The sequence below is a fragment of the Melanostigma gelatinosum genome (genome assembly GCF_949748355.1).
Source record: "Melanostigma gelatinosum genome assembly, chromosome: 19".
In the NCBI taxonomy this organism is placed as follows: Eukaryota; Metazoa; Chordata; class Actinopteri; order Perciformes; family Zoarcidae; genus Melanostigma; species Melanostigma gelatinosum.
Genome location: NC_136652.1, coordinates 18007420 through 18149029, shown reverse-complemented (window position 1 = coordinate 18149029; position 141610 = coordinate 18007420). Strand labels below are relative to the sequence as shown.

Here is a 141610-nt window from a genome sequence, read left to right as displayed (position 1 = left end):
ATCCGCTGCAACATATTGGCCTCCCTTCACTTAAATCAAGTTTTATAATACTTTTACGATAAAAACCCAGCTGGACTTCAAACACAAAGAGCAAATATGGGCGGGTGGAGGGGGGGGAGGGCCTCCTGATCAATATAACAGGTGGCCCGTCCGCCAGCTTAACGGGATCAGATAAATATGACCGACACATATATGTACTGCGGCTGCTGTCATATTCTCAAAACGGGCAGTCGAGATACATTTCACCTGCTGTGCTTCTGTTACTTTTTTCCATAACCTGCGTCAACGTTTGTTAAAACGTGTCAAAACTGTCACGGCTTTAAATTAATCCATGTGTTATCTGTATGAATATTATGAAAGACACTTTTCGATTTCTTTGCCATTACGACTCCAGAGATGGATCACCAGAAATAGGACTTGTATTGATCTTCCTGTTGCACGAGATCACTTTGCAGAATAATAGATGGTGTTGATTAAGTTTTGAATTGTCAGGCCCAGTTTTGCCAAATTTGAGTCTGCAAAAAATGACTCCATCGCTAAGCTGACGTTGACTTCTAAACCTACTACCTGCTTGTTCTACCAGATTTTAGAAGCTCTCTGGCTAATTTTGGGACCTACATTGCTGAATATGTATCCCTTCTGACTGGCAATGTTCCCACTAGGTTGTTCCTTATCATAATTGAGGACAGAATGTGTCACATTTCAGGTTGTATGGATACAATTGACTTGGCCTGACAGTAAAACAGCATATCACCATAACAGCGTATAGACTCATGAACAGCAGGTGATAAAACGGGAGGCTGACGTCACATCGGCGGCATTCTTGCTTTATATTTCATCGAGCAGCATTTTCCACATTCCATCTACAACAATAGATATTCTCGCGTCCGTCCTCCGACCAATCGACCTGTTTACAATTCGCGGTTCATTCACGAGAAGCGGCCAGAATGGTGAGAACAGGAACCGCATGCTTTCTCTCCTCAAATCCACAAACGATCGGAAAAGGCATCCGTCAAGCAGACGGAACAATCTGAAGTGGACCTGCGAAACCCACAAGTTTTCTCTCTGAAGAGAAGCGAGGGGGAAGCAGAGGAGACGTGAGACGAGATGCTTTTTCCTCGACCTCCGTGACACCCACGCACACACACAACACAAGCCCTGTGCACACACGTGCACACATCAAAGCTTCTGGATGAAGACTTGAGTATGAACTTCAGCGTGGTCAGTCAGGTCCTGCTGTGTTGCTGGAAAGCAAAGGGCTTTGATGCCACATCTTAAGATATGCAGGGTCCCAGCTCGTGCTTTAGTGAATGGGTCCAAATAGCCTCGGTATGAGAGCAGTTGGTTTGTTGTAGGCTCCAGTTGCTGCCCGGCATTGCATAAGCGTGTAATAATACAATGCTTTTTCAGAGAGGCATGTTATTAATAAAACCGCAGAAAGCATTGACTGACAGCAGCTAAGCTCTCCCCCGTAGACACGACATGTGCTCAAAGTTGTCTTGCTTTTGACTTTCCACACTTATCTTCACCCTCAATCGTTTATATGTTTATTTACGACAAAATGCATCGTCCCCTAAAAACGAAAGGGGCTGTTAAGGTAAATCAACATGTCAGATGTGCGTCTCGTGCAAGCAGAGACCAACTGATACCGACATGTATGGTTTGTTTCAGCTGTGTGGAGAAGAACATACGGCTCACACATCATCCACTCTACTTCGTAGTGAAGAGAGTATTGTGTTATCAGCTGTGCCCACCTGTTAAACCTGCTATAAACTGCAATTATCACCCTTTTTTATGGCAGTTTAGTGGGTAGCTGGACTGGAGACATATGGCTATAAAAGGAGATAAGATAGGTAATATTCACCATTAGAAAACATTATTGGCAGGACAGGCGATGCAATAATGAGGGCAAACCAGCAATCACAACTCAACGCTCCCATCCAGGACATAAAACAAACACGTTAAGCGAAGATTAATAATGTTGCTGCTTAGCACACGGACACACTGTGCCAATGACTTCAGTTACGGTCTCAAAAACCTGCATTTTACCAACAACCCAAAGATCAGTCTGCGCTCAGACTGAGATTTCAAAGAATCACCAACATCGTAATGTCAACAAGTAGCAGAGTTAGCAGACGCGGGCGTGTGGACACAGAGAGCGGCGCAGCATGGCAGACGGACGCGCAATGCCATTGTGTCTCGGACCCATTGGAGAGACAACAGGTGTGTCAATATGACAAGCATTCAACCGACACACTATGTCAGCCTCGTATAAACACTGAATAAATAGAGACGCTTTCCATTTTCACTCTCGGCAGCGCGCAGCTACCATAAGAAAACAGATGGAACGCAAACATGCACGTGGAGGTCGAAGGAAAATCACAGACAGAAAAGTATGACAGATATTTTCTCTTTAGAAATAATCAGTTTTACATCCAGTTTCTAGACAGATAGACAGATAGACAGATAGACAGATAGATAGATAGATAGATAGATAGATAGATAGATAGATAGATAGATAGATAGATAGATAGATAGATAGATAGATAGATAGATAGATAGATAGATAGATAGATAGATAGATAGATAGATAGATAGATAGATAGATAGATAGATAGATAGATAGATAGATAGATAGATAGATAGATGGATAGATAGATAGATAGATAGATAGATAGATAGATAGATAGATAGATAGATAGATAGATAGATAGATAGATAGATAGATAGATAGATAGATGGATAGATGGATAGAATCAGAGTAATACACCATGTTTTGGTACTTTATAATGACTTCAGTGACCTTATTATCATGTTTTTTGCAGGAGCCTATGTATCCTCTTCATGTGGCATAATTGTGGACAAATTGTGTTGCTGCATGATATTTCCAGTTTCTACAGCATGGGAAATAACACGTCCTTTTGCATGTTATTACTGTAGTTCTTTTCCACAAACGCACAACGGATGCCAAACAGAACTGAGATGAACAGGTTGGAAGGAAATTGCCTTGTTCCTTGCAGTGAACAGATGAAAGAAAACGGGCTGCCAGTCTCCCACCAGATGGTAAATGAGAGAGACAGGGGCGATCGAATAACAAATACAACCAATCAGACTATCAAGAAACAGCCCATGCTTAGAGGAAAGAAACATTAAGGGGAAAAGCAATTGAATATTCAATTCAAACCTCTAGCCACAACATATATGTCATTTCATTTGTTTGCATTGAATTTCTTCAAATGATTTGATTTCTACTTTAGTTTCTTTATAGGGACTATATGAAATAATATTTGTGTTATGATAGTGTCCTTAAAAACATCCGCCATTATTTAAGAGTGAGTAGTTATTTTTCGAAATTGTGCTGTTTATCGCGGGCAACACTGTCAATTTCAGGCCATCAAATTAAATCTTTTATCTCAATCCTGGGAACCTCGCTGCGCGTGGGCCCCGTGTCATTCCTATTAGCTGTTAAAGGCCAAGGCGAAGAATAAACCAATTGTAGGGATCCAGGTGATTGTGTGCACGTGAGAGAGAGCGAGAGTGAGAGAGAGAGAGAGAGAGAGAGAGAGAGAGAGAGAGAGAGAGAGAGAGAGAGAGAGAGAGAGAGAGAGAGAGAGAGAGAGGGAGAGAATTTGCATACAGCTGAGTAGTTATGTCTCCCGTTCCGCACATTACACCCGCATGAGGGCGAGAGAGAGAGAGAGAGAGAGAGAGAGAGAGAGAGAGAGAGAGAGAGAGAGAGAGAGAGAGAGAGAGAGAGAGAGAGAGAGAGAGAGAGAGAGAGAGAGAGAGAGAGAGAGAGAGACACGCGCCACAACAATAGGAGGCACGCTGCCTCTAAACCGTAAAACGCATGGGTGGGCATGAAGAGGCACACGCCACCAACGAGATGAAACACACGAGATAACATGTCAGAAGAGAATGTGAGTCTGGACTCAATGTGGGCCTGTGTATCTGTGCGTAAAAGGAAACGTATTTCTATCAGTGTTATGAATGATTCGATATGAAAGTAAAAAATATACATGTATATTCTGTGGGTTCATTTATATTTATTGAGATGTGTGCGCTGCACAGTGTATAGCTAAAAAAAAACATTTAAAAAAGTTAATTTATCCGTCAACAGAAATTTAAACAAACGCTGGGGAGATTTTTGTATTTAATCGCATTTCTAGTTTCATTGTTTGTGATCCAGCCCGAGGGAGAGGCACGTATGACCCCACAGAGAGTGAAGGGTCTGAAAGGAAATAGTGCGCACAACGGCTCCACGCTGCAGTGAGGGCTAATTAGGCGTGCAATTGAGTGGAACCAAGGGCAAGAGGGTGCACGGAGTACGACAGTAATTGAATTCCTGCTTTCCATTCTCCAAGTTTTGGCTTTCCTTCGTTGTTCTCATTCACTGTCCATGATCTGTGAATGTGCGTCGGGGTGCATTGTGCACTAAAAATAAGTCAACAGATGTTGGGGCTTGTTAATAATCGCCCAGTATCCATGGTGGTCAGTCAGCACAGTGCCAGTGGGTATTAAATCTGGATAATTGTTGTTGGGTTGGAAGGGAAGGGGGTTGAATACGTAGAGTGGGCGGTGTCAGTGGGGTGATTGACAGTTTATGTAATGAGCAGCGCAGTGCAAGTCTATATATCTGGGAGGAGACGCACCACGGTTCATTCACGAGTAATAAGACGAGTGGTGAACATCCGTTGCGCACTGACGCACCAAGTTCAGCACCAAAACAAGCTCTGAGCCGCGCACACACAGCGGAGGGACCATTGTGGAGTACAGCACCATGCAAGGAGGGGACGCCTGCTGACTCAAAGACGCGCAGCTACACTGGATATTTGTCTTCCCTCACCTTTTGGATAACTTGGAAAAGCTTTCACTGGACGCTTTTGACGCACACCAACAGGGCGCTACGGGAGAGCTCCCTGGGAGTGAAGAAGGATTTATACGTATTTTATTTTAGAGATTCTTTTTTTGTCCATTTGTTTACCTTGGTGTAAATACTTAGGAAGGTTTTGCTGCTTTATTGGCTGGTGACGCGGCTGCCCAGGAGAAGCGAGAAGGATGGCAGCCTGGTTCACCTTTACCATCGCAGTCAGCACCACGTTGATATCACAGGTATGAGGGAGGATAACGCATCTCCCCGGTGGTCCTGAGACCTCCGCGTAAACAGATGGAGAGCCACTTGTGTCATGTTTTTTTTATTTTTAAAGAATATATTTAACAGAAACGACCTTTTCCTAAATCATATTTCCTTCTCTTTTAGGTATTTGGATCCGGTGTTTTTGAGCTGGATCTCCACGAATTTAGAAACCACAGAGGTTTACTGGCAAACGGAAACGCATGCAAACCCAACTGCAGGACTTATTTTCGAATTTGCTTGAAGAACTATCAGGCTGTGGTCTCGCCAGGTGACTGCATCTTTGGAAGTACAATGACAGCAGTGCTGGGGACAAACTCTTTCAGCGCCAAGGACAGTGGCACTTTACCGAGACCGATTCAGATACCGTTCACCTTTGGATGGCCGGTAAGAGCGCGGAGCAGCACGTCCACTTTATTTGTTTTATTACACAGATCAATGTGTTGATGTTGTTTAAGGGAATTGCTAAGCATTTTGGCAGCGCACCAGTTATTGGTGAGCTCATCTAATCCATATCGTTAGGTATTACTGTGGAGACAAACATATTGGACAGCTACAGCGCCGTTCATTGCAAAACCCAGAAGGCCATGCAGTGATCATTGGAACTCATATTCAGTGAAATTGAACGAGCTCCTTTCAGCATCAGCGGTCGACTGAATACAAAAGAAAAAGAAAATGTGTAAATTTGGAGCTTTGTAAAAAATATATATACATCTATGAATAGATATTAACTAACTGCATGTGTTTTTTTCTTAGGGGTCATTTTCATTAATAATTGAAGCCTGGCATTCACCTTATGGAAATCTACCTGTAGGTAAGTGCAACGTTTTTTTTACCACAGGAGGGAGCTCTGTCAGTACATTTAACACACAAGCCTCTCCAATGAGTTTACCATTTTTGCATAAATTGTACAAAAAAAAAACAAATAAGTAGAATGTTGGCTATATTTTCCTCTCCATCTCCTGGCAATTGTTCATCATTTCACACATTTTCACGCCAATTCACTCCTTTGTTATGAACTTCAGAACACCTTTTTCATTCTTATACCCAATACAATTGAACTTCCTCTGGTTTATTTTGGTCGTGGGAAAGAGCTGTGGGCTTTGGTGAGAATACACAGTGCCTGCCAAAAACCCCTGACTGTATCTTCCTGTATTTTACACCTTACTCTGTTCCGCCCTTTGGAAGAGGGGACTGGGCCTGGGAATGTTTTTGCTGATGGAAAGAAAGAGGAAATTTCAACCTGAGTTTATCTTTCATCTAAGCTGTATGGGACTTGATAAGGGAAGCAGCTTTGTAGTGGGCAGATTACTAAAGCGAAAGCGGACGACTTTTGAACCCACAAGCTATTTATGATGCATTTCTTGACATAAAACTACAACAACCCCATGACCAGGTTGCAATCTTAGATATCCTGCATTAATTCTGACTTCCTCCTCTTTTCAGATACCAACAACCCAGACTTTTTGATAAGCTTCATGGCCATCCAAAGACAGCTGGGTGTAGGAACTGCTTGGTCTCAGGATACGCAGACCGGAAAGCAGACAGAGCTGAGGTATTCGTACCGGTTCATCTGCAACGAAAGCTACTACGGCGAAAGTTGTTCCAAAAAATGCACGCCCAGGGACGACCGATTCGGCCACTACACCTGCAACCGGGATGGGCAGCTATCCTGTCTGCCTGGCTGGAAAGGGAAATACTGCGAAGAACGTAAGCAATATTCTATTCGGCCTCTTCATTTTCTGTGTAAACACTGGTCTTGCTCTCTTCCTTGTCAGTTGACACTGGAGTTTCGTTGTTCAGTGTTGCTCTGAGCCTGTGTCGATGTATTCTTTTAACACGAGAGGGTCGTCCAGAAGCTTTGCAAATGATTTAACGGTAGAGGAGTCTGTTTCGGCCCATTGTGGTTTGATAAGAAGTCTTTGCAGGATTGGGGTAGAAAGTCCTTACCTTAAAGAGGTGTTACTTCTGCGAGGTCTCCTCATTATGTATGACCTTTGCCCTTCATCGTCATGGCTGAAGTCCTAAAGAAAAAAAAAGATTTGTGAGCATGCACAAGTTAAAGATATCGTTAATGATATCTGGCAAGTCTGTTGGGCAATGTTGGTGTAGAATGCATATTTCAGCCTCATATAATTTGCAATCATATAATTCTGATGTGTAGCCGATTGTGGGTTTGTGGACACTCATTGGTTATGAGTTGTTGGACAGACGGCTTAGCTTGACAACAGGCACATTATACTTGCGCTAACCCACTTGGACAAATCCTAGACCAACACTCCCAAGTGTTGGACAACCCTGAATGGGCCCATGAGGAGGCCCGATGCCATTTGGCTGCACAATACCACGGGCCCTTTTCACCAAAACAAATGAATCAAGGAGGAGATCGGAAGGAGGCACCGAGAGAGTAATAGTTACCATGTGCTGGATATGTGGCCACATGGGTGACAGCGGATCTGTCATCGGTGTCACTTGGTGGTGAATGAGAAATTGGCATGTGCTATTTTGACTGTGGCGCCAAATTCTAACCAGATGGGCTCACGTGTTGCAATTACAGACACATCCATCGTCGGTGACTTCAGAAAATATACATGGGAAAGATAGATGAGCCATCTTTCAGACACGATAGTTTCTCCTCTCTCTCTCTCACACACTCTCGTATCAATTCAAAGAAGTCGTTTGGGCCTAAACATTTTAGGGAAGCTGAAAAAACTTAGTATTAAAGCACAATAAAGCTCACTATGTATATATATGGCAAAAGCATCACCTCTTAGTTTGTCAACATGAAATTAGCTTCCACAGGTGTGCATTTACCTGGCGTTTTGTGACAATGCGTGTATAAAGGAAGTCACATGCACATCCAGAACTGAGGGGTTCCTGTTTTGTTTAAAACACTATACATGTCTTTTGTACCTTCACACTGTACCAAGCGTGCCCGGTAACATAATCCGCAGACAAGGGGGGGTGAGGGCGGGGGAGGGGGGGGTACCGATAGGAGCTGCTCGAGCGACTGCACGCGCCAAGGTTAATCGCGGCATTATTATCCGCCACGCGCCATCGATGTTTAGTCCCTTCCATTGTTGGGCGCGCGGTAGTAGCAGCTGCAGATATGGTTCTGGCGGACCGCAAACAACAATAGCGACAGCTGTCTGCTATTGAGAGCGAGCATCTGTTCTGGACTAAACCGGCCGCTTACCGTCAGTCGCCTGATATGTTGCCCTGCGAATCAGTGTCATGCAAGACAAACAAACCCGCAACCGATTCCCCCCCCCCCCCTGTGGCAGCTGAGTGAGGCGGACAGGTTCAGATCAAATGAAGGCTTCTGAGAAAAAGTTGAGACAGATTGAGGCCTCATGTACTTCAACATAAGTCCACAGTTGGCTATTTCAAGGAAATGAGGGCTCTGTAGCCTTGGCTGTTGTGGAGCATGAGGGGGGTCCTACAGTGGTATTTCACTTTTAGCACCTATTGATTTAACTTCAGCAGTGTTTCCTTATGAGTAGGCCAATATGCTGTTTGACATGTTTGCTTCCTACTAGTTATTCTTTCACAGTTTGAAAGTTGTGAAACTTTATGCATTGTGTCTCTGCAGGCACAGTTGTGCTAAAATAATCAGGTGGGAGCAGTTGCAAAAAAAACCCAGTAGATTTAACTGTATGTTTTTTTTTGTTTTTTTGTTTCAGCTATCTGTCTGGACGGCTGCAGCGAGAGGAACGGAAACTGCTCCAAACCTGGCGAGTGTGTGTAAGTAATAATAAATGTGAAGTGTTGAAATAGGTGTTGGCCGTTGTGAAGGAAGGAACACGTTTGGGAACAAGTGCGAGTCTGGATGCACCAGGTGGAGAGCTTTGGTTGTGTTTCTCTAAAAACAAATCCACTTTCAAGTCCATTGTCATTTTAACAGCAGCAACATGCGTCCGACAAGATATGTTCGTATACAACTCATCAGAGCGGGATGTCTCATCACGTGAACATTCACATACGCTTTCCTGGCATGCATAGCATAAATTAAGAGCTCACTGAATCAACAAGTATTCTCCCTCGCTCGTCTCCCTGCGTCACTCACTGGCTTCTCTACTTCCCATGTTCCTTTCTTGTCACTACCCTCTCACTCACTCACCAGCAAGGATAAATCACACACACACATGCTGTGAGAAATTCACCCTGAATCCCATTTTGCCCTCTTTTTAGAGATAAATCCATCATTCCCATCGCTAAAACTGACCCAAATTTAGGCTAAACCCTTAAGATACCCAACCCCGTAAAGCTGCTCACTTGGCAAAAAAAACCCTTAAAAGTACATCGTAAGTCCCAGGATCTCATGGTTTGACTAGGTTTCTGTGCTCAGTGCTGGGAAACAAGAACAAAAATGCGTTGACTGTTGGCTTATTGCCAGAAATCTTGAAAGCAATATTTCACCTTTGTGCTATTATCTTAGCATTACTTAGCCTTAATAAACTGCACAAACCTTCAGGAGTGTTTGCCCTACTGCATTCACAATGCTTATGTCATCATTCACCAGGGTTACACAAAAAACATTGCTGCTTACATGCAATAACTGATGTGTAATGGTGTAATGAGGTTGGGGAAAACATAATTACCAGTGCCGATGCATGATTTCAATTGACACTTATCATATGCATTTTCATTTTTCTTTTTTTGTGATGGATTTATATGAGCATTTAATGACTGTATCCAACTGTGGTGCAGCTATTAATGTCTGGTTGCATGATTGATGGCTGATTTGTTAATGTAATCGCCAGCTAATCCATGACGGGGCTATAAAGCAAAGAGGTGTGCGCTCGTTTAATCCAAGTCGACTGTTTGTGTGTTTAAAATGAATAACAAAATGAGCAGTTTTAACCACGAGATTCAGTTATGTTATTCATGGCAATTGTAAGATCTACAATATGAATAAGTGACAAATCAACGAACATAATTCATTCGTTGTTTTGCAGATGCAGAGACGGCTGGCAGGGCACGTTCTGTGACGAGTGTAAGAAGTACCCGGCCTGCAAACACGGCACCTGCCAGCTGCCATGGCAGTGTAACTGTCAGGAGGGCTGGGGAGGCCTATTATGTGACCAAGGTACACCGGACAACTTGGACCACTGCTGCTGTTCCTTTTTAAAAGATCTTCTCGTATTACTTGTGCACTGTTTTCATTTGAATTAACTTCAAAGCATTAGTAAATTAGGTTTCCTCTGAAGAGTTCCTTTGGCTTTGCACACATCCGGGGGTAGAGAGGCTTTTCTTTTTTTTTGTTCCTCCTGCGAGCTCCCTGTAAACAAACACTCTCCTCTCCCCCAGACCTGAACTTCTGCACCCATCACCATCCCTGTGTGAATAGCGCCACCTGTATGAACACGGGACAAGGCAGCTACACGTGCACGTGCCTGCCAGGTTTCACGGGGGTCAACTGTGAGCTGGAGATGCAGGAGTGTGACAGCAACCCCTGCAGGAATGGAGGGATGTGCACAGTAAGTTGGACACATTATATTCTAATATTGTAAGGCTAATTCTATAGTTTTTAAACTGTCTGCCTAACTTCTCCTTTCTTTTCCAAATTTCCCCAGAATTTGGAAGGTGGCTACATGTGCACATGTCCCCAAGGTTTCGAGGGCTCCCACTGCGAGCACAGCCTGCTGACGTGCGCCGACTCGCCGTGTTTCCACAGTGGCAAATGCTGGGAGAAGGACAATGGCCGCAGCTACATGTGCGAGTGTCCCCGCGGCTACACGGGACTCAACTGCGAGAAGAGAGTGGACAAGTGCACGTCGCTTCCCTGTGCTAATGGTACACCCCCCCCCCCCCCCCTTGTCTGAACTTCCCCTCGCGCTTTCTCCCCCCTTCAAATTCCTGCATCTGGAAGCAGTGTGGAACAACAGGAATCGGTGGGAACTTGGTGTCTATTGTCCTCCATATAAACACACGGCAGCTCAGAGCAGCAGCTTGTAAATGTCGCCACAGCTCGCCGCGGTTGTTGATGAAAGGGGACAAATATCCAGCGCGGCTCGATTTCTGTCTTCTTGCAAACGCTCTGGGAGAACACAGTGTGCTGTGGCCACACTGTGGATTTGATGGGAGATGTGTCAACTGAAGGGGCCTCGTGGGAGGGTTTATGGAGATCATGTTCTTTCTGATGTCGTAATGCCTTTTTAATGTTCCGTCTCATTTAGAGAATCAGTACTTGTTGATACTAATTGTTCTCCTCTTCTGTAGGCGGGCTGTGTCTGATCCACGGTGGCCTGCGTATGTGTAGCTGCCGTGCAGGGTTTACCGGCCAGCGCTGTGAAATCAACATCAACGAGTGTGCCGGTAGCCCCTGCCTCAACGGAGGCACCTGCGTAGACCGGATCAACGACTACACCTGCGCCTGTCCCGCAGGCTACGGGGGACGCAACTGCGACAGGGTCCTGGATGAGTGCTCCCTTCGGCCCTGCCGCAACGGGGGGCTTTGCGCCGGCGGCGGCGGCGGGGCGGGCAAGCCTCCAGCTACCTGCATCTGCCCATCAGGCTTCACCGGGCCGCGCTGCGAGTTCTTCGCCGCCGTCACCTCTCCCGTGACCAACGGGGAGGTCCAAGACAGCTTCCAGTGGGCGGCAGTTTCTCTGGCTGTGGGCCTGGTGGCGCTGCTGGTGCTGTTGTGTATGGTGGGCCTGGCTTTGAGGCACATCCACAGGCAGGCCCAAAGAGAGCGGGGGGACACGGAGACTATGAACAACTTGTCCAATGTTCAGAAAGACAACCTGATCCCGGAGTCCCAGCTGAAAAACACCAACCAGAAAATGAGCCTGGGGGTGGACTGTGACTCGGAGAAGTCGAACTTTATCCATAAAAACTATCACTTGGACTCTTACCACTCGAAATCAAAGGAGTTCAAGGATGAAAAGTCACAAGAGGATAAAAGTCTTATTTATGAGAAATGTTTCGACGACAAAATGCCCTTGAGTAGAATGTACAGGTAAGAAGAACCACATTCACGCTGCTTGCACTAAACCACAATGTGGATATTCTTATTTCTGCTGCCTCGCTGTATGCGTGCACAGCTCTGTCATGTGATTCTAGTTTGTGTTAACACAGAGTGTGATTTGTGTTTGCAGGGAAAAGCCAGAGTGCAGGATATCAACGATATGTTCCTCAAGAGACTCCATGTACCAGTCTGTATTTGTTATAGCAGAGGAGCGGAGGGAGTGCGTCATAGCAACAGAGGTAAGCCCCAAAAAAAAAATGAACAAATCACATCTTCATCTGCATTTCCGCAGATCCTCCACTTGAAATGCATCATGTCGTCCCACGGGCACCGTCCATCACCAGCGCACCAACATTTATGACAAGGGTTACTGTAGGAACACTGAACTCTGGGTAGTTGGACCTAAAGTCGGGGGAAAGCCCGATCGACTGCATTATTGGTTTCTGTAAATTACTCTGGCTGTTCTTTATCTTGGCCATGTGATGACACGATGTCCGAACTTATACTGATTCCTCGCACATGTTTGGCTCCGCTTGGTCTCAGAGGTGCTATGTGTTACTGCTGTGGCATTGAGTGCAATTTTGATGTTCATTTCCAAGGAAAATATAATGTTGATACCGAAGCACATGACATATAAGACGTCAAAAAGTGCTGAAAGAGAGTTTTGGCATTATTGTGTTGTTTTATTAGTTTGTCTTTTGACTCTAATGTTCTCATTTATTCTTTTTATTACAGGTATAAACTGTGAGGGGTCCGAAGGCGAGGGAGCGAGGAAAAAGACACAATCGAGGCAGAATGAAATATTCTGGATTGTTTACAAAATTTGGAGATGAGACTGGAGATTGTTTTAGATGTCCACTGCTGCTCTGGAACACTTGAGAACTGGAGAGGGCAGAAACCTCTGCTCTACATTAAAAAAAAAAAAAGATTAAAAAAAAAAAAAAGAACAGAACTGAGAAACTTTATGTTGACCGAGTGTTTGTATGCAAAACATGTACAGTGAAGGACCTCTCTCAGTTGTGACAATGGTTGGAGGGACTGGTGAATAATCCCGGCCATCCTGGACTGTAGAAGGAGGCGCAGGTGGATTGCTGCCCCCTCGTGTGTGTCCCCGGGCCTCGTGTGATAATCATGATGACTTTGACAGCCAACCAATCAGTAAAAAAACAAAAAGGTGCCTACGATTTGACCCCTTCAAATCCCCGCCCCCGCACTCACTCCTGCCAGCTTCGCCTGCTATGCAAGACTCAGGGTCGAGACGAGTGAACTCGCCCACTGTCACAATCCAACCTCACCAAACACTGAGAGTTACGAATGTCTGAAACTCATCTTCAACTGTCAATCAAGTGAAAATGACAGGTTGGACTTTTCCATGCAACGGTGAAGATAGTATGCAGCCCAAATTCACTAGAAGCCTTAAAAGAGGGGGTTTGAATGCTAAATTTGCGCCCTTGTCTGTTCTTGGATCGTTTGCACTACAAGACAAAAACAAATTGGGGAAAATACTTTTTAATCAACATGGAATTGAAGAGAAAACCACAGGAGAGCAATAGTCAGTGCCAGCAAGATCCAAGAGAACGGAAATGTTTGCATATAAAGTGTTTTTTATGCAACCCAAGTGAGAAAAACAAAGAGACTCAAAACAAGGAGCAAAGACTGTCACACCACTGCCTGCCTATAATACAATTCAAAAATACAGAACCAATAATGTAATTTTTTTAAATGATTATTTCCAGAGTTTAATTTAAATATGACACACTGCTCTTTATATGTTTTATAATATTATTTTGTATATAATGCATATTTATAAGGACCAAACTTCTGAAGAATAAAACTTCCTTGAAAACTGTTTTTAATTTGATGTCAGTAAATGGAAAAGGAAACTATTTTTGAGGTGTTTTTAAATCATGAAATTGAGTACAAATGATGATCAAATGTGTCTTGTATTTATTTATTTATTTACGCATTTCACCTATGATTGTTGAAGCTTCATCCTGTACTCTCAATTCATACCCATAATGCTCAGCTAGACTTTTTAAATGAATTTTATGAATATGAAATCCAGCTGCTCTCCTACACTCACACATCATATTTCATTTTTTGGACAGTAGGTAGAAACATAAAGCCCCCTCCCCGACTGTAGCATCACTACAGTAGGCCTACTTCCAAGTAATTCCTGGAAACGCCTCTGGCTCCCACCCCACTCCGTCACCCACCCCCCCGTCTCTCTCCGGCCCGAAATTGGCTTGAAATTCAAATCCGTTTCCAGGGATACCACCCCCTCAAGCTGGAAATGGCGAAACAAAGCCAGGCGCAGGGCAAAGGGGAATGCCCCCCCCCCCCCTCCACCCCCCCACCCCACCCAACACCCCTCATAATGCTCGCGCACACGCGTCCGTGCACACACATAGCCAGCCAAACAGATGCCGTGGGGGAGCTCGGAGTGAGTTTGTAGTGCCATAAAAACAGCAGCATATGCCAGGCCTCTCGCCCGTGTGCATGACACAGAGTGCACAGACCTCCTCCCATAAAAAAAACACACCGAGTACTTACGGGCTCCCCAACTGCCGGCCTCCCCTTCAGGGTTAAGAGCAATATTTCAATGCCCGGCTCTGTACCACCCACTCCTGCAGACAAAGCTGGGGAGAGGGCCTGGCACCAGAGGGGAGGGGAAGCCAAACGGGGAGCCAAGTGGATCTGTTCTGAATCCACATAAATAGAAATATTGTTTTTTAGAAAAGTTGATTAATCAGAGCCATCTTCTCAGTTGTATTGCCCTTCTTGTCTTTTAAAAAAAATGCGGTGCCATACATGTACCACCACTCGTTGATGTTGAGAGGTCGCGCAAGCATCAGTCCTACAATTTGTTCCAATGTGTCTGAAAATCTATTTTTGGAAATGTGTCATCCACATTATCAAATGCAAACCTCCTGCCGCCAATTAACAGAAATCCTGCGACAGCCAACACCCCGTAATCATCGGCAATCAACACTCGGCAGAGAATCTGGATGGCTCTTCCCTCACACACATCCTGTTAGCCTGGTGACCTATAGGCATCCTCATCTAAGGGCTCGGAGAAGGGTGCTTCCGGCCTGGCTCCAGAGATACGTTATCACAACGATTAATCACCCAGTTAAAGCCAGTCTTGATTTGGTCTGTTACCTGACCCAGCCTGATAGTATACTTGGAGTCTATTCCCACCATCAACACACCTCTAACCAGACACACACCCTCTTTCGCACTTGATCGCGGTGGCAAACACATGCTAGAGCTTTGCTCTTTGGCCTCTGGGTCCCCACAGCCATGGCCAGGCGTTTTCATTGTGTTATAATCACAGCATCCTGTTTGTGACCCAGTGACATCAGTTCCTGTTTCCTCCCTGATTAAAAAAATGCAGAACATGCCGGCGCGGGCCAACTGCTTTTCTCACGCATCGCTCTCTTCAATCTGCACCCGGGTTTTGAGGAAACAACCTCAAAACAAGTGAGAGCGCAGACAAACACGCTAATCAGCAACTATTTATTCTGAAGAAGGAAGAGGGGGGGGGGGGGATCTGTGACATGGATGTCATGAATGGAGAATCAGGAAGCAGATTTGAAATTCAAATCTTCCTATCTCTTCATTGGGAATAGAAGTGCCTCTGCGTGACACTTTTCAAAAATGTTGACGCTGAGTCACAATCAAGAGTGCAAAACTGCTTAGCTCTGGCTTTGTTTCATGGCTGCAACTCTTTGTCACTTCATTTAAAGTCTCATTTGGCTCCTGACATGCATGCACATGCATACATATACATCCTGACGCTGTAACCCAGCGCTCTGTAACCTTGCCCCCTGTATTGCTCCTGGAGTCGTCTCATTAATTAACACTAGGTGTCAGCAAGAAACCCACACACAGGAAACGGGTTGTCAGCATGCCAAAATAAAACACCAGGTGCACACGAGTTTGAATTTAAAGCAACATAATCAAACAGCAGCACGTAACCTAAACACTTTGGAGCATGAAACACGCTTATTATGATATGCTGTGAATCCAACGATGAATCAATAATTCAGAACAAACCTCCTGGAAGTGTTTGAGCCACAATCTGTGTTGAGGGTGTTTTCTTGCAAGTAAAAAGTCACATGCTGCAGAACTTTAGCTGCCACTGAGCTGTCCCAGTTACCCAGCAACCTCCCCCTGACTTGCAAAAGAATGTGTACATCACACTCGTAAAAACAACGACGTTGCTGCAGGAGTGGTATATGGATTGCTGCCCCCCACCACCCCTGTTCAACCAGAGCAGTATCTTGTTTGTCTGCATTTACTTCATATCTTGTGAGCTGGAGAAAAAAACAGAAGAAAAGGGTGTTTTTCTCCACACACGTTACTACATGACTTCATATTTGAGTCAGCCCAGGGCTTGAATGGTGATCTATTTTAAACGCATTAGATTGACAGCAAAGACAAATAGCCCCGGTGAATATTTGATAAATCGACTGGTCATCGAAGCAGCGCACCAGATTAGATTACAAGCAATGCTGTCGGTATGGCTCAGTGAAGCCTTCGGTGGCCTGTGCTTGGAGCCGCCCAGAGATACTGTGGCAGCAGGCTCCAGGAGTGGATGTACATGAAAGGCCACGGCATAATGATGGAAGCTTGTGCATGACACAGGGTCGCCCAAAGGCCTGGATTGGGTGGTGGTTTAGATTTATGAAGAGCTGATAAGGTTGTCTGGCCTCTTATCAAGGCAGATAATGCCAGCTATTTATAGATAATCTATCTATTGAGCACAGATGAGCCTGTACTATTACGGTATTTCAGATCCAGCAAGAGGGATGGGCATTTTTGTACATTTGATCAGGTCTTCCATCATCGCTCTCTCATGTTGTGTCTCTGCAGTGGACAGTTTTGATTCACTATTTCCTCTGCTTACTTTTGCTACTTTTTGGTTTATTCGAAGTGTACATGTGTTGTCCACATAGTCTAAACCTGGGGTGGTTGTCAAACTCAGAAATCACCCATGCCTACTACTTTATGAGCCTGGATTTGGCTGCCAAAGTAGGGTGCTTGTTGGGAAAAGTGTATAAAAACGGCACTACCCACTGTGTCAACAAAAAGCAAAACTGTGATTATAGACAATGCAACAAATTTGACAAGAACAAAAACCTCTGACCACCTTCATTCAAGAAGTTATCTCCCTGGTTCCAGAGGGCTGAGAAGAAGGTGGTGTTGCTGAAGGATCCTCAGCAACCTTTGTCTTGCCTTTGGATCTGTGAGCTATGTGACTAGATTACAGCCTGCACTTTCCCTGAATCATTTAAACATCCATGTATGGGGGCTTATTTATTTACCCCAATCTCAATGTTGACTTCCATCTGTAGGCCTACAGTCTTCAGGCCATGTTGTTTCCACTGGCAGAATTAGACTAATGCATTGTATTTGTCTTGTGTCTAACTTCAAATATGATTTCATATTATCTTCCTTTATTTTCTTGGTGTTTTACCGTATCTTGTCAAATAACATACATCGCCTTATATAGGCCTTTCTCTCCCAGATCAAGTCTGATGCAATGCCTTGGTATGTTGCTTGGTTGCTGCATTGGCCCTGAAGCCTGAAATGGTATGGGACGTTGCATCAGCCAAACCGTTCTGAACAATATGCAAATATATCCAGAGAATGACAAAACATGCGACCAATCATAGAATGAGTCAGTTGGAGTGACAGTTTAACGGCCAATCAATTTCAAAGATGTAGTGTACAGGAAAGTTACATTTGAGCCAATAGTGCAACCGAGTTGGCTTGAAGTCCCGCCTTATTCAGCGCACCGACATTTGATTGGATTGACGGAGCCTTCCTTAAATATCATTGGCCGAAAGAACTGACATGGATTCGCCCAACTGACCTGGACGGTATAAATACATAAGCGCCACTGCGCCATGTTATCGAGGGGAAACGAATCAAATCGTCGGCGCGTCTTGGACATGAGAAGATCAAGCGCAAGACTCCGCCATCACCGCTAAATCAAACATCCATCTTTTATATTAGTTAGCTTAAAAGTCGTAGTGGCCGGAGAAGCTGCTGGCCGAGACGGTTTTTTTAATCGTTTTCCATTGGTTTGAAGGCCGAAACGGCTGCCATGAATTTTTAAGGCATAATGCGGCACCTCTAATGCAAAGGCAATGCATAATGCAAGGAAAAATCAACTGGGAAATTCAATTGTCGCAACTGCTAAGCAGTTGGGCTCAAATACCGTCCGCGGTATACCTGCGAGCCAACCGGTACCGCTGCTCCTGGACCGGAGGAAGCTAACGCTACCTAGCTAGTCACCTTAGCTAACAAACATCAATTGAAAGAGCGATTAATCGATTCATCTGAACGTCAACACTAAAATAAATTTAAAAAAATGAAGTCTCAATACATCATCGCCGGGAAAGCCAGCCTGTGGATCTTCGGGTACGGGTCTCTGGTGTGGAAGCCTGACTTCAAGTACAGGAGGAGCCAGGTCGGCTACATTCAAGGCTACAAGAGACGTTTCTGGCACGGAGACAACGTCCACCGCGGCAACGACGAGTTGGTAAGATGCTAAATGTTGTTTTATTGCTTAACATACTTTGACACATGGTGCTCGTTGGCTTACTTTGGCACAGCCAGCTACTGTTTAAGCGTCTTGGCTCAGATTGCATCAAGCGTTGTCCGTGACGCGTTTCTCTTCCTCTCTCTCTCTGCAGCCTGGAAGAGTGGTGACGCTGATTGAAGACGATGACGTAAGTGGAAAAGCTCTACTTCCTATTTGTTTGCTAGTGATGCTGTAGAAACTGCAGGGGAGTTTCCAGACTTTAACTACACAATGACTCATAATATTTTACCTCTTCTCACAGGCGAGCACTTGGGGCGTGGCGTTCGAGGTGAGGGGAAGTGAAGTCGAAGAGTCCCTGAAGTACCTCAACGGGCGCGAGACTGTCTGCGGAGGCTACGTCACCAAGATGGTGGAGTTCTTCCCCAAGGGGGAGAAACAGCCTCCGGTTCAGGCGCTGGTGTACATCGCCACCACGGAGAACGCCCTGTACCTAGGGCCGGCCAGCCCGGAGATAATCGGCGTCCAGATCGCTGTGTGCAGGGGGCAGACGGGCCACAACATGGAGTATCTGCTCCGGCTGGCCGAGTTCATGAGGAGCAGCTGCCCGCACGTGGAAGACCATCACCTGTTCTCCATCGAGACCGCAGCGTTGACCGTGGTGTCCTACCTGTTGGCAGCCCAGTAGCTCGTACCCTTTGTCTCACTACCTTTTTATATAGTGGATATATATGCACACACACAGGCTTTTCACATATAATGCCAGTCCACCTGTGTTTAATGTTGTGAAATCTGAACTTCACACGACCATCCAGTGTACTTCAATGCTACTATGATACTAAAAGGGAACCATGATGTTAGGTGTTTGGTTATTTTCCTGATGCATGACCTCATGGTCACATTGTAATGTTACTCATGGTGCATGATTGTACATCACTTGCAAACTGTATGATGACTGGGTATGTCCTTTTCTGTAACCATCTGTGCAGTTCTCTTTTTTTATTTTTTTTTTATAAAAGGCACATTAACATTTTTATTTGCACAGTTCAAATTCTGTCCAGACGGTACTGAATCAAAAAACACAGGACATGATGTCTGTCCACCTGTGCAATTCCCCAAAAGGCTGCTGTGATGTTTTGTTTTTTAAAGCACACCTCTGTTTTAAACGGTTGTTGGTGGCAACTATTTCATCCAGCTGCAAACTCCAATAAAAAGTTAAAAGAACTCTTTGTTTTTGTTGTTTGTACCTCTGAGTCAGCGGTTTTCTTCAGAACGTAACCAACCAACCTTGTGTTGATTTTTACAAAACCAAATGACGTGCAAAGTATCTGATCACTGCAGTAAAGCTGAGTTTAAATTGCCTCCTTTCTCTTCATGGATGGCGTGATACGTCTACATCCATCTATGGAGATGCAACAAAGGCTGAATTACCGGTAAACTTAAACCAGTGGTCTCTTCTTTCGATAAATCTGAGAGGCACAAGATGACTACAGGGCCTTTGAATTAAACTTAGAGAAGGATAAATCGTTGAAGCTGTTCACATTAAATAACCTGTGATGGAGACATTGATTTAAAAGGATCACGAGCTTAAAAGGTTTGTAGCCACAGGGACAAATTATTGCACATATTACATATATGGATCTGTCAATTGCATACGCACATGCCACGTTTGACAACCATACAAGGCCTGAGGCGTGTTCCAAGAAGCAGGTTTACCGAGATCCAGCCAGCTAGAGGACTCTGCTGAGCCCTTGTTCCAGGTTTGACTGCGTGGCAGAATGTACTCGGCATTATCCAGATAACTCTGTAAACCTGCTTTTTGGAACAGTATACAGTATACAGTATACAGTACAGACATACATTGGACACTCCCAAAACGCTGGCCGGAGGAGCTTGTACCCTGGACGTGGTTCAAGTCGAGAGTCAATCCGGTCCCAGAGGCTTATATAACCGCTGGCCGGGAACGAGCCCAGAACTGGAAGTCATGTGTTTACGGTCTGCTCAGTGGTCATGTTAGAGTGCACCGGGAAGAACACGATGCTGAGGCGCTCATCGAGATTCAATCTCACCCAACCATGTGAAAATATATACTGGCATCAATTCAGGTGCACTTCAGAGTATTGACTTCTCAGACCTTTACAACCCACCAAATAAAAAATGCATCACCTTGTTGTCACGATGTATTTGTTCAAGGGTTGGGGTACCCAAATTATAAATAAATAAAAATATGCCTTTGACAGTTCCACCTCCATCCCCGATGAAATGGAGCTGAATGGAATTTGGTTTGGGCTGCTAAAAGCACTAAAACTATATTAGGAAAACTCAACATGTCTTTCCAAAAACAACGTCCCAATTATTTAGGTTCATAGGGACTATTTCTTCAGTAAAAAGTAGTATGAGTACAAACCCCGTGCTGAACCACAATGCTGATTCACGTGAGCAATGTATCATGATCACAAAAAACTAAATGATTAAAAACAAGCAGAAAGGCTGATGAAGCACTCTTTTATTTTCAGTTGGCTCCTCCTGTTAGTAAAATGGCAGACGCATTTCTTCATATGTACACATGACCTATAAAAATAGACAGGCAAATGAGGGAAAAGCCAAAGGAAATGTCGCTCTCATCAATATGTACAGCAATATAGAACATCGAATTTTAATCACACTATTAACACAAAACAAACAAGCCTATAACAGATGTCGTGCTCAACTCAGGACACTGATGCAAACGTTTGTTGTGAAAACATCAATGACATCAAAGAAACTTTGAGCAGACTCCTCATCACAAAACGCAATCTCTGAAAAGTAAAAATGGCTTCAGAACAATTTACAGTTTTACAGATGAATACCCCCATTCGCAACGATCATGAATTGCCCATTTTTTGCTTTAATACAACTCAAATAACTTAAACAAAGACAACCAAATAATCTGAGTGAATTGATAAATTTACTGTTAGCAGCATTGTCGGATCAACCAGTACTCCTCGTTTTGGAATATAATTTTCACATCATCCATTCGTTCATTTTCCCATTGGACAAAAAAAAAATATATATATATATCATCGATTTTAATTTCCAAAAGACAAAAGATTTTCAAAATGTTAAGACCTGCCATGTTGGTGTGGGTACTCGCACGCATCATCTATTACAAAAATAGGCGCTTTAGTAGAAAAGCTGTCGACGTATTGTTTGGTAAAGTGTGGGGTGGTAAGGTAAACGGTTCACAGCTCTGTGAAATGAAGAACCATCCACCGGTTTGCACTGAGCGTATCTACACAACACTTAAATAACCCAATGTACATGTGTGAGAACCAACACAAACAAACAAAAAAACAAAAAGAAGACGGAAGACGTGGCTCAGTGCATTTGACAGTGACTCCTTTGCCTCCCTAAACTGGCAAAACATTTCAAAGCCCTTGAAGCTACGCGTGTCGGTTCACTTTTATGTTGTCACAGCTCGGTAGCCAATCGAAGAGTTTCCTTGTCACGGTGAGAAAAGTACAGTCTGTCTTCTCAGAGAAGCACTTGGAAATACTCTTGCTGCAATGCAAACAAAAACACTCAAGGCAGATTTCGTCCGCTGACCCGGACACGTTAAAATAAAAGTGAACCAAGAAATGTGGAGGCTGGTGGGGACTGTACCTTCAAATGATTGTGTGTGTGTGCGTGCGTGTGTGTAGGTGTGAAGCGGGTCATTTTAGTTGCTGAGCCAGCAGACACAGCATGGTCCTCCAGGTAGTGAGCCTCTATTACTATCTACTGTATTTCATATTAGTGTAGGCATAGGGCGTCTGTGGGGATCACAGTGAGAGTAGGTCAGTTATCTGTGTGTGTTCTATGCCGAGTGTGTGTGTGAGGGCACATTCGTGTGTGTACAGTGTGCATCATCGAGCCCCAGGACCACCGGGGCCCTTGCCCTTCCTGACTGCGCCGTGGCTGCTGTGGTGGTGGTGGTGGTGGTGGTGGCTGGGGGCGAGCTGTTTGTGGGGGCTCGGCGTAGAGGCGCCTCCTTTGGCCTGGGGGGAGGAGCTCCTGCTGGGGTTGAAGGCGGGGCTAGTACCGGACCGGCCCAGGGAAGGCTGCAGGGGGCTGGACGCAGCGAGGCCTGCTGGAAGGTGGGACGGACATAGGTACGGTTACTACCGTGGTGCTCCTGGAGACACCTACTTCAGCGGGACCTTCCGCAAAGCGTGTAATGCAACATTCACGAACCTTTAGAAACACTGTAACCGTAAGCAGCGTAAGCTGCCGCAGAAGCAGCCGCCGCACCGGCCATCGCTCCTGCCATGGCCGCCGCACTGCCCGTCGTTGCCTTGCGCCCACGTCCTTTCCCTCCCGACTTCGACCCGCCTCCGGATCCTTTTGGCCGCCCCCGACTCCGCCCAGACCTGCCTCTGCCGGGACTGATTGTTTCCGAGGCTGAAACGCCTGAGGAAGGGAAGGCAAGCACATGAAAGTAAAAGCTATCAGAAATTGTTTTTTTCCATCCTTGTACCAAAGTAGTACAAGTTCTTTGAATATGTACTGTAGAGAGTGGATAGATAAATAAAGTAAGTTTGGCCAGCGTGGCATATATACGCAGTCCTTGAAAGACCCTGACATGACAGTTTTCCTGTAATGCAGAAGAAGTACTACTAATCGTTACTCATCATAGCCTAAGTACAGGGTAAGGCAAAAACCAGAATATCGCTCTCATTTTCCAAACTGTTTGCAGAACTCGAGCCAGTGTTTGCTTCACTGGTAATGTGCCTAATCCCTCCAGAACCTTCTCCCCCTCTTTCTGACTCCCTACTCTCCCCACTGGTCTGCATTTTTTGTTGCATGTTTCCATGCAAACACTGTATAAACAACCCTTTTTCTGGACGCAAGAGAACATGATGTCATGACCTACATGCGAGTCACGCAGATTTGATTTCCAACACTGTTCTGCCTCACAGATAACACACCGGTTATGCTTCATTTGGCACATTTGGAGCTTTTAGAACGACAGATTGCATGCAGCGAGATTATCTGAAATTAGGAAACCATCAAACATGAACATTTTGACCGTGTATGATGTCGCTATAGGAGGCAAAATAGTGCTGTGCACTCATTACATTTACAATATCCTTTGAGGATAGATGAAGCAGCATTTTATTCTTTTACTGTTGGAGCTACTTAATACACTTTCTTTATAAAAATGATCAAATGTTTTGTCTATACAATTTAAATCTGCAAATGAAACAGCAATCCTAGATGCCAGTTAAATGTAGTGCAGTAAAAAGTACTTAAAATGTAGCGGAGTAGAAGTATACAGTTGCATAAAATAGAAATACTGAAGTTCAAGTATCTCAGAATTGTACTAAATGACTTGTACTTGAGTAACGGTACTTAATTACTTCCACCACTGTGCACAATTTTCATGACAGAAATGACTATTACCCAAGAGTTAGCGCTTTTTAGTAGCATAATAAGAAGAGTTCATTTAATATTTTACAGACTGCAATCACTGAAGCTTAAAGTAAAACAGATTTTCGGGGGGAAATAGAGACAATATCCCGTTTTCAATCATTCGCTGCTGGACTAAGGCACGAGCAGTACAGTGCATTGTTTCACTCACTCACGCTTCAAAGTCAAAGCTCGGCTGAAACCTATTTTCCCGCTCACCATTCATGTTGTCAGAGACGGATCCAGACACAGAGGAGGGGGAGTTGGTGGCGCGAGACTGCGGCGCAGAGGACACCGGATCGTCCACGATGACCAGCATGTCGCTGCTGCTCTCGTCCGCGTCGGCGTCCGGAGGTAACGAGCCGGGCTGGAGCTCGCTGCTCAGGGAGATCTGGTCGTGCACAGGAGCGCGCACACACACACACACACACACACACACACAAACAAAAGGCAGGGGGGTCAGCACCACAGGGAACGAGTGAACCGGGCCGGTACAGCAAAGGGAAACAATGGAGGAACGGTGTAAGGAACGAGGAGAAGGAAGGGAGCATCGGAGGACGGGAGGCACGGGAAGAAGGGAAGGACGGATGTAGATAGGATGTAGATAGGATGTAGAAAGTAAGAGTGGAGGAAATGATCAGATTAAGGAGGGGAAGCAGAAGTGACAGAGAGAATCAATAACTAAAAAAGGATGTGGATTCACGCCAAAGCATCCTGACGGAGCCATTACCCCTCTCTGTAACATTCATTCAGTCATATACAGAACTTGCATCCTCTTCCACTTCCTTCATTTCAATAAAAGGACACTCAGACCCTTCTACTTCCCCCCCCCCCCCCTGGGTTCCCTCACCTCACTAAAGGGACTGGGCATGGCCGAGTCCATCTCAACGCTGATGAAGGAGTCGTCTCCGTCTGCAGAGAGGTTGGAGTTGTCTCCCGAGGGCGCATGAGAGATGACCAGGTTCACCTCCCTCTTCTTCTTGGTCTCCGTCTCCTCGTTCTTCTTCTGCTGCTTAGAAACAGATGTTGACACAACCATTAAAACGTCTCTCAAAGGAATGAGTTGGATTTCCATGAAATTTGCTCTTAATTGTGAACCCAAAGAGAACAAATCTGATTGTTTCTGGTGACTGACTTTTCACTTGCTTTAACGTAAGGACACTTATATGTAATAAATATTCAAATTTAATATCCAGAATGCAATTAAGTTTGCTGAGCTTAGTCATGCTCACAAGAGGGTGATGATTTTAATAACCCCGCAGGTGTTTCTTCTCGGGACCGTTTGGAGTCAGTACTGGTGTTAAGCAGCCTCTGCGTTTCCTCCTCCGCTACCTCATTCCTTCCCTTCTCGCCTCATTTATTTTCTATTTCACGTCCCACATTTGTTCTCTCCTTTCTTCGTATTCTACACCTCCTGTCTGACGCTCGAGGTTCCTGCTGGTCGTGTTGTGCTGTACCTTCTCGGCGTACTTGTCCCTCTTCCTCTTGCGCTCCTTCACCTTGCTGCACTCTTCCACCTGCCTCTTCTCGTCCTGCCTCTGGCGCACTACAGGAGAAGACACAATGGCTTTTTTATTCGTTTTTTTTTGTTGAGGATCAGCTTTTGAGCAAAGAAAACTGAATTAAACGAAGACAAAGATGCCTAAAATACTCACGTCTCTTCTCCAGCTCATCGTCGTCCAGTAGCAGGCTGACCACCTCTTTGGGTTTGAGTGAGTCTGGTTTGAAGTTGCCTCCAGAGATCACCACCCTTTGGATCTTATGACATAAAAACAAATAATGTCTTAATTTACCGGTACTTGTGTTGTTTACTCTATTGCTTTGCTGGAATTTGTCATATTTTGTGCGCTGGCTGATTGAGTGCTTGCGTTTCAGACCTCGCTTTTCTCCTTGGCCCGCTGCAGGATCCTCTCCTCGATGGACCCCTGACAGATGAGGCGATAGACGGTGACCTGCTTGGTCTGACCCAGCCTGTGAGCTCTGTCCATGGCCTGCTGGTCCACCGTGGGGTTCCAGTCGCTGTCGTAGAAGATGACCTGGAGGAAAGCATCTCAACTTTACCTTTCTTTTTCTTTCTCTGCAGCATTTTTATCGTTTACCGACGACAGGCCGGACACGATGCGGACACTCTGTAATTCCTGGGAGCTATTACGAGGAATGTGTTATCCCAAGTGAACGCCGCTTTAACGAGACAGATGTCCCGCGTTAACAGTCACTTCAAAGTCATTGTCATGAAAGCTAATCCCACTTGAACAGGGCTTTAGGGACACAAAGGGAGAGTATGCTGAGAGATGCTGATAAACACAGAGAGAGAGAGAGATCATCATGTCGATATGAATAATCACCCCCCTGCAATGCACGCACACTCTATTGTCATTACATATTATTGATGCTGAAACACTTGTCGTCACAAACTATCTTTATGACTCTGTGAGTAAAAGAAAAGAACTTGGCAGGGAATGTTCACTGCATTATTCAGGAGATATCTGCAGAGTTTAAGCTTCGCTATTGTATCGAAGTGTTTTTCCTTCAGTGTGTCGGTGACTCACAGTGTCAGCAGCGGTCAGGTTAATGCCGAGCCCTCCAGCCCTCGTACTCAGCAGGAAGACAAAGATGTCCGTCCTGCAGAGGGGGAAGACGGGGGGGGGGGGGGGGGGGGGGGGGGTTGCACACAAAATGGAAAGATATCATTTACAAGTACAAATATCCATATACAGTATCACTTTGAGCCTGTCGGCAAAACTGAAATGAAACGTGTATTTGATGCCAACGGTAGAGTGGTCGACAAACCACAAACCCCCCCCCCCCCCCCACACACACACACCCAACAAGAACTGAACTCTAATGTAAACCATGTGGACTCATGTGGAGGAAATACACGCACAAACATATTTGGACGTACGCGTGTAAGATTAAACCATTCGCTGATTGCTGCAATATACGAAATAGCGGATTGACAGTTAGTTCGTGGCAAAAAGCCGGTGTTTGGTTTCACACACACACACACACCCACACCCACACACACACACACACACAGTAGATCATATCTTTACCCACCGGCTCTGGAAGTCAGCCACCATGTCTCTGCGTTCAGAAATCTTGGACGATCCATCGAGCCGCATGTAGGTGTGCTTACGATAAACCATGTACTCCTGGAGAGACGGGAGAACATAAATAAGAAAACCGATGACACAATGATTTGATGTTTATCCCCCCCATTCATTCTTTTGTTTGCCAGAACTCGGTATAGTACCGTCCCAGTTCAGTGGAGTGTCTCCAAAGATTGAAATATCAGAAAATGTTTGCTGTAGATAAGTTGTCATATGCAATCAGTTACTTTTAAAACTGCTTTAATAAAAATAACTGGATCCAGGGCTGCATGGAGTTCATGAATAAGGTTTGTGGAACTCATGGATCACCTCCAGTTTTGATTTTGAACCCAACAAACCTAAAACCTTTCGGCATCCAAACTTGAAGAAACTGGAATCTGAAAATGTTTTGTTCTGAAGTTAATAAGTTCTCAAACATGCACATCTACTTGAGAGGAGCAGATAAGCCCTGCAGGTCTACCTGCTGAGAAATACTAATCTTCAATGTAAGAAGTTCAGTCTGACAGAAACTTTGATTCCAAAATATCAAAATCTCACATTTCTGATGCACATTTAACGGAGTTGAAACCTCAATCCCTCAATCCCAGCCCAGAGAGACACTGAGAAATGCAGAATTTGATACTCAATCCCCCCAAATGTCTGCTAAGCTGTGTCTCTGTCTGTGTGTGTGTGTGTGGGTGGGTGGGTGTTAGGTCTGAAGGGAGGGGTTCTTTAAGTGCAACAGCAGTGATGAGGTGACATGTTGATCTCTCTTTAAGCACTGCCCTGAACCCCCGACCTCCTCACTCAAACATGTCAGTGCCCCGAAAACCCATGAACCAGCCACAAATACTGGCGCACATCACGACTCACCCCTCGCAATCATTCGCAACGATATCCATGATTTGACGGTATGTTTTCTGTGACCCCCCCAACCCCTGTCATGGCTCCCGGGGCCTCGGTCCCGGCAGGGCTTGCCCTCCTGGCTCTGTTCCCAGCTCTGTTCCCAGCAGCCCCATCTGCTCCGAGTGAACACTACATTAGGGACCATTAGCCCGGCGCTCGCCGAAATGCTGCTAACCTTGTTGAATTGGGTTTTGATGGCTTGCCAGCAGGATGTTGCAGATATTGTTGCTCTTACAGAATGTCCTTACTCAGCCTTCCTAATCTTAAAAAAAGGTTACAGAAGTAGATCTGAGGCCTCTCAGACTTGAGTCTGTTACAATCTCTGCAACCTTCCGCCGACATGATTTAAAGCTTGTCGGGTCCTGGTGTGGACTTTCTCAGAGAGTGCTGCTGCACTGAAACCTTTACCTCAACAGCTGGCAATTTTCTCTGGTATTTTGTTTGGGTTGGTGTTAATCATAAGTGACACGGCTTCATTTCTGCAGTTTTTCACAGGTTTTTGCAACGCGTTTCATTGGAACGTTCAACCTTTAACTGGTCAGAATGTTAATCTTGTTCAACCACCTGTCAGCAGCCTATTATAGAACATATTTAGTAAAACAAAATCTTTACGGGCTGTGGTGTCTGACAACAAGAACAAACTTGAAATGATGTATGGGAGGAGAGAGGCATGGGAGACCAGTTTACAAAGCATGGCGACGTTTCCTCTTTCCCGTCTGATATTATGCCTCTGCTCAAATGTACTTCAAACCTTCAGAGTTGGCACTTGGATGTGCAAAAAAACCGAAAAAAGCGAGGCGTGGCAGCCAGTTTGTTCTCAACTTCCTGAACAATAACGAGCCCCCAAAGTCAAGAAACAGTGTGTATTTATTGCGGTTCTCAAGTTGGGAACATAGTGTCACAGTGAACAGTCTGTTCCCAACTCGACTCCCAAACGCTAGAAATACTTCATAAAGAGAAAAGAACATGGCACTGTGGCACTGTGGGTCCATTTTTTCCAGCACAAACAGTGTAGATTGCCAACGTTGGGTGTGTTGCATTTCACATCAGTGTGTCATAACTGCTTTCAGTGCCATAACATAAACAATACCAACGTATTCTACCAGCCATGGACTCAAAGTCTGTTTACAGGTCTTGGGGAGTAGGAACAAGTACGGTAGTATGAAGCCTTTTGTAACTCCAAAGGGAGCTGCATGAAGTCTGATAAGTAGCAACACTATCCATCCATCAGAGCCTCCAAGTTAACGTTCAACCAAAAATAAAACTCCACCACCCATGATCCCTATGAGGTGGCTCTTAATGCACACTACTTCTTTGCATTTAGTCGGTTGTATCATAAAACAGTCACAGGCTCATCCATGCTTTGAATTGCGTAATGGGTCCCTGTATCCCACTCCGTAAACAAAACTCTGCTGCTGATTCTCTGGGTCATTGTGGGCATTCTCGCCCGCACTGCAATCTAAGCCGCAGACACACAACTCAAGCGGGGAGGGCAGCGACTTGGCGGCCCTGCTCCACTATCGGCTGCTGCCAGAGAAATTCGACAATGTTATTTTTTCGTCAGGCCACCCGGACCTCAGCGATCCATCATCCGACTACGCGGTGTCACCAGAAGAGACCGGGCAGGCGACCGGCGACGAAAACAATGGCGCTAATGTCGGAGATTAGCATCTGCCTCTCCTTCACACTCAAAATCAAAGAAAATCAACTCCATCTGCAGAATCTTTATCCCCGACCGAAGAGAAAGACAATATGATGAAGGGAAAACTGAAGCCAGAGTGGGAGAATCCATGATTTCATTCGTGAATCTCTTTAACCCAGCAGTAGAGGAGACGCTGTCACAGCCACACATGTATGAGGTCACTTCTACTGTAACATTGCCTCATTAAACCTGGAGAACATACCTTGGTGGGGCAGTCAGTGAGAAGAACATGAACCCCATCAGTACAGCCAAAATCCTCTATCAGATATACCGTAGGTCATTTAATAAGCTCGTTTTTTGTATCCTGTATGAATTAAATACTCTATAAACATAACACAGAATTTAAGACGCCTGCGTTATCGAAGCAGTCTTGAACACTCTTCCCATTAAACACGAGGCAATCCCACCGCTTCCCAGACACACAGGAAGACAGTCCTTAACCACCTGGGCAGGGTCCATCTGCCATCAAAAGATTTGGCTGTGGAAACAGCACCGCACCGTGTGAATGGGGACGGAGTTCCCAGTGACATCATGCCGGAGGCTTTTGGCTCCACCGTGATGTTTGAACCAACTACTGAGGCAACAATAGTCTATTGCTGTCGACACATGGTCACCGGCAGAATTGCTTTGAGTCATTACTTTTTCCTTCGGAGTGCGGTGACTCAGATTTTACCTTAAACCCGATTGCCCCCGACTTCGAAACGGATTACAGCTACCCGAGGATGTTAAACAGAGACAGTGCCTCTGTGTTTGATGCAGTGGTTGTCTTTCTTCATAAAGTACCTCAACAATACGATGACGTATCGGTGTTGACTTTGTGCCCATCCAAGCAGCTTAGATTACTTCTCCTCTGTAGATAAAAGTAATAAAAGTCCCTAAAAAACACCCTGGAGTTTTTTATTTCTGGCTTTATGTCAATCTTTCCTCGTTTGTTCCCCTCTTTTCTCCCTCTCTAAAAACGACCTTTGTCTTCTGCAGAATGACTCTCTCTTCTAACCCCAAGGCCATGCCACTCCCATCGGCCCCTCTAGCCTCCACCTCGCCCCTTTCCTCATTCCTTCCAGTCATCCCTCCCATCTGGCTGCCTCCCCCTGCAGATGAGACCCCGCTAATTAGCCCTGACCTGTTAATTATCCGTCTAATGAGTCCGCTAACGAGGGACAGGCAGGCTGATTAGAGGTACTGGAGCCCAATGCCTCGCTAGTGGCAGCCGACCAGTTCAACAACTGGCTCGGAGCAACACGGGTATATATGCAAATGACAAATTAAAGGTGTGTCTTCAGAGAGCAAGATTTTTCCCTTTTTAGGAATTGATTAGTGGTAGTTGTGTGTGTGTGTGTGTGTGTGTGTGTGTGTTCCTACCTCCAGTAGGTCTATCATGCGGGTCATTTGGGAGTAGATGAGGACTCTGTGTCCGTGGGTCTTTAGCCGACTCAACAGGATATCCAAGGTGTGGAGCTTTCCACTTTCCGTGATCAGGCTCTCCTTATCTAGAAGAGGAAGAGACAAAAATACGTGAAAACCCAAACTACCGCGAGTAACTGACGAGACGCATTTGACACAGTGAGATTGTTAAAAATGCCTTTCTCTTGTGTCGAAGTGTCATGTCAATCTTTTCCTTTATTACCCAATGTATTGTTTTTAGTTGGCATCTTTCATAATATGTCTGCTTACTGGCAGAATACAGATAAGCAGCCCTATCAATTCAGAGGTTATTAACTCTTCCCTAATCAATACAAGTCTTCAATAAGACTCTATCCTCCAGGATAAAGACCCTTTCACCAGAGCGGATCAGCCTGGGGATCAATACTCCTAAATCTGTCTCTAATCTGGTGATGCGCCCTTATTGACTGGACTGCTGATGAGGGCATAGAGAGAGTGATGGAGAGAGAGAGAGAGAGAGAGAGAGAGAGAGAGAGAGAAAGAACAAGAAGGAAAGAGAAATTGTGAGAAAAAGTGATTTACACTCCATCTCACACAATGGCACAAAAGACGAACAAATAGTCCTTTGCAGTTGGCCTCTGTCACGCCACTGCCAACACCACATCAGGTGCTCTTCGGCCCTCAAAAGACCATGGAGAGCAATCCGATCCAGGGTCCGCTGTTCAAGTGGTTCCTTCCACGTCCAGCTGATGAGGAATTAACGTCATCTGGCACAATGGCAGAATGAGAAAAGGGCCGGGGCCGCCATCGACCCGGGCGACAGGCACACTATGGTGTTTGACCACGGGGTCGTGACCCGGAGTGAGGGGGACCTCGGGCCGGGTCCAGGGTCGGGTGACGGGGTCGGGCCTGGGGTTACAAGAGAGTCCCTGTGGGAGAGTCAGGCTCGGCCGTCTCGCACACCAGTCGGACACTTGTTCCCAAGCCTGGGCTTCTAAATACTTCCCAGTCCTGTTTCCTTGCTTTGTCAACGTAATGTAACCAACCGCGTTAAAATGCCGTTCCATGAATCCAAAACACACGGTCAGAACTGAGGCTGCGATAATACATGAATATGACAACTTCCTACAACAATACGTGTAAAACCCGGATAAGAAAAACAATAACATGCGCTGAAGTATGCTCCATGATCCAACAACACTCACAAACTGGATCTCTATTTAAACCAGTAGCATTCTATGCTGATGTGTACTCAGACTGAACCCTGACCTGTGACCCTTTAGTATTGCCCCCCCCCCCCCACACCAAAAAAAAAAGAAAAAGGTCAGGCCCTGTCGAGGTGTTAAAGAGGAACTAATAGAAGAGATGAACAGGGGAACACTCTGGGGAAGTGTTGGAGAGCTCACCTACAGGTCACTGTGGAGTGCTGTCAGTGTTGACAGGACGAGTTCGGAATCAACATGTTTGGTTTTCCTCCACACAACTGGTGTATTACGGACAAAGTGCTTTTCACTACTGTTGTCAGTCCTCAGAGTAAATAAAAATAGCTGAGATGAAATGAACGAAGAGGACGAGAGGTGGAGGAAAAGAAGGGAAAATGGACGTGGGGGACAATAAAAGATACTTAAAAACACACTGCTAGCAAGAGACAATGAGCTAAATCTGAAGCAGATCCAACATAACTGTAGATTTATGCAGTTGTTTCAGATTGCTGTGGCTCATTTCGGTATGTACCAAGAGACCAGCGCACCGCACTCACTGAGGTACACAAACGCTGTATCCCGCCATCAAAGACCTATAATTGGCCATGGCGTCGAGAAAGTGGGGCAGCCGAAAAAGTAGAAGGACGCGAGCGTGAGACGTGCGGAGGATTAGACATGTGTGCGGTGAAGGGAAAAGGTCCAGACGGAGAGTGACGGAGGTCTGCGGTGGCTCCGGCTGCAGCGGGCCGGTATTAGCACGGTGGCGGCGATGTCGTGGTTAACTTCAGACTCGGGGGGGGGGGGGCCCTCACCACAGGTGCCACTCGAACCAAGGGCCACTGCTCAGTCAAGGGCACCAGGCAGCGCTGTGGGCCACGATACCAAACCGCCCAGATGCAAACCACCACTTGGCAAAGACGCAGCATGCTCGTATACGGCAATATTGCTCAAGAGATGCCACCAATCCGTTTCTAGCAGATTATGCATTTAAGCCTCCAGACTCCTGTGGCATGTTTGAAGAAGGGTTGAAGCTCCTATCTCAGGATTTCTGTGGCCAAACAGGGCTGAACTGTATTTAATCTCATTCTTGAAGGGTAAAAACTGTAAATCTGAAAATCCCATATTAAGGAGTTAGATACTATTATTTCTGTATGAAGAGACATGTCAGCCGGGGTAATCCTTTTGTTTATGCCTGGATTATGAAGGCGACCATTAATAGGAGAGCTGCTCTTTAAGAAAGTCACCGTGTGACATTGGACTACGCTGATGACTGCTCCTACATTTTGATCTTTCTGTTCCCGCTGAGGGAACCATCTGATCACGAACATATTTGAAACGCAGTTGCTTTTAGCCAACAGAGAACTGAGTGGAACAAAGTAAGATGCTACGTTATCAAAGGGGAGCAGGGAAACAATGTCCAACAGAAATAGAGAGGCCGTCTCTGCCCCTGCAACAACTCTCCAAACTCCCTAAATCCCAGCGATGTGGCTTTACAGAGAGAGAGAGAGAGAGAGCTGGCCGAGGTCAAAACATTTAGAGCTGCATATAGAAAATCCCTATTTCGAAATATCGCTGCCATACCCTATGAAGCCGAGCCAAGAAAATGAATAATTGGGATTTTCGGGAGGGCTTTGGAGGTCTGTCTCGTTCCAGCGTAACATTCATGGCTCACATTACAAGCTACATGTGGCTGCAGTGAAATGCATGGCCGTTTGATGTAATAAACCATTTGCGTGAATTATGGAGTGCTTAGAAGGATTAAAACGTCTGTACATCTCGTTCGGCGCTTAAAATGAATTGGCCTTCAAGAGTCGTTGAATATCAGTCAAAATCAGTCAACGCAGTCTCATGATATGAAGCGAACGGCCTCAGATCACTTCACATGTAAACCAAACGGCTTTTTTTTGGGATCCTTTTCTGAATACGTGAGAGGTCAAATAAAATGTGGATTCAAACGCACTGAAATGGATAACACTAGCATCAGATATCAAGGTGCCCCCTTCCCCCACGTCTCCATAATGTCTTATTGATTGTGATTACATCCAGAATTACAACCAGAAAAGACAAAAACAACAACTTTCTAATTGTGGACTGACGAGGACCAGGACTGCGTCGAGACCACACCCCAAAACACAAGCAAATCCCATGTGGTGTCACACCACTCTGCTGTTGCTATGGATACACATATCAAGCTTCACCACCTGCCCTGCCCCCCCCCCCTTCACCCGCCTAAATCCAATCCAGTCTAACTGCGGTATTCACCCGGCCAGCCCTCCCCATCTCCGCCTCCTCTCCGTACCTCCTGCTGGCAGATTAAGCTACACTCCCGTCCCTCCTCTCACCCCCCTTTTCCACCACATCCACCGCACCCTCAAGCTCCCTCTCGATCCGTCCTTCCCTCCTCCTCCGCCACTACACCCCCCCCCCCCATACACCCTCTCTCCCTCCCCCTGCTGTCTGTCCCCCGACAGTGTAATCCAATCCCTGTAGGGCCAGAGCCAGGGGCCTGACATGGTCCTGACCCAATTAGAGGCCTGCTGCCAGCTAATTAACCCCGGCCCAGCCCCGGTGCCTGGCGCCTGATACTCCCAAACCAACTACGCCGCTAATTTCATTAATGCGCCGCTACAATCTTCTGTCCTGTCCTGTCCCCTCTGCTGCTGCCTAAAGCCGAGCCGCCCCAAAAAACGGGAGGAAGGGAAGCGGACCAGATGCCATCGAAAAGGAGGAGACGAACAGCAGCAGCAAAAAAAAAAAGAAAGAAGAAAAGTCAAGAGCTGATGAAAGAAGATAGATGGATGGTTATGTGAGAAAGAGAGACAGATGGGGGGGCCACGGAGCAGGTCGAATCAGAGATCGACTCGAGCGTCAGCCCCTCACTGTATAATGATACATTACACTGTGCAATCAATAAGTCAATGGGCAACACTTGTTCAGCACCGCTGATGATGGAAATATTAGCCTGACACTACTTTGCTGCTTCTGCGTGTATTGACAAAAACCAGACTCAAACTTAATTTTCCTCGCAGCTCCAGCATCAGTATAGCTAAGAGCCAGATGCCAGCGGGGAGGTTTTGGATGCAAAGTGGGCTGACAGGGAGCAGGAGATTTTGAGCTTCTTGTTTAGGGCTCTGTGACACTTCACAGATGCCAAACAAAATAAAAGATATGTCTGCATCTAGGAGCACGGTATCGGCAGAGGAGCCAAATGACAAACATCTGTGTGTGTGTGTGTGTATATGGAACATGTTTGTCGACGCATCACGGTCTCCCCTCAAACACGCAAGGGGAGCACTTCTCTCGGTTCCTCTAGGAGTCGTTAAGCAGGGGAAGAGACAGACAGTCGCGGGGCAATCTCACCACACCACAGCAGCCCACTGTGAACTCTGTCATTAAGATAGATTACTGCAAGTTACCCGTGGCCAGCGCTGACTCGACACACACCACAGATGAAAGCTGGATGGCCAAGAGATGGGGAGAGTAGTTGGCTTCCATGTTCAAAGGTATCATCATCACATAGGTATAATGTGGCTAATGTCTCCCCCTTCAGTCTACTTTGGGACTCGAGTTTCTAAAGAAGCAGTGAACACGCTTTTCCATCTTGTGGGACACATTAATAGCCATAAGTTGGACGAGGAAAGCAAAACAAATCTCTATCCCTTTACACACTTGGCTGAATGTTTTCTTTCTTTTCTCTCTCTGCTGCCAAAAAGAAAAGCCGGATTCCACAGACGGTAACCGGTGCCAGTTTCGATGCACATTGAGAGGGGCAGAGTCAGACGGTGGTGCGGTGAGGCTGGCCGTCTGTGTTGTTCTGTGCCTGTCTGTCGGAGGGCCGGGGGAAGCTTCCTGCCATTTTGCTGGAGAGCAGAGTTTCTTTGAAGGGACAGGAAGGCAGAACTGCATTTCCCACAGCCTGATGTGGGCCTCTCTCTCTCTCTCTCTCTCTCTCTCATAGTCTGATTGATACACAGACGTGCATTCAAACACAGTCGGTAAAAACAAGTTGCAGAACAAGACGCAGAGAAATAAAGTCCTTTACCGTCTCCTTCACACACATCCCCTCCTCTTCCTCCTCCGCAGCAGCAGCGGTGGTGGAGGCGGTCGTTTTCCAGCTCACAGACTGACAAAGGTAGAAAGAGGGCCAACAGTCGGCGCTATAGTGTGAAGGCTGTCATTTCGTGGAACTGTCCCTTCTAATTACTGAAAGCGACACGGGGGCCACACGGACAGCGAGGAAGGGTATTTCCGTGTCACTCTGGAATGTTCTGCAAATAATCCTACAGCACGCAAAAAACGATTTCCTTTCAAGCTAATCTTTAACCAGACTCATAACACTTCTCGGCAGGAAATTTGTCCATATGTGAGGTTTTCCGGAGAGCGAAAGAGAGACGACCGCAGAACAAACAAGTCTGGAATGTCTCTGTGGTTATAGTCAAAACCCTCTCCTCCTGTCCTGGTGGCTAGTTCACGTACTACCCAGCATGCATCTTGCTTTCTCTGCGATCAGGTGCACATAATCGTCGATATCATGAGCATAGAGAAGACAGTTCATTTTAGAATGAAAAATATGTTTCCTGAAGGGGAATTCTGCTGTCACATCAGAAACAAATACATTTGAGGTTCAAGACATTCCAGCCTGGGTTGTTTTTTCCTCCTCTGTGGCTTCTTAATAAGTCCTCTGATTAGATTCCTCCGTCGATATCAGTGGGCAGCCGTACTCACGCCATGGCGCTCAAAACAAACAGTCATTCAGCTCTGCCATTTGTTCTAAAAAAGGTGTGGGGCTGGGAGTGCAGGCGGGGGGGAGGGTGGGAAACTTCAGCCGGGCTACTGTACATATCTGGGCCTTGATGTGGCAACAATGTGTTCGGCGGAGGACGGGTGCCGGCGCGTTGGGTCACTTCCTTCCTACCGAGGCTGAGAAACAAGTGGGAGACCAGACGGAGCGAGAGGCCGCGGCCAGATACTGATTTCAGATCAGCGCCCGGTCCTGTCTGCTAGCGGGAGAGACGGGAGGTGAGGCTTGTCCTCGGGCAGGCGTGTGAATAAAGGCCGCCGAGCGTGGGAGAGTGTGTGGGGGAGAGGTGAGAGACACCTCAGGCCCCCGTATGAGTGCTGCACAATTCCCTGAATGGAGCTGATGGTGTACACACACACACACACACACAGACGGACCATCTATTCGTGTTACCTAACTCAGCACTTGAACAATGACCAGTAGCTAAACTTCCTCGCTTTGTCTGCCGCCGTATAACTTCACAAGAGCTTTCAAGACGGTTCTCACACAGACACGCCAATACTTGTTTGGTTTCTCACTTTTACACACAAACACTCTCACAAGCACAGGAGAAGAAGAAAAAAAGCATTACGTTGCATTACTATTGCAATCTGTGAGAGAGTGGGACGTTTAGGGATGTTACCGTTGCGTCGTAAAGTACCCAAACCGACAACATGAGTGTATTGCAGGCTTATCAAGCATAAAAAAGGACACACGCATCCATTTTCTGTCTGTTGCCACACATAACAAGAAAAAAAAAGAGCAGTCATCACAATCCATGACAGAGACCGTTTATCAGACGCAGAGCGGCTCAGTGAGAAGGGAAGTGTTGTCTGTAAAACTCCAATGGCCTCTCTCACCCTGGACATCCATCAGTCATCTGAGCCCTGGCAGCGAATCAGCTCCCACTCTGCTGCAGCTGACCCTCGACTCGACAAGCCGAGCTCCTCCGATAAAGGCTCGTGAGCACACGTACACACACACACACACACACACACACACACACACACACACACACACACACACACACACACGGCCCCGTATTCACACCTTAATGGAAATCGCCGGTGTGCGTAAATGCGAGTGGACTCCGACAGAAAGAAGCCTTTTATCTCAGCAGTTCCACCGGGCGGCGAGGGATCGGCTGTCTGCTGGACTGACAGGCAGAGACAGATGAGGGAGATGTCCCCGGCTCGGCCCCGCTGACCCCGGGCTGGCCTCTGTCGATTCTCCCACGGGCCCTTAGTTCACCCTTCAGTCAAAAACTGTCTTTCCAGCATTTGATAAAACTGTCTATTGGTTACTACTAGAGAACTTATGAGCTTAGAAAACACATTTTTTTTCTTCACAGAGCATTATTTGTATTTATGACACAGTTTCCATGAAGTTTTAGCAAGTCCCACAGCAGTGCAGGCTGCTGCTACAGACAAACAGGCACAAATTGCTTTATTTACTTCGGCCTTAAGGTAGTCATATGCTGATGTCACTAGCAGACGCTCATTTATGCGTTACCCTTTAGCTACATAGCATCAAAGTTAGCCATTGCGAGCTACACAGCAGAGCTGCACACCTGTCCGACAAAAACACGCCGGCAGGAACTCAAAGTAAAGCAACAACATAACAGAACACACAAACACACAAAGTCCTTACCGGGTATCTGGATGGAGGACCATCCATGCCGCGGGTAGAGGGCCATCACACCCCCGGGGCACTGTGGGTGGAAAGCATTGGCCCTCGCCAGCCAGTCGGAGGCAAGTTCCGGGGAGCCGTAGAGGAAACACTGTTTGAACACCGCGCCCCCTCCGCTGCGCGTCAGCCGCCACTCGTACTCGGCACTGCGGTCGTCGCAATAACACTCCATGGGAACTGCTGTCACCTAGGAAACAAAAGGAGAGATGAGGATTGTCTGCGTATGAAACAAAAGAAAATATTGTGCGGTGGGGAGAATGAAGATTTTTAGGATAATGTGTTTCAAGCGTGCATGTTAATACTCTGGCTGAGCAATATATTTGTGTTCGTCAAAACGTTTGCTTCTGTTTGCACGTGTACCACCTAGATTTATACTTGAGTAGGGATAGAGGGAAAGTCACTGCATTAAGGCTGACTTCACTGAATCAGCAGGTTCTGTTTGTGTGCGTGTGTGTGTGTGTGTGTGTGTAGGAGGGGGGCAAGAGGAAGCTTGACTACTGAGCAAGAACCCCCTTTTTTTAGACTGTTTGTTTTAAATGCAGCTGGAAGCCACAGCGGTCGCCTCCACACACACACACACACACACACACACACAAAGATAAGAGGTGCTCATTGTTGAAAGCCTACAAAATGCAATGTGCACAGCGCGTCCCTCTTCCCTTTCCACGACCACCCAAACGCTTGTCTGTCTTGCACGGGTCAGCACACACACACACACACACACACACGCACACACTCACTCACCCTGGGCGTGGCGGCTAGCAGGAACTTGGGTGGCAGTGTGAGCTGGCAGGGCCGCAGCGTAGAGGTGGAAGAGTTTCGACTGTAGATGGTCACGTCTGTGTGTCCCATCATGCCGGGTCTTAAGGCTGTGAACACCAGGTCCTGAAACAAACACACACACACAAACAGAATATTACTATCCTGTTGCATTACGCCCAAAACTTTACAAATACAGTGATTACACACGAGTGGAGAATTGTTTTTTAATTGATAGTAATTTACACGACAATCGATTTCACACCTCCTGCTGAACTTATTCCCGCTTCGATTTATGACAAAGTGGGCAATTAAAGAAAACAGTGTCTTCAAATCATAGGAGTCATAAAAAATAGGCAGCAAAAGTAAGAGGTGCTGCAAAACAGAGGTAAACTAACTGAATGCTACAGAGATGACTGATGTATTTATCATTAACTGCTCTGATGGTATTTCGGTTTATTTGGCTACATGCCTGAAAGGTTATATAAAGTGTCAACTAAGTGCTTAAAATGTTATGTTAAATCTATGATTATGCACCTTATATGATTTTAGTCGAGTATGTCACAGGATTAAGGGGCACGACTGATCATGTAATCTTTCCTGCACACACATACATTGTACATGCTTTTCAAGCAAAGACATAATGATGGATAATTCATGTGTATAACGCAGTGGTGGGCGCTGTAAGAGTTATGCATATGTTACTGTGTCTGTGCTGTGTTACGCAACAAAAACGGTGGATCCACAGTGCCATCTAATGGCAGGGTGTGTACAATGACATCCTCTACCTATAGCCAGGCACTGTAAAAAAAAAAAGGTTTTGAAAGAAGCCTTTCACATTGGGCTGGACTGAAGGAGAGACTGAGTCAGAGAGACAGAGAGGCCGTTAAAGTTATACGAGAACAACATGTTATGGAGGCATTCAGAGCTGCCCAGTTCTCTCTGATCCTCAATAGGAGCAGCGGGGAAGCTGAACGCAATGCTCACCACACTAGTCTAGTACACAGCCAGAGAGAGGTGAGCCAAGCAGAGCGAAGAGGCGGCGGGTGCCAGCTACACACGGCTTCAAAAGAAATGTGAGGAGCTGAAAGAGGCAAAACTGTGGGAGTGGGTCAATTCTAGAAGCTTTAAGCAGGAGTCAGGGGGTCCGCATGGTCATACAGTATCAGCTCTCCAGGTGTTTTTTCTGTTTTCTCTTTAGAGTTTCTGGCCTTTCATTCCTGAAGCCGCTCCAGGAGGGAACCTAAGACGGCTGCCTGACTCCGTGGGGTGAAGCCAAGAGAGGAAGAGGAGGATGGAATTACCCCGACAGCATTTTCCACCCAACAAGTTAACTTCCAAATTGGTGGAGGATGGTAATGCGATGCGTATCTGCCGACAGGTAACTGTCCACCGGGCGAAAGATTTAATGGGATGTGTTTTTAATGCTTTTGTTTTTTTTAGCTTAGAAGAATGACTCAAACGCAGTGAATCTGCAAGGCTGCAGCTGCTCACAGTCTTTAGAGGCGGCCTGTGTATTTAAACTGGCACCTTTGCTTTGTGCCGTCTCCTCAACAATTCTGTTTCCATATTGCCAAATAATACAAAATACGGGCCGTCTCGACTGTAACCCTGTGGTTCTGAGCTGCAGAATCCAACACACATGAAAGCATTTGAGTGAAGTCGAGAAGAAGTGTGGTGTGCTGCATTTATCCTGAGTTACGGAAACATTACAGACTGCAATGTACCACTCATTCCAAATCATGCGGTGCCATTGAACCAATTCATATCTCAAACTTCTGCTGCAAAAAGCATAAAAAAACTGAATGGATTCCATCTTTTAATCTTGAAAAATGTGACTTTCCTCTGTGACAGTAGCAGTAAAGATGGAGGCCGCTCTGCTGCACACGCCCTGGAGGCATACAGAGGGAGGACAGTGTCACTGGGTCACGGGGCTACAGAGGGATTGGGTTCCACGCTGGATCCCAGAGGACGGACAAGAAGCCCGGGGCAGAGAGCAAGCTGTGTGGTCAAACACTGGCCGATGCTCTGGGGGACATTTCAGCATCGTCAGCAGCACATGTCTCACTGCTTCCTCCTGTCTGTCATACACCCACATGTACCGCAGACGGCTATTTAAAAGCTTCTTGTATGGAGATTTTAGACCGACTGTGTGTGTCTTGTAGGTTTTTCTCACCTGTACAACGGGGCTGGTGTGCGTGTTTGGGAAATTGGTGGGTCTGTTCAGCCACAGAATTAGGTCCTTGCGAGACAGGGGCTGTAACCTCCGCCTCTCCCCCCTCTCCCCCCGCGAGTCTCTAGCTTCCTCCTGACGCTCTCCTTCAAGGCTGAAGAGGCGCTGATGGTGGAGCCGATATGCAGCTTTGAGCGAGAGAAAAAGGGCTAACCATCTGTGGAAGAAAATAGCAGGAGGGGAGAAATGAAATTACTAAAATACTTTCTGTAGAATAACTTGCTGTCACCACAACTACTGTATGAAGTTGGACATTATCAGTCATCTAACAGACATGAAGATGGATACTTAAAGCTTACCTTACTAAGGTTCCTTGCAGCATGAGATTGGACATCTCAGCCGGTGACACGTCGATGAAGCGCAGGAAGGAGAAACAGCTTCCTTTGTCATCACCTGGAAGGGTAAGAGCAGAACATAGAATGAAGAATATGAGTAAATAACTACATATATGGAGATAACAAAGAGGGAGAATAGGAAGGAAGGATGTAAACATCGGAGGAGGAGGAGGAGGAGGAGAGGGGAGTCACTGGGGTGAATCTGAGGTTTGAAACTCCCGGTTCTATTTGCGTGTCTACATTTAAAGCTTAATACGTGCTCACCTTTTCTGTGAAAGAGAGACTGCTGGATGTGATTCGGGGAGAAGGGAGACAACAGCACTTGAAGTAATCTGAGGAGGATGTAGAGACAGATCGAGTTACACCACTGAATGTGAAAAGAGCCCAAAAGAGACTTTGGGATGATTATCGGATTCCAGTCTGACCCACAGCGCGAGTGTTAATATCTCCAGTTAGGATCAGCAAATGTGCAAAGACAGCAAAGACTTGTGAACTAGCTTACTTGTTTCTGGCCTGGTTGTGTGCGTGGATGAGGCCGTGACGGAACAGGAACTTCGACATGGTGTAGGGCTTAAGGGACATGTGGAAAGGAGAGCGCGTCTCCTGGCGCTCAAACAGGTCAGGGTGGTTACACACCTACACACACACACACACACACACACACACACACAGTTAGTGTATCTAGAAGGAAAAACAGGCATCAGCACGACTCATGCTTGTGCTTGTTCTAAGACTGCCAATTCGTTGTTTAATTGTACATCTCGTATTTTATTCCCACTCATAAAATGTAGTGCTGTTATTACTTTTGGAACATCCTTTGAAAATCCGAGGTTTGATAATATAATACTTCAAATGATCTTTAAATCATTCGGGCTAATAACAGTAATCAATCATTGAGACTGCTGCGTCTGACTGAATAACCGTAACTCTTTATAGCCGTAATCGCCCAGCTGTACTCGATTCTATGTTTTGCCCTGGAAGCCAGAAAGGACCGGCCACAGCTCGTACCTTCCTGAACTGCATGACCAGGTTCATGAGGGAGGAGGTGGTGGTGTGGGACTGCTGGGCCGAGCCCATGGAGGACTGCAGCAGATCCTCGATGGAGATCTTGTTCCTCAGAGCCTGGTAGAGTAGCCTCTGCCGGGATGTCAGCTGGCAGTAGGTCAGGATCTCGATCTGTGCAGGGAGAGCAGAATACGAGTGTGTAAAAAGTCTTAACCCGACACACACAAACCATCATCACTGCCATCTTGTTTCTTGAGGAATAGAGAACAAAGGGATATGTGTTTTATGACAGCAGTGAATGAAAATATTCTCAGCTGGACCTGGTTGGTAAAAAGATTGATTTACAAAGTTAGAGTCGTTCAGCTTTACTGCGATATTTTCTCTCCATTAGAACACAAATCGCTGTATTTTCAGATGTATTTATTTATGGATGCAGACCTCCGGCCCAGCTTGACCCGCATTCTTAAAACACACATCGACATCTCTGGTATTATCTGCTCTCATGCTTTGATGAGAGCAGTGAAACTGAATGTCAACAAACCCTAAAAACCCCAACCATGAACCACGAGTGAACTCCACGAGTTACTATTGGCCAGCAGAGAAAGCAACCGGTGGAGGAGGAGGAGGAGGAGGAGGAGGAGGAGGAGGAGGAGGAGGAGGAGGAGGAGGAGGAGGAGGAGGAGGAGGAGGAGGAGGAGGAGAAGAAGAAGAAGAAGAAGAAGAAGAAGAAGAAGAAGAAGAAGAAGAAGAAGAAGAAGAAGAAGAAGAAGAAGAAGAAGAAGAAGAAGAAGAAGAAGAAGAAGAAGAAGAAGAAGAAGAAGAAGAAGAAGAAGAAGAAGAAGAAGAAGAAGAAGAAGAAGAAGAAGAAGAAGACGTGGGCTGGCAGGACCGCATTTGGGTGTGAAGGAAAGTGAAAACGACAGATGTGGGGGAGCGGTGAACTCTTGCCATTCTTCTGACTCTGTGTATCGAGACTCCCACAGCGTATGAGTGAGAATGTGCGTGCCTCATGTGACAGAAGGAGACCCCGAGTCCAACGTCTGTCAAGAGGATCTGCCAGCACAAGCATCGCTCACATGCTTATTACAACACGTTCTGTGTCAATGAGGCGCACGGGGAGACGGATGGAGAGCTACATGATATTTGCAGAATATATTGTTACGGAATTTTGTCCCATCATACGCTAGAAAACCTGAATCCCTTTCAGAGGACACCATGAAAGCTGTTTTTGTCATTTGAAAACTGCTAAATCTCCAATTAAATGAAGAAAAGGGATCTTGTTTCTGCAAACGGAGAAGAGAGGTCGCTCCCCTACCTTGTCTGAGAGCTCGTTTTCAACATCCTTCTTGATTCTGCGCAGCATGAAAGGCTTGAGGATCATGTGCAGCCTGGAAAGTTGGTCTGAAACACAAAACATCAAACAATCGTGTGAAACTGCAGCGCACATTACACACAGCGCTGAGCAGAGATTACAGAGTTCAATGTTGGCACTCAAACAACAGAATATCCGTACAAATGAGCTGGAAAATAGGGAGGAAAAAAACCAGACTTGAACAAGCAGCTGTGAGGAACACTGTACTCACTCTCGTCGATGGCAGACTTGTTTTCAGCGTGGCTCTCGATATCCTTGGAGAACCACTCGTTGAACTCTTCATGGGAATCAAACAATGTAGGCATGATGAAGTGCAGCAGGGCCCACAGCTGAGAGACAGTAATAACACACATTCGTCAACAGTTCTGGCTCTGCTCACACCGAATCACATGAACACACACACACACACACACACACACACACCTCAGCCATGGTGTTCTGGATGGGCGTCCCGGTGAGCAGCAGTCTGTTTCGACACTGGAACTGCAGAAGGATTTTCCACCGAACGCTGAAAAAGCACCGGGGGAAACAGAACTGTTTAGCCAGTCGCACTCGCTGCTGCTCTGCATGTTCTGGCCAATTTATCACACAATAAAACTCTTTAAAAGGACCATGTTAGCACTGGGAAACTCGAAACGCACCGTGATATTACATATGTTACTATGGTTTTTGGGGGGTAGTTATTAAAACAGTACTGAACTACAGTTAGTAAGTGTAGGAAAGTCGTCTGAACGGTTTATCTGTTAAAACTATTGACTGAATCTGGGGTGAAAGTGCAACTATCAATCTATAAAACTCTGGAAAACAGAAAAGGGAAAACATAAAGTGGGCTGAAACGTGTGAATACACCAGTACGGTCTTTTAAACTACCAACATGATGTTAATGTACAATAAACAAAGTATTGGGTATGAGCAAATTTCAACCTGTGATGTGTTTGGGAATTAGGTATTACACGATAAACGTGTTATTGCTTTACCTGGTGCTGCTTTTCAGTGCCTGGGCCTCATCCAGAACCATGTACTGCCACTTGACCCTCTGAAAGTACTTGACGTCCTGGACCACCAGCTGGTAGCTCGTGATCACCACATGGAACGGTGCATTCTGAGTGTAAAGGGTTTTCTGTTGAAACATAGACATGCATAGGGGAGCGACGGAGTTAGAAAGAGGAAGAAATAAAAACTGCATTTATTGAGCAAATACAATGAAGCATTGCATCTTCACACCTCTGTGTTCATCCTCATCATCACTTCCTTACCTGGCTCCAAAATTTCCGAATCACCTTGCGATCGTGTGGATTCCCCCAGTATGGCAACACCTGACGGAAAAACAAGTTAAACCAAGAGGAACCGGTGAATCAGACACAACCTACATTCAAACTAAGCTCCTCCAAAGCGCTAACATGTACACGTAGCAATGTGGTGGAAACAGAACCATGGCGATTATTCCCTGGGGAAACATTCAGGCCTCACGTATGAATCACAGCGTCGGCCGCCGAGTTGTTGATGCAGAATGCGATGTGAAAAGATTTACACATCATTACATCATTCAACACACGCCGGCATTCCATTGTTTGCAGTCGGTCTTGCTTTGTGTTCAGGAAGCTTATCGCCAAATTGTGTAATGGGGTCTTTTCACACCTCATTAGCAAAACAGACTGGAATTGATTTATTTTCAAACTCGTGGGTGAAAATGGGCAACGTTGAGTGTTGAGCACAGTAAAGAGCAGTTCATATTATGGTGTGTGTGTGTGCGTGTGTGTGTGTGTGTGGGCATTCAAGAATCGCAGACACATTGATGTCTTTGATAAAAAGTTTGTTTTCAACATTCAAGACTGCACACAGCCAGTCAGGGGCCGGTTAAGACGTGCAAAAAGATTTTACAAGTGCGGTCACTCAACAATGAAAATGGTAAAAGCTTTGGAGTCATTTGTTACCAGCTGCAGTGTTACCAACGTCCTAGTACAACACTGCCCCCTAATGGATGCTTATAGACATGCTTGCAGCTTAGAGCCCTTTATCCTCATTATTTCTCAGATGGGGAACGCAGCACCGGGTTCATTTGTAGAGTGTAAACGACGAAAGAGAGCAGTGACAATGAGGGTGCCAGGATTCCTGCCGACGTGTTTTTGCAGGTGTTTCCGCCGGCTCGCTCGCTCGGCAGCGTCGAGGATTCTCACCTTGAATTTGGGCACAAAGCGGGTGAACTCCTGGTGCCAGTTGTTGAGCGTGGATGCAGGGGAGATGATCAGGAATGGACCCCAGATGTTGTCTCTCTGTGCAGGAACAAGACAAGAGAATACGTCGTCAGCTGCCACTGCAGGTGGTCTTTGTGTGTGCGTGTGTGCGTGTGTGTGTGTGTGTGAGCACCCAATAACAGGAAGCCCCGGAGGAACACGGCATGAATCTTCCTGTCAGCGATAGATCAACACTGAGAGGAACACATTTCCCCTAAATTCCGCTTTTTCTCTTTTCGGGTGTTCTGAGACCAAACGATCGAAAGAGCTGGCCAATCAGCTGTTCACAACAATGAAACAAGTCAATGAAATTCAGCGCCAGAAACAAGCGACTCTTGAAAAGGATGCAGGTGCACAAAGAAGCTGGATGTGTGATGTTTTTTTTCGTAAGTCAGCGACAACAGCACGGACAATTGAATGTTCCACACAGCTGTTTCGAAAGCGTGTGATGAATGAAAGCCTTTGGCCCGGTGCGCTCTCTCACCTCTGCTAAGTGTGCCAACAGGGCAATACTCTGCACCGTCTTCCCCAGTCCCATCTCATCTGCCAGGATTCCATTGATTCCCTGCAGAGAGAGAGGAACGCAAAGGAGACAATAAATCATTCAGCGTGTATAAATAAGTGTATAATAATCGGGAATAATTTGAATACCCTAAAAAAAACCCGGCAATGACAAAAAAACAACTCAAAACTGTTCTAATAGATTCAGAAATACTAAAAAGAGCATTCATGCATAACATGAAACATTAAAATCACAAAAACCACCCCAGACAGGCCTCTGAATGTCACCGATAGTCGTGTGTGTGTGTGTACCTGTTCATAGAGGTTGGCCAGCCAGTTCATGCCCTTGAGTTGGTAACCCTTGAGTTTGCCGTTGAAGATGGTGGGCTGAGGAATTTCTTCACCTGCATGGATGGACGGGTTGGCGAGGCTGTAGCTCTCTCCGAACCCAGAGGCCGAGGACGAGCCTGCTGCACGTACAGACGCGCTGCGACTGTCCTTCGCCTCCTCATCGAACATCCGCGTCTACAGGGAGAGGTTCGGAGATTAGCGCACAGTATAGTGTGTGTGTGTGTGTGTGTGTGTGTGTGTGGATGAGTGAACCTCTGAGGGTGTGCATGCGTCAACGTACTCTCTCTTGATGAATCTGGAAGGCTTCTTTAGCGTTCCTCAAGGCCTGGGACTTGTAATAATCGCGATCTGAAATCGCATTGCAATCAGCTTTTGCATGAAACAAAATCTCACATTAGTCACGTCACATCAGTCCAAAACAATTATTAAAGGATACATTACCATGTACTTCCTGATTAAGAACACAAGTATGTGTTGAGTTGTCTTTAGTAAACAGTGGATTGTAAATTGGCAGTGATAAGTGATCTGTTGGTTGACAAACGATGACCTGCCTCCTATTTCTTTTGTAGTTAACTGCACAAATATCCTCATTACTAAACAGCACATTCAAACTGTGGAAAGGGAAAAGCATGACACATAATCTACAGAGAAAAAATAAGCTACAGATGCAATAAATATAATGATAACTGGTTCATTTTCCATTTAATTTGACATATTTCAGGGTGATTGGTCAACAGATTTCCTTACGCTTAAAAATGGAGTTGCTAACTTCGTCTGCTCCACTAACAGAATGAATGTGACGAAGCTGTTCATACCATAGTCCTCCTGTCCCATGTTGACCATCACACCTCCCCCAATGTCAATCTGTCTGTGCGCCGCAGTGTCTTCCAGCTTTCTCAGAATTTCCTCCTGAGACATGTCCCCTTCTGGACCCCCCATGCTGGCTTTATCGCCCATGAAATGAGCATACAGCTCTGTCTGGGTGATGAGGAAATTCAGTTTACGCTGCTGACGCTTGGCCTGCGAGAGACAGAGGGACAGCTTTTATATCACCTGTCAACATGTTCAGTGTAATGTATTTGAAATCTTTACAATTTGAAACCGTTTCACGATTTCAAAACCGATACGGATGCAAAGTGTTTCAATTTCCACTCCACCTACTTCTTTCATCTCTTCGTCCAGTTTGCGTTGCTCCAGAGCCTCCTTCTCTGCCCTCTTCCTGTGCTCCTTCTCCACTTTGTCATATTTCTTCCAGTAAAGCATCATCTCCTTGGTGAGGCGGCGAGCGCGGGGTAACGTCTCCTTGCAGTTCTTCTGGGCCTGGATAGCTGCACGGCGGACCTCTCTCATGCACTGATGAGCCAACTGGGACAAACAAAGCAGAGGTTAGATGTTGAAATGTATCTACAATTCACCTTTAAAAGTTGATTTTAGCAACACGGTAGTGCGTTCGCCTAACTTACCTTCTTAGCATTGGTCAATACTAAGTTCTTAGCAGAGGTCTTCTGCTTGAAAGTCTGCAAAATAGGTATAACAGGATAATTAGGACTTTCAAACAATGGTACTGAATATTCGTGAGCATTGATTTACGATCATCTTCTTATCACGGTTGTGCATACGGACCTTGGGAATCTCCTTTTTACCGATGGTGAGCCAGACCTTGCGTCGCCGTGCATTCAGCTGCTCAATGGTGAGGTGCTTCTTCTTCACTATGGGCAGCGGGGCATCATGGGAAAACTTTGCGAAGATCTTGGTGATGTAAGGACACCCATCATCCAGAAACTCTCCCTCTCCCCGTTTCTTCTTCTTCTTCACTTTTTTCAGTTTGGCTAACAAAAAATTGAATGTGACTGATCAATATGAAAGCTTGTCAAATAACTAACAATTATGTTTCTTTTTCCTTTGAGGAATTAACACAAACAAGACAACAACATATCCCAGAGACTTTGTTTTTTTTGCCTTTACCCTTGAATTTCTTCTCATCTTTGATTTTCTTCTTCTTCGGGCCCAGTAGGTGGCGCTGTTGCTCATAGAAGGGGTCATGGGTAGAGAGGAGTCCAGTGCTGTAGTACTGATATTGGTGAAGCTGTTGCACAAATATACACAGACAGATATTACAAAAAACCACATGTGAGAGGTATTCTCCACATCACCAGGCAGAGTGTGTGTGCGTGTGTGTGTGTGTGTGTGTGTGTGTGTGTGTGTGTGTGTGTGTGTGTGTGTGTGTGTGTGTGTGTGTGTGTGTGTGTGTGTGTGTGTGTGTGTGTGTGTGTGTGTGTGTGTGTGTGTGTGTGCGTCTGTACCTCCCGGTCAGAGTGGAACTTGCTCTGATGCTGCTGGGTGTAGCGGTGTAGCCTCAGCATGTCATGCACCTCTTCCCGGGACAAGCTGAAGTCAGAGTCATCCGAGTCCGTCTCTGAGTCTGTGGTGTCGTCACTCAACAGAATACTCTGCAGGAGACGGAGCAGGGAGATGGTTAAAGAGAGCTGAGGGTGTGCAGAGGATATAGATATAAAGTGCGTGAGAAAAGGAGGTGAGCGTAGCGGTGAAAAGTTCTGAACAAGGGGGTAAAAAGAGGCACTGATCTTTATCTATTAATCTATTAGTTATTTGTGTCATCTACGAATGCTTAAATCTGTAGTACGATGGAGAATATGTCTGTCAAAAATACCTTAAGCCACTTCCTGTTCTTCTTCAGCTTGGAGAAATTGTAGAGGTTTGTTTTATCTGCCTTTTGGTCTGTGGAGTTTACAGTGGAACCAAAAAATAAATAAAAAATCACGACATATATGTGCATGTCTCCTGTGTTAAATGACACCAGTGAGGCTGTGCATGTGTAGTAACACTTGAATAAGTATAAATATTATACTGTATGTGTCTTACCTTTACCCTGCAGCAGAACCCCGTTGAGGGGCTTTCCCTCTGACAACCTGTCCCCCTGCTCACATGACTCACTCTTCACTGTCACAGCTGTATGCTGACTGAGTGAGGGGTCCAGGGACAGCCCCGTCCCCAGCGCACCATCGCTGTCATCGCTGTCATCGCTGTCATCACTAGAACATGAGAAGCATGTAGCTGTAAGCCCACTCTATGCATCCTATATATACAGATATTAAATCTTCTCTTTGGATGTGTAAATACTGTATCCACGACAGGGTCCACAACTGATCTTTAATCTGCAGCACCCACTGAAACTCAAAAGTGTATGGCCCACCCCAACTCCCCTCAGCCGTTACCTGGTTATGTCGCCGTTGAAGATGGTGGCTGTCTGGCGCAGGAAACTGTCCAACCTCAGGGATCTTTCCAAGCGCTGCAGGTAGAGAGGTTTGGCCAGGCCAGAGCTCCCTGATGCCCCAGCCTCCGGTCGGCCACCCTGACCTGACGCCATGCACCACAGACACCTCTGCCAGGCAGGGCAGCAACTTTTACTGAAGAGAGAAAAGTAGAGGAGATAGAAAGAAATAAAGAAAGAAATGGATAGGCAGATGGCTCGATGTCAGAATGAGCAGCACAGTACACTGTAAACTATGGGATGAGTAATGCTCTACTGTTGTATTTTATTCAGCGGTCCATTTAGTCCAAATATCAGAATGCTCCCCTCCGATGGCTGGGCATGCAGTGTGGTACCGGCAGACAGTTCATTGGGCAGAATACAGTACAAACAGTGGACCTACCTTCTCAGTAAAGGATGCCATTGTTCTTGATTCCAAGATTAATGATCAGACGGTGGTGAAAATCCCCTACGAAGGAAGAAGCCCATAGTCACATGACAATATCAAAGTGTTTTTGTGGGGAGCTAGTGCTCTTTCATATGTTGTCACCTGTGCAATAGTGACAGTGAGAATACTCATGATTTACAGGAACTTTTCCACAGTAAAATATCTTGTTTACAAATAGAGACGCACAGAAAGAAACTAAAGCTCATGCAGCATTACTATGTATTTAAATTGTACATGATTTGCTATCATGTTTATAATGGAATGTTAAATACTTTTTTAAAATGCACTGGCTGTATCATCTTCAGAGTTGTTTAGCTCTTGTTTGTATAACAAACAATGTCATTATACTGCATAACGTCACTATTTTCATATCAGTCACTTTAGTTGATAAAAAAGGTCAGCCTAGAAACCTTTACAAAGTACAAATTTCACAAATTCCACTCTAAATGTGACTTAGTGACCAAGTATTACTGCATTGCCCAAGTTATCGTTTCATTGTACAAGTGATAGTTTTTGTCATCTGTAATAACTATTCATTACATATTCACTTTACTTTCTGAGACAAGTTAACTCACTGTTTTGTGTGAGGATGACGAGCACTCAAGTCAAATACAGCCAAGAGCAAGAGCTCTTTATTTATTTCATTATTTTTATGAAGTGAACTGAGAGCATGGGATATTATAAATAATCTGTATCATTTTTTGCTAACGCGCCGGTACTATGATTAGCCAGCTAGCTTATTGGGGCTAGCGTTAGCCAGTTAGCTCGCTAGCTAACCTTGGACGGTGTTGTAGCTCGCGAGCTAACGACCGTTAGCTGCCTTGCTGTGTAGCACGAGCAGCATTGCCTCCTATCATTGATAGTAAAGGGTCAAGGTGCTTGACACACTGACAGCTTTAAGTAAACCACGCCAAAAAATATGTATTCGCGTTGGTATTTAATTTCATACACATCTAGCCTTTGTTACGAATGCCCCTTTGCTATCGCGTCCCTAGTGTGGCTTTTCATCATAAACGTTAGCTTTATCTAACGCTCGTTTTAGACACAGACGTCCTCACACCATTAATATGAAGTATTCAAATCGGCCCTGTCTCTTTAAGGCCACCACCTCCCCGCCTAAACAATGTATTTAGATGATATTGGTGTAATGGCAATTCATAAACAGGCTAGTCGCGATGCAGCGACAGCAAGGCCCAGCGCCCGCGCCTCTCGTACCCTTGTTGCGGATACGAGCGGGGGACTCGGTTGCCTGGTGAACGAATGATCCCCATGTTTTAATTCTTTCTCCCTCCCGGCCATCTTCCCCCATTGCTCCTTCGCCATAACATCCACCAAGGAGTCTCTCACCTCAGCCCCGTGTCCCCTTTTCCGTCTCTCTTCTCGCTGCTGCCGACTCTCGGTTCTCTGACTCCAAAATGGCGGTTTGAGGCGCCGAGCGAGTCTGTGAGCTTTGAGTCGGCAGCAACAGCAGAGAGGCGGCCACTTTCTGTTACTGAGAGAGCAGAGACACGACGCCATGGCGAGGGTACAGCAAGGAGCAGGCGTTATAATCAATCACAGAGACAGGGACGCTCGCTCGTCGACGTCTCAGAGGACACGACTGAGACAAGAAATCCCAGCGGTATCTATGGTTTATTAGCTAACGCATACATCCACCGTGTATGCAATTTAGGGCCGTATATGCGCAATGAATATAAACGCATCGATTAAATTCCGATGTCGATTGGTAGCGTCTGCTCACCGCGAAGATTACCGAGCTGCGTCTGACGTCATCAGACGGGAACTCCGTTTTAGGTATGGTGAGGCAGCTGGGATACCCAGAGCAAAATGTGACAATTTGTAAAGTTATTCTGATGTCAAGAGTTGACAGTGAACTCCAGTATTATTTTTTTTACATATAAATGTATAAACATGTATTGCCATTTATAATGTCAATTATGTGATACACACAAAATGGCCATGGGGTTGGTAGGGATCCAAACAATGCCTTTAGTCCCAGTAGCCTAAACTCAAGTCCCTTACGCCAAACCATAAGTTAGTCTGCGTAAGTATGGTGTTGTTCATACCCTGCTTCAGCTGGCTAACGAGCACTTATTTTGTACTCCTACTGGCAGCTGCAGAAGCCCTGCTGAAACTGTGATGAAGGGTATTGATTTCTCAGTCCAAATAGTTAAAATAGCTTGTTAAATATTTATTACATGTAAACAAGAATAACAAGTTCATCAGTGCTGGCAAGCTTTAATGATCCACAACTGAATTGAAAAACAGGGAACAGGTGAAGTAAAAGTTTGATGATCTGCCCCACATTAAGTGTAAGATTAAACACAGAGCTGAAGAGTTGAGTGGTTGAACTGAGGAAGCACAGATAGTGTCTAAGTGCAGGTTATGTTTCAAATAGACAAAACAAGTGCAAAACCTAATGTCGTTAATAGATGAATAGTGCAGTTATATTGCAGATTCTAGCTTTTTAATTGTTTTCTGTCATAATCAGAGGTTCAGCACATTGTATGCACTGTACAGCCCAAGCAATATTTTACATCAACGCATTATGTTGTATCATATCCCACAATGTCCACCTTTCACTCAACACTCCCATACAAAGTGCAAAGGTCTTCCATACTGCATACTGCCAACAGAACAAGTGTATTCTGGTAGAGAACAGAAGCTGACACAGTAGGCACTACTGACAGGCAATCGGGTGAATGTCTGTTTCCACTGAACGTCCTACAGATGGTGACGTTTCCTTGACATATCAGATGGTGCGCTGTTGTGTCTTTTGAGAGGAGGCCCTCGTTCATAGCCAGCTGGATTTCTCCTCCTCAAATTTCTGCGGATCGATGAAAGGCTCGTCGATGGACTTGATCATCAGTTCGCCGCAGTACACGCACTCGGACGCAATGATGTCATCCATGTCGGATTTGATCTGCTCGCGACTCGTGCCTGCGTTGCCCTTTCCCAGGCTGGACGCGTCTCCTTCGTCCTTGGGCGCCGGGCGGTGTCGAGACTTGGAGGTTTGCGTGGTCGCGGCCAGCTTTTTCTGCAGCTCCTCCAGACGACTCTGCTTGTAGGCCGTCAGGTGAGGGGTTACTTCCTAGAAGGTAGAATAACAAAAAGGACACATAGGAATTGTTTACTCCACAAATGTTGGATGGGCATTTTAAAAAGATAGTGACTGAGCAAAGAGTACATCGTATGTGCGCAGCGGCACATATTGACAAAAAGCAGTATGAAAGTGAGTTACCTGGAACAGGCAGTCATAGTGGAACATGTGTCCGCATAGGAACAGATAGAAGGGCCTGTTGAGCAACGGGAAGTCACACGCAGCACACTTTTGTTGGGAATCGACAACGCCATATTTGTTCCTCATTTCCTGGATGTCTTCTCTGATGCGTTTAGCGCTCTCCGTGGCCTCTTCCATTTCCTGTTTCAGCTCCTCGATGTGCTGGTTGTACTCCTCCAGGGAGCTGCAGATGGCCTCCTGAGAAACCAGTGAAGTACATTCATTTGAAGAAATCGACTATATTTGTATGTTTACCATACATTGAATACATGGTATCAATAAGGGACTGTAGGTGGTTTGATGATGTGTATTTCTTATTAATACTAAAAACAAGAAAAGGAAATATTTTATTCCGGACCTTGAAATGGTCAATGGTGACAAAGTCTGGGAAGAAGGGCAGGATGTCTTCAATCTTAAGCAGGTTGCAGCTGGACAGACAGTTCATGGCTTTCTTCACATCTTTCTCCTCCTGCACCACATGCCGGGCGATCTTCAGCCAAAGCTTTTTCCTCAGCTCCTCGTCATCTTCAGGCAGGTCTGCACATGACTTGGCCAAGTCCACATCTACCTATGGACGGGAAATGCATTGTAAAGTTCGTGGCATTCGTCAAATTCTGTCAAAGATTTGAGATTTATTTTGATTAGCATTTATTTACATGGAACACTTACTTGTAAAGCAAGATCCACTGCCTCCTCATACAGTTCCATAATCCTATAAACCAGCACACAGGCCCGGAGGTAGCCGTTTTCGGCACACAGCCTGAGGGCGTACTTCAAGTCATAGTGGATCTCTGAGGCGTGTGTGCCTGCCTGCTCCAGATACCACAGCAGGGAGTCCGGCTTGTACTTGGCATAGAGAGACAGCAGGTAGTTGTGGATGGCCTCCTCCGTCACGGTCAGCTCGTACACGCAGAACTCCATGTAGCGGATGGTTTCACTGATCTGCTGGGTGCTGCCCATCTGGCTGTAGTTCATCAGAGCTGGAATGAGCTTCTTTGGGTCCAGCCGCTTGCCCATCTGGATCCACGCGTCCACCACTTTTTTGGGAATATGCTGCATGAGGACGGGGGAGAACTTGTAAAAAAGCTTCTGATCACAGTGCTTGGAGAGCACATCCAGAGCGGCGCTGTAGTCGTCGTGTTGGCAGTAGTGGGATATCACTCTCTCATAGTCCTGCATGACGACTGAGAAGTACACCATGTCGTCCACGTTGCCGTGGCTGGCCAGCAGGTCGTAGATTGTGCTGCGGTTGTTGAACAGGCACTCCTTATGCTTGGAGCTGCTGAGGAGTTGGCGAAACTCCTCGCGGGTCTCCTGGAAGACGAGGCTGTTGCCGTCGCTCTCCAGCTGGCCGAGCCGGTTCAGGTAGAGCTCGGCCAGCCAGGTGACCAGCAGGGTGATCTGCGTCCTCTCACTCGGTTTCAAATTATTCAGCTTCTTCAGCAGGAACTCCTTCAGGGCTTCCTCTTGTTTGGCTTCGATGAACTTGAGCGCTATCTCCTCAAAGTAGTTCTGTGTCAGGGCGTAGCACTTGGCACTCTCGATGTATCGCTTGTTCTGGAAGCAGTGCTCGGCCTCCTTGGCGAGCACCATGTCCATGCACTCGGGGCGGTCTCGGCAGTACTCCTTGGCCAGGTCAAATTTAGTCATGCTCATGTACATCTGCCAGACGTCCCGGGCCTCGCGCTGGATGTGGTACCGGAAAACTGCCCGCTCAGTGTAGATCCACACCAACCCGCCAACCGGGTCCTTGATCATCTTCTTGAGGGCCCCAAATTTATCTGGGAACACATCCTCGTATACCACCTGTCCATTCAGAGTGCAGATGGCTTTAACTCGGTCATGGAGCAGCAGCAGGAAGTGGAACTGCGTCAGCACAATGGAGATGGGCTTGTTGAGACTAAGGTCGATGTCAGGGGTGTACTCCCATACCTGTTTCATTAGGAGGGAGAACAAATGGAGAAGAAGTATGTGAAACATACAGATAAACAACGGTGAAATTAGAAGTTAAACTAATGCATTAGTTTAAGTTCTATTGGAAGAAAAACACTCTCTCACACACACACACACAATGATATTTACCTGCACATCACTCAGCAGGGAATCAGGCCTGACGTAGTCCAGCTGACCATAGAGGACGCCATTACCCATCATCCAGGCGAACGCCTTCGGGGAGGTCCGGAGCTTCGGGGTGTAGAAGGTGATCTCGCTGTAGCCCATGTTGGCCGGGAACTCCTGGAAGCTGGGCAGCAGGTCGTGGTTCTGGCTGAAGACGGAGCTGAAGCCCTGCTGCTCTGAGCCCTCGGCCACCTTACCCACAAACTGGAACAGGCGTTTGCGGGTGGTGGCGATGATTAAGTACTTGTTCTCCGGGCCCCGCTCCACCTCCAGGCAGCAGACTGGTGCAGGTTTCCCGTCCTCCTCCAGGGAGTGGACCTGTCTCAGGAAGACAATGTGATATTGTATATTGAAACTGGATAACACATGCTAAACACACATAACAGATGACCACACGTGCTCGGACCTGTTTGAAGTATTGATCCGGATTGGTGTTGAACAGGCTGCCCTCGGTTGCGGAGATCTCCGCCTCAAAGATGATGCCTTGACTGGTGCCGACAAGTACGGGTCCCGTGTTGGTCTCACTGCCCAGCATCTTGTTCCAGCCCACGCTCTCGATGAGGTGGCCTCTCCAGCGGGACAGACTGCGCACCTTCTGCGTGTTCCTGTTCAGGTACAGACACTCACTGGTGCTCAGGCAGATCAGCAGATGGGAGCCTGCAGTAGGGAAAATATGGAAGAGGATACCGCTGCTGCTGTTAATAAATCATAACTACGATGCTGCCGCAGTAATCATTATAATAGCATTCAATTTGAGTCTTTAAGATGTTGCTGCAGTCAATATATATGAATATGCATGTTTTGTTTTTCTCACCGGTTGGGTCCAGGAACAGTCTGTACACTTTACTTTCATCTTTCCTTCCTATTTCAATCTGATTAGGCTGATCTGGTTTGGCCAAGTCAATCCTGCACAGAACAGAACATGAATCATCAGTATCTTTTATCAGTTGTGTTGACATCTCTTTTGGGAGGCTCCAATCAACAACAGCTAACAGCAGAGGAGTACAAACACCAGTGAGCATCAACAGTGTTTTATGATAATGTTATTTGCCTCAGCAGGGTGTCCTTCCCCAGACTCATGCACAGCTGATTGTTGCAGACTGCAAGATGGTTTATCCTCTCGGGCGGAGTGAAATCGATCCTCTGCTTGTTGAATGTTGGCTTCTCTTCCTCAAGTCTCACATTCACAAAGCCTAGATGGGGAACAAGTGCAGCGTGAAGTCATTTAAAGCACTGAGTGTGCTGCTTTAACGTTCATTAAAAGGTGGGAATAACGTTATAGCATCCTTGCAGGTAGCTTATCAGACGGGAGCATATCCACAGAGAGGAGGGCGACCTACCTGAATGTGTTATCCCGATGTTGGCAGTTGACAAGCGGCTGTGCTGCTGCGTACTTTGCCTGGTGTTTTGCGAGTCCTCGTACTCTTCGAGAATTGACGCCATGGTTCAAATGTACCTTATTTCACTACCTTTAAATTAATGATCTACATAGATATGCAATGACTGGCGAAGAGACAACCCTAGTGCGAGATAGCTAAACAGCTTTAGCTAGCTAACTCAACCTCCACCCGTTATAAAGCTTCCTGTCTCCGCGTGCATCTAAATTCAGGAGCTAGACGTGGGGTATAATATCTTACGTTGCCGTAAACACGGGAATATCCGACACTTTCAATCATTCGTGCTACTCTAACAACTAAAGTAGCTTCCGACTACACAGCACAGGGTGGACACGGATAATCAGGTGACACACGGAGTCATGTGATCACGTTTGGTGTAGTGCTTCTCTTTGACGCTGGTGGGCGCTGTTCGCCCACATTTAGAGTGAAGTGGTTTGTGATGAGATGTTGAGAATTAAGTGGCATAGGAAACTTATTTTAAATACTCCTATTCACCTCAATGCCAATGCTTTTTCGGTGTCAGTATTATTTTAGTGCACTATAATATAATTCAATTTTTGCATTGATTGTGAATCATCTTTTTATGTATTCTGTGCAATATAAATACACAGACAAATATTCTGTCTGTAAGTACAACATTTATATTAGTTATTAGATGTTTTACTTATTTAATATTCTTTACTGTTTTATTACTTATTTACTTATTGATAATACTTGTTTTGATCTTGTTTTTTACTGTGGCTCTTGTTTGCTGCATCCACTATGCTGCTGTAATCCTGTAAATCTCTTCACCGCGGGACTAATAAAGGATTATCTTATTGTATCTCTCTCTCTATATATATATATCTCTTTATCAATCTATCTTTTTCTCGGTGGGAGTGTCTATGCAAATCACAACCTGTCTGCGCACTAACTTCCCCTCCAGCTCTCCTTCCCGCACATGTCGCCCGTCAGTCAGAACAGGATAGGCAGCGTAGGTGGTAAGTGACAGACCGTCTTGTCTTCTCATCAGATCAGATCAGTGAGGGAGAGCGTCCGCGTTCACAGGTTTCATTTTTCCGGCTCGACATGCCACCTAACATGGATTACTTCTACAACGAGTCCCGAGTGCCCTCCGCTTGCGGGCTGACCCGGGAGGATGAGCTGGAGCCCGGTGTCATCAGCTGCATGCTGGTCGGAGACGGAGCCGTCGGGAAGACCAGCATGATTGTCAGCTACACGTCCAACGGATACCCGACAGAGTACCAGCAGACCGGCTTTGATGTCTTCTCCGGTGAGTGATCATACAGCAGTACCTCGACTTTTTTTATTTGTTGTTATTTTTGGGATAATATAATAGTAAGGAGTCACTAGTTCTATTAAGAGTAAGAATGGCTTTCATTTGCATGAGTGTGTTGGCTTTGGTTCAGTGTTGACTGACCCTCCTTTGAAGGTTTTTTACGTTTGATTGTGAGCATGCATGTTTTGTTTGATGTGTGTGATTTTGTTGTTTGAAATGTCTGAAACACATTGAACTGACTCGATGCTGACTGATTCATGTTGTTGCTTTTCAACAGGTCAGGTCCAAGTCGAAGGATCTCCGGTCAAAGTTCAGCTTCTGGACACTGCTGGACAGGTAAGACTGTTTGTTTTCAACGAGACATTATGTTACTTTTTCCTTGTAGTCCCAGCTTGTCATCTGTTTGCTGTTGTTGAGTTCATTGTTTCAAAGTGAAGTGACACAATATATAGTCCAATAACATGAACTCCTCATTGTTAATGTAGGCTAATATTCAGATTTGTTTTGTTTATGTCATGAGAGCTGAGCTATGAAGGAACTTCATCGCTTCATCCACCATGTGACTCAGTCACATGATTTCACCCTGAATGTTATTAACTTCAACACGAGTGAATCAGTCTTTCACTCATTCCTCCATCATGTCTGCACGTAGTCTGATTGACACTAACCTGTGCTTCCTGTCTTCATTTCAGGAGGAGTTTGATGATTTCAGAGCCCTGTCCTATGCCCACACGGACGTCTTCCTCCTGTGCTTCAGCATGGTCAACCCCACCTCGTTTCACAATATCACCAAGAAGTGGGTCCCAGCGATCCGGGCTTCTAACCCGTCCTCGCCCATCGTCCTCGTTGGGACTCAGTCGGACCTCTTGTTGGACGTGAACGTCCTCATCAACCTGGACCGATCTAACGTCAAGCCCATCCTGAGCTCCCGGGCCCGGAGCATGGCTGAGAAGATCAGGGCCGCAGACTACGTGGAGTGTTCGTCGCTCACGCAAAAGAACCTGAAGGAGGCGTTTGATGCGGCCATCTTTGCCGCCATTAAGAACAAAACCCGCAAGTCCAAGAAGAGGAGGTTTTCAGACAGACGCACCAAAGCTTTCTCCAGGTGCAGCTGGAAGAAGTTCTTCTGCTTCATCTGAACTCATGAACAAGACTGCTAAACCCTGTGGGTTGTGGACAACAGAACTTTTAATTTATTTCACTAATTTTACTTTTGCGTGCTGTCACAGCTCTGATTTGTGGCAGTTTAGCATCCTTCCCTGTTAAGTGTTTTGACTTATATTACTCTGGGATGCCAAATGGTGCAAGGGGAAACGATACACGAGCACGGGTAGCATTGGGAAGTAACATCTGCGGGGACAGCAGAGAGGATTCTGGGTGTGGTTTCACACTCCAGCAGACAGACACAGGACACCAGTGTTGTTTACATCATATTCAAACATAGATTGTTCCAGATAAATAGGAGGGGCGGGGGGGAGGGGCATATGTTTCATGTTAAAATCAAAGTGTGCGTATGTTTTCATGTGTACGCATCACTAGTGGGGCAGTGAATTGAGACTCGAAAGGAACAACATACAGCCACAGAGAGAAAGCACAGGTCACCATGTAGATGTGGTGGATTTGCATGCTGTGCTTCGCTGCCTGCTGCAGCCTCACATGAGAGAGAGAGGGAGAGAGGGAGAGAGAGAGAGAGAGAGAGAGAGTCCAGGGCTGGGGTTTGAGCTGATGGCCGTCAGCCTATTGATATGCAAGTTTGGATTGCAGTGCGAGGTGCCACTTTCATACCTGTGTGTGAAAGCTCCCCCAGCCTGGTTTGGGCTTTTTGCCTTCAAGTTAATCACCTGACAATCTTCTCACCCCTGGTATATATGTCTGATCAGGATTTTATCAACTTATTTAACATGAATGTGGAAAAGGAACACGGCAGGATGATTTGTTGGAACAAATGTCTTAATTCTCGGATTGGCACAGGAACTTGTTTTAAAAATCCTCTGAGGTGAGGTGAGGGGGGGGGGGGGTCCATGGGAGTGGTAACCTTTGTTTGTTGTTGTTTTTTGTCCCTGTCTCCCACCAATCTGCATCTGTAAAATCAAGCACTGCGGGATCCTGCTGATCCTCTCACCACCACAGTCAGCTGGGCCTTTCTTTATTCGCCCCTCTTTGTTTACAGACTCAACACATTCCTTATCTCCTCATCAGCCCAGACACTACACAGCCTCTACTTTAATACTCTTACCCTCATGTAATACTTCTGTCTCAGATGTATGTAAGAAAGTGAGATGTTGCCCTCCAGTGTAACGATATCTGGTGCATGTACCAGTTTGTATACAAGTGTCCAGAACCAGGGATAGGCTTTACTATACTTCTTGTGGAAGTCCGCTTAACGTATATGCTATTCTGTTTGTTAAAACAGGTCATTTGTCATGTCTGTATTTGAAATATTAGATAAGACATGGGTTTTTAAATGCATCGATGTACTCCACGTATACTTTGTTACATTTTTTATCACTGTCTTTAATCTGGATTTACCATCTCCTGCTCTAACCCGCGTGTCTTTTCTCACGCGTGGGAGTGAGGTGATACAAATAAAAGAAGTGCAAATTATGGCTTCTGTGTTACGTGTGGTTTTTTCTTTTTTAGAACAGCTTGCCTGCGATGTTATGACCGTGCAATTCACAACCGATTTACTCATCAAGTCTGATGGAGGCGGCTGTTGTACTTTCAGGGAAGAGTCTTCAAAAAGGGTCACCAAAAGCACTTAAAAGCCTGGAGCGCTGCTCTCTGCAGGGAGTCCGAATAATCCACATCAGCACTCTGGGGTACTTTTCCTGAACCGTCTCTCGGTGCAAGGATATGATAAGTAACCTCTTGCCTCCGGCTGTGCCTCGGCTCGACCGATTCTAATGCAATCCGCATGACTGCTGACGGGGTTTGGCAGTGCCATGCTGTGACTGACGGCTGTGTCGGGTTGCGAAAGGGCCAGAGCTATGGGGGAGTGTGATTGAGTCAAAGTCACTGATTGAGAAGAAATAGTGTCAGTGTGCTGCTTTATCACAACAATGTAGAGGGCACATTTTTATAGAACATCATTGACAACATCATTGATGTTTGGCAATGTGAAGTGAACATGACCGAGAGAGAGACGTAAAAAGACGAAACGCTTCAGGATCCGACGGGTCTGCAGTGCATTTGTTCAGAGCAGGGTGGATGAGTCACAGATGAGCGGCACGAAAAAGAAAACCACACTTTATTATCCCAATACATCAGCAATCTGTTTGCCATTCGTCAGCGAGCCGTCCATCTCGCAGCCGTGTGTCAGGTTCTGTTCGAACGGCAGTTATCGACGGGTTAAAGCGGGACAGCCTTCGTCTCAGCCCAGTGACCTCCTCTGGAGAGGCCACGGAGCGTTTCGTCATCCAAAGGAATTGGACCAATGATGACCTCTGACCCTCAGGGACCAGTTAGTGCCAGCCAAAGCTGGATCCACTGGTATTCTACAGAAGGCTTTAAAGCTGCTGTAATCAATACGTTTATGTTCATCAAATGACTATGTACAATGTGAAAGCAGTCACCGGTATCAGTACAGACTTCAGCACAACACCAGTTTATTACAACCAGTGCCAAATATCATTAATAGTAATATTGTATTCACCAAGTCAATAAACAAACCCCGGGATGGACAAACTGATTTGAGGGAGAAGATAGGTCAACGAGGTTCAACCTAAACAGACTCTACTTACCGTAGTTGCATGCACACTGGTCCTTGCATAGAAGGGATTATTACCAACATTTTAGGAGTGCTCATTTTCCTTTTGACCTCCAGATAAAGTGGTGTACATAAATCTTGCTAAAAGACGTCTGATCGTCTGATTGCATGTGTTTCTTACCAACGTCAGACTTTGCAATGTTTCTACGTTCCAAAATCGGTGAAATTGACACGGTGAGTGCAACGTTGCCATGACTGAACGAAATAATGTAACAAAGCACCAAAAATAAGACCAAATTGGGAAGAATAGACATCTTTATGTTCTCAGTTGTTGTTTTGAGGGGTCTGTGTGTCTGCTGCTCAGCTTAGTGCGAGTGCAGGTGAAGGCCGGCGGCACGATGGTTATTACGTAACATCCTGAGAGGCAGCAGCCCTGGGTCAAAGCCGGCCATGAGACTCCTTTGGGAAACACACTCAGATGTCATTTTCTTATTTATAACTCTTTTCCACTCAAACTCTTTCCCTGTCTTTCAAATGAAATGCAAAACGCAGATGCTTTGCAAGGTTCCTCACTCTAATTCAGAAAAGTATCTCAAATGCATGTTGTCATACACTCGCACATGATGCAAACACAGACGCTTACACATACAAGGTGTGCAACAATAGTGCACTCATTGAGCAATCGCGAGGGCCATGTTATACAGGTTTTAGGTTCCCAGGAGTTCTGAACTGTTCCTCCTCCTCTCGTTCTCGTCTCAGGGTTAGTCATCCTTTTCTCATCTCCACACAGGGCTGGTCCTTCTCCCAGGAACCCCTGCTTTTTTTTTTGCGAGGAGTAGTCAACCAGCTCTTCCTCTGGCCCGGGGCCAGTTTCACTCTCGCTGGGTTTCACTGTAGTCGAAGATTGGCAAGGAGGCCTGGGAATCAGCAGGTGCACCGACAGGTCTGTCTGGCCCAGGACAAAGCCCATTGGCTCACTGCGCCAGCAACTCGGCCATCCAAATTGGCAGTTTGAACCGCCACACTTTGGGGAAGACTTGGAACAGCTCGCAGCGTCTCTTTCACACAAACAAAAACACTCTCTGTGGTGATATTCGTTTCTGTTATTGTTGTTTTCCCCCTTTATTGGCTGAGTCCGTGTGTGTGTGTGATCGGGTGGCGAAGATAAGGTTAAAAAATAAGATTGAAGGCAGAAATGACAAAACATAAAGAAAGATATATATATACAATGAATTACATGTTATTTACTTTTTCCCTATTTCTTATGTAATTCACTTACATGGTTCATCTGCACAGCAAGAGCCAACTGTCAGTCACAACAACAATAATAAACCTCCCATTATTTCTGTCCAAACATAAACTGCCAGTTTCGGTGTCGAGCAAAGCCAGTGAGAATCGTCCCCGTCCTTGACTGTGACTGTGCCTGGAGGCAGCAGCAATTATTTCTGTCCTATGCAGTCAACAGCGAATCCGCTGCGTTGTCAGTCGTGCAGTTGAGTAACACAGGTCGATGAGGCAAACAGCCTCCAACACTTGCAGACGAGGTCAACAGTGGATACTCACAAGCCTTTCTGCTCATTTTGCCGGAGCCTTTAATGTCTTTGAAACACACCTGGGTCATTCAATCAGACGCAGGTCTTTCTGCTGTATGTTGTCAGTGTCTCTGCAGTCATCAAGGGAGATGATGAGTGGTCATCAGCGACCGCACATGATCAAAGTGGGTGCACAGCTGAAGCACGTGCAGCTTTGAGATGAAACAAGCGAAGGGTTCATTTCACAGTCTGGGAACGATGAGCTGATTAGCACTTCAGACAGCCTCATGACGTCACAGACGCCCCAAAGACATCCAGGACATGTTTGTGTTTTGTGGTGTAGAAGGAGAGGAGCGTGATATTTGCTGCTTTCATGTGCTTTCACCAAAATCCCATATTGTGACACATTCAAAATGGATTGGCTGTGGATGCACATGAATGAGATAATACACATATAAACAACACATGTGACAGACGCCCCAATATAAGCAAAAGAAAAGAACAGACAGATGCAATACACAGACAGAAGACTATGCAGCACCAACCTGTAGTGTTTTTACAAGTACGAATATTAGCATAGGCGTAAATAAGGTAATAATACAGTCATGAGGCTGATAACTGGACTAAATGCATGTGCAAAGCTAATGTTGGCAGAAATAAATGTGTGCACAGTGTTACAAAATGACAAATTATCAATATAACTATAAGACTGTTGACTCGTGCAGTTGCGGCAAAACCCTCCAGAATGTAGCAAATGAAAGGCCTAAATTCTGTTCTCATTCTAATCGACACATATACACATAAAAGAGCATTTTAAAAACACTTAATTGGATTATATGGTAACTTGCTCGTTACTCGTGCATACAGCATGACTCAATGCTGTTGTTTATTGTGAAGTCATCAAGTCCTGTCTGTTGTAAGTGCAAACCTTCTGATGAAAAACAGACGTGATCTGACGAAAAGTGTCACAATCTTAACAAGCCACTCATCCTCATTCTCCTGCAGATCTCCAGTAAACGAGCGCGTTATCTTTCCAGAACAGAGAGATCTAAACACCTTCCTTCTGATTTGAATTAAAAGAGTCGACTATCTGTTGTGAGGAGTGACACAACTAGGCGTGTGAGATACACATTGGTTGTAGATTAAAGACCCTTGGAGGCTTTGTTAATGTTTTGACGAACCAGAACATATATTAACACAGAATAAGATTTAAATAAAAAATAAAAAGTAATAGAAAATCACATTTTGGCACAATTGTTTCTGTAGGGTTATCCAGTAAATGGTATGTATTGAAATATATTTAGGTTACCACTCAGGATGTTCTGGGTCAGTGTTTGCTTCTCTATTTTCTTAAAGAGGTATATATTTGAATGTCAAAGGTCGGGTGAATTATGAAGTAAAGATGGCGCCTCAAGCAGTGTTTGCTTTTGTGCACTTTCTGGAGCAGCATCCTAATCCGGGACCAAGCCGGGGAAGAGATGGACCGATAAACAAGCGATAACTATGAAAAGTGACAGTTACCAGCGCTCTGAAGCGAATACTGAGAGCCATTTGCATGTTGGACGTGTGCGATTTGATTGGCGGTGAGTCTGTGTATTGGGTGTGTCCATGTCTGGGAATCAAGGGGTTGAGGTGTTCTCACAGTGGCGTCGAGGGGGGTAGGGGGAGGAGGGAGGCAGGGGCTGTAGTGACAACCACACAACGCACATGGTGGCAGTGAAGCAAGTGAAGACATGATGTAAGTCGATACAACCCTTATTGTATCACTTACAACCTCCCACATGCAGGTACAAATACACACACGTACTCCGTTCAGTGATACATGATGATGTGAATACTGTAGTACAGTAGGTAAAAGGTGCATACTAATACTTTCCCCAGAACTCGGTACAAGCAGGCATTGGTCACATGATTGAGTGTGGGTTCATAACAATTGTTTTATTGTGTGTTTCAGTCATCTCTCTGAGAAAGCAATAAGGTGTGTCTGGACGTGTTCAGCAGAGAGTGACTGGTGGCTGTTCGGTTACTCAGAGTACAGCGAATCGGATTACTCAGCTCGTCTGTGTCCCCATCATGAAGGAGTGAGTCGATGTGTGGGGGCACCTCTAATCAGGAAGAGAAAAAGAACAGAGGTTCACGATGATGAATCAGCGTGTTTGAATATCACCTGACCAATCAATGACCAATGAACTAATATAATGATGAAATCAGATGGGATGTAGTCAGGCAGCAGCTGCTCCATTTACAACGAAGATGTGTTTTTACATCTAAACCTTTATCAATGTTATAATTGGCTGGAATGTTTCGTGAAATGGATGTCTACCTTGAAACACGAAAGAATATGAAAAACAATTTTTCAAGGAAAACATTGTGAAATATTCCTTCTACGCTCGCAGAGTTACTTCACTTGTTGTAAGAAAATAAAACTTCAAAGACTTACTTCCAGGCTACAATTATTTTAGATGTGTTTTGTGTGAAAAATAATTGTAATGCAATGAATAAAACAATATCTGTCCAATGTAGTAAAAGTACTATTTCCCTCTGAAATGTGGAGGAGTAGGACTATAAACTAGCATAAAATGGTAATGTAGACTATGTAGCTATGTAGAGGATGCGAGCTGTGTTAATATTACTATTACTACTATTACTACAAGACTAAGATAGGATGAGGTGGGTATGAGAGGGTAGGATTGGGTGGGATTTTCATGTATTTGTACTAAAGGGCTGTTTCTCCCCAAAAGATGCTCAGAGATTAGCAGAGAAATCCTTATGCAAAGACAGTCACAGCTCTACAGAGCATGGTGTCGGTGTTGCGACATTAGGGGAACAGTGTTAATTTATTCCATGTCAACACCTGTGACGTAAGGCGGGCCTGTTGAGCACACTGTGTACCCCCCAGCAAAACAAGAAGAAACTTAAGCTTCTGCAGGAACGCAGACAGCAGCAACAGCTCCTGCACTGGACCCCCACCCGTTGACCAATATGCTCATTAAGCGGTGAGAAGTCCACCGATTTGTTTCCATTTCCTTTAGATATGTGACTCTTTTGGGAGTGTGTCCCGCATGCAGGGTCAATCACTGTCGAGTGTGATCGTATTCAAATTGTTTTCTTTTTCTAAATTGTTCTCCAGTCTTGAAAGATATTGGGGTACACTGAAGATGTGCTTGGTGAGTATTTGAGGTATGCATTTTAATATCAATGGTACAGTAAATTATAAAGTAAAGATGGCGCCACAAGCAGTAAGAGTGAGTTTGCTTTTGAGCCGTTTATCGAGCTGCATCTTAATCTGTAGCCAAACCCGAAAAAGAGGCGGACGGATCAGTAATCTTAACATAACAGAAACTCAGCTTCCTAAGACTCAAGATAAAGAGATGATCCACATGCAGGGCCGCTCATAAGGGGGTAAAAGGGGGAGAGCTTGGGGGGGGGGGGGGCCCATGGAAGCAATGGCAATGATTGCCACATTTATATTTTGAAACAAAATAAACATTGTATTAAGAAATAAAGCCTGTTTCATAATGACACCTGAAAATGGTACTAATCTGTCTTTTTTGCAAACAAAAAACGTACCTGACTGGCCCCAGATTTACTGATCAAAGCTAGTAGCTAATGTTGAAGTGAATTTTCTTGCTATGCTGCCTAAATAAGTCTCTTTCAGTTGTGTGTACAGTATATGTTTAGTGGGGTAGAGAGAGTTCACACATGCGTTATGAGTGAAGCACATTTGGGATGGTCCATTCCCTGGATGCTTCAGATCCTGCCAGCACGTATACATGGAAACAGATAACCCACAAACTTAAATCAACATTACAATCTCTCAGTATTGCCCGCGTCACACGGAACCACCAAGAATCCCAGTGATGACACAAAACAATGTGCAAGCCTTGGTCCAGACTGTTTAGCATGGGAGTCGGGGAACATCTACAAGGTCCATTCTATGTTACATTTGGCGCCAGAGGCTTCCAACATTCAGCATGCCAAGTGTAAAGGCCTCTGAAAATACCAAACCTGTGACAATGCACAATTCATACATTTCTTCATGTTTAATAAATCTTTCTACCACACCATGTACCTCCAAAAGTTTTCCCATGAGCTGCAAATGAGGTCTAAAAAACGCTGAGTATTACCTCAACCCCTGTGTTGATTTAGACCGATTTGCCCTTTAAATCGACACGATAAGAACAAATTTCTTCTACTTATGGTGGATCAATTTCATGTTGCATTGACCAACGAAGGAGCACATTTTACATGTTGAAAACGCATTCAGATTTTTAAAAGAACTCAGGTTACAGTACGATTATCCTATCTTGCATCTTCATCGTGATTGCACTCTAATCCTCCCTCACCTGTCCCGGCCATTGTCTTTACAGGTGATGTCATTTCGCGTGTGGAGCGCGTGTCTTCGGCATGTGGAAACCTCATGGGTATTTCTGAACAAGTGACATAGCCTCTACAAAATTCACATCTCTGCAACAGCTGATTACAAAGCGGGCACACTGCACTTATCCTTGACACACATATCTGTGAAGGCCTATCTATTATGAGACGTGACCGAAACATCCCTGTCATTACGTTAGTAATGTTGTGTTGGGATGATTCACAAATAAGACATAAAAGGTTCTGGAAAAAGCATGACAGCACCAGCAAAATCATACATGGTGTTTGTGTTGTGGTCTGCTTCTCCGCCATGAACCGTCTTTAATAAAGTGGCATTTGTTTATTAACGGCCCTTTCATTAATTCATTGCCTTTAAAGTTTTATGCAAACCACATTATCTCTGACTCAATCACTGGTCACAGACACTGCGGCACCACTGAAAGTCAAGAAACCGGAGGAGCTGTCGTCACACAGCAATGGTATACGACTGATTTGGGAGTGGGAATAGAGCAATATTATTTGGAGACACACACAGACAATAGAGGGGAAATCAAATCACTTATTTCCAGAATGATATAAGCACAAATACGACCAGAGGATTTGAATAAGGCAGTTTAGGCCTTCCCTCATATACACACACACAAAACCACACACTCATACACTTATTACAATGGCTCAAGGGGTTTTTCTCTGGAGACAAACAGAGAAAACGGATGTGTGTTTACTTTGCAGGCAGCTCCCTGCTGTCAGCTCCCCTGACAGACCTGTAGAGCAGGCTTCTCGTTCTCTTATCCGCTGCCAGCTGGTCCGACGAGAAGTTAGTCTCACTTACCTCACATCTACCTGGTGACGCTGCGAGGGCGTGGCTCGGCCATTTGCATTTAAACAGACTAATTCAAAAACTTAAAAGAAGAAAGCTTGGCTGTCAACTTGCCAAATGTTCAACGGGATCACGAGTTGTATCAACAGTGTCGTTAAACTGAGTTGCAGGCTGGTTGAGGGGATGTAAAGCGTGGGCAAATATGTTTTGGCAGCCTCAACGCTGAGGTTCAACATTGTCACCAGTAAGAGGACAGAAGGAAGCAGCACCGGACTTTCCTGTCCAGTGAGGGAACTGGTCATCGAGCAAACACGAGCAAATGAAGAAAGAAAACTATAAATCACTCTGGTTGCACACGTCCAACGGGTTGATGGATTACATGAAGTCTTTAAACATATAGTGATATAGAACAATACATACAAGCAAGTCTTTGCACTCCAGTCCTAAACTTTGATTTTGGGTCCTCAACAAGTAATACACCGCTCTTCCCCAAATGCAATGGGATTTGCGTCTCCGTCTGTAGTTTGACCAGCACACGAATCAAATTAATTCCAAATGCCGCTCATGGTTTTCTCTGAATATCAGTTATTGAGTCGTTTATTCAAAGTACCCATTGAAGACAAACACAAACATTGCTGGAGATACACCCAGTTTTATGTTTTAGGAAACAAGACGGCAGTTGTATCAAAGAGTTGTAGCATCTACAATGCACCTTTAATGTGGATCACGTTACCAACAAGGTTTCAGAGAGTTTCAGTGTTCCTTTGTGCCAAGAAGACCGGTTCTGAAATGCCACCCAGCAGACCAGGCTTATCCCTCGACCTGCAGCTCAGTCTTATCTGCACTTCCGATGTCATCAATGTGAACACAGTCTAGTTTAGTGTGGAGAAGGCCGGGAACTGTTGAGTTTTCTATAAATTTGCACACCTGTAAATGCCAATGTGAGTTGTCAAAAATCTATGAAAAATGTTTATGATTTTTATTTTGTGTCTTATTTGAGTGTTTTATTCTGCTGTGGTTCGCTTTCTCTTTCGGAGGCTGCATTAGCCTGTCCACGAATTCATTTGGGCAGAGAGGTGATCAAGCACATTTTGAGCTTTAGAGAAAAGGACAATAAGGTTCGGTAGTGTCCCTGAGGAAAGCTCGAATGACAAAAAGTCAACTGATATGGAGCCTAACGTTACCTGCCCAAAATGCAAAAAACAACAAAATGCTTGATTAACGATAGAATTAAAATCCTACATGGAGAAGATGGTTTACTGTGTTTGTGTGTTCAGAAGAGGGAGAATGAAGTGACATGTTAAACTCCCTCCGACGATACCAGTGAGGCAGGGAGGGATTTTGTGAGATTCAAATCCAAACTGACATCAAGTTACACCTGCCTGTATGGACCGGTAGGCTGAGCAGATAAACGGACACATTTCAAACCATGCCATGGCGTCTTCCTTCCTTCTGCATCTGTCAGCCAAGAACTCAAAACACGAGAATAACAATACAACACAGAATCATGGCATCATCTGGAACGATTTACCTTGATAAAACTTCTACTTCCTGTTTATACCTGCACACACCAAAGTCTATAAGTATATTTATTTTATTCTGTCTGTATTACAGTTTATCCATTTTAACACTTCTGTACACCGGTCTACCCCTCTATTTAATATTTTATTTTATTCTATTTCATATATTAAACTGTGTTCCTATAGTTTAACGTCTGCACTTTCTTCTCATTTTTACTTCTGTGTTTTTCTTTTACACATTTCGTGGTAGCATGGTTGGGGGGAGCCTGGGAACAAGAATCTCATTGCCAGCAAATGCTTCACTGTAATTGTTGTGCATGACAAATAAAGACCTGAAACTTCAAAGTTGTGTGTACCGTGAATACAAAGCTACCGCCGTTAGCTTAGTGTAGCTAAGCGTAGAACTACAAAAAAATAAAAATAAAAACAACAGGACAGGCAGCATCTATTGCTGTGTATTTTTAAAGTTCAACACATTCACAGAAACACTGCAGGCACAAAAGCAAATGTGCAGTTACAAACAAAGGTAATTAAAAGTCCACACCTCTGTCTGAAGAAAGCCTCATTGTGTTTTTGGCCTGCCAATCCTCTGCACTACATATGATTTACTCTCAGGGGGGGGTTGCTTGTTTATGAGGCCTATTCAGAGGCCCCGAGGTGTCACTCCTGGTCACTCCCAGGTTTCTCCTCCGCCTGGTCCCTGGCTGTTTCGCACCTCCAGAAGGGACTATTATCCTGTCAGTGGGCCACTCTTCACAGCAGTGTAACGCTTCGCCCCGTGAAAATCACACGCTTCTGCTTGTTTTGTTGGCCTGTGGAGCGTGGAGTTCACGCACGGCTCTGACCGGGAACTGCAGATGGTCATGGAGAATTAGAAGGGGGAAAAAACAAGGCCTGGAGGGGTAAACAGGCGGAGTGGTGGTGAAAACAAGGACTCTGAACTTTAAACTGTGGGCAATGGAGACCCATTAAATGTTCAAACATATTGTTACAGATTAGTTACAACCAGGAGAAAAACTTTTTACTCCAAGCTGTGATCACATCACATGCTTATACTGTCCTCACGTATACATTCATATAGCAATTAATTAAATTAGTGTCACTTTACAGTAAGCACTGGACACAATGCTCCTTCATCAAAAGAAAGTGCTTCTTCGATTGGTTGTTATGCAAATTAGAAAATAAACTTCTTCACAGAGCACTGATCTGAGACAAGATGTGTTTTGTTGCATAATACTTCTTTAGGGTGACAATAATTGTTCCAATCACAATTTAACAAGGTTAAAATAGAAATAGTGGTGTCAGGTCAGCACTTATCAGCCGTATCAAACCGTTAGGGTCATTCCTCTGTGTAAGTGTATGGTTACTCATTCTGAACGTGATCCTACCGACGTCATTATCGTTGTTTGTTCAGTGAGGTACCCTTGAGTAACATTTCTGAAAAAGACGTCTGGTAAAGTCTCAAGTAAGGTGACACCTGAGGTAAATGTGTGCAACTGCCTCTAAGAGCCAAAAGTGTGTGTCGTTATGAGGGAGCAAAAATATATTTGAGGAAGGTGTGGATGTTTACTTATAAAAATGTATTTTGTGTGTGTATATATAATGCATCTCGGACTACACATTTAATTCGTATTTTCAAAAGTTTTCTGTGTACATACAGGGGTTTCTTCTGATTCATGAATCTAATTTCCAATATATGAGCTTGAGTAAGTGTGGTGCTGCCCCCTACTGGGGAAGGAAAGTAAAGCGCCTCACAAACATTAAACCAAAGCTTACGGCATCTACCAGTGATAGTAAATAATTTAGGAACAACATTGATTGTTTTATGTTATAACAAATTTATTTTTTATCAAAAATACATTGTGGGAATGCTTGCAAAATACAGACATTGGCATAAATAGTAAATTAAAACCTAAATGTATAAATAAGTCGATGCCAGGTCTGGCTCTTTAGGTTTAAGTAGTCTAACACCAGTGCTATTCAAGTAACTACACAACAAAGTACAACATAAAGTTATTATAAAATGAATAACAGCTAAACTTGATTTTGTATTCAACAGATTACATTCACATTGATACAAGTTAGAAAAGGAGGACAATTGTGAAAAGTTCACTGTATACTCAAATCAAGAAAAACGACCAGCTTTCTGCTTCTATCTACTAAAATTAAATGAATTGAACAAAGAAATATTAAAAGCATACCGCATGGCCAGAAAAACATTGCGTATGTATGAGTTGTGTGTCATCAGCACTTTGAAAGAATCTCCTGACAGCTTTTGTAAACTTTCACCAAGCAGTTCAGCCTTGGCTTTGAACTCTGAACAATTAGAGAAAAAAAGAGGTTAATTAGAAACAGGTTACTGCAAATGACACCGTGTGTATTAAAAGCCTTCATACAGGAGGTAAACAAGAAACACCAAAAGCAAGTTGCATTATGGGATACGCGTACACCTTGCAGTCAAACCTCACCTGAAACAAAGGCACAACACTCAACACTGCATCAGGTTCTGATGGGTCCTTCAACAGCACACAAAGGTAGTAGATGATTTGATGCTGAAATAAAAGCATTACACATCAACGCACTCTTCTTACAAAAGCATAAGCTGACACAACTTTAGTATATAATATAAAATAATGACGTGACAGAGGCATAAGTGTCCTTATTCACCATATAAATAGCTTCATTGATGACGATATCCTTGATCTTGCTCATCTCGATGAACGAGGTGGTCTCACGGCCTGAGGCGAAGCTGGAGGACAGCTGTATGCCCAAGGAGTGGATGACAATCAGGGACTCGTGGTCTACCTTCACAAAGTGGATGTAAAGCATCATGCCAACCAGGGTGACGAATATGGCACTGGACAGAACAGCTGTGTTCTGCAAGAGAGACAGAGAAAGAAGACATTCAACATGTATATATTGTTCAGTGTAACAAGTTTATATACTCAAAAACAACGAAAATTACCTTGTACGTTAACATAAGGACTCATGTGTCTTACCTCTGTGAAGAAGAACACGGCGTATGCCAAAAGCCAAACAGAGCAGGTGAACACCAACACCTTACCGATGGACACTTTGGGGACGCTGACAGTGAACTCCCTGCACAGGCTGGAGTGACTCTGACAGTCCAGAGAAATGACTTTGCCATTAATATCAGTGAAGGTTTCGTCCTCCATCGTGAGAGCAGAGGAAAAAGTAAAGCTCTCGAACACAGTTAGCTTAGCCAGCTAACACTCAGAACAAGGTTAGCATTGAGCTAGCTTTTGGCTATCTGCGAACAGGCAAGGTCAGTCGCATATGAGGAGATAACGTGGGAAATGATGCATGCACATACGATGCTAACTAAACCTCTCCAGTTACATATAAGATAAGAATAAAACGTGACGGCAAAATAATGAATATTCCCAGGACAAGTAGCTAGGTTAGCTGCACTCGCTATTTTACAACAGGTTGTTTGGGTGGGATGTTGCAAAGCATTATGGGTAAAGTTAGCATCTTGTCAATATATCCACTTTATTTGTTTAATTAGCCGGGTAGCTAACGCCAAACTATATCTAGAAACCGTTTCAGGAGTATAAGTTAGTATATCTATCAGATATATACGTAATAGTTTATAAAATCCCTCGCCTTTCTTTGAAAAACTCCAACTCCTTAATTTCCCAGAATGCATTGTGTTTAAAAAAATTACCTGTGAACTCTGGATAAAAACAAGCCGATCAGCTGGTGCAAAAGCAACAACATCGTCAGGGTGTCCGACCGACACAGAATAGCGCAGCAAGCTAACTTTCTCAACAACGTTAGCTATATGTGGCAGTCGGCGTTGTTTGACAGTATACGTGTCCGCGTTTAGACTGTGTTGAGGCAGCGTTTTAGTCAGTCGACGTCCGTCGGACTCTTCCAACTGCTGCTAGGTCAGTCGATTGAAACGAATGCTTTTTTGTTTCTTTAAAAGTGTCTAGTGTGTCTCTTTGTGTGGCTCGAGTGATAAGATAAAACTAGTTATTGCGTTTCAGAACGTATTTTTGTTGTCGTATTGGGCTACTTTTAAATAGGAACTTTGCTTTCTGACAGTATTCCATGAATTTTGCTCTTTTTCTTTCGTGGAGAATTTGAACAACAAGGTTAACGTTTCATCACATCTGGTCGTGGAGATTTGCTTGACCGCACCATAAATTCGTCTTCTGCCGCAATTGCCGTTACAATCTAAGTCGACCTGACCTGACCTGAGATGAGTGGTCAAGGTCCGGCTGCAGATAAAGGGATGAACGCGGTCCTGGGCTGTCAGGAGAACTACGCCTGTGGGGGTTCAGATGAGGCTGCGTTTGAATGCGATGAATGCGGCAGCTTGCAGTGCGCCCGCTGCGAACTGGAGCTCCATCGCCAGGAGCGGATGAGGAATCACGACCGGGTTCGGATTGCACCGGGCCATGTTCCTTTCTGCGACTCGTGCAAAGGTGACAGCAGCTGCTCCGTCAACGGCGGGCGGCTCAGAGCAGTGGTGCGCTGCCAGGGCTGTAAGATCAACCTGTGTTTGGACTGCCAGAAACGCACCCACAGTGGAGTCAACAAGAGGAAGCACCCTCTGACACCGTACCCCCCTGCCAAAGCGCCCCAGGACAACAGCGAGACTGCTGGGGAGTCACAGATGGAGATCCTGAAAGCAGAGCTGGAGAAGGTGTGCAGCTTCCTTCTGGTGGACGAGAGGGAGGAGATGCAGGTAAATGCATGTTGCAATACATTTGATATAACAGCAGCTTGTTGTTGAGATGTGGTGATGATGGGGCTGATCTCGTGTGGATTCTCAGGTGAAGGATGAGGAGGACTTTGTGAGCAGACTGGGCTGCAGGTCAGATGAGCTCCTCAAAGTGGTCTCCATCTTTGGAAACACCGGGGAGGGCAAGTCCCACACCCTGAACCATACTTTTTTCCTTGGACGAGAAGTGTTCAAGACCTCCCCCACCCAAGAGTCCTGCACCGTGGGTGTGTGGGCAGCTATGGACCCTATGCACCGGGTAGTAGTCATCGACACAGAAGGACTGCTTGGGGCTGGTATGGGGCAAACAATGGAATAGCTTAATATCATGAAATAAACAGAGGTAGGGGGGACACACATTTTACCGTACTGTGGTTTCACCCACCAGGAGCAAATCAAGGTCAGCGAACACGCCTGCTCCTCAAAGTCCTGGCTATCTGTGATGTGGTCATCTACCGAACCCATGCCGACCGCCTCCACGATGACCTCTTCAAATTCCTCGGTGATGCATCAGACGCCTACTTAAAACATTTCACCAGGGAGCTGAAAGCGACGACCACCCGCTGTGGTCTGGACGTCCCGTTGTCCACTCTGGGCCCTGCTGTGATCATCTTCCATGAGACGGTGCACACCAAGCTTCTAGGCTCAGGTACGTCAGTCACTACCTTTTTATTTTTTGGACTACAAAAATGAACAAGACTGACATACGAATCCCATGTTCTCTCTCTCCTCCACTCTCTGTCCGTCTCTGCCTCTGGTTTGTTCTCCATCTCCAGACAAACCATCCGAATCGGCAGAGCGTCTTCTCCAGGAGCGCTTCAGGAAGCTGGGTCTGTTTCCAGAAGCATTCAGCTCCATCCAGTACCGTGGAACCCGGACCTACAACCCCCCCACAGACTTCAGCGGTCTGCTGCGCAGCCTGGAGCAACAGCTGGACAACAACACCACCCGCTCGCCACGCTCTGCAAGCGTCATCTGCAAGGCTCTGCAGGTATTATTCTCACGCCTATGGACATTTTGGAATGTGGCACAGAAAGAACGCGTTTGTGTTCATACACTACGAATGTGTTGATGTCAATATTGACAGTGAACGTTATTGACTCTTCCTGTCCCTTCATCCCCCCCCACCCCGGCTCCTTCCTTCAGGCCCTGAGCGAGCGCTTCAGCGGGGAGATTTCAGATGAGCACATGGCCAGTAACTCATTCTTTCCCGATGAGTACTTTACCTGCTCCAGCCTCTGCCTCAGCTGTGGGTACGTGTCCCTCTGCACGCTGCGACCTTTGCAGTTCATTAACAGCAATGTAGAAATTGGAATTTAGTGATACTACAAAGAAGATATGACAGAAAAGGTGTCGCACAACTAAACATTCTCAGATGTCACAGCTATCTTCTGCAGGGTAATGTAGGAGCTTCTCACAGTGCTCTACTGGGCAGTGCCCTTTTATTTCTCCGTGGGTCACACACAGGCTGGCTTAGTTTCACCCAATTATTTTTAGTGACATTAAGCTTTTGATAGAAGGACAAAAAGTGAATGTCAGCCAAGTCAATTAATGACTCGAAAAGTGTACTCAGTAGCCCGGTGTCTCTGCAACGACCACCGCTCTGTGGTGGGACTGAATCAACACAACTCATTATTGTCTAACTCCCCTTCGAGACACCAATGGCCTGAAAGGTGTCGTAAAACACGCAGCGATGTATGCAGGCAAGCTGCTTGAGATGAAACTCACCAAGCTGTCTGCCCGCTTAGCAGTGGCGTCGAGAGACAGCAGTGTGTGTGTGTGTGTGTGTGTACTGGTAGTTCCGTTAGCTGTTAGCCAAACGCTGTAAGAGTGAGGAGTCAGCAGGCAGTATAGAACAGGCAAAAAAAAAGGTGTTTTGAGAAAGTCTGAGTCACCGCAACCATGAGAGGTTCTTGAGCATGCAGCCATAACTGGTCAGATACAATTTAAGGCAGTTTGCTGCAGCAGAATGTAAGATTAGCCGTGGACAGACACAGGGGTACTCACTCACTCACTCACTCACGACCCATCGCATGATCCTCCTGATGGAGATAATAATAAGATAACTATTAAATTAATAAGTAATGTAAGAGTATTTGGAATTATAATAAAAATCAACTTTATCCATTATTCTTTCAGCTCAGGCTGTAAGAGGAGCATGAATCACCTAAAAGAAGGACTCTACCACGAAGCCAAACATCGCTGCCGCTACTCTGCACAGTACGACAACCGCATCTACACTTGCAAGGCAAGTACAGGCCCAGAATGCCACACGTGTATGTGTTGAAGTGTACCTGCTCAAGGAGGTTCTGAGTGTCTGTGCTGAACTTCTCAGGCCTGCTATGAGGGAGGGAAGGAGGTAATAGTGGTTCCCAAAACGACAGCCTCGTCTGACTCACCGTGGTTTGGCTTGGCCATCTACGCCTGGTCTGGGTGAGTCCAGCTACCGCAGAGCCGTTTGGAAGATGATTGGAAATGGCTCTCTATTAGGGCTGGGCGATATGGCCTAAAAAAAAAATCTCCGATTTTTTTACAAAAAATCCGATTCACGATTTAAATCGATTTTTTTCCCCCACAAATTTTTGCAGATGACAGAAGCTGTTGAAAATTTTTTTTATTTTATTTTGTGATGATTTTCCCTCGTAGGTTGATAAAAATAAAGTGCAAACAAAACCTGAACATTGTAGAAAGGTGCCTGTAGTATACAAAAAGTATTTGGTCACTCTTTTGTTTCCCTGAATCATTTAAATATAAAATTAAATTAAACATAACATTAAATGGCATTACATAGTAGCCTTCCATTGTAAACAACTGTGCAAATGTAACTTTTTACAGTAAGCTTTTCTAACTGAATACACTGATACAAACACAGCATGAAATAAAATGTATGTGACCCTTTAACATTCACATTTTCAAAAGTGCAACATCTGATCTAACATCAACATAACATATTTTGCACAGTAAATAAGTGCATGTAAACAAAATCAAGTGCATTCACAACATAACCAACAGTATTAAACAGTAGTGCATGTTTTTTCGAAATATTTTTTGCCAGGAAGACAGCGTCGCTTGTGCTCCCGCGGTCCTGCTCCCTCCTCAGGGTGTAACGCTTCTCCCACTCGGCGGCATGCCTCTGTTTGAGGCTGTTTGTTCTGTGTCAGATGACACGAACCCGAACCATTTCCAGACCACCGAAGACACATTCTTCCCTCTCTTAAGAACGAGAGCTTCACTGCTGGCCGCCATTGTTTTCGTTTGTAAACAATGCGCGCGCACTCAACTACGGGAACCCAACGGGGGGGGGAGGGTGGGGGCGATTTTCTCGATTTTCAATAAAACACATCGCCTTAAAGCACACATTCGAATTAATCGATTAAATCGATTTATCGCCCAGCCCTACTCTCTATGCAAGCACAGTGTGATGAACCCTTTAATTAACCTGGAACTATTCCCCCGTTTACACTTATAACAGACACACCAAGAGGCATTATAGTCTCTCCCCTTGGTACTGGTTCTGACCTATTTATTTTGTCTTTGTTCAGGTATGTAATCGAGTGCCCCAACTGTGCAGTGATCTACAGAAGCAGGCAGTACTGGTATGGAAACCAGGACCCAGTGGAAACAGTGGTCAGAACAGAGATCCAGCACATCTGGCCTGGGGTAAGTCCACAGTGGAACAGCCTCGATGAGTCTGCCTAATCTAATTATACAAAACGTTCAGGCCATGTTTTTAAAGGTTTTAACTCAAATGAATGTTGTCACATCCATTGCGAGCTGCATTTGCAGTATATTCTTGCCCGTTGGTTGAATGTGGATGCCCAGCAAACGAAAGCAAAATGTGGTTTTGGATAGCACAACAGAAAGTCTGTCCACTACTGTTTTCATTTGTATCTTTACTTTGTTCTTCTCCTCTCCTCTTCTTCTTTTCAGTCAGACGGTTTTTTGAAAGACAACAACAATGCCGCCCAGAGGTTGCTGGATGGAGTCAAATACATTTCTCAGTCAGTGTCTGAACTCAGCGTCAAGCCTGCCAAAGCAGTCACCTCGTGGCTTACCGACCAGATCGCTCCGACCTACTGGAAGCCCAACTCTCTCATCCTGGTGCGTAACTAAAACTGCACTTCAGCTAGAGGACAATACAAACACTGTGAGGGAAATGACCAATTTACAAAAAGAGTCCACGCTGTCCACAGCTCAGTCTTTTTCACCGAGGTTTAGCCTTTTTCCTCCACGTATTTGGCATTTGTAACCGTTAACTGGTAGATTGTGTAGAATCAGCTGGCTTCGACTATTTGGAATTACATCGGCAGTGTGACAACTGGTAGTAAACTCGCACGTCATCCTGTGTGTGTGTTGCAGAAATGCCATAAATGTGGGGAAGAGTTCCAGCCCAATGACACCAAGCACCACTGTCGTGCCTGTGGAGAGGGCTTCTGTGAGTCCTGCTCCTCAAAAACCCGGCCGGTCCCAGAGAGGGGCTGGGGGCTCGCACCTGTCCGAGTCTGCGACGCGTGTTACCACAACAGGGGAATCCCAACAGGTAAATCCCTCTTTAATGTCTGATGTGATGTCAGTTATATTGAATGTGATTATCAGCGCGTGAGTTCCTGGTTTTGATGTGTCCATGCTTCCCTGCTGCAGAGTTGCTAGACGCTGCCTTGGAGGAGGAGGGAGGCACCCTGATAGCCAGGAAGGTTGGGGAGGTGGTTCAGAACACTTTAGGGGCTGTAGTCGGTGCCATCGACATACCTCTCGGTGAGCATGACATCCGTCCACATTATAAAGATCCTTTTTGTAACTGAAACCATCGCTCTAACTACTGCTTCCTCTCCTCTGCGTCCAGGCCTGGTGAAGGAAGCCGCTCGTCCGGCCTACTGGGTCCCAGATCAGGACATCCACGCCTGCAGCGAGTGCCAGAGGGAGTTCTCCCCGCGGCTCTCCATCCACCACTGCCGCGCCTGTGGCCAGGGAGTGTGCGACGACTGCTCCCAGGAGCGGCGCGCCGTGCCCTCCCGCGGATGGGACCACACGGTGAGGGTCTGCAACGGCTGCAACCAGAAACCCGGGGAGCTTTAGCAGGACGAAGGCGCCGGCCTCTGTGAAAAGTGGAATTGCCAACATTTCTGACATGTGGCGAAAAAAAATGCTTCTGTTCCCCTTTGGTCTCTTTAGTGGCATTGCTTGGCTGCCACTAGACTGTGCGCGGCAGGTTGGACTCTTGTTTGTTGTTTTTCCGACGTTATTTCACTTTAATATGCCTCTATTTTACACTGTGAAGAATAGCAGTCGGAGTGAGACTTGAATATCAAGAAGGGGGGTGAGATAAAAGAACTTGCAGCTTATGAAAGGGAGTAGTACTGTACCCGCTTGCTTACAATTTGAGTTCAGGTAAATTTCCATTCGACCTCTTTTTCATCCTTTTTTAAAATGTGTATTGATGCACATGAACCCCTTTGACAATCCCTCCCCAGTGTGACACACTAGTACTGTTAGACCCTTTTGTAGTCTGGGGCTACATGCGTGAACCGTTTAATAATAGGACTGATTCCAGGTAAGCATTTTATTCTAAGAATGTTTCTGCAGGAGCCCTGGGTGTAGCATTCATCGATGGAAAACATGATCTATCCCGATTGTTTCTTGTCCTTGTTCGAATGGATCCACAGTACGGTAGTTTTCCTTCTGCTTCAGCCCTGGAAGCTTTAACTTTTAGAACAATCTGAAGCCTTTGATGTACTGTAGCACCGAGATACATTCCAATTTATATCATTACTTAGTATCAGCTTCTTACATAATCCCTCAATACTTTGTGGTTGTTTGTGCATTTGAATGGGCAGATAATAGAGCAGCCTTAATAACGCTGTCCACATTGTTTAGATTTTACGTACACAAAAGTGAATAGGGAATTTTTTAAATGGCCTCAATTTGTTTTTAAATTGTTAACTACTAAAAATAAATGTCTACAAATCTGACTGCATTGGGATGAAATGCAACAGGAACGGCTTTTAAGGAGTGGCTGGCTCACAGTATCATCATGGTACAGAAAAGACTTGAAACCATCTTTGAGGCTGGCCCCTCAAACCGAGAAACAAAAACTAGGAGTAATCTGTTACTCTTCCAACTCAGGCTGAGTAGCTAGTTAGATCGTAGCACCACGTTTGAGACTGCTGCACATTTATCTGACAAACGCACACGATGACGCAGTCACGCTTTTGACTGAACACCTGGGCATTGTGAGCGCTGACTGTCGGGATGGGTAACCTGGGTTGTTTTTTATGGCAACAAATAAGCTGAAACACTTTTACCTGAATCGGTGAACTGTCATTGTTCCTATTTCAAGAGATGTTACGAATGTCACAAGGAACAAATCAACACCTTAATGATCATGTATACGGTATGTATTAAACTGCAGAAACTCAGTGTGTGTGTCATTTAGGAGCAAATACAATGCAACAGACCAGTGTTTACTGCCTTTTTTAAATAGAATGGTCATTGAACAGCAATTAGAAAATGTGTTGATTTACAGTATTATCACTGATCAGAAACATCCTAAATCACGTCATAAGTAAGAGCACTTTTTTGTAAAGATTACAGAGATCTTAACTAGTAATTGTGTGCACTTGTGTATGTGGCACTTCTATTTCCTTTTGGCACAAACAAGTGGGTCAAAAAACAACATTCCCCTGAGACTTCAATGTTACTCTTCTGAGGTCATACTGGCCAAACCCTTTCACTTATAAAATCCCTCCATGAAATATAACTCCATCCATAAATTTGGCAACAAAAACAACCCCCCCATGGAGTTTTAAGAAAATGATAAGCGAGATAAAGAATAGTCAGTCTTTTCTTAAAAGCCGGCCCGGCTGCTCTCCTCCTTCCTGGTAGTCGGTGTTGTATGGGAAGTAGTAAAGGTCGTGTTTGACGGCCATGAGGAGGCCAGGGAGCCCCCTGCAGCCGCCCAACTTGGAGGAGAAGACCACGCTGGGGATCAGGTCGTTTGCGGCTGGGTGGGGGGATGGGATAGTCCTCAGTAATTGGCCATCTTGTAGGCTCCATAGCCTTGTGTAGCAATCCTGACCGACTGGGGAAAGCAGAGAGAAAGGAGGAAATGCAAAATGAGTTGGAGAGACATTAGACATCTTTGGCAAGCTTCGGTTCTCCCAAACACCTCGTCTGGTCGTAGTGTATTTTAAATGCGACTGGCTCAATCTTGAAGCTCGTGTCGACTTACGTCACGAGCAGAGTAGCTCTGAACCTGGTATCCCTTTGATTAAGTCGGTTAAACCGTGAACGTTGTGAAAGCTAAATGGTTTTACAGTATGTTGATGAAGCCCGATGTGTCTCCTACCTGCCAACAAAAGCCCCTCAGGCTCATTGACTTGGATGGGAAGGTAGGCGTGCTCATTGTGGTGCCCTTTGTACTCCTGTACTGGCTTCGTCACTCGCACATCCCACAGCTTAATCTGCACATGAATGAAGAAGACAGACAAAGTTATGGCAATAACAAAACCCCTGTGGGTTAATTTATTTCTTAATTATCTTCTTTTTCATGAGCCCCATTTCTGGCGTTTGACCCACTCTTTAAAACGAATGTAAATAAAGCTGACCTGGCCCAGCATGTCAGCAGCTAGCAGGTAGTTCTCATCCTGGAGGACGCGTACGGAGGTGATGGCCGACTCTTGGTGGAAGCGACTTGCCTTCCAGCTTTGATCCCTGCGGCCGCGCTGACGCAGGTCGAGGCTGAAGATCTCTCCTGATCGGCAACCATTAAACAGCACAGGGACCTGGGGGGAAACGAGCAGGCATTTGACTTTCCTGGCCTTTCTTCTCTTTCTTACATTGTGCTCCGTCACACTTGAAGAGAAATCCATACTACATGCTAACAGTCAACTCAATCACTGTGTAATGCAACAGATGACTCACCCGGTGGGCAAACTGCTGAGCCAAGACGTCGCTGCCGGTGCTGTACGTCTGCGTTCGGCCCGTCTCTGCATCTTTCACGATCACCCTACGAGACAGGCCTGCCAACACATGTGAAAACACATCATATCTTAGATATAGAAATTGGTGAAGAGCAAATATATTACTTTAATTATCGTAAAAAAGAATCTACTAGGTTACTCTGTATTCCAAAGCAAGCAAGCTGTAGCTTTTTTTCCTGCCCAAACAAATTGAGTATGATATAAGAGACTTTAGCCGCGCCAACAAACTCACGGCTCTACAGAAGCCAATTATTATGGTCATTTGATTATGAATATCGTATTTCATCATGCGTTGCGAGGCAAATGACGATGGATGCACGGACCGGTGCTGAAGGTCTTGTCAAACTGGGGGTTGAGGCACCAAGCACAAGACCAGGCTGAGGATATCTTAAAGCTACACAGCATCCCGGGCTGGTCTGAGGAGAGAGGAGCAATGTTATAATGGGGTCGTAAACAAACAATGCCAACATGAAGTATGTCTTCTTTTTCAGTCTGCTGGCATATGAGTACATTGCAAATTCAGGTTCATTCAGAGTTAATGAACTAAAAAGGTTTGTAGTTAATTATTATTTTAATTAAATAAAAAGCCTTACGTTAAAATCAGACAAAGTAATGAAATATAGTCGGCTCCTGTGAATGTCTTAAATAGTGTGAGAAACCTGAGAAGACTATTCAGCACAACCTGGGTTGGAGTTGCTGAAGAGGGAAGCAGGAAGTAAACTGACGCAGCCGGGGGTGTCTGCTGCTCCGACCAGACACAGCCTGACAGTCAGCTCCGTCAAGGGATATACAGGCAGCACTCGACTCTGACGCTTATACAGTCTATATAGTCTTTGCTTTTAAAGGCATGCATGCTGACGAAGCTCACTACTACAGCTGAAGGATACAGGACGTGGGAGTCTGGGTAGTTGACCGAGGCCCAGCAGATGGAATTCACCTGAAACACATTCAGCAGAAAACCTTTAGCTTATGTAAATATAATAAAAGAGTCACCGCTCCGGCTCCTGTGGAACACTCCCACCTTGCGGTTTGTGAAGTAGAGGTTGTCGCACATTTCCACAGACAAAGATCCCCGGCTGCTGCTGCTGAAGTTCATGATGCCGTACTTGCAGCCTCCGTGTGAGACGTCATTGACTGTGAACACTCGCTCACATGCAGAGTCCCCCTGAGAAAGATGAATTTGAATTCAGAAGACAATGCGTTTGTACGGTGCCCCTACATACGACTGCAATATTGTATTAGCCCTTGCGTGTTCTGGGTGTCCATGTTCTCACCACTATGAGTCTGAAGTTGTCAGTGTTGGGGTTGCTGTTGTCCGTGCTCTGGATCTCCAGTTTGTGGCGTTTCATTCCACTGACCTTCACCTCATGGACCAGCCTGGAGACACACAGTAACCACGTAAACACCAACTGCAACCATCCGCAGACCACAATCATTAACACGCCTCCTCTCCGCTCTCCGGGAATTGTATCAACATAATTGAAGGTGTCAGACAACACAATATTTTGACTGTGACTATTTTTAAATTCACTATTTTCACGTCAGAATTGATTTGCATTGTAGTTAGTGGCCCAGCAGTGCTCCAAAGAAAACTCTACACATGCACAACTGATTATCATTAAAGTCACTGTGTTTTCCTGGGGTTGTTTTCTGGAATGTATTACAGCTGTGTGTATTCAGCTCTATGTCCATGAGTGCACACAGCAGTGTGACACAGTACCTGCAATAGGAGTTCTCAGGTAACATGCCGAGGTGTCTTTTCTGCAGCAGCAGCAAAGTGTTCAGTCCTGTTCTTGGTGCTTTCTATGAAGAAGATCATACGTGTCCCACCATTAAACCCAAGCATGTGGTGAGCAAAATGATCCCCCCCCCCCTCCCCCCCTCACAACAAACCCACTTTTCTGGGCTTTTCATCCTCTGCAAGCATCTTGTTTCTCAGTTTCTCTCTTTCTTTCTCCTGCAGCTGCTCTCTGGTCAGTGGGTTACAGTTGTTGTGTCCGGGCAGCAGGCGGAAGTAACGGTTTTTCTCTGGGTCAAAGTAGAAACCAGGCAGCTCTGGCAACAGAACGAGTGGAGAAAAGTTAAGGACTTTTTGACTCTATTAAGTGTTATCTACAGTACATTACAAACATTGAGTGTGCTGTATTACATCGATAAACTGTTGTTTTAAGATACATTTTTGTTAAAGGGAAATCCAAAAAAGTATGTGCTTGGAAAATGTTTTATTATTTGTGTATATGTTGTGGCATAACAATATACTGTAAAAGGATTTTGTGTTGCTGTTATGAAATAACTTACTGTCACTGACCAACAAGTACACAGTGCTTGTTACGTGTATTGGCTGTTGACTCAGCACCAGAGAACTAATGCTTGTTTAGTTATGGAGAGGGTTGGTACTGACCTGGCGCAGCACTGCTGGTCTGAGAGGAGGAGGAGGAGGACGATGATGAGGAAGATGAGGAGGATGAGGACTGGTTTTCCAATCTCCTCTGAGGTGGTCTTAATGGTGGCCGTGCATTATGTCCAGAGCTGTGAACAGAACACCACTCTTACTGACGTTGCAAACACTGCCTGTGCTGCCCAGTATTGACTAAAGAGGCTCACATCACATTATTGTTTTAAACTTCAATGTTTCCGACGTACCGCTGTTCGTCCTGTGTTGACCATTGTCGGTTGCCTCTGTACCATCCACCTCGTCGCCTGTGCGGTCGCTGCCCTTCTCGCCAGTTCCACTTCTTCATCCCTTTGTGCTTGAATCACCAAGTGAGGATCCTGATGCCACGTTTTTCGTGTTAACTTCTACTTGTAGTCGTGTGTAGCAGCATGTTTACTTGTTAGCCAAGTTAGCAAGTTGTAGTCATTAGCATTTTGTGAGCTAACGTTAACTACACATCTTCCTCGACACTTTTATAAGTAATGCTGGACATTAAACATGAGTAAACGTAAAGACGGTTTTAATATATTAATAAACACGCTTTCTGTTGAGTATAAACAAGCTTTATTTTCTTATTAAACTGATTTTACAGTTGGTTTTAGCACCCCTTGAGCTAACTGCTGAGTTCCTGCCATGTTGTCCCGCCTCCAAATGTCAGTCATTGGCTGCTCACTAACAATAGTGGCTGACGTGGCAGGCATTCATTGGTTGCTTTCTTTGTAAACGTTTCAGTCACACATAAGTATAATCATTTAGGGATTTGTTTTATTTTATATGATGATAAATACTCTAAAGTACGAACACAACACGTGTCCTCTACAAACTCTCCTTTTACTGACACCTAATTCTAATGAATCACAAAAATAAATACTTATTGTCCACACAGCCGTCAACACTCCCGAAATCAAACCAAAACTACAGAGAGCATCATGAGAGAGCTCATGGTTTATGATATTCTTATTTCACATTGTGACGTCTCCACTCGAATAAAGGCAAATGCATTTTATTCTATGACATTATTACTAGTCTACTCTCTGTGAGCTGGGACACTGATGTTGACAGATTACTCAGAGGCCACGCCCACTGCCTTACTGCTGGTGTTGTATTGGTCGCGAGCACAGTGCCCAGTACCGCATTGGCTGTTGTGTGTGTGTTTTTTCATTAGGGTCCCAAACTACACCGAGATTTGGAATATTACGTTACAGTCGTGCAGGAAAATGGCGACTGTCATTCATAATCCTCTAAAATCGTAAGTACATATCTATTTTTAAAATAAAACCATTCCTTTGTTTGATTGGATGTCGCGATCGGTCTATACAGGGTTAACCGCGCGTTTAAACGGGGAAACCACAAAATTAACACTTTCGCCGTGTACTTACAGGCAGTCTCCGTGTGTTATCCGCAGGTACCCGATGCCTACTTGCTCTGTTGTGTAATACTGATATAAAGGCATGCACTCGTGCACGATCTGCAGAGGAAAAACATCTTCAACCCGCGTGTAAATGTCCGCACTCTACATAGAAAGTTGCCATTGTCCACATTATGCTTTACAAACACGGTTGACAGAAGTTTGCAACCACGGCTTTCTTTGTCAGTGCTAGACGGTTGAATTTACATCGATAATTTCATGCAATTAATGTCACAAAGCGTACATTGAGAGGCTCGACTCTCGCTCACAGCGCGGCTCCCCGGATCTCGCTGCGAATGCTACGTGCATGCAAACAATGGATTGCGGATTATATGTTATTTTACGGTATTTATATCCTCTCGCGCGTGTAGAAGAAAGCTGCGATGTAATGCAGATTTAGGGGGCGTGCAATTTTCTTGAAGTTTAGATTTTTTAAACTGTCAACACCACACACACACTTAACGGTGTCAGTGTCTGATCTGGGTAATCGGCGCATGAACATTTGTAGAGACATGAGATAATGTTACGTTTGAGATCATATGCAGAAATGGACAAATGTGGGAAAAACCCCAACTATTACACAACTACTACATACAATTTTACCATATTCCACACTAATTTACGAATGGAATATTTGTTGATTTTGAAACGAATGAACAATTTACTAGACCTCCCTCATGTCTGCCCCTGGATTAAGTGCACCTATAACTTCCAGCTATATTTCAGTCAATATTACTGAATGCATCTCTGTCTTCCTCATGGGTGACAGCAGATGTTTACCACTACTCATGAGGAATGTGCAGAGAGCGAGACAATTACCACATTATCTGTTGTGCAGGAGGCAATATCAATCTTTCTGATGGCGTGGATAAGTGTGGCATATCTTTGCTTTCATTCAATTACATTTTTGGAATAAGGAGCTCACCTAGGAAGTGTAAAGATACCTTTTCAACTGTTAAATATGGTCAGTCTGTACACCCAAGCTTTTTTTATTTCTTTCACAGAACCATTAATGCGGTGAATAACATATTCTGTAGTCATAGTCTGAGGAAAGTAAAGAAGCATGAACTGTTTCTAAAGTAGAGAGAGAACTCGCGATGCTCTTGTTTTGTCGACATCTTTGTTGACAACCAAGAGAGATTCCACTCTACACCCAGCAAAACGTCTCTAAGCTGCTGTATTCTACTAAAACAGATTAGGCTGTGGAGAATGTAGGTATATGGGTATATGGGTGTTTTCTGTGTGTGTTTACGTGTGTGTGCGTGCGCGCGTGTCTGCAGTTGTGCATGCAGAGCAGCAGATTAGGAGCGTCCCAGTATTCTCGTGGGTCCATCTGTTGAGAGATTGAGAGGTACATGTAAAGACAGACAGACTGATGGAGGAAGGGAACCCCATCTGACCTTCATATATGACAGGATTCTCGCAGACAGCCTCCCCTCCACCCCATCCAATATCTGCAAAAAATGGACAACAATATGTTTATGTGTAGGTTAGAGGCAGGATTTGACCTCCCAAAAACAGTCATAGACTCATAAGCCCATACCATATACACGGGAAAACTGTTGCGTAAGAGCTAATATTAAGTAGCATGTGAGTTACTACCACGGGGGAATAATGTTTTCAGGGAGGAGAGTTGTGTGAGTCCACTGTCTGTTTGTCGTCTGTCCTCAGGATGTGGCTGGTAAATCATATGCAGTCAATGAGGACGTGATAATAATCTTGCCCGCTCTGAAAAATGAATTTCACCCACCAGCTGCTTGCAGGAAATACGTCTGGCTCCCTCGACTCTTGTCTGTCATGTTTAGCCGTGCATTTTTGCTTGATTTATTTAAACTATCTCTTTTATTTTATATTGTACAAAGAACTCTTTGTGGTTGAAACCTGGGTGGCTGTGTGGGATGGGATTTAATGAAGAGCTGACACGAGAAGTATTCAAATGAGCGACGTAATTCATATGCAGAGGTGTGTTTATATGCACGTCATGTGTCCTTTTATCTTCCTTTTTATCATTATGTTTGGATCTGTAATGAACAAGAGCGCTCAGGTGGAAGGTGGGTTGGCTGTGTTTGCATCAGGATTGAAAGGACGTGGACTGAGATTTAGGGAAATGTAAACACTATGTTGTCGGTGTGGAAATGTGTGTGTGTGTGTGTGTGGGGGGGGGGGGGGGCGTGTGTGGAGTTGTGTTGCTGGCCACCCCTCCCCCAATTTGCGTGAGAGGGAGCGTGGGTGAGTGATGGAGGGATTTGTTTAAGGGGGGGGGGGGGTTTGGTTTGTCTGTCTGCATTTACTGCATACATTTATACTACACCCTCATCACACGGGTGAACTCTGGCCTTTGTGTGCCGTGGAATGGGAATGTCCGGGAATGGTTTCCAGGCACGGGGAATTAAATGTCCGGGAACATGTTTTACAGAAAGCTCCATGCGGTGATCAATCCTGATTTTCTTCTCGTGTCCTTCTGCACATGGAACTGGCACATGGTCCTCTTTTTATGTTTGTTTTTTTTGTACGCATGTGTAAGATGTCTCAGGGGATGGTGCAGAGATGAGACATGTATGTATGTTATCCTCCACATAGAAAATAGCATCTGAAATGAATCTGAATCGGGGTTTCCCCTTTGCAACACCCTCCCCTGCACTCGTCACCTTTCCCTTTTCATCCCCTTTTGTGTGTCTGTTTGCGCACGGACAAACGTGTGTGTGTGTGTGTGAGTGCGCCCGTGCGTACACACATCCGCATGTTTGAGAGAAAATGAGTGTGACAGGGTTTGAAAGGGAACACGTGTGCCCCGGGACATATCAGGGGCCCACCTCTTCCCTCCCACTCTCCCTCCTTGGCTCATCCTCTTCGCCCCCCCCTCCCCTTCCTCTCTGCTTCACCCTGCTGCTTGGGCTACAAAGTGCCTTAACGACGCCTATCAGTGCCCACATGCTGTTGCCCTGCCCTGCATTTCCTTTGGGGCCTCCTACAAGTGGACTTCCTGTATGTACCCTCACTGTCTTTGGTCTAATTTGTGGTGAACCCCCACCATTCCCTGACACTACGACTCGTGCAGATCTGCAAGCTTTGTTAGAAAGACGTGCCTGGTTGTTGGAGAGGCTTTTATTGTGAAAGAGTTAGAACCTGTTATAATACAGTTCCCCATTACTGTACCTCTGACTCATTGTGCTGAATGAGGTCATGCTAACAACATTTAAACAATTCATGCTGAGAAATGCTGTGCCTGGAAGGTCACACGGACTATGATCAGCTCATACTAACATGTTCTTACTTGTATAGCATCTACAACCAGAGTTTGTGAAGCATTTAATGACGACATTAACAGTTAAACAGATGACGTGAATCATAAAAGATGCAGTAACCTTCAGGTGATCAGGATGTCTGAACATATTGAATCACACAGAAGAACGACTGTTATATATGTTCATACAACATGAACAACATTTAGTTCATGATATGCAAAGTTCCATATCACAGTTTAAACCGTAGGTATAAATCATAGCACCTCTGGCAAATGTCATATTAAATGCTAATCGTTACAGAAGCAGAGCAATGTTTCAACACTACTTCAGCTCTACTGCACGCACACACACCTGCAAGAATGCCAACACACACACACGCACGCACGCACGCACGCGAGTGTCACACATTCAAATCTCATCCTCATCATAACAATACAACATCAATAGAATACGTATTTCTACAGCCAGATGCTGATTTTAGATGCTGCTTCAAAGTAGAGAGCTTAAATGAAATGATAGGCAAAATGGGATTATACACCTCCTGCCTCGAGGCGAAATGTGTTTCTGTTTTGATGTTTTAACCGGATAAAGAAAAGCAACAATTGTTTTCATCATCAAATAACCGGCATCTGAGTATTTTCTCAAGTGATTTGAAGAGTTATTTGATTTATAAAATGTAAATAAATAGGGAAACTGTGTATGATCAATGTGACATATTAAAATATCGTTTTCTAATGACATCATACATGACAGACAAAACATTAAAAACTCTCCGCAGTTGAGAAGCTTTGATTTGTTGCAGTTTAATTTGTGAATTGACAAATCGACCAATAGACGTGTCGCATTTTCCGAACTTGTCGAAACAGGAAGGAGACGCTGTGGATGAGGAGGAAACGAGCGTTGAATGTGGAGCGATGTATGACGGTGGTTTATTATGCCACTGATGAGTTTCAGGGATTATTCCACGAAGCGAGGAGGAAGAGAATGGTGCTGCGAGCAATACATAACTGACAGATATATGTGGCAGATAAGAGTCAGATTAAAGGAGAGGAATGACAGCAGTCATCCAAACAGGAAGTCTGATCATAATAGAGCTACGGATTACGTTTGAACACCTATGTGGTCACTAAGCTTCACCTCGATGAGCTTTTACGTATACACTTTGAAAAGACTGACCGTCAAGCACACAGCTCCTCTGTGCTAGTGTGGGAGCAATTGAGACAATCACAGTGGTACACAGGAACACACACCCGCAACCCGCAGACAGATTGTGTCGGAGGCAAAGAAGAGACACACGCATGTTTCTTTAATCCCACTTAACTAAACACACAAACACACCTCTCAGACAAAAGCACAGCAGGCAAACATGGAGGCACGAACGCTCGCTGATGTAAGAGTTCCTGAAGCCGCCCGGGGACGTTACACAGACGCTTTGTTTCTGGAAATGTACAGACGATACGGGATGACACCGGGAGGAAGAGAGGGAAGAAAAGTGGGGAAGACAGATGCCTGTAGGTGCACACACACACACACACACACACACACACACACACACACACACACACACACACACACACACACACACACACACACACACACACACACACACACACACACACACAGAGTTCAGGCAACAAATAGTGAAAGCAGAGATAACGCTCCACCTCTGGGAATGCGAGTTATGTGACAGGAAGTCTCTTCTGGAGATTGTGCATTTGACTGGATCGCTGCAACTGCTGCTTTCGTCGTACTGCAAAAACACGCGTTGCCAAAAAAACACCAGCCGCCTTCCTCGTTTCTGTCGGCCTCCTCACAACGACCATAGCCAGCAAACTGTTGTAGACCAGAATGTGCACATAAATGTGCACTCAGAGCGTCTATAGACTTTTTGCATGTTTGCGTGTGCTGCTGTGAAAACAACAATCTGTGGTTGTTATGGGGAGGGACGTGCCGGACGATTACTACTCGCAGCCAGTAGCATGTGACTTACTGGAATCTCCTCTGGTTGCCTAAATGATATACCATGACCAAGGCCACCGTACTGTCCGATTAACAATGCCATCTTTTTGGCCTAATATGAGTTACATGAGTTATAATTGTTGCTACGATACAATAAAAGATGATTTCACTTCTGGTCATGTTAAAAAAACAACTGTCCGCCCTCAGTTTGTTTTGCTCCGTACATCATTGTTTTGTTGCCTTCTTCAAATCTTCATTTTTTCTTTTCAACCACAAATGGAGCAACTTCTCCATACCTGCCTCCCCCGAACTCTCCCCCCTTTCTCCTTCATCAGTACGTGCGATGCCTCGCTCACTCTCTGCCGCTACTCACTCCAACCTGTCACCCGTCTCCTCCCTCATCCTCCCTCCGCTCCCTCCACCTCCAAACACTGCACATCTTTGTGAGGTCCAGTGCGACCAGAGTGCTGGTCTTTGTCCAGCTTTGAATTCTTAACATATCTGTGCTCGGGCCAGTCAGAGAGACAGAGAGACAGATACACATGTATGCACGTTAACAGAGAGACAAGAGACAAGATCCTGCTGCTTTGGGTGCTCCGTCTCTCCAGCAGCATTTTTTTTTTATTCACTATTTTCTCAAGATCAGACCTGTGCTTTATCTTCCCCTCTGGATGTCAGCGATGTAATTAAATGAAGAATAACCGACTCAAGGTGTAGATTTTATTTTTGGGCAAAAGAGAGTTGATCTTGTTCTTTCTTGTTTGTCTCTAATGATGTTGCAGAAATCCCCTCCCTCTAGAGTGAGACTGTGGAGGTTATTAATGGCTCACATCCTGATTTATAGCCTCTCTTTTGTGTCAGTGTGTGTGTGTGTGTGTGTGTGTAGCCCATCTGTTGTGTGGACTTTGATCCGGCACTCTCACTTGTCGATCAATTAGACGGGATGAAACATTTCTTCTTATTCTTATTCGCCGTTTCATGCCCGCGTTGGCCTTCACGGCCCTCATTGTGTGTAACGATGTTCCTTTCAGCTTCATGTTCAAGTTTACACAACAAGCTGCAAAATGTCGAGAGAAGGCATGGGCGTGTTCTATTGAGCTGAAGTTAACCAGGACTGAACAGGCCCGCTCATTCTTTATTTGCAGGCCGTACTAAATCATCAGCCGCACCAGCACATGTTATTGCCATTAACCATCCAAAAGGTGTTAACATTTGACTTATAGGACTTCAAGAGCAGGCATGACTGCGCGGAAAGCAGAAATCAAAGCAGCATGCTGCGAATAGCTTAGATGAATGGCAGCAATAGGACCGTAATGTTTCTGTGGGTAACTTGAGTCAGATGTTAAATGAAGGGTTCTTCACGTCTGTCTATCTGACTGTTTAAGCTGCCACGTTCTCTGTCCGTCCGTCCTCAGGCTTGGTGACCAGTTCTACAGGGAGGCCATCGAACACTGCCGCAGCTACAATGCCCGCCTCTGTGCCGAGCGCAGCGTGCGCATGCCCTTCCTGGACTCGCAGACTGGTGTGGCGCAGAACAACTGCTACATCTGGATGGAAAAGTGCCACCGCCAGCCAGGTGGGAATAGTTTGACATTTTGGGAAATACGCTCATCACTTTCTCGCCCGAGAGTTGGATGAAAAGATAGATGCCGCCATCATCTGTACGCTAAATACAAAGCTACAGCCGGTAGCCGGTTAGCTTAGCTTAGCATGAAGACTGAAAACAGGGGGAGATTTAGGGGTTTCTTGTGATTGCGAGGCAACCAATGTGTGAAGTTCCTGTGAAATCGAATGCGCTTTAAAGGAGCTGGTTGCCAAATCTTGTCATCTTTGGACAGGGCCAGGCCTGCTGTTTCTCCCTGTTTCCAGCCCTTATGCTAAGCTAGGCTAACTAGCTACTGACTGTATGCATAAAAAGGATTTAATGTAAAGATCTCCTCCCTCAATTGAAAAAAGCAGGTCAACCCATCTTTTGTATATTACATGAGTTACCGCTTGCTGATTTATCAGGAGACATCTCGTCAGAATGCACATCTGGGTCGCCTGCCAGCCAAAGGGAACAATCTGCTCTTCACCGAGAGCTGCACACAAATAGCCTGCTCTCCATCTTGTATGCAAAGCCCTTCAGGCCACACCCTATACTTTGTGGCAGACCTAACTCGCATTATATGAATTTATTCTGAGTTTATCCCTACCCCCTCCTTCTCTTTATTTTTCCTCTGCTCATGCTGACAGATAAAATAGCGTATTCCCCTCCGTCTCTGTCTTCATCGCCACATGATGAGACACAAAGTTACCAACTCATTCGATTCAAGCTCAAGAAGGCCGCTTTTCTAAAATGGTGACAAGGCAAATATTTAAATTGTTTGTTATCGTCCTCAACATTAGGTTATGGTTCTACACTGATATGATCAAGAAGCCCACATTCCGGGTTTTATGCGAGTTTCTGGAATCTGAGACGCATTTTTTGGAATATGCGGACCATTAGCCCGAGCACTGGAAATGAGACATATTAAGTGTCAGGGAAAAAAGACCAGTCCACTGTGTGTGTGTGTGTGTGTGTGTGTGTGCGTGTGTGTGTGTGTGTGTTTGTCGTGGTCTCAATGCAAGTTTTGTTAAAATGGTGAGCCTGCCAATGGTTGTTAAAATTCTTCCTGTGTGCTTATGCATGCGTGTACGCCTATATTTATGAATGTGTGTGTGTGTGTCCAGGCCAAGCAGCAGGACAGATGTACACCTATCCTGCTCGTTGCTGGAGAAAGAAGCGGCGACTCCACCCTCCCCTGGATCCTCAGCTCCGCCTGTGTGAGCTTCGACTGGGTAAGACAAACAAAGCACACATACACACACACGGCCGCGCAGCACATTGACATGCATGCACAGTGAACGCCAAAGCCGCAGCAGTATCGACCCAGCGTTATACAATGAAAGCCACTCAAACCGGTGCGCCCGCTCCTTTTGGTTGTTCATCGCATCTGAATGCACATGTGCATTGTGTGTGTGCCCTCTGTGCTCTGGGGCGGCTGCACAGAGCTTTAGGCGTGCTCAGTGGCGTTAATGTTCGCTATCTGACCATCTGGCTCTGGTTAGCCCTTCTCTCTCGCCAGGTCTCCAGGTTCATTCTCTCCCCTGAATCAATACCTCCTCTCACTGTTCTCTGGCAGTAGACACACACACACACACACACATGAGCGCACAAACACCCCCACATATGACTCTCGCTCTCTGTTGCAGCACAGAAGCACCCTAACTGGGCCTCTATAATCATTTGTCCATGAGGCATTAGAATGTAAGTGAGTCTTATGAGGTTTTTTGTGTGTGTCTGTGTGTGTATCCATGCATGCATATGTGTGTGTTCTGGGGGATTTTAGCAAAGGAATGCCTCAGGAACCCGATAAGTGAGAGACATAAAGGCGAGTCTTTGTATCTGCTTTGCCACACCATTGTTTCCACCTTGCTGTCTTCCAGACGCAATATAATACTCCAGAGTGTTCCACCAAGAACGACTCAGCTTTAAGCACAAGAGGCATCTTCAGGAAAAAAAACTAGAGGGAAGAAACTCCCCAGAAGCAACCAACCAACTAAAGCAGGTGAAGGGAAAGAAAACTAGCATTACACTGCAGTTAACCAGAGCAGGAAAGCCATTGTAGGGTGAAAGAGTAGACGTCTCCAGTTTAGTTTTACAGGATCCATTTCTTCAGTTTGGCCCAGATATCTATCACAACACGACAGCGGAATGTGAGTGCTCCCCTTTCAGACTTTTGGAAAGGCTTTATGTTTATTTAATGCTTCCTGAGCAGAGAGGTTTGGCTTTTTTGTGACGATACACAGAGATTCTGTCACGTGGGTACTTTGAAATTGTTTGAAACCGGGAATCTAACTCCTTGTTTTGTACATTAGATCCTCTGCTTCTTGTTCATGCCGTTGCTAAGTGGACATGCCTCAGCGGCCATTTTGCTTCCCTCAGCATAAACTCCATTTAATCTGATGAGGGTTACAAAAAAAAAGCAAGCAAATGCATCAGGGCAAGATATTTGCACCAATTGTGTGCACAAATGTACAAAAAACAACGAGCGTGCAATTTACCTTCACCTCTTTCTCGTGCTTTTCTTACTTCATGTTTCCTTTGATGTCAGGGGTACGATGGCGTGGGCCACTTTACATTACACTCACTCCAGTGATGTAGTGTTGTATCTACTTAAAGCTATATCCTGATTTTTAGTCTGTAGTATGGGTCAACCTCTAAAAACTACAGATCCTACATTTCCCATAATGCAGCTCTAAAGCATCTTTCATGAGACCCCCACGCAGGGCTGTAGTACTCGAGTCCGGTCTCAAACAAATACCCCTCCGCCTCTTTCTTAACATACTTGTAGAAATCTGCAATGGTCCTCAAACCTAAATTCTATGAATGAATTAGTTTCATGTTAGAAGATCAATATTGTTTATAGATGATATCTGTCCGTCCGAACCCCCTAATCACTATAATAGCACGAGGAAGACACTATTATCTATTATGTTCTTGCACAGGACTCAATTAGTTCTGGGCTCGGTCTTGACCTGGTCTCGACTGCCTTTAGACTTGGTCTGAACTTGGACTTGACTGGACCTGGTCTTGTACTTGACTTGGTCTCGACTACAGCCCCGCCTCCGTGTCTCCTAAATGTCCACTTCTTTCGAATCCCACACCTCCAGTGTGAAACGTCAGCTTTCTGTAAGAGATTTAAGTCTTAAGCCCAAACCCAGCTAATGACATCATCGGGCTTTATTTTCTCAAACCTTGGAAAGCTTCTCCAGAGGAGCTATAATCTCTTCTGCCCCATAGAAGAGACTCTACAACCGAGTAGTACGAGTAAACTGACCTCCATGGGTAAAATCGGTGGAGTGCCCCTTTAAGGTCAGCAGTGGATGCAGATCAATATGATATGTGAGCACGTGGGGATGTTTGTTCGTATGGGCTCGGGGGTGTGGGGCGTTTCTTTGCTTTTCGCTGGCAGAGCAGAACATTCAGCTCCACATTCTCCCCGCCACGTTTGTCCTGGAGCGTCGAGGGAGGGGTGAGGAGGTTACAAGGGGGAAGGAGGGCGAAGAAGATGGGGGGGGCGAGGAAAGCGAGCAGTGTCGGAGAGGAGGGAGGGTGTCAGCAGAGAACGGAGGTGAAGGAGGCGGTGGATATGGTGGGTTGGGGGGGGGGGGGGATACAGAGTGGGGGACTGTCCTGTCTGTGCCAGCAAGTCAACCTACACAAATGGACACAAAGAAATGAGAGGAGGAGGAGGAGGAGGAGGAGGAGGAGGAGGAGGAGGAGGAGGAGGAGGAGGAGGAGGAGGAGGAGGAGGAGGAGGAGGAGGAGGAGGAGGAGGAGGAGGAGGAGGAGGAGGAGGAGGAGGAGGAGGAGGAGGAGGAGGAGGAGGAGAAAAGAGGAGACCCAGCAGCTCTGTATTCAATAAGAGCATCTCACACACTCCCTGCCGCTCTTATCACACCCCTTCTTTCATTCCGCTCTGATCCCGGTGTTAAGAGTTCAAAGCGGCTCGTCAATCCTGCAGCAAGTTCACCTCCACGGAAATGAAGAACGGGAGAGGAAGAAAGACTGAGAGCAGATGCTTGAAAGAGAGAGAGAGAGAGAGAGAGAGAGAGAGAGAGAGAGAGAGAGAGAGAGAGGAGATGTGATTCAGGCCTGTGAGCACTGTTCTCTCGTTTAGGTTCAGTCTTTCCTCTTCTCTTACTGTGCAGCTGGTGCCGCTGTTACTAAAGCTCCCTTTACAGGCAGAGGCAGCACTCGCACAATGTCCACATTGATACTGATACATCTTCTCTGCTTTGGTCCTGCAGACAGCCAGGGGAGGACATTTTACACATTTGAGTTTTGTGTTTAATGTGGTCAGCAAACAAATTCTAAAAATAAGCCGGTAAAGACATTGGCACACACACACACACACACACACACACACACACACACACACACACACACACACACACCTGCCATTTAAAGTACTTTTTCTTAGTCTCTTCCGCCATCACCTCCTCAGAAGCCGAGATGGCCCCCAAGCGCGAGGTGCCCCCAGGGGAGGCCACAGCCTTGGAGGCCCTCCTGAGGGGGGACAGCCTGCTGGAGAAAAAAAACAACATCTGTAAGGAAGAGGAAACGTTGCTGGAAATACAGGTATTTTGTCAAGTGTGCATTATGTACAGTATCATACATTATTCATGTATATCTACTGCCAAAATATGAACCCTTATCTCCCCGTATTGCTTCTTTCCAACCTCTTTTTAATTTGACCTAAGCCTCCCACTATGCGTGTGTTTGTGCTCCGTAGAGAGTTCTGGAGGCGGAGGAAAACGGGGACGGCCTCCACGATGATGAAGACTTTGAGCAGGATACTCCAAAGAGAAAGAACAGAAACAGAGGCAAAGTGAGTGTCACAGACAAGACACACAGCATGTGTGTGTGTGTGGGGTGTAAAAGACAATAGTAACACAGTTTCATCAACACAAAATCTATTAAATGAAAGATTTCTACTGTGTCTTCCTACCATTAAAAACTGTTTTATAACATGATCACAATAAACCTTGTTTTTGATGTATTAAGTGAAAATACATTTTTGTAAAGTATGCTGCGTTTAAATGTAAAATATCCTAAATTTCAACATTCATACATTGGAGGTTTGAACATCAGACGAGTGTTGCGTTTCCTTTCAGAACAGAGGATCCAACCGCAGGAGGACAGAACCCGTTAACGCCGACGACCAGGACAAACCTTACGTCTGTGACAGTAAGAGAAGAGGAAACCTAATTATTTGTACATCATGTGATCAGTGTCACCGGTGTTTGCTTTACACACTAGTTTAGCTAAATTCAGAGGGTTCCCTGAAGCTGAAGTGGGTGGAGAAACTCTCCTTAGATCTGGCATTACCAAAGTGAATTCCTTTACGATGTATCAGGAAACCCTTCTCTACACGCTTGTTCCAAAACCGCAGCTTCTATAAACGGAGACAAATCCAGCAGATGCTCTCGCTCAATGATGGCCCCCACTCTTCTTCTGTCCTGAGCGCTGTGCTCTGCAGCATGAAGGAAGAGTTCGCTGTTAATCCAGACCTGACTAGCATGCCACTCGCGTACTTTGACAGAATCCCCAAGAGATGGCCACGCTGACTTGACTGAGCCCCAAACAAATGAATCTCATCCTCATTTTGTGTCTTGTGCTGTCTTTCCTTTATTGTTTGCTTTTGTGTCTTCTCTGTTCCAGATAAATACAAACAAAAGCATAACTCAAAAAAGGCTGAAGAAGGTATCTGAACCTGTCTCCATCTTGTCCTCCTAGGGGCTCCGTGAACTGTCTTTATGTGATTGGCTTTGTTGTTTTTTTTGCCCATGGGCATCCGGTTCGGGAATGGCTGACTGAATGCTAATCCCTTGGCGATATCTAACGCTTTAAGTGCTCTATGCTAGTCCATTTCCCTGAATTCAGTGCGAGCATTGCATGAAACTAACGCTGTGTGCCTTAATGCTTGCATATTGCAAGGAATGCACCACACGATGCTTTAAGCAGCAGCTCCACTAATGTCCCACCGAGGGATGCATGTTTCCGAAGGCCGCACCAGCTGTGATGTGATCCGCAGACGTAGCCATTGTAGAAGTTTTTAACTGTGGGCTTGGATTGGCAGTGAGTTTGGAGGGAGACGGGGAAGCTTTGAAGCTTTCTGGTGGGGGGGGGAAAATGGCTGCAGAATTGGCTCTCGCCAGGAAAGCAGCATAAATCTACAGTTGAATAAGAAACGTCTATGATGGCTACAGCGCTAACGTGTTCTACAATGACCCCTAGAGCTGCTACAAGATTAGACTATAGATTATAGTTTTATTCATGAGCGCATACATGCTTACAAATCCTGTTTTTATATATTAGACTTGTGGACTTCCAGCAGGATAGAGACAGAGCGCCGTACGCGTCGTACCAAAGAACAGAAATCGGCCCCACAATATGCAACCAAGGGCTGAAATGTCAACAAAATGCCCGTAGCTCGCTAAAAACATCATATATCAGCATGCCAAATAATTATGTTCCCCTATTACACAAGTTGCATACTGTCAAAATGTTTTAGCTTAACTTACAGAAATGTAGTTAGCCTAGAACTGACGGACAAAAAGCTTGCTGCGCTGTACTTCGTGTCTTAATTGTCTTATTGCCGGTATCCTCAGTGTTTTTGGGGGTTCTGGGTAGTGCAACCCAACACACAGCAGCTTTTAGGCAATTTTCTGTTGTCACGAAAGTGACAAGTAAGCACATTCAAGCGAGACAAAGTCAATGGAGAGCGACGGATTGTCTTTCCCCTGCTGTCTCAGCAGCAATAATAGATCCTCTCATTTATTTTCACATGAAATGACTGTAAAGCAGTGCAAATCATCAAACGTAAATACTAACAGTTCCTGCTCATTAATATATGTTACATTCCAATTAAGACAGGGATGACGGATGCCTTTGAGCAGACTCGACTGCTCCACAGTGTGTCGCACAAGGTTCTACGTGTCTCTAATGGACCTGTTGATGTTTTATCTGCAGTCTGTGGAAAGCGCTACAAGAACCGGCCCGGCCTGAGCTACCACTACACCCACACTCACCTGGCAGAGGAGGAGGGTGAGGAGGAGAAGGAAGCAGAGAGGTCCCCGTCTCCTCCGTTTAGCGCCGACAACCACAAACGTAAGCTGCAGGCTGGCATTTGATTACATAGCCCCGTCAAAAAGGTTTCAGTAAGTGCTAGCTCAGGACAGAGACTCTCCATTGTACGCAGCCACACACTCGTACAATTTCCCAAATCACAGTGTATGGTAAACCAGACGGCCTCGCGCTGTCAGACAATGAATGGCAGCTCGTGTGTCCTCCTGTTTACGCGTGTCTGTTCCTGCCAACAGCTCAGAAGGCTGCGGATGGCTCCATCATCCCCAACGACTACTGTGACTTCTGCCTGGGAGACCAGGACTCCAACAGGAAGACGGGCCAGGCCGAGGAGCTGGTGTCCTGCTCTGACTGTGGACGCTCCGGTGAGTCTCCAGTCTCCCCCAACATGCAGGATTTCCATCAAAGCTTCAGGTTCTTTGTTGACGTCGGCAACAAAGAACTGTTGTTGACTGTCATTAGAAACTTTGCATTAACATCCACACAGTTCATTTTAGTTCAATGATTCCACGTCATCTTTGTTCAAACCAGCCTGCGTCTTTGCCTGAGGATGTAGATCCGATGATACATTCATGGCGTGCAGTGAATTGAGCTTTCATGTTGCCGCAGTGTCTTTTCAATGGGTTGTCAATGAGTCTTGTAGACCATCAAAAGTGAGAGCCGATCGCTGGAACTTTTTGCAGTTTCCCTCCTGAAGATAATATTGATCCGCTGCTTGCTTCCATCCTGCATGCTTCTCCATATCAACCTCGCCCATCAGTAAGGACTTCTGCCTTTAGGCGACATGCATAGTCACTCTTTTGTTGCTCAGTTTTCACGCATTACTTTGTGGCACTTTTGGCTGCATTTTTGTCTCTTTCCCCCCCCCCCCCCCCTTTTTGTCCTCCTGGATATCTCAGCAAAACATCATTCTCGAATACGCTCAAACATCTTGCATAGTAAGAGAGCATTCATTTCAACCAGTGAGATGTTTTCTTGCTACGGCAGACTTTAGTAGAACAGCTGCGAGAGTGTGTGGCCTTGTCTGTGTTGACGTTTTCATGGTAGCTGGAAGAGGAGGAGGGAGAAAGCCGAGTGCTCTAGAGGAATTGTTCGGCAGCGCGTCAGACAGCGAAGCCGCCACGTTTCATGGCTTTGAAGATGCAGAGCTGGAAGACCTTATGTTTTCAGACAATGATGATGCTGTAGCCGACTGCTGATGAGGGGACTCCCTGACTACCTGGACCTAGTGACAATAAAACCAATTTTCTGATTTAAATGTTTTCATCGTGGGAACTCTCGAAGACAGGATAACAAAGCCAACTTGCCTTGAAGATCTCCAGATTTATTTTTAACTTTTTTAAAGATGTAGGAAGCACATTCCTTCAAAAAACGTATTTGTCTTGGAAATGTTGCCTCCGATGGATAAAGTGACTTTTTTTTTTTTTACCATGGTCGGATGGATTTTTACTGTTGAACGCGTTCGGACATTTTTCCATTTTTCATAAACCAACAATAATCTCCTCACACTTGCTTGCGTCAGATAATCAAGATCACAATCTGATCTTCAGAGCTACGTCCTAACTAAATCTGGACTGAAAAGCTGAATAGCAGACACGGTGGACCAGAGAAAAGAGGAACAGATTACACGAGTGGCCGCTAATGTGGCGGGGGGAGGGATGAGCGTGGACTCTTGAGTCACTCCATTGGCTAAAGAGGACATGTAGCCGAGAGGTAAGAGCCAACCGGCACTCCATTGCTCCCCTCTGTCTTTACGGACAAGATCTTTACTTTTGTTGGTAGACGTCGAGTAGAACTGCTTTTTCTACAGCCTCATTATGTGGTATCCCTTTAAGACAATAGGCCATCTTTTAATCCGCCGCATCTTATTTCTACCCGACTGTAATTCCTCCGTTTGATTTAGGAGGCAGGCAGCAGCTGAAACCTTTCTGCTTTGAATTTCGCTCCGATCACATTTGTCTTTCTTCACCCATCGCAGGCTGAAGAATGTTTCCCATGCTTCTGGCTGCTTTCCCAGTCCAGATGTAAATCCTTCATTGTGGCTCATTGATGGCTCATTGATACCCCATTGAAATCAGGGTCACGCAGATAACCGTGTGCACCAGAAGCTGACGGCGCCCTGAAGCCGTGGGGAGGCTACAGAAAGACATTGACAGTAGCTGCAAAATGTTTGTTTTTTAGATTTTAAATGTTACATAACACCAAAAAATATCATTCCTTTTGAGTTGTCACAGCTGTACATTGTTTTTGGGAGGATGATGAAATACTGCTCGGCTCTGTTTTCCTGTGCACACATCACGGCTCGTGTTTTGTTCTCCAGACATATAATCACTTGAATGCTGTTGATGCTACATTTCATCCAGCTGTACGGACTGTCAACACGATGGGGTGCAATTACAGACACTTACACTGACTGCTGCCTCTTATGAAGACAAGCAATCTTCTTCTGAAGGGAGAAATAATGTTGTCTGAATTAGTTTGCAATCACTTCCATATCTTTTTTTTTTTTTGCGTGTCAGTCTTTGTCTGTGTCTCTCTGCTATCACATACAAATCACCACTGACATTGTTTTGTAAACTCTTCTGGCAATCCACCCTTGTCCCCCCCCCCCCCCCTTTCTTCTTTCCATTCTCTCCTCTCTCTCTTTCCTCTCTCCTGCCCTCACCGTCCCCCTGCAGGTCACCCCACATGTCTGCAGTTCACTGATAACATGATGCAGGCAGTGAGGACGTACCAGTGGCAGTGCATAGAGTGCAAGTCCTGCAGCCTCTGCGGCACCTCAGAGAACGATGTACGTATGCTGTAGGAGAGGGACGTCTGGTATTATCCCATGTGGCCCTTTGCCTTCGCTTTGAAGCTCACCGAATTTTTTGACTTGCTTTCCTTTTTAATGATGTGACCTTTCCACTGTCACATACTTGCCAAGCAGATATTATATGTGACGAGTCAGCCATGATGTGATGTTTGGGTTTTTTAATGATGTGTTGTAAAAGATACACGTTTCACTTTGGATAAAAGATGTAAATCGTCATAAATTCATGGGATACATTTATGTGTGTAGCACAATTTCATACGAATCGACAGTGGTTTGCAAGATGAGATAAAAAACAATAATTATGTTAACACTAAAAGAGGACTTCAACTTTAAGTTAATAAATACCAACCACAGCACAATTGCGACAAAGGTGTATTATATAAGGTTGCATGTTACCTACCACCCCTGTCCATATATATATATATATATATATAAAAGAATTAAGATGTTGATGGTATGTTGCTAATGCAGGATCAGCTGCTGTTCTGTGATGACTGTGACAGAGGATACCACATGTACTGCCTGAAGCCTCCAATGACCAAGCCTCCAGAAGGTACGACAGCCACTCTCATGGGTTTTATTATACACGAGCGTGCAGACGCTATATATGTCATGTGCTGTATGTTTGAGAGAGACTACAAGCTAAGGCTATATATGGAAACCGGCAAGGAGGACAACGATTTCAGCCTCTCTTTCTCCCTCTCTTCCTCTGCAGGGAGCTGGAGCTGCCACGTGTGTCTGGACCTGTTGAAAGACAAGGCCTCCGCCTATGGAGAGGCTTAACTTCCTTGGACATTCTTCTCAACACACACGTACACACAATATATATATATATATATATATATATTTGTGCCTATACATTAACTGTCTGACATACCCCACACGTTAGCAAACGCCTTCTCTCAGATAGAATCAAACACACACACACACAGATACACTCTTCCACACTGTTCTGCAGAGCTTGACTAGAGATATATCGACTCAACACATTTAAACCTGGGAGAACAAACAATCTGCAGCCACTGGGTCAAGTTCTGAGAAAACACGTATTTTATTCTGCGCAGGTGCATCAGCTTAAATAGACAGTCACATGACACACTCACACCTGAAATGCATTGGCAATAATTGGGAGCACAATCAGTTGCTTCAATTAACACCCCCACTTGATCACACATTATTGACAACCATAAATCATACAAGGGGAAAAACATGGAAACCAACTGCACTTAACTGCACTTAACTGGCTATGCCCCAAACAAGAACATGGAAAAAGTAAGTAGCTTTGCTTTAGTAGCTGGTTTTGTCATCAGGTCAGCTACCATCCGGTCTGTTGGGCAATACTCCAAACATACTTTACAGTCATTAACAGTTGATCTCACAAAATGGTATTTTATATCAATGTGCTTACATCGCTGTCTGCTCACTGGATTCTTGGCTAATGCAATTGTACCTTGGTTATCTCCAAAAATCTTAGGTACATCATACAGACAGTCATCAAGATGTTCAAGCAGTTGAGATAAGTAAAGACACTCTTGTGTGGTTGCGGCCAACGCCATATACTCTGCCTCACAAGTTGACAGTGCTACCGTTGGCTGCTTTTTGGTCTTCCAGGAAATCAGAGGACCATTCTCACTCAGACTAACACAATAACCAGTTGTACTGCGTCTGTCAGTTGCATCACCTGCCCAATCTGCATCACTGTAAGCAAACAACCTCAGCTCATCACATTTTCTGTAACACAACATTTTGTCATTTGTGCCCTTCAAATATTTCAGTACATGCTTAACAGTTGTCCACTGCTCTTCTGTCGGCTCACTGAAATGCTGTGACAGTCTGCTTACAACAAAGCTCAGATCAGGTCTGGTGCATGAGGTTAGGTAGATTAGGCTACCCACTGCCTCTCTGTATTTTCTGGGGTCACCTAGCTTCTCATCAGTGTAATGCAGCTCTGGTTCACAAGGTGTTGACCTGGGCTTACAATCCTGCATATTAAACCTGTCAAGCAGCTTGTCAACATAGCTCTGCTGTGACATGGTCACACATCCATTACACTGATCAAAAGTGATACCAAGAAAATTCTTCAGTCTGCCCAAATCTTTCATCTGGAACTTCACAGCAAGCATCTTTTTTACTGCTTTTAAAGCACTCTCATCACTGGCTGCAATAACCAGGTCATCAACCCAGATCAGTAGGATCACCTTGTCATGTTCCGTTTCTCTCTCATAAACACAGTGATCGGCTGGATTCTGTACAAACATATTTTCACATAGATAGTCATGCAACATTATGTTCCAGTTTCTACCTGATTGTTTAAGCCCATATAGTGACTTCTTTAGTCTACACACCATCTTCCCATTTGTCTGAGATTTTACATCATAACCCTCTGGCTGTTCCATGTAAATCTCACAATCAATTGGTGCATGTAAGTAGGCGGTTTTAACATCCATCTGATGCAGGATCAGATCCTCCTGGGCAGCTTTCTGCATCAACACTCTCACACTAGTCAGGTCGGCAGTAGGAGAAAACGTTTCTCCATAATCTACACCCATCCGTTGACTGTATCCCTTGGCTACATAGCGGGCCTTGTACTTGTCAGATCCATCAACATTGGTTTTGAGAGTATACACCCATCTACCCCCCACTGCTTTCTTGCCCTCAGGTAAGGTGGTCAGAGTAAATGTGTTGTTATCCCTCAGTGCCTTCATCTCCTCATCCATTGCATCTATCCACTTACTTGAGTTGGATGAAGACACAGCATCTCTGAACGTCTGCGGTACATTACAAACCATCCTGTAGCAATAATCAATGTTGATCTGAGCCTGATCACTCTCTATCCCATAGAAGTCTGGCCTCCTCCTCTCTCTAGCAGGGTATCTCCGTGGAGACTGGGATTCGGGCTTGACTCCACCTGTCTGTAGGCCTATCTGGCTTGGACCTGGCCTAGCTTCTGGGATGTCGTTCTGCTCGGGTTTGTCAGGGTCAGGTCTGGTTGCGTTAGACTGCACACCAGTGTCATCGTCGGACATGTCATCAGTCTGCTGTCCCTCAACACAGGACATGAACCTCACCAGTCGGTGCTTCATCACCTTCCTGCTGTCAGGGTAGTAGACCATATAGGCTGGACTGTTCTTGTCATAACCAACGAAGATGCCCTTGTCAGACCTTGACTCTAGCTTCTTCCTGTCCTGCCTGTAGGCGTAACATACAGTACCAAACTTCTGCATCCTGGAGACATTAGGTCTCCTTCCTGTCAGCATAAAGTAAGGTGTCTCTCTGGTGCGGTTGTTGAAACATCTATTCCTCACCACTGCTGCTGTCTGGACCGCATACGGCCATAGCTCCTTGGCTAACTGGCTCTCCAAGAGCATACATCTCGCCATGTCAAAAAGGGTTCTCCAGTTACGCTCAGCAGTGCCATTCTGGTGTGGTGAGTATGGTGCTGATCTTTCATGTCTGATTCTATTCCTACGCAGCAGAGCTTGGTAACCCTGCCCTGTGAACTCTGTACCATTGTCAGACCTGATACACTTCACTTTCCCATATGGGGCTGTGTCGGCTAGAAACCTCTCTGTGGCTTCTACAGTGTCCCTCTTGTACTTTAGATAGTACACAAACACTGCACTTGAATAGTCGTCAGTAAAGGAAAGTGCATACCTATACCCTTCCTTGGACTCTGGGTCAATGGGGCCTGACAAGTCAGTGTGAACCAGCTCTAAGGCTGATTTGGCCCTCACATCAGGCTTCCTGTTTCTGCTCTGAGTGAACTTGCCCTGAGTACACACTTCACATATCATGGATTTGGACGCTTTACCCCTGATTGACATTCCATCCACAACATTCTCTAACTTCATGACATCATCAGAATTACAGTGCCCCAAAATCTCGTGCCACGTCTGAATATCATGACAGCTCATACATTGATCATCACAGTCATTGTTTACTGACACAGTAGGCAAATAGAACAGTCTGTTATGCTCATAAATGAGGAAGCGCGTACCGTCTCTATACTGCAAGACGTTTTCTCCTTCCTTGAAGATCACCGTTGCCCCACGATAAGTTGCAGCTCTCACGGAGAAGATGTCTTGGGGATACGAGGGGATGTACAGCGCCTGCTTCAGTGTGGTACTGAGGTGCCGCCCCCTGCTGTCGATCAGACACACCTCGGCGTCTCCTCTGCGCTCCGCGACCCCCGTGCAGCTTGTGCCATCGGCCAGCTCCACGCAGTGCGTCTCGGACTGGAATCGGTCATCGAAGTTCTTGAACTTCGCCAGGTCAGTGATGATATGCGCCGTCGCACCGGTGTCCACCATCAAGCCCTTTCTGGTGACACCGCTTCCTGGCTCGCTGGTCACCAGCTTGAACACGAAGGTGTTGTCATCCATCTCCTCGGACACTCCACGCGCGTTGTCCCGCTGCCACTGTCGCCATCCTCCTCGCCGTCCGGTACTCTCGCCCTGGCCGTACCACTGTTGACCACGCTGACAGTCTCTTACCTTGTGACCTCTCTGGCCACAACGGAAACACACAATGTCCCCGCTCTCGGTGCTGCGTGCACCTGCGCCTGCTGGGGCAGCCCTCCTTGGATGCGCCTGGGCCCTCATGACATTGTCGTCGGCCGCAGCTGTGCGCATACCTTCAGTGCTCTCATAACTGCGCAACTTAGTCTTGAACTCCGCAAAAGAGAGAGTCTCATAACTTTGAGTGATAAAAATGGAAAAAGGCTTAAATGAGTCTGGCAGCCCCTTCAAAATCATTGCAACCAATAGTCCATCGCTTAAAACCTCTCCAGCATTACGCAGCGCTGTGATCGAAATCTCAGCACGTATGACATAGTCAGTCACACTCTCACTACTCATCTTTTGCAAAGAAGTCAGTTCTGTATACAGGCATACAATGCGGGGCTTACCCTTGCCTGCATAATAGTCACGCAAAATCCTGAGCGCTCCACGCCCGTCATCCGCTGCCTCTCGCATGACCAGAGACAAACTTTTGTCATCAAGGAATTGGATCAGTTCCGCGTACGCTTCCGCGTTCTTCGCCGCATCCTCAGCCAGTGCGTTTTCTTCTGCGCCATCGGCGGGCTGATTCAAAATGGTGTCCTTCAGTTTCTGCAACCGCAGATGTCCCAAAAACTTTGTCTCCCACAGTTCATAGTTCTTTTCGTCCCCATTAAAAACAAGACGAGACCAACGTGAACTCGTATGTCCGCTCATGGTGCTGGCACTCCAATCCGTGAGATACGCACACAAGCAAATGTCTCTCAGTGGCTACTCACGCCGGATATCTCTTTGCACAAACGTCTAACGCATCTGGGCCCATAACCTGTTCTGCAGAGCTTGACTAGAGATATATCGACTCAACACATTTAAACCTGGGAGAACAAACAATCTGCAGCCACTGGGTCAAGTTCTGAGAAAACACGTATTTTATTCTGCGCAGGTGCATCAGCTTAAATAGACAGTCACATGACACACTCACACCTGAAATGCATTGGCAATAATTGGGAGCACAATCAGTTGCTTCAATTAACACACACACACACTCCAGGCTCAGGGCGGTTTCCTGTTTGATCTTTGACCTCTCGTATGGCCGAGTAACACTCCGAACGGCATCAACGTGCCGTCTCGACCATAAGTCGGCAAACAGCGCTTACAGCAGGTCTGCCGTTCAGTCATCTCTCTACCTCACCACTCAGCAGACGGCAAAAAAAGCCAAACGCAAGATTGATAATGGCCGATACTGTGTAGTACACGTGTATGTGAAATACATGCTCATCATAAACCAACCGTGGACGTTTTCCCCGTCATTTAAGTTAATTCGAGTGTGATTTGGAAGACGTTTGTCGCAGACTTTCTGCTGAGGCTGTTTCACTTGCTGACCCAGCTCCACCGTGGGTTTGACGAATGTTTGTTTAAATTCTTTTCCTCCGAGCTCTCCTCCTCTCCTGTGTTTAGACTTGACAGTGACATTCCTTCTTCATATCTGGACAGACTCAATGTTAGTTATGCCATCTTTCGCAGGTTTTTTGTCAAGCTCGGTGAAATTGATATCCTGCGCTAGGAGGAAGCGGAGCGATAGAACTGCCTCGGCCATCATTCTTGTCGCAGCGTGGTGACATTTCTAGTCCACGTCTGTATTTTGTGTCCTTGCAGTCACTAGGATACCACGGTGCTCAATATGACACTTTACACAAAATTATAACATTTCTTCACACAGAATGTTATTATTTATTTATTGGTCCAATGTTACTGTCAAGGAGATCATTGTTACTGTAAATCAGTGGTTCCCAAACGCTCCCTCTCCCGCCACACACACACACACATAAATGTATTGAATTTTTATTATCTGGTAACAATACTGAGGGAACTATTAACAAAAGGAGATGAAATATATTTAAATAACATATGAACACAAACTGCATTTTCTAGAATCTAACTCGTGTGTTTTTGTTTTTACAAAGGCTTCTTTTTCTTTCTTTTTTTTAAAGATACAGAGCATCACCCTCACACATGTCCCATGGAGTTACATTGCTTCAGCATGTGGACAAAATCCAAAACTGGACAGTAAACAATGTTCGGAAAAATGCTTTTCAATGAACGGTCGATTCATACCTTTATTAGCTACGCCTCTGTTGGACATTTCAAAAATATTCTGCTGGTGAATAAGGGTTGTTTTGCTGTGGTTTCACTCTTCATTTCACCCATGAGTAAATATGTCGCCCTTACAATACCTCTGCGCCCCTCTAGAGGGCTCCACCCCACAGTTTGGGAACCACTGCTGTTAATTAACCAGAGAAATGTGTGTCGAATCAAAACTATTTTGAGCAGACAAGTGTGGTGAATCATATAAATGTCCTGAGTAAGCAGTGATGAGTCCTGTCTGGGAGTTAACACAGGTTATATGAGGCTTCATTGCAGTTGTTATGCAGTTACAGTGCAACCAGAATATACTTGGTTTATATTACGACATGAGTAAGGTTGATATGCTCAATTGTAACGTAAAATCTTCAAAAGCCCCATCAATGTAATTCATGTTGTTGTTTTACAGAACAGATTTGGTAGCACTCATCTAATGATCATGAGAAGGATGAACCATCAAGAATTAGCTCAAAACTAACCAGAAAAAGCCCTTAAAGTACACATCGTGTGCCAGCCTTCACAAGATATCACAATCTGCATTTGTTTTAGTTTTTTAGTGTGAGTTTGTGTTTGATATTACTTTTCCACCGACAATCATGAGCTAGTGTAGATACATCATGTTAATATGAAGATGGTTTTATTGTTTTGTTCCATGGCGGGTGTAAGGACCCTTTGTGTCTTCCTTTTTAAAATATCTCTTGGATGTCATTCTTATTTGATGCCATCACCTCCCGTGATTTAACATGCGTGTTGTATTTCGTTAAAGTAAATGTTGTGTTTTGTGTTGAAATAAAGACTTTTTTTTCCATTCGTCTTGTTTCTTTTGCTTGTTACCTCTGAAATGTATCTGCAGGTTCACATTTTGCCTGTGAAATAAATTCACAGAAATACTGGTCCTGGTTCTGTTCCCTTTCAAAAATCCATTACCAGGAAACCCTAATGGTGTGTATTCAATTTGAAAATGGATATTGAGTGTTTATATGGCTCTTGCCAAGATGGCTGCATCTGATATATCCATTATAATGTGATGAACAGATACGTCATCCTTCTCCCAAAAGATGTGGCTGCCTTTCTGTTTGTCTGGCGAGGTTTCTCTCTGTGGATGTAAATTAAAGAAATCCAATGTGAAGAATCCAGAAGCCTGCGATGTCTTCAAGTCTGGAGCTGCTCCACAGACAGTGAAGTGATTTCATGGACCCACAACGATATAGTTCTGAAACAGAACATGCAGCCATATACTATAACGTCTTTCCCAATTCATTGTCTATGGAGCTGTCCCACTTGACAATTCTAAATGCAATTACCACAAGGGGGCGCTGTTGGACGAGTCAGGCCGCAACACTTTCTGACATCCTGTCGTCGTGTTGAAATATTTAAAACACTCGTCGATTGCAGTTGTAAGATTTAAAGATGTTCTGTGCAAACACACGGAACTGCATCTTCAAACCAGAGCTCGAGAACGTTCTGTGTCTCGTCTTTGACATTTTTCTGTGCTATTATCGATCAGAGTGCAATAATACAATCATAAAAAGAGTTCTATAATGACTGTAATACTGTTGCTTTATTGGGGAATATGCATCCACAAGAGAGTGATGAGAACAAAGACAGACAGAAGACTGCTTTAAACTGTAATATAGAACTGCCTGTTGATCATCTACACCTCCCAAATAATGACGTAGCTTACTTTACTCACAAAAAATGTCTTTTTGTATTGCAAATATCTTCCATTAGTGAAACCTCCCTCCCATAAAATGCAAAAGTAATCCTGTACTATGTTAAAAAAGTAAAATCAGATTGAAAATCAGACAGCAGCGCTGGTGAGAGACACGGCACATGCCAGGAGGAGGCTGAGGACCGCAGCATGACTGAGGAGCTGGGAGGGTCTACTCTGAACTGAAACTCAAGCCACATGCATACAAGGCTTATATACTCTGCCATGTTCTGACCCACGGGTCACCTGGGCTGACCATGTGACATGTGGTTCAGTAGACGCTCTTTGACAGACAGATAAGATGTGCACAGAGCTCAACGCCATCCGAATACTGAGAGACAGAAAGTGTCCCTCTCATACGGGCACAAACGCCCACGTACACACAATGAAAGATAACTCAATGCAGCGCGAGGTTGAATGAAGACAACATAAAAGAGCAGCAGACTTTCACCCCGATCCAAACACCCAAGTCAAGCTGAATACTCAATGGTACACTGGATTTAAATTTAAAAGTGAAAAAAGCTACGAGACTCTTAATCTATTCACAATGATCAATGCTCAATATCCCTTTGTTATGTTCTATCTTAATATATATATATATATATATATATATATATATATATATATATATATATATATATATTGCATATACCTGATTAAATCTAAAAGCAACACATTTTTAAAACTCATTTAACCTGCATGAAAACCCAACGAACTGTTCTGCTGACTGATAACAAGAAAAGAGCAATGTCCGGTTGGTCAACATTGGTAAATCCATATCTGAGAGAAAGGTACCAATTTTTAGACGCTCAATGTTCAAAGGACGAAGATAACATGGGTTCTGGACCCGTGTTTCTGACCTGAAAACTCTGACTGGCTGTTGGTCTGCAAAGTAACGCTGACCTGGACGACCAGGAACTGGGGCCTGTTGTGTATCGGTGTGGTTAACCTGTCTGAACCTCAACGTTTAAACACTGTGTGCTGCTAGACATACACATGACAGCAGATCAAATCAGTTACCTAAATGCATCTCTTCTGGACATTACACCTTCTGTACTTGATGTTTGCAGGTTTGATGCACGGCTGCAGCTGAGATTTTATCATGATTCAGGGATGCACTGACTTTTTCAGTAGTCATACATGGCCTCTGGGTAAGAGTCTGGGATCATTCTTTTACGTGTAAGACAACATCAGGCTTGATGTAACAGTGCCTTTATAACTTTGTTAAACAAAATATAACAAATAAATACAGAGCTATGAATGCAGTGAATGGTTAGGCTTTTAAATAATGGCGTCCGATACCAGATCGACCTCTTCAATTCAGCTATTTGAGTCAGTATCGGAAATGCTATCAGTGTTAGTATCAGTGCATAACGTCACTTTACACAACTTTCTTCACACTGCCAGGAGAAATCCACAATTCATTTTTTAAATTTAATAAATTAAATATTAAACTACTGGAATCAGCCTATCAAATACCCTCTATGAGCAATTTATCAAATTAAAACACTCTGGTACAAGTACTAGTAAAATATTACTTAGAATAAAAGTACTTGTTATGTAGAATGATCCTTTCAGTGTTCTATTATTATATGTAAATGCAGTAATGTATTTAAATGGAATCTGCATTTCGTGTTGTAGCTTGTTAAACAGGAGGTCATTTAAAGCACCAGTACACTGTTTGGTATTTTAATCTACAAGAATGCATCATATTTCATAAGGAAAACAATCACACGTTTGTGTATAATCTGTTATGTAAGTATGAAGCTGCATATAATGGAACAACTCAAGTACAGAAGCCTACAAGTGAATGCCAGGCATGTGATTCAATGTGTTTTCCAGTGATATTCTTCTTCAATACAAACCGTCCTTTGTGAGATCTATTTCTTCTTCCCGTGATTTGGCTTCGCCGCCAGACATCATGTGACGGGGGAGGGGCCCGGAATCAGGAAACACACCGCCGTCGCAAGTCACAGGAAAGGTAAAGTCTGAACTCTTACTCGACTGAGCTGAACATTTAGGAATGATTTACTATCCCGACGGACAAGCATGCCGACATCTTTCTTATAATACCGTTTTTAATTGTTGGGAACAAAGACATTTGAACGAATATGTTGTCCGAAGAAAAGCAAGAGAGACGAATCTTCAAATTGTGTTGCGACTTTGATTGTAACTTAATGACCAGCTGCTTGTGACAGTCCGCACATGACTTCAGGTCACATTAACACAACTTTACCGGAAATAGTATGAGTGGCGCATTCGTAAATAGGGGTCATTTCTTGTGCACGATCGTTTACTGTGCACGACTCTTCTTCTTGTGATTGTAAAGTCATGTGATTTCCGCCTTTTTGCCCTCGCTGCCAGCGACTGTGGACGAATACACGCCCGCACACACACACACAGGCGGACAGGGACGATGTTTACATTAAAGTAGAAGTCGTGATTCAAGGTTGAAATGTGCTGAAGTAGAAAGCATGCACCTTAGTCCCTCTCCTCGCATAACAGGGCTGGATTACATGCGCACAGCCCACTATGGTTTCCTCTTGAGTCAGTACAGGAAGTCTGCTTGACTGGGTTCTGGTAAACATTACTGCCACAATATTCGACTTTATCTCCAGTAAATAAGAGCCCAGTTAGAACATGTTGAACAGATTGCATCAGGAGTTGACAAACGTTCAGGTCTATATGGGCCGGTCCATATAGTCCCAGTTAAGGGGATCTTTTAGTGCTACAGCTCAGTCAATACTTCTCCTGCAACCAATTATCCATCACTTATCGGTTACTGTTTCAACTGTTTTGGCTATTCTTCATATTTAACTAAATCTTTTTAACCGTCTATCCTTTACTTTTCATCCATTCTTTTTTGTTTTTAAGTCATCTGTGTATAATTGACTTTTCATCTCACGATTTAAATCCATCATCCGTTACGTTGAGCTGACTGAGTAATTACACTTAGTCTACTAACTAGATCTCATGCATTCTCAATCACTTCTTGTGATTAAGGTGTTCAAATTGACTCATTGTAGACAAAATATTTACTTACGATCAGATCAAATCAGAGGCTAAACTCACACGGATATTTATTTCCCTTAAACACCGATATGTGGATTATACTGTGTTTTTCATCCAGCTGTGGCTCAGGAGCACATCTGTCTCTGTCTGCGCTCGTCATTCCGGTTGAACTATTGTACAGCGGTTTGTTCGCCATGTCCAAAACATTACGTCGTCATTTTAAAACCCTTCATACTAAATAACATTTTCTGTTTTAGACATGAAACTGTACATGAGCTTGTGACTGAGTACTTTGGTAACGGACCTCTCTGACCGACGAGTGAGTGATGGAACGAGGTGATTAAATGTGTTGTGTGTCCTCACAGCGTTCCGTCATGGCCTACCAGGCTGGGATGCTAGAGGACCCCAGTGCTCTGGTTCACAACATAAGCTCCAATGTCCAGAAGCTGACACTGCTGAGTAATACACACACACACACACACACACACACACACACACACACACATATACATGTGTGTATATATATATATATACATACAGAGTAGAAGGCATCATCATCAGCGGCAACTTTCATATTACACCCATTTTACTGACTCCACTCAGTGAATCATGGTGGAGATACTTTGGCGCAGATGAACAATGTCTGCATTCTTTCTTCCTCACCAGCCTCGGAGCTGCAGAGAGCGGTTTCTCGGCTGGGAACGGAGCATGACAGCGGCCAGCTGCCACAGACGCTGTGAGTAATGGGGGCACGGCTTGGTTTGCGTAATTGGTCTACGAGTGTACTTCGAACGTCTTGGTTTAAACTTTAAATACAGGTGGAGAAAAAGTTCAACATTTCAAGCATGCCTGTCTGAAAGTGATTGTCAAGTGATCAATCATATATATATATATATATATATATATATATATATATATACGATCTTCCACTTCTCCTCCTCAGCAATATGTTTTCTTGACCGTGTTTCTCTTTAACTTCGACAAATAAATATAAAATGTCTTTGGTCTCCAGGCAGCAGAAACAGCAGCAAGGCAACCAGCTAGCGAAGGATACTGACAGGCTGATCAAAGCATTCAGTGCACTTCCTGTTGGCCCTGATCAGGTACCGAAGTGTTATCGTCCTCCTCAACTATCGTTAAAAAAATCACAATTTCCCCGCTTTTTGATACTGATTTGGAACCACACTTGTTATTTTCCCAAATCTTTGTAAAGTTTTGTGACCTTTTTATTCTACGTGTGTTTCAGCGGCAGAGAAAGTTACAGAAAGAGCGTCTGGTGAACGACTTCTCCGCCGCCCTGAACAGCTTCCAAAAGACCCAGCGGCAGGCGGCCGACAAAGAGAGAGAGTTTGTGGCCAGAGTGAGAGCCAGCTCCAGGGTGTCTGTGAGTAGTCTGCAAGGTCTCATGGTCAGAGTGTAGACCAGATCAAATGATATATTAGAGACCAATAATCCATACACCAGGGAGTAGCCATTGAGCCACATTTTTTGATTTGTCTTTATGCTATGTCAGTCAAAAGTGTCTTTGTTTTCTTCCTAAATTAAAGCAGGTTTTCTGCACATTAATATCATCAAAAGCTTGATAAGTGGAGACACAGAAAAGAAACAACAGCTCCAACTCGCATGATACAAAACCCAGAGACCCTCAAGTCAGTTTCATTTATACAGCCCAATATCACAAATCTTACAATCTTTACAACATACGACAACGTCTGTCCTTTGACCCTTGCTTTGGATGATGGAAAACTCCCCCCAAAAAACCCTCTGACAGGGAAATAAATGGGAGAAAGCTCGGGAGGAGGGATCCCTAACCCAGGACGGACAGGCCTGCAATCGATGTCATCTGTACAGAATAACCAACATAATAAAATGACACCATAGACCAGACCTGGGCATTGTACGGATATTTCTGTTGACTTTTACTTCACTACATTTTGCAAAGAACTGATACTTTTACTCCGATACATTTCCCCTGAAATGTATCGGGGATATTGTTTGCTTGCTTGGCAACTTTGTCTCCACACCGCTAATCTGACTGCACAGAGAAGTATCTGTATCTGCTGTGTTCATGCTGATAAGCAGGAGCAGCTTTAAATGGTTGTTAAGGAACATATCTCGGCATGAGCTCCAGTCCAGCTTTTATTTGCTCTGCGTCACCATGCAAACCTTTTTCGGACCGGTTTCGTTAATACTTAATCTAATTATATATAATGAGGTTTTGTAGAACCGTGTACATGATGTATCATTGCTGTTCCCACAGTCGCAGTAAAGAACGTCCTCTACAGTATATTTGCAATAACCAGCACATCAGCGCTGTATGTTTATTTAAACTTCTTCATTTCCTTTAACAGGGAGGACAGCCTGATGACAGCTTCGGAAATGTGCCTGCTTTCTTCAGGTAGGTCCACTATTTCTGATCATTATTCTAGTTTCCTTTTGCTATTATTACTGTTATTACAATTTCATCTTCACTTGGCCCGGCAGTGATGCCCAGGTGCAGGCTCAGGCTGAGGCCATCACTGAAGACGATCTGAGGCTGATCCAGGAGAGAGAGTCGTCCATCAGGCAGTTGGAGGTACAAATAAGAATCGAGTGTCTATAATAGCATGAACACCAATATGTACAGTATCTCATCAGCTCCACGTGAACCATCTCTCTCTTTGTTGCTCAGTCGGACATCACAGATATCAATGACATCTTCAAGGACCTGGGGATGATGGTGCATGAGCAGGGAGACATGATCGGTGAGCTTTTGACACCTGCTCGTAGATTTATTTTCCGTCCTTCTAATAATGTAACAACTTGCATCTGAAACATCGACTTGGTTCCACATGTGCTCCCTCTTCCTCCCGCCTGCTGCGTGTGATCTGTGTGTTCTGCAGACAGTATAGAAGCCAACGTAGAGACTGCAAATGTGAATGTCCAGAACGCAAACCAGCAGCTGTCACGTGCCGCAGAATACCAGGTAAGACTCACTAGGACAGAGAGGATGGGAAGGGATTGAGGAAAGGAACGAGGAGATGTATAAATGTTAGAGAAGTTAGCTTGTAACTGGTGGACCAATTAATACATCTAAGTAAGAGTAACAGCTATCGGGCTCTTTGAGGGAGAAAGATATGTGCATGTTTGACTCCTCTACCTCCTGCACAAGGACTCCCTTGTGTGATTAAGTTCTTCGTAAGTTTACTTCGGCAAAAGACAAAGATAAAGAGGCGTACAGGAGGGAAGAAAAAGCTGAGTCACAAGGTGATCGGATTCATCGTGTGGTTGTGAGTCACTTCAATCCATCAGGATTACATATTTTGAAGACCTACTTTCAGATTACTGATGGAAAGGAAACCCAACAGCAAATAGTAATTTCCTCCAGTGTTTTTTCAAATGACGCAGGTTAAAGACAGTGAGCTCAGTTTTTGCCCAGATGAGTAATATTTTCCAATTCATGTGCATCACAACAGTTGGAGTCCTCTATGGAACCCCCCTCCAGTGAGTACACTTTTTGCCATTATCTGTGATCAGCAGGCAAAACCAGTATCTGTGCCCCGACACATAAAGCTGTTGTTAGGAAGGAGACACATGAACAGGTTATTTTCAAATTCAATCCTGAGTAAAACCATCCATCTCTCCAATAAAATCCAGATTATATCCAATACTTGTACATTACACAAACAACCTCTTTGTGCTTTCCCCCCCCCCCCCCAGGGGAGCTCCCGGAAGAAGATGTGCATCCTGGGGATAGTGTTGGTTGTAATTGCTGTTGTTATTGGACTCATCATCTGGGCTTCTGTCAAACAATGAAGTCGTCGTCTTCGTCTTCCTCTCCTGGTTAGTCATCAACCTGGACAAAGCATGAATCATTGTCCCTCCTCTTCCTCCTCCTCTCACCCCTCAATGGGGAGTCATTCGGCCTGTCTGCCTTTTATTTGACTTGATTACAGTTTTAAGACGTAGTAGCTGTACTCATTGACAGGATTGCACACTCACTGTGAAAACCAAACTAGGGTTGAGGGCTTTATTGTTATAACCAGCTTTAATTGAATTATTTGGGTCTGATTTTGGCACCGGTTTACTTTATGGGAAAGCTTAAATGCTTTAGTCCTCACCTGATCTTCAGAGTGAGGTGGGAACACAGGTGGAGTATTGCTGTGTTCTCTGTACCAGAAGGTTTATTAAGACGCAGTACAGACGATGCTTCTGGGTGCAATGGAGCAGCAAGTTGCACAAGGCAGGTAAGAGGCGATAAACCTCCAGATCAGTGATGTTGCAGCAGCTGCTTTCTTTCATCAAGTCAGATATGAAGAACTCACGCAATAAGCTGCATTCAGCTTATTACAATGCAGTGACAATTCCTTCTTTTTTTATCTATCGCCTCCTTTATTTTGCAATGTAATTAATTCAAATGTATTGTTCATTTCTATACAAATGCATGTCCTGTACTTGTATTCCAATGATATATCAGGAAGTACATACCCATACGATATCTTGTGATTAGGACCATATAATACACTCCACTGCCACCAGTCATTCCAAGTAATAAGACTCTGTTCTTACTTTATTTAAGTAGGCAGTGCGTCTCCTTTGTTTTCATTGTTCAGTTTAGAGAGATTGACGACATCAGACGATCACACAGAAAGAATGTAAGTGGCACATGTAATAATAGTTCAATGTGTGTGTTATGGTTTGTTTGACCCTACTTTATGCTTCTTTTGAAGGCGATGCACACCACACGGGTGTTTTCAATTATCTGGCCGATTAGAGCTTGTTACAGGTCAAAGATGGGACAATCAGTCGTGGTCCAGAGGAGAGGTCTAATCAGCTGAACTAACACCTGTGTGGGGGCTTGACTAAGTGCTTTCTGTGACCGACAACCAACAGTAACCGTCTTCATCTCTTTATTCTGAAGGAACCATAAATGTAACTGAAAGTAAAGTGACGCCAAACACTAATTATTATTTGCTGCAACCATTTGACCTATATGTAAAATGATGATCACATGTATATTTTCAATGCTGAGATTACGCTGCCTACCGTGTGCCGAATAAATTGTGAGTGAGAACATTGTTTTATGCCTTTCTGATGTTTTTTATTAAACTTGAATCATCACTGAATGTTATTTTTCCCAAAGAATGTCACTCCAGTCCAGTCCTTAAACGTTTCTGCAATAAAAGTAGAGTATATTATATTAGCTTTTATTTCACTATTAAGGCTACTTTATTTCCAATTAAGACTATTCTCAGTGTTCCTCTAATTCCAAATAGCATAATTGTCACCGACACTAGACACCGACACTAGCTTTACGTCACATTTGTTTTTTTATTTAGATGCGAAGACTGAATGTCATCACCTTTCTTTGTCAGGAGTTTGGACCGGACTATATATTGGGAAGATGAATGAATAATGGTCTTCTTAAGATGGCTATTTCTTAACCTGATCAAGACATTTAACTGAACTGCTTCAGTACAACGCAGCATATTGTGTGTGATGCTGGAAAACAACATTCAATTTACTTTCCATGGGGAAAATAGGATATTTGGACAAATAGAAAGGAAAAATAATGTTCGATCAAAGTGAGGACACTTGTTGATGTTGGCGACAGCTGTTGTACGATTAAGACAGTCATCATCTGCCTGTAATGCAAGAGCGTCTTCCTGTTTCTTGAGAACAGCCTTGACTCAGCATTTTGCGCATGCAAGAACAGCTTGCATTCTCACGGCTAAGATTAAACCTTATTAAAACCTGACTGCAGCTGAGAAGCTTAATGCCAAATTAATTGCTGGGGCTGAGCCAAACCCCTTCATACAAGTGCAAATACAAGGTCAAAAATATCACTTTTCTATATTATAACATTTAAAATATATATATATATATATAATATGATTTTATAATCTCCATATTCTCCATAAAGAGTGAAGAAAGTAAGTTTCAGCAGCCATCAGAGGATGAGATCAAGGAGCAGACAGGAGGTAGCTTGTGTCTGTCAGATCGGACTGTTGGACTTGGATTAAGATGTGAAAGTTGCTGTGACGCAGAAGGAAAGGTTTCCTTGGCAAAGAGGGCGATGTGGAGGATTTGGACACAGTGTTGTAAATGCATCACTTGGGCAGAGAACAAGTTGAACAGGGAGTGTTTTTGGGCTGGTTACACACACAGAAAGTAGCAGGTTGCTGCGAAGAGCTGAGCAGGATTTTCCTTCCAAACAGAAATGCCAGAGCTGAGGACGATGAGGAAACTTTGACCGGGTGCAACGTTACTGCAAAGGAAGTTTTGGTTTGAGGTGGATAGACACATAGACAATGATTGGGTTGTTTTTGAGTTGACACACATTCAAATTTATTGTCAGTTCCTAATAACAGGAACTTAGGTCTTCAAAATATGTAATTTTCACCTTAAAAGCAACACCAGGAAGATGAGCAACCGCATAAGCAGAGGCTAATGGGGATCTATAGCATTATAGCAGCAGTATGGTATGCTCAAAAAAAGTCATGATATACAAGTCATAGGATAGTATGCCATAAAAATGTAATACAATAAAAATAAAATACATTTTTTTTTATAAAAAGTCATATATGTCATCTTTTATTATGTTATACTTTTGCTTTGGTTTATGCTCTTAGATGCTTGTTAAAAAAGGAGATGCACTTATGACTTCTGGTGACTCGTAGTTCTCTTGGATATGTTGAATACACTTATTGTAAGTCGCTTTGGATAAAAGCTAAATGACTGTAATGTAATGTTGACACAAATGCATGGTGCAGCATGTAGAAAACAGTCACCAAGGTCATCTTAGTGTATCAAAAAGAGTAAAAAAAAAAAAAGTCACAGTATAATATCTTGAAGAAAGTGATAGTACAGTATATTAAAAATAAGTCACAGCATAGTATGTCAAAAAAAGTAAAATGAAAAAGTCATAGTATGTCAAGAAAAGTTGAAAAAGTCATAGTATAGTACATAGAAAAATGTCATCGTATAGTATTCCATAAAAAAGTCATAAAAATATCATGGTGTTAGTACTATACCATACAAATGTCTAAGTATATAGACTGTTACCACTTAACAAAGTGGGAAAGATACAACTCTCTCATTAAAAGAAGATAACACATTTGACTCATGGAACAGTGTGTTGTTGTTAGTTGTCTAATTGTCCATTAGATATGGATTCACACACGTGAGTAATGTTTTTGTTACACAGGACCAACTTATATGAGTAATGCTGCCAGTAGGGGGCAGTGCTGGAGCGCTTACCATAACCCTCATCAGTCCACACCATATATACCACTACATTTTGCCATTATCTTGAACTGGTATTATTGTTGGTGACATCATACAACAGCCGCACAGCAATTCAGTTGTACACTAATGCAAGGGGTAAATGTGTTATTCGGATGATGCATATATCATTGAGCAACAGAATAAACCCAAGCGCTTCTTCTGTTCCACCTTCATCACAGCCTTTCAGGCCTTTGATCTCTCCCGAGTGAGATCTTTCTGGTCTGACCCATGCTAATTAGCTGACATCAAAGTCTAGACTGTCCCTCAAAGTGGCTGCTCAGTTTCAATCCCTTCAGCAACCATCAGTCAGAAGTGTCCTTGAGTGAGACAGTGAACCCCTGTCTGCCGATCAGCCTATAATAATAACCATCCGATGGATAAATAAAAGCTAAACAGTATTTTTTCAGCTGAAATCATGTTCGCAATCAGCTTGTCAAAACTGAATCCTCCGCTCTCTTCCTACCCTCCCCTCCTCTCCTCTCCTCTCTCCTTTCCTCTCCATTACAGCACATCTACAGTGCTGTATTTATGGCTGCAGATGTCCTCGCTATTTTTAGGGCTAGCTAAAGCCCACAGGATGTCAGCTCCCTTTCAGGACAATCGTGACATGAACTAGAAGCCGAAGAGCACACGATCCTGAGCACTGATAAGTGATATGAAGGTTGCTAAGTCAGTTCATTCGATTGTAGGCATTGTGAGGTGATTCTGTTGAATTTAGCCTCATCTTGGCTGTCTGAATACTCGACTGAGCCGTTTCATCACAGAGTATCATACCTGTTTCAAGACTTCAACACAGAATCATTAACTCTGGAATTAAAATTGAGATCATCAGTGTTCATTTAAGACATTTTGCAGCCACCCAGAGTCACAATTCACATGAGTGACAAAGTGACTCTAAATTATCACTGAAGAATCAACGCTTATAAAATGGTATTCATGTATTTTCCTGCCCAAGTCTGTAGATGTGATCAGTGGGTGAGGGTCAAAGCATTAAAGTCTGTGTAAATGAGCCTGTGGTGTTGACATCTTGAAAACGTACCTGCAACTGAGCATCCCGGTCTCCGTCCATGATCCCTGACTTGTAATCCTCAGGACTGGTCCGGAGCCCCAGAGGGCGGCATTCCTCCCAGCAGCCCAGGAATGTAAACTTTACTTTGGAGCACAGCACCGGTCCAGCGGGAGGAATGCAGAGTGGTTGCAGTTAAAAATCCTCCCTGAGGTGTACTCTCTCCAAAAAGGAAAATTTGGGAAAAAAAGAGTCACAAATAAAGATGTGGTAGAGCTGGCATTGGTGGCATGCAACTGGCACGAGAACAGAAAAACATGGCAGTGGGTAAGGGGGGGGGGGGGGGTTACATTAAGAGGCTTCAGTGTATTCTGGTAAATATTGATGTTTTTCTGAAGAGGAAGTAGCTCTCCGGTATGTGACATGATGTTCTACGCTGAGAGGAAGCTGCTGCCCTCACCTGCCATTTCAAAGTTAAAATTCCTAGCTTGCACACCGAAGGAACCCACAGTACACCTGTGCTGAACTGTTTATTCCCTCTGCACGGAAAAACAAACAAATAACGAACATCAAGTGCAGATTCTCTGTTTTTGAACTTGGACAGCCTCTCATATTTCAGCCTAAAGCGGGTACCTTAATATGCCGGTGGGGGCGAGTGGTAAATGTCTCAACAACTTCAATAACCAGAAACCTTATGATGTCAGTAAACACTGGGCAGGGCATGCAGGGCGGCGGTGGTCAGGAGCTAGAGCGGATCGTACACTCAATGGAAGATTGGCGATTCAATCCCAATGCCTGGGTCTCAAGACACTGAACCCCAAATTGCTCCCCGATGTGTGAATGAGCGCTGTATGGCCGTATGAACGTGTGTGTGAATGGATGAATGTTGACATTGTGTAAAGCTCTTTGATATAAATGTAAGTCCATTTATCCTCATATTTACCAAAGCGGCTGGCCTTTTGATACCAAAGTACACCAAAGTGGTAAAATATCTATTTATGTTACCGACAGTCAACCCGCTTTTAGTGTCCATACCCTGTAACTCATTTTGCATGTGCAAAAAGCAGAAAGTGGGAAAAGACCTTATTCTCTTTTACAGCCTCAATTGCCTCATGCAATATCTAGTAGTACTTCAGTTCTAATGAAGTATCTTTAAGCTGCACTAAAAAGTATCTTTGCAGAAACAAATGGATCAAATGACGACGTGTAATGTCATAGGAGTCGTTTGTAGGAACCAACCCTCAGAGAATCATCACCCGACTGTGTTTCCAGCGGCTTTGTGGAGCATTTATCATCCAAAAAGCCAGATATTGTTTCTCAGGAGAGGGCACAGAGCTAAAATTAGAATAGATATTGGACTTGCATTCTCTAGGTAGCCAGAAAAAAGTCTTAAAATGAATGCTAATGTTGGTCCATCTCTGTTGGATGTGTAAATAGGCAACTGGCTAACACAACGTTACGAGGTAATAACGTGCCAACATTGTATTTACAGCTTAGTGCATTGCCCTCAAGTGGCCAGAAATAACTTTCTGAGTTTAAGTCATCTTCAAGAAGTCTATAATGAAAGTCTTGCTGCTTTTGCTTTACCACCAGATAGGCCGGTGGTATCGCCTGTTGCAGTTTGAAATATCATTTTCCAGGTTGAGTCACGTGTGGATTTTGTCACATATCTGTAGTTAGTTCCAGCCACTTGTTCCTCTCTCCTAGCCAGATGTTTCTCAAGCTCATATAAACGTCTCACGGGTCTATGGGTTCCACATCTCTGCATCGCAGGGATACCACTATATTTTCACAAGGGTGGGTCCCAGGGTGAAAAACTTGCTCCAGCTCTCCTATACTGTTTACAGTCTCCAACTTGTTCCTATAACTACTCGTGCCTAGCGGTTGAAATGCTGACCTTGAAACTTGAGGGCTGTTTCTGCAGTGGGAGCAGATATTGGAGGTTGATTTGTGTTAACGCTTTCCTGAACTCCTAGTCTGTCATCTTGCAGACATCTCTGATTAAATTGATTTATTCGTTTGTAACAAAGGAGTAAGTGAGAGAGGCCCTCATCAACCTCGACCTCAAACTGTTTTTGTTACACCCTGTGTGGACAAGTTTAAATACCATCCTTGTTTGGTCACCTCAAATCATCTCCTAAATGTGTATGGGACTGTTTGTACAGGCAAACGTAACCAGGAGTAAAAAATGCAGCAAGACAATCTATGGTGACCTCGTGAATTGCAACAGACGTTGGTGGGAATGAAGGATGAAAGATGGAGGGAGGGATGGAGGGAGGCAGGGAGGTAATTGAGGAATGGATGTGTCTCCTAGGTGGCCATGTTGTTGCTCTGGAAGGATGTGGGCACTGGTGAGACCACACACACATACACTCCAACAGAGACACACATACGGACACTAGCAACAAGGCCTAACCAAGCAGCAGCTCGTATTATTGTTATTTCGTGGTTAGGATTTAACTCTGGGCCTTTCCTATGGAGGGAACATGGGAATTAGAGTCTGGGTTAGTCCACTGGTAGGTATTTGATTCTGCCTTTCTATAACGGTGGGTGATAAATTGTGGGTGTTTGTCATGCTGGGAACGAAGGAATTACGCTCTGGGTTAGAAGTTCCTGTGGAACTACAGTTACACTGAGAGGATTTGGATAAAGCAGGAAAAACATGGCTGCGGAGTAAGCTTCCCATCCAAACTGTATGATTTTAGGTAATTGGGGAACCAAATCCATTAATTCTATGTTAGTTGATCCTTCGTGGTGATCGCTACATGCATTCTAACGTATTTGGCTATTTCGATTGATGGCATACATAGATTGATAACTATCAAATGTAATGGAAGAAGCAGAGAGAGGTGACTCGCAGTACACAGCACATACCTTAATAGTCCATGTGAATTTAGAAAAAAATATCATTTTATTGCAAAGCTTTCATTTTAAACCCCCTGAAATCTTAGTATAAATTCCTTAGCATTTATTTATAAAATAAGATATATATAAAATAATCCTAACTGTTCTACCTTTAACAGAAACGTGTGTTCATGTGAGATCCTATCATTGACAGTAAGAAGCAGGTTGAGGAAATAGCTTCTCAGAGATGGAGGTACTGAAGTATTCATATTATATTTGAGTGTCAATCAAGCGTGGATGTCACCTCAGTGACATTTACTAAACATAAGAGGTATTTTTTGGTTATCAAATACCAAAATCACTCTGGTGACAATCATAAAATAAAGACTATTATTAACAGTGTTAACATAGCCTGTGCTAAATGATTAATCCCCCTAAAGTGTGACATGTTCATGAGTCTTAAAGATAAGTTTTCTTTGTTTGTACAAATGAAATGATTGAAAATTGAGATTTAAAACACTTTTTGAGATGTATTATTTTGCGATTGTTCATCTCAATGCGGTCCATTTACCGCACAGCGCCACACAAGCAGGAATGCACACCCATTATTTACAGATCCTGGCCCTGAGCCCTGAATTATACCTGATAATCAGCTGCATTGAAAGGCGTTTGACGTCAGAGGTGGACAAAGCTCACAGAACAAGAGGCGTAAAGAGTGTGTACGTGAGCGTGTTTCAGTAGACAGGTGGGGCTGTTGAGGTCAAAGGCTAAGAGGGGTTGGTGGGTGGGGCGGTGGTGGAGGTCGGGTGAAAGCTGCTCGGCAAACACAGCTTGCTGTCTCAAACACACGAGATGTACGAATCGCCACAAGTCTGTGAGAGAGGGAAGGGTAAGTGTGTGAGAGAGGGAGAGGAAGGCAGCGAGGCAGACAGACAGCTCACGAGAGGGAACGAGTGAAGGAGGGAGGCCCTCGGTTCACTCACAGTGTTGTGACATGTTCGTCATGTTTTCTCACCGGGGGGATTCTGGGACAGCGCGTTTCCATTTCACGGTCTGGGATTTTTCCTCCGTTGTCAAGCTGTAGCTGAGTATAGCTGATGAATGAGAGCAGACCAGATGAGATGAAGTTTGCGGGCTAGATTCGACAAAATGAGGGAAACATTGACCCTCACAAATGAGATATAAAAAGACATGAAATGGAAGAGGTGAAGTTAACTATACGAGAAGAGACACGGTGATTTGTTTTATTTATTTAGGTGATGAAAAGTATTGAGATTATAATGGTGGGACAGAGATAACATTCCATTAAATTAGATGAAATAAGAGAAGTTGACCCACAAGATGATATCAACTTTACTAAGCAGGTAAAACAAGATGAGAGAATAAACAACGAGATGAAATGATGTGAGAGGAGATTATAGAAGACAAGACAAATGTGAGGAATATGTTGCATGTAACTGAGAGGAAATGAGACGCGTTGACATTCACAGATGAGTTTTAAAAAATAGATTTTTACTGAGAATGCAAGATGAGACAATAAGAAGGGGGTATGGTTAATATCATTTATGAGATAAGATGAACACAATGAGAGAGAGAATTAGATTGTAATACTTTGCATTTCATGAAATGAAATGTGATATAACATACTTTAAAGATTAAATGAGACTGAGATGATTTCTCTGGTGAAATAAGAAAAGTGAGATCACATGAATTTATGTAAGATGAGATGGATAAAGATATAGCACCAACTTTTCTTAGGGTAAATAGATAAGAAGAGGTGAGGCGAGATGAGACGAAATGAGACAAGATGATCTTTAATAATAACGTGATAAAATTGATAATTGCTATAAACGGCGAGATGAGAAGATATGAGATCAGGTAAGCGACACATTGGCCTCATTGATGAGATGAACTTCAATTGAATTGAATTAATTGATACATTTTTGTGAAACTTTGATCTTCTCTGTGGGCTGCAGCAGCAACTTCTAAACCAAAGATACACAACAAAGCAAACAGACTCGGGTAAGACTTCATTTAACTCCCCGTGTTCCTGTTCGGTGACCGCTTCAATCCCACCTTCAAAGCACAAATCTGCCAACGCTTCAAACGTTTTCTTTTACTGTAGATCTATAGACTTTTGCTTTCTGCCTTCATTTATCCTGGGAATATTTGCCAAGCACACATGCTCTCTTTCATCGACACTCTGCTTAACACGTTCAAAGTTGCACACATTCATGCCTGGCAGCTGCCCAGTGCAACCACAGTCCTCTAGTGTTGGTCCACTGAGCAGCTCCACCAGAGCAATTTGGACCTTAAGAAATGTGCTCAAGGACATGTCTCTGGTGTTAGCTGAAGGAGAGGAGGGCCGGCCGCATTCACTTCACTGAACTACATTTTTCTTGGCAAATCAGGGATCCAACATCTCAATCTTCTCATCAGCGCTCTTGTCTAAACTTCACGTCTGCACATGTTGGAACTAGACCTTTGGTGTAATGAAAGACATTTTGAAGAGAAACAATCCAGCATTTAGTGAAAGGATTTTGGAAAGTAAATCAATAAACACTGAACTGAATGCTAACATCAGCATGCTAACGGGCTTACAATGACATTGCTTACATGCTGATGTTTGGAAGATATAATGTTAATCATGTACATCTTCTTAGTTTAGCGTGTTAGCATGCTGATTAGCACAATTAGCACAAAACACAAAGAGCAGCAGAGGCTGGTGGGATTGTCATTAGTTTTGCAGGTATTTGGTCATAAAGCAAAGTCCTGAACAAATCTCGATTCTCAACCTCATGATGAAGTTGTATGAAATGTTAAGGGACCACCAAAGTCATTAAAGTTCATCCTGAGTGGGACATGAATGCACAAAATGTAACGGTAACCACTCCAGTAGTTGTTGAGATATTTCAGTGTGCACCAAAGTGGTGGATGGTGCCAGCGTGGCTCAGAGCAGATGAACCATGAAAAAGCTCAACTACTGTTTCAGTCCATTATGCTCAAGATGTTGGCACTAAAATGACACATTTTTCAACAGAATTGACATTATATAACTCAAAAATTGCCAGAGAGCATGGATGGTCAACCTCAATGGTTGAACTGTGGCTCACTGTTCCAGGCAAATGGCTCAGTGCTCACATCCTCACAAGAGCCCTCCCTTCATGCGGCAACGTGTCGCTCTGCTCAGACCAGTCTGAACTGCCCCTTGCTAGGACACGGCCACTCCGGCATCAAACGATATTTTTAATCAAGTGGTCAAAAGCTATTGCACAAACATTCTAAAGTAGCTTAGGTCAACAGTGTCCCAGAGCCTGTTCTGTTAGCTGGAATGCTCCTCCTGCACGCTGCGAACAGGCCTCTCTTTGTGTTTCTGTCCAGCAGCCTCACGCCACACCGCACCATTCTGGAATCCTGTTTTCTTTCAAATTTCTCAACCTAGTTCACTCCGCTGTGGAAGCGCAGTGTACTGTGTGTGTGTGTGTGTGTGTGTGTTTTAAGGTGTGCGCTAAGTGTGCATCTGTGTTTGTACGCATGCAGCAACAGTATGGCTCATTGAGCATGTGCTCATTTTATGCCAGTGCCAAAGTTCACATGCTTTTAAGTGGAACATACTGGAGTGTTAAAAAAGTATAAACTTTGAGCCTATAGTACATCCAGCCAGCTGCAGTGTCGGTTATTAATGCGAAGAGTTACAGATTGGACCAAAACTCTTTCTGTAGCCAAAAGGCCGGGTTTTTAATTGACATTTAATTCAATCAAGGCAGGATTTGAATGTGTTTGTCTTCCTGAAGACTTATACACGTTACATTTCTGCTTCATCCTGAGACAAGACAAAACCTTGAACTTGAATGTGTTGTTTTGTATTTCTGGACTCCAACACATTGAATCCACTAATCTAACCGGTAATCTGCAATTATCCACAATACTACAATGCTGACTGGACAAACACCTTTCCTCTACAGGTCACCTCCCCCTTTCTCCTAATTTCTGCTGTTGGCTGACCAAACCAGAGGAATTCATTATCCTGGAAACTTTGTGGAGAACAGAGCAAGGCTGTTCTTCTTTCCTGTCCTTCCTGACAATGAACCCACGGCATACAATCAGCCGATTATTACTGCTACAGATGACAAAGTTCTTTGGCCATATGAACTGTATCTGGCTCGCTGGAAGTCCTGTTGTTAACCGAAACAGACTGGTTGTATCTGTAAAGAGACTACCTGCATCTGAAAGAGAAATGTCAGGCACATTGAGTGGTCATTTAAATTTCAATGGGTCAAATATTAAGAAACCTATTCCATGTATCCATCCAGCCGCTATCTCTACTCACTAATTATTTTGCAGAATTATGGGGAGCAGTAGCCCATCCCAGCTCTCATGGGGTGAGAGGCAGCGTCCACCTTGAACACCTGTAAACGAGGTGACGTTTTTTACTCCACGCTGTCTTTTGACGCACAGGGGACTCAAGTGGCGCTGTCTTGTTTCATTCAACTGATATATTTAACAAAGAAAATTAGGGCATTCTTCACATTTGCAGACCTAAAGGAGTCGTATCTCCTCCGGATCATTATTATTATCTGCAGGACGTTAAAAAACGTTTTGCAGTGTAAGAAAAAAGTAAAAATTAAGATCACAAGAACTGTATTTAAATGTCTAGTCCATAGCATGTTCAGGGAACTTTCTTTGAGCCACACTTTTACTAATACAATACAAATGTGATGAATGATCTGATGCATACTGAGCACTCTTGTTGTTCATGATGTTTTTCTTAACATCAATCTTTCGCCCGTCATTAAAGTTTTTCTCAATTTGATGAATTTGACTTTGTTCAAACACTTTACTGCTCCATTTCCAGTAACCTGAGGAAATGCCTTTTCTGGGCTGTCCCACTAAAATGCCACATATAGGCGGCCCCCCTTCCAATACTGCAGGATAGGCTGCCCTGAAAAAGCCCCTCCAAAATACTCTGCAGGGCGGTGTGTCCTGAATGTCCCGCACCTGCATAAACACACCGAGCCAGGAGAGCTGCCCGCCGCCCTGCCAGGCACGCTAAACCACATGTCCAAAAGGCAGGAGAATAACATACCTGGGAACAGTTGCCGTGAGAAGTAGAGGCAAAGTAGAATACAGCTGACCACAAAAGGTTGCAGTCACACGGTAAGAATTGTGCAACCTTCAGTTTTTACATGCTTAGTAAAAGTCAAGGTAGAAAGTAAGACTCAAATTCTCCAAGTACACACAAAACATACCTGGTAACAAAAAGCACCAGCAAATAACTCGTAAAAGATCCTCGGCTATCAGAGGCAGGAAGAGAAAGAATAGAAACCAGATGGGTGGAGGAGACGAAGGAAATGTCGAAAATTAAATCAGGGTGGGTGAGAAGAACAATTTGGAAACGTCAAGAATGATTCGGCAAAATTAGCGGATAAAGGTTGAAAGCAAAAATGTGTCAGGACCGGAGAGAGTGCAAATCGGGCCCCTGAGAGAGGCTGCGTATTGACACACTGTGATAGAAGACCTACCTGTCAGACTCTCCCCAGTGGGACAAGGCTTCAAATTCACACAGCATCACACGACACCTTGTAGTTACGTAACTGCCGCACCCTTCAATCATTGTACTGTGAGTGAGATCTCACAAGGGGCCCTGGTCATACGTGCCGGACTGGTGTAGCACAGGAGTCTTGGTTTGGGTTTTTGCAAGCAGGCCTCCATATTTGATCCTGGAGGACTCTGTGAAACAGAGACAGAAGTGAAAGCAAGAAACTAATGCTGTAATTAAATCTAGCAATGAAAACACTCATTACACATTCTGATAATAACTGGTCATTATGTAGTCACATCTACCAAATGCATTGCAGGGATTGTAAAAAGTCGTATTTGCTGCCACAGATTTGACAGATACCAGCGTGATAGTTCCTTCCTGCGTCATCGCCTCCTCCTCCTCCGCTGCTGATGGATTTATACACTGAGCACGACTGGATGCAGCTGGAAAAATAGCAGTGAACTCACAGTTGATGATGCATGAGATACATTTGGGGTAACACATGTGGTTATACTTTTAACTTAATTAAGATTTGTAAATCTGAGAAACTAATAATCCTTAAAGCAGACATTACAGTATTTGGCGATGCGTTTTGGCTCTTGATTAAGATTGTTAATCACCGGCCATTCTCGCTGAGAATTACCACTCTCTTGTCTGACTGTTCAATCTGGAGCAGGGGCCATGAGAGGGTTAGCTTAGCATAAAAACTGGAAGCAAGGAGAAACAGATATCCTGGATGTAATCAGTACAAAAACCAAAGTATAAACCTGAAGGCTGCAATTTCACACATTATGTGTTGACTGTTTCTTGTCTCTTATTACTTTTTCCGGTTAAAGGTTTTTTTTGTAGGAGTTTTTCCAATGAACAGAGGATGTCGTACTGTACATTTGGTATTCATGATATTGAGCGATATAAATAAAATTGAATCGAACTTGAAAATCTCGCTAAGCTAAGCTAATCTATCTCCCGACTGTAGCTTCATATTTACCGTACAGACAATGAGCTCGGTGTCTATCCTCTCATCTCACTCTCCGCAAGAAAGAAAATAAACATATGTCCTAAAATTTCCAAATATTCCTCTAAGCTGATGTAAGTTATGCAAAGAAGTGGAAATGTTTTGTTGAGGAAACAATTAAGCTTCCTTAGATTGTCTGTTGTCCATATTGTAGCAAGTCCCAAATGGACAGCATATTTTTACTCACCACTAAACTTTTGTGTTTATGACCCTATTCACTCCGGCCGAGAGTGGAAAACAAATGTCTTTGTGTCTGCGCTGAGGTAGGGGAAACATGTGAAACTTGGGTCGCCTGCTCCCGGGTTGACAGCTAGCTGAGCAATGACTCCTTCCTGCGTCATCACGTCCTCATCACGTCGCTGACAAATCCACCATCCGCTGTTCCAGCTGTGGAATATCCCATGTTGTTGTGAAGAGGATGGTGGGAGCATAATATCTTTCCGCTGTCAGTTTGGAGTGGGCAGGTCTGCTGCAAGGTAAAGAACAGTTGCATTAGACACTTAACTACTTGAGAAAGCTTGGGAGGCTTAACTGCGAGAGATAAAAAAAAAAACAGTGTGGAAGAACAGGCCAGCTGTAACCAGCAAACAGACGTATGAACGAGCACAGAGGGGTCGGATTGCCAACAGACGGACAGACAGACATTGGACAAGGGTGGAGGGTGGAGGCTGCAGTCCGGCCTTGCAGCTAGCAGACAGATGGGGAGAGGCCTTTCGTTCCAGACACACAGACAGACAGGGAGGGGTCCGGTGAGCCACTGTGCAGAAACTTCATATCTGGAAACAATTAGAGCAGATGGGAGTTCCGGGCAGGCTGTTCCTATAAGGTACAGCACAAGACGTTGTTGGTAACAGTTTGCTCTCCTAATGACCGAAACCACCAGTCACAAAAGCAAAGTTCATTATTCCATCAACCTCTTATGAGGCAAGAGCTAACAATATTGTTTTTTCAATCCTTCATTCAGTTGAGAAGACATTTGTGTTTCCTCTGACAGCCGAGCAAAAGGGAAAGCCCTCGAAGGGTAATATTTTCACAGCCGTTTATAAAGCTAATCGTTCACCTTTTGTTCGTTTTGATTCGTCATCTGAGAACGGCGTTCCCTTTTCAGCGCTCAGCACTAAAAACTCCATCAGAGGACAGATCCACTGTTGACTTTGAATGTTCTTTCAGTCACGGGACCACACCGATGCTGGTGGTGCCAAAAACGTCTGACTGGGTTTTCATCGGTAAAGCCAAAACTCATTGCACACTTCTCGAATAAGAGCGTTTCTGGCTTGTGTGTTGATGTTAGTGCCAGTATAGGAAGCTGAATCTGTTGTCTGGTTTTGTGTTTAAAGCCACACACAAAAGGCTTTGAGTTTATGAATTAGTCATACAGTTGAGTCATACAGGGCTACTGCTATTTTTGATTCCACAACAAGGGCAGTAGACAGTGTACAGACATACCTATTAAGCTATAATCAATATTTTTACATTAGCAATGGATCAATTGATGGTGTGGAAGCATTTAACAGAAAGAGTCAGATATTTCTTCCAGGAGGAGACCACAACAGAGCAAAAAGGAGAGTGAATATTCGACTTGCTGCCTCCCCTTTGTCAACAGATCAACTTATCACATGATCAGTTATACGATCAAAAGCTCCACAACAGCTACTTGCCCCTGAAGTGAGATTGTTTCCAAGCTCAAGAATTTATGAAGCTTCTTTCATCTCAATAAATAAAGTTCTGTGAGACGGTGCGTTCGTATCTGAGGTAAATAAGCAGCTTAAATCTGGTAAACAGCTTGTAAATAATTGCTATGTTTGATTGAGGTGCAGTAAATTGAGATTCATGTTACTGGCAGGCAGCTGCTACACAAACAGAAACGAGTCAAAAGCTGTGTAGCAGGAACACTCTGTTTCTGACAGTAAACCAACAAACGGTAAAAGCAGCCACTGAGCTTTATGAAACTGTATGAGACCACAGTTCTGCTGCTGACCGCCAGTAAATAACCACACAATAAAGAAGACGTGAAATTTAACTGAAATTCTTTAAAAAGTGGAAAAACAGTCGGAGTTCATTTGATGTTGAGGAATGTGAAGGTGAAGTCTTGACCTGGATGGCTGCACATCACGGCTTGAAACACCTGTCTGGGAAGCAAAAACCCACAAAGCAAAAAGTCAGTTTTTTCCCCTCCTTGAAGTAACATTTAGCTTGGCATTGAATGAGACGAAGCAGCAGCATGTGATTAAAGCCAATGTTTTTATTCAAGGCTTTTACAGGAAGCTAATTAGTCGAGGTATGCGGTCGTGTGCCAAGCTAATAGGGGGAAGCTGACATTCCTGTAGTCTCAGAAAGCTACAGAATATGTATTTGCATTCACGGGCGACTCTGTGAGCCACAAGACGTTCAATTCAGACACTTCACGACTTTTTTTTTCACGTTCAAATGTTGAAAAAAGTTGGGATGTGGTCTGGCTCGAACCACAAGGTGAGAACATTTGAGAATGCTGAAAAAGATGCTGAGATTATTTATCCTGTTGTTACTGGAGGATAAAAGTCACTTTGAAATGTAAAAATCGCAACAGCGACTGATTCTGATACTTCAGAGACTCGCTGCTGCAGATGTGTCCACTTTAAGAATGGCAGGGTCGACGTTATTGGGCAAAATACTGTTGTGCACCACAGGTCACGAAAGAGCAAAGTATGTCGTAAGAGAAAAGCACATGCAGCTTGGATTGTAGACGGTGGCGGTGTTTCGGAAGCAAACACTGTTCTCTCTGTCAGCACTGTTGCCGGTTTGCACTGTTACTGCTGTTAGCACTGCTAGCTGTGAGCCGCCGGCTCAGCTGTCGCCATGTTGAGAGCCGTTGAGAGGCAACAAAAATGCTCAGAATCTTGTATAAAGCACCTTAAACAATTGTTTTGTTCTATAAGTGTCCCAGTGAGTCATAACAACGGTGTGACAGTGAGCTAACATGAACAATGCCATGACCCTGAAACTGAATCATTCATTTTATTTAACCCTATAAGCAAATAAGCACATTTGCCAAGATGTTGATCTGTTCCTTTAAACGAACGGAAAAGCTGAGTCATTCTCAGTGCAGTAAAATGCTTCCATTGCAGCTGTAGCACTGTGTGTGGCAGGTCTGACACTATATTTAGGAACCATCACCTGCAAAGGGCAGACCATCTTTAGGGTCATAGGCACTGTATGACCCCAAGACTTGGTCTGGTCCTCATCTGATCATCAATATGACTTCCAGAGGAGGAAGCACTCTGTGAGAACTACGTCTGCCGGGCATGATGTCTAAGAATAGAACCCCCCCCCGCCTCCAGCTGAAAGGTCACTGAAACAGAACAGAGGCCATCCTGGACGCACACGGAGCTGTGTTTAAGTACAGACCACCTGACTTCCACATCCACGTGTGTGGCAGTAAATCCACAGCTGAGATGAGTTTCTGCTGTTTGTTGAAAGAGTAACAGCCCAAATTCTCATCAGGGTCTCCAGTCTAAACACTTTCCAGGACACAGGGTTAAAAAAGGCCTTTTACACTCTCTCTCTCTCTCTCTCTGTCTTTGACATTTCTGCACAAATGTTCCCAAGTATTATATGTCGCGTGAGTTTCCACCTGTTGAGCTTCTGCCAGCCAAAAAGAATGCTTTGTACAAGGTAGATGAAAGCAATATATTCTCCCTTGTTAACACAGACTGGCAAATGCATTCCCCTAAATGTCCCTAACTAAATGATTTATGAGATAATTTGTCCAAAAAATGCAATTCACCTTCCAAATATGCCCCTCTGGCATCAAACGGTCAATATATTATAGACCTCGGCCCATTACCCCGAGTAATCCTAAACCCAACTATTTCGTGCTGGCTGTGCCTGAAAAAGATTGAGTCTCATGCATGTTTCCAGTCGGAACATTTTCCACCACCAAAGGCTTTAAATAGACACAATTTCCATCTTGACAGTTCATCTGCCCACCAACCCCATTGTTAAATCTCAACAAATCATCCCAGGCTCCAGATCCATTATTACTTTCCACCGCTTGTCTCTTCATTGACGGGCTTCAAAACATTTCCAAGTCTTTCATCTCTAAGTTATTGACCTGTCCACTTCTACATTGTTAAATTTCAACAGATCACTGTCCCATCCGTTCAAATGTCTTTTTCCATGAGTGTTTTTGCAGACAAGCTCCAAATTGTAAAAGAAAGCAGCAATCTACTTCCCAGCACATCTTTTTCAGCCTGTTTTGCAGATGACACAGTAATGTGATGGACTTATTATACTGTCTTGTCAGGTTTGCTCCCTTTGTCTGAATCCCTTACATGTGGCTGTGTGTCGTGTTGATACAAATGTGTGTGATTATTTTTCGACCGTGCAAGTCAACTAAAATACCAACAAATATCAATGAATTACAAAACAACCATTTTCTCTCCCATTTAAAAACCGTGTTGTTTTCGACTTCTCCACCCTCGCTGTCTCTCTGCAGGCAGGCAGCCCAAGAGTTCAAAGAGGCAGAAATATACAGGCAGGAAAATCGTTTTGAGATTTTGGTTTCATGTTCAGTTTACACAGTGGTATATAGACGGTTGGTTTGAAGGCTGAAGCCAAGGAACATTCCTTGAATAGCCTGCCAGCTACCACTAATGGGGTTTAGTTTAATGGACAGCTGAGTGCAGATAGCATAACCAAAGTTTCAAATACAGACCCACCCGGTTTGGGAAAAACACTCTGGGTTTGCCTACATATGCATATACTGTACATGAACATATACATTAGCATATACATACACAAATGCATGTAGTTGCCAGTTCAACCTAGAACCTACAAAAGTAAAGTAAATTTGAATGAATATGGGTTTTATTGCAGGGATGTTATAGACTGCAGTTTAACTCGTGTTACCAAATACACGAGATGTACATATAAAGTCCATTAAATACTGCAGCTTGGTTTGGATGAATGTATCCACTAAACCTCACACCTCCTTTTAACTAATTAGAAAATTAAAGAAAGATAATTAAAAAAATGCTACATGTACTAAAAAGGTTCACTTCGAAATTAACTTCTATATCTGGCCCGCTGTGGAACAAAAATACTGGCTCACTCCAGAGTGTTCGGTGCAACTGACCGGCCTTTTTTTACTTCTGACGTTGATCTTCCTATTTAGTGCAGGGAAGAAATGACGAGCAGTGCTGAATACGAGCAGTGTGGGAGAACCGTGGAGGCAGCTGAAAGAGGCCTCCTCTTTGACATCAGCACCAGGTATGACATCAACAACCATGGTGTGATGGAAATGCACACACACGAGGTGTCAACGAATACAAGGACGAATATCCACTTTCCACGCCTGAAGGGGAGTAAACGAGGACAGTGTCGTCACCAGGGCCTGATGTGGGTATAAGAATTTAGCCTGGTCAGACACTGGGTCTGTCATCACCAAACGTCCCAAAGCGGGAAACTCCCCCAGCTAACAAGGTTACGCACCCTTGTGATGTCACACAGTAGCTATGAAACCAGCAGAGAAGTATGAGGCTATAAATGGCAGGCGGCGATGTGCGTAAATCCAGACGAGGATGGAAGGCCTTGACCTGGAATAACTACACGGGTCACATGACCTCCATCAGTTTATTCTCTCGGTAAGGGTGGGGTTGTTGTGGGTACATTTTCATTTTGGAAAAATAGTAAAACTGTGAAAAAAGGCATCAGCATGACGTTGTTATTGTTAATCTCACTGGAGTGAGCTGTAATCCAGAGACCGCTTCCTGTGATCAGTGTTATTGTATGCAGTATGTCAATGCCTGCTACTGCAATGCTACAAAATAGTTACAACAGTTCGTTTAATATTCCTCACATGTGTCACATGGTTCGCCTACATTTACACTTTTACATTGTTGATCAAAGTTTCCTGGAATAATGTTGGTTCTGAAAGTCAGTTTTAAGGTAGAAACACAGCATCGCAATGCTGCTGCTCAGTTAGCGACGAGCTGGTGAATAAAGTGGCGCATTTGGTTAAAAAGCCATTTCAGTTTAGGAGTTGGTGTGTAGACCAAGAGGGAGAGTTGCAATCATGGGGAAAACACTTCTATTCAAAATGCAAAACAAACCTAGAATTGGCCACGCCCACACACACACATGAAAACACTTTTACACTAATTGAACACCAATCACGCTGAGCTTTAGCACTACAGATATACCTCAGGTAAAGCCACCTCTTTTATGAGAACTTTGCAAACATGGAGGCAGTGAGAGGAATCAATGACTATCATCACCAGAAAACTTAGAATTATCATGCACTGGTTTCCTCGATTCATTTTTCCAACATGTGTGAAAGAAGAAGACTTAAGGCCAGACAGCTTGCACACAGGTATGTTCAACAACACTGACGCCAACAAGCACTGAGCTGAACAGACTCCCCTGACGTTTGTTTTACCACCACAGTTACAGTACTGATTTTATCCCACAGCTACTCTCCTAGACAAATATCTTGGTCTATACTTAGCCTTGACATATCTGGGCCTACCACACAGGGAGCCGTATGCTTCCTTTGTCGACCCATCCACTGATCCAGATCTGCAGAACAGGGAAGCGTGTGGCCAGTCAGCCCGCTGATATTCAGCAGAGGAAATCCTGAGACTGATGGGCTGAGTCACACACTCAGTCTGACAGCAAAAACAACCAACACCATGACAACAACTTAACTCATAGTTCCAACCGTGTCGGAAAAAACTACATTCACTTTGTTTTCTTATAATCTAGCCATCAATAGACTCCTTTGTTTCCTTTGTTGGCAGTATGCCATTCAGCTCTACCTTCAAAACATTTTTTTTCAAATAAACTACAGCTTGAAAATCACAACAGAATTTCAAATAACATCCCTTCAAAAACCAATTCAAATCAAATTGCCTGTGGTGTAAGATAAAGTGGCTCGATAAACAAGCTGACAGAAAACTGCATTACTCTGCACGTATGAGATAAAAACGTCAGCCAAGGTTGAGTGTTGTTTTGCAGCGTGGCCGGAGCACGTTCCTCCATCAAGCTGTTTCCTTTAGATATCATGGAGTTGAGGTTTTAGGCCCCGAGGCTGCTGCAATGACACACACACACACACACACACACACACTTTCCATACTTTCACTGGTCTGTTTTTAGCCAGAACACTGCAAACACACACACACTTTCACTCACGGCTGTGTTTTTCCTTGCTCAGATGGTCTGATAGGAGTCCCTACTGTACTGAGCCAGCATAGAGAAACAACATATCCATATTAGGAAAAGACCAGACGTCCATATATGGAAACGCTTCCTCTGTAGTAACTGCCCTATGTCTGCTGGCTTCTCACTCACATTCCTTCAGCTCCAGGTTCCTCTGGGAGTTTTTCATTTCCGATTGGCTGGCTAGAGAGGGAGCAGGGCCGCCTTTCATAAGAGTCTGGCCTGGTGTGTGATCCCCTTCTTCAAAAAAATACACAAACCTCCGTCTAGTCTCTTTCCTGCAATCCTCCACTCGGGGGTTTGATGTAGTAAAATAATCCTGGCCAAGGACAGGGCACACCTGGCCTTTTTAAGTTCGTCACAGACTAAACCTCACGAGGCAGGTGAGAAGCCAGAGAACATGTAGCCTTTGTTAATATCTGCCCCTCATGTTTCATGGGCCGGGCCGCACTTTCACTAAAGTCGACTCAGGATTTTTAATCATGATTTGTCCTGACTAAGACCCTTGGAGTCAAAACGGCCAGTCAAATGTGAAATGAAATCCCCAGCTTTTGTTTTCAACACAATCCTTCTTTTCGGGAAGTAAGAAAAGCAGCCTAATGCTCAAATCAACAAACGTCCATTACTGGAAGTGCCATTAACTGAGAACATTAGTCTTTTGTCCCCTAAATACCTGTCCTGCATACGTTGGCAGAGTGGCATATTCAGGTAACACCACCAGGATCATCTCGTCAAC

General features: G+C 44.6%; 10 protein-coding genes across 17 annotated transcripts; 6 read left to right on the top strand and 4 right to left on the bottom strand.

The window, feature by feature from the left end:
• The first annotated feature begins 4851 nt into the window (after nt 1–4851).
• On the top strand, nt 4852–13972 carry dll4 (delta-like 4). Its single transcript, XM_079291306.1, has 11 exons — nt 4852–5112; nt 5261–5521; nt 5891–5948; nt 6581–6844; nt 8818–8878; nt 10093–10223; nt 10445–10614; nt 10711–10930; nt 11357–12098; nt 12238–12346; nt 12843–13972. Exons 1-11 carry the CDS (start codon nt 5059–5061, stop codon nt 12846–12848), a joined length of 2076 nt encoding a protein of 691 aa, XP_079147432.1. The 5' UTR covers nt 4852–5058; the 3' UTR covers nt 12849–13972.
• A 4063-nt stretch (nt 13973–18035) lies between these two features.
• chac1 (ChaC, cation transport regulator homolog 1 (E. coli)) lies at nt 18036–19876 on the top strand. The gene is made up of 3 exons (XM_079290247.1): nt 18036–18660; nt 18815–18850; nt 18965–19876. Exons 1-3 carry the CDS (start codon nt 18490–18492, stop codon nt 19346–19348), a joined length of 591 nt encoding a protein of 196 aa, XP_079146373.1. The 5' UTR covers nt 18036–18489; the 3' UTR covers nt 19349–19876.
• A 1272-nt stretch (nt 19877–21148) lies between these two features.
• On the bottom strand, nt 21149–52788 carry ino80 (INO80 complex ATPase subunit). 7 transcript variants are annotated; one of them, XM_079291288.1, is made up of 37 exons: nt 52695–52788; nt 51303–51368; nt 50865–51056; nt 50512–50681; nt 50300–50367; nt 49932–50078; nt 49594–49714; nt 49252–49457; nt 49092–49145; nt 48790–48993; nt 48444–48648; nt 47909–47997; nt 47590–47802; nt 47261–47341; nt 46720–46815; nt 45799–45858; nt 45520–45662; nt 44966–45050; nt 44754–44871; nt 44486–44571; nt 43174–43341; nt 42668–42801; nt 42430–42497; nt 42130–42223; nt 41774–41987; nt 39583–39723; nt 38800–39025; nt 31147–31274; nt 27145–27239; nt 26637–26709; nt 25965–26123; nt 25743–25845; nt 25545–25633; nt 24938–25099; nt 24307–24478; nt 22873–23088; nt 21149–22768 (listed from the first exon to the last, which is right to left on the bottom strand). In XM_079291288.1, the coding sequence occupies exons 3-37, from the start codon at nt 51014–51016 to the stop codon at nt 22545–22547; spliced, it is 4764 nt and encodes a 1587-aa protein (XP_079147414.1). In that variant the 5' UTR covers nt 51017–51056; nt 51303–51368; nt 52695–52788; the 3' UTR covers nt 21149–22544. The 7 variants fall into 7 exon arrangements, with proteins under 7 accessions (XP_079147414.1, XP_079147416.1, XP_079147415.1 ...); XM_079291290.1 differs by having other exon boundaries at nt 21149–22765; XM_079291289.1 differs by having other exon boundaries at nt 24938–25096.
• A 792-nt stretch (nt 52789–53580) lies between these two features.
• Nucleotides 53581–58522, bottom strand: vps18 (VPS18 core subunit of CORVET and HOPS complexes). The gene is made up of 9 exons (XM_079290335.1): nt 58086–58522; nt 57797–57938; nt 57560–57651; nt 57152–57402; nt 56710–57063; nt 55297–56559; nt 54986–55195; nt 54589–54825; nt 53581–54438 (listed from the first exon to the last, which is right to left on the bottom strand). The coding sequence occupies exons 1-9, from the start codon at nt 58186–58188 to the stop codon at nt 54142–54144; spliced, it is 2949 nt and encodes a 982-aa protein (XP_079146461.1). The 5' UTR covers nt 58189–58522; the 3' UTR covers nt 53581–54141.
• Nucleotides 58523–59110: 588 nt separating this feature from the next.
• rhov (ras homolog family member V) lies at nt 59111–60866 on the top strand. The gene is made up of 3 exons (XM_079291540.1): nt 59111–59415; nt 59699–59757; nt 60114–60866. Exons 1-3 carry the CDS (start codon nt 59211–59213, stop codon nt 60558–60560), a joined length of 711 nt encoding a protein of 236 aa, XP_079147666.1. The 5' UTR covers nt 59111–59210; the 3' UTR covers nt 60561–60866.
• A 12378-nt stretch (nt 60867–73244) lies between these two features.
• pigh (phosphatidylinositol glycan anchor biosynthesis, class H) lies at nt 73245–75031 on the bottom strand. Its single transcript, XM_079290819.1, has 4 exons — nt 74376–75031; nt 74044–74253; nt 73845–73928; nt 73245–73692 (listed from the first exon to the last, which is right to left on the bottom strand). The coding sequence occupies exons 1-4, from the start codon at nt 74550–74552 to the stop codon at nt 73621–73623; spliced, it is 543 nt and encodes a 180-aa protein (XP_079146945.1). The 5' UTR covers nt 74553–75031; the 3' UTR covers nt 73245–73620.
• Nucleotides 75032–75143: 112 nt separating this feature from the next.
• On the top strand, nt 75144–82545 carry zfyve1 (zinc finger, FYVE domain containing 1). The gene is given in 13 exon segments (XM_079290818.1): nt 75144–76093; nt 76182–76425; nt 76518–76778; nt 76906–77120; nt 77276–77382; nt 78269–78395; nt 78397–78451; nt 78454–78562; nt 79672–79789; nt 80060–80230; nt 80489–80669; nt 80771–80884; nt 80973–82545. Coding segments are annotated over 13 exon segments (2424 nt in total). The 5' UTR covers nt 75144–75604; the 3' UTR covers nt 81206–82545.
• Nucleotides 82546–82592: 47 nt separating this feature from the next.
• On the bottom strand, nt 82593–87168 carry wdr21 (WD repeat domain 21). Its single transcript, XM_079290588.1, has 13 exons — nt 86752–87168; nt 86510–86637; nt 86006–86163; nt 85829–85911; nt 85383–85485; nt 85130–85273; nt 84996–85045; nt 84791–84870; nt 84432–84524; nt 84050–84147; nt 83734–83910; nt 83475–83589; nt 82593–83207 (listed from the first exon to the last, which is right to left on the bottom strand). The coding sequence occupies exons 1-13, from the start codon at nt 86847–86849 to the stop codon at nt 82963–82965; spliced, it is 1572 nt and encodes a 523-aa protein (XP_079146714.1). The 5' UTR covers nt 86850–87168; the 3' UTR covers nt 82593–82962.
• A 530-nt stretch (nt 87169–87698) lies between these two features.
• Nucleotides 87699–108605, top strand: dpf3 (double PHD fingers 3). Of its 2 annotated transcripts, XM_079290386.1 has the most exons (12): nt 87699–87791; nt 94570–94730; nt 95867–95974; nt 99187–99320; nt 99475–99570; nt 99857–99929; nt 100404–100445; nt 101715–101852; nt 102065–102193; nt 104507–104619; nt 105115–105196; nt 105359–108605. In XM_079290386.1, exons 1-12 carry the CDS (start codon nt 87760–87762, stop codon nt 105424–105426), a joined length of 1176 nt encoding a protein of 391 aa, XP_079146512.1. In that variant the 5' UTR covers nt 87699–87759; the 3' UTR covers nt 105427–108605. The 2 variants fall into 2 exon arrangements, with proteins under 2 accessions (XP_079146512.1, XP_079146511.1); XM_079290385.1 differs by lacking the exon at nt 100404–100445 and having other exon boundaries at nt 87723–87791.
• Nucleotides 108606–114953: 6348 nt separating this feature from the next.
• stx7l (syntaxin 7-like) lies at nt 114954–121062 on the top strand. The gene is made up of 10 exons (XM_079291534.1): nt 114954–114973; nt 116370–116463; nt 116671–116740; nt 117017–117107; nt 117251–117388; nt 118356–118402; nt 118489–118579; nt 118676–118748; nt 118887–118969; nt 119704–121062. Exons 2-10 carry the CDS (start codon nt 116379–116381, stop codon nt 119797–119799), a joined length of 774 nt encoding a protein of 257 aa, XP_079147660.1. The 5' UTR covers nt 114954–114973; nt 116370–116378; the 3' UTR covers nt 119800–121062.
• Nucleotides 121063–141610: the final 20548 nt, after the last annotated feature.

Bases quoted from the DNA above. Each gene is read 5' to 3' on its own strand.
- dll4 (XM_079291306.1), top strand. From the start codon at position 5,059: ATGGCAGCCTGGTTCACCTTTACCATCGCAGTCAGCACCACGTTGATA. The intron at 5,113-5,260 runs GTATGAGGGAGG...CTTCTCTTTTAG, and splicing joins GCACCACGTTGATATCACAG to GTATTTGGATCCGGTGTTTT. The intron at 10,224-10,444 runs GTACACCGGACA...CCTCTCCCCCAG, and splicing joins AGGCCTATTATGTGACCAAG to ACCTGAACTTCTGCACCCAT.
- chac1 (XM_079290247.1), top strand. From the start codon at position 18,490: ATGAAGTCTCAATACATCATCGCCGGGAAAGCCAGCCTGTGGATCTTC. The intron at 18,661-18,814 runs GTAAGATGCTAA...CTCTCTCTGCAG, and splicing joins ACCGCGGCAACGACGAGTTG to CCTGGAAGAGTGGTGACGCT. The intron at 18,851-18,964 runs GTAAGTGGAAAA...CTCTTCTCACAG, and splicing joins CGCTGATTGAAGACGATGAC to GCGAGCACTTGGGGCGTGGC.
- ino80 (XM_079291288.1), bottom strand. From the start codon at position 51,016: ATGGCGTCAGGTCAGGGTGGCCGACCGGAGGCTGGGGCATCAGGGAGC. The intron at 50,368-50,511 runs GTAAGACACATA...TAAACTCCACAG, and splicing joins GGTTCTGCTGCAGGGTAAAG to ACCAAAAGGCAGATAAAACA. The intron at 39,026-39,582 runs GTGAGTGAGTGT...TTTGTTTCCTAG, and splicing joins TGCTAGCCGCCACGCCCAGG to GTGACAGCAGTTCCCATGGA.
- vps18 (XM_079290335.1), bottom strand. From the start codon at position 58,188: ATGGCGTCAATTCTCGAAGAGTACGAGGACTCGCAAAACACCAGGCAA. The intron at 57,939-58,085 runs GTAGGTCGCCCT...TTCCCCATCTAG, and splicing joins CATCGGGATAACACATTCAG to GCTTTGTGAATGTGAGACTT. The intron at 55,196-55,296 runs GTAAGTGTTCCA...TCCCGTCCATAG, and splicing joins CAGTGGATCTTGCTTTACAA to GTAGATGTGGACTTGGCCAA.
- rhov (XM_079291540.1), top strand. From the start codon at position 59,211: ATGCCACCTAACATGGATTACTTCTACAACGAGTCCCGAGTGCCCTCC. The intron at 59,416-59,698 runs GTGAGTGATCAT...GCTTTTCAACAG, and splicing joins CGGCTTTGATGTCTTCTCCG to GTCAGGTCCAAGTCGAAGGA. The intron at 59,758-60,113 runs GTAAGACTGTTT...TCTTCATTTCAG, and splicing joins TTCTGGACACTGCTGGACAG to GAGGAGTTTGATGATTTCAG.
- pigh (XM_079290819.1), bottom strand. From the start codon at position 74,552: ATGGAGGACGAAACCTTCACTGATATTAATGGCAAAGTCATTTCTCTG. The intron at 74,254-74,375 runs GTAAGACACATG...TCTCTCTTGCAG, and splicing joins CCGTGTTCTTCTTCACAGAG to AACACAGCTGTTCTGTCCAG. The intron at 73,693-73,844 runs GTGAGGTTTGAC...CTAATTGTTCAG, and splicing joins GTGTTGTGCCTTTGTTTCAG to AGTTCAAAGCCAAGGCTGAA.
- wdr21 (XM_079290588.1), bottom strand. From the start codon at position 86,849: ATGAAGAAGTGGAACTGGCGAGAAGGGCAGCGACCGCACAGGCGACGA. The intron at 85,486-85,828 runs GTACTGTGTCAC...GTGTGTCTCCAG, and splicing joins CCTGAGAACTCCTATTGCAG to GCTGGTCCATGAGGTGAAGG. The intron at 84,525-84,790 runs GTTGTGCTGAAT...CTCTCTCCTCAG, and splicing joins CTTCAGCAACTCCAACCCAG to ACCAGCCCGGGATGCTGTGT.
- dpf3 (XM_079290386.1), top strand. From the start codon at position 87,760: ATGGCGACTGTCATTCATAATCCTCTAAAATC. The intron at 99,321-99,474 runs GTATTTTGTCAA...TGTGCTCCGTAG, and splicing joins AAACGTTGCTGGAAATACAG to AGAGTTCTGGAGGCGGAGGA. The intron at 101,853-102,064 runs GTAAGCTGCAGG...TCCTGCCAACAG, and splicing joins TAGCGCCGACAACCACAAAC to CTCAGAAGGCTGCGGATGGC.
- stx7l (XM_079291534.1), top strand. From the start codon at position 116,379: ATGGCCTACCAGGCTGGGATGCTAGAGGACCCCAGTGCTCTGGTTCAC. The intron at 118,749-118,886 runs GTGAGCTTTTGA...TGTGTTCTGCAG, and splicing joins TGAGCAGGGAGACATGATCG to ACAGTATAGAAGCCAACGTA. The intron at 118,970-119,703 runs GTAAGACTCACT...CCCCCCCCCCAG, and splicing joins CACGTGCCGCAGAATACCAG to GGGAGCTCCCGGAAGAAGAT.